Source organism: Lontra canadensis, unplaced genomic scaffold, assembly GCF_010015895.1.
Source record: "Lontra canadensis isolate GAN:19392208 unplaced genomic scaffold, GSC_riverotter_1.0 scaffold39, whole genome shotgun sequence".
In the NCBI taxonomy this organism is placed as follows: domain Eukaryota; kingdom Metazoa; phylum Chordata; class Mammalia; order Carnivora; family Mustelidae; genus Lontra; species Lontra canadensis.
The window spans coordinates 6,827,327-6,950,235 of record NW_022631033.1 but is presented as its reverse complement, the minus strand read 5'-3'; the positions used below and the strand labels follow the sequence as shown (position 1 = coordinate 6,950,235).

The 122,909-nt window shown below is 42.6% G+C and overlaps 6 protein-coding genes across 9 annotated transcripts; 2 read left to right on the top strand and 4 right to left on the bottom strand.

The window, feature by feature from the left end:
- Positions 1-22,112: 22,112 nt before the first annotated feature.
- On the bottom strand, positions 22,113-61,127 carry LOC116874838 (zinc finger protein 705A-like). Of its 4 annotated transcripts, none has more exons than XM_032869825.1 (7): positions 60,897-61,127; positions 41,418-41,503; positions 40,044-40,170; positions 39,226-39,321; positions 38,880-38,947; positions 22,896-22,932; positions 22,113-22,258 (listed from the first exon to the last, which is right to left on the bottom strand). In XM_032869825.1, exons 2-6 carry the CDS (start codon positions 41,427-41,429, stop codon positions 22,897-22,899), a joined length of 339 nt encoding a protein of 112 aa, XP_032725716.1. In that variant the 5' UTR covers positions 41,430-41,503; positions 60,897-61,127; the 3' UTR covers positions 22,113-22,258; position 22,896. The 4 variants fall into 4 exon arrangements, with proteins under 4 accessions (XP_032725716.1, XP_032725717.1, XP_032725715.1 ...); XM_032869826.1 differs by lacking the exon at positions 60,897-61,127 and adding an exon at positions 60,834-60,876; XM_032869824.1 differs by lacking the exon at positions 60,897-61,127 and adding an exon at positions 48,632-48,720.
- Positions 48,508-79,502, top strand: LOC116874936 (putative protein FAM90A14P). The gene is made up of 6 exons (XM_032869988.1): positions 48,508-48,870; positions 51,641-51,730; positions 76,636-76,821; positions 77,208-77,407; positions 77,819-77,927; positions 78,570-79,502. The coding sequence occupies exons 1-6, from the start codon at positions 48,508-48,510 to the stop codon at positions 79,500-79,502; spliced, it is 1,881 nt and encodes a 626-aa protein (XP_032725879.1).
- An 8,633-nt stretch (positions 79,503-88,135) lies between these two features.
- On the bottom strand, positions 88,136-89,710 carry LOC116874935 (ubiquitin carboxyl-terminal hydrolase 17-like protein 6). Its single transcript, XM_032869987.1, has one exon. It carries the CDS (start codon positions 89,708-89,710, stop codon positions 88,136-88,138), a length of 1,575 nt encoding a protein of 524 aa, XP_032725878.1.
- A 7,197-nt stretch (positions 89,711-96,907) lies between these two features.
- Positions 96,908-100,721, bottom strand: DEFB107B (defensin beta 107B). Its single transcript, XM_032869994.1, has 2 exons — positions 100,652-100,721; positions 96,908-97,340 (listed from the first exon to the last, which is right to left on the bottom strand). Exons 1-2 carry the CDS (start codon positions 100,719-100,721, stop codon positions 97,198-97,200), a joined length of 213 nt encoding a protein of 70 aa, XP_032725885.1. The 3' UTR covers positions 96,908-97,197.
- An 8,756-nt stretch (positions 100,722-109,477) lies between these two features.
- On the bottom strand, positions 109,478-112,693 carry DEFB105B (defensin beta 105B). Its single transcript, XM_032869993.1, has 3 exons — positions 112,571-112,693; positions 112,184-112,225; positions 109,478-109,605 (listed from the first exon to the last, which is right to left on the bottom strand). Exons 1-3 carry the CDS (start codon positions 112,635-112,637, stop codon positions 109,478-109,480), a joined length of 237 nt encoding a protein of 78 aa, XP_032725884.1. The 5' UTR covers positions 112,638-112,693.
- A 4,500-nt stretch (positions 112,694-117,193) lies between these two features.
- DEFB106B (defensin beta 106B) lies at positions 117,194-120,001 on the top strand. The gene is made up of 2 exons (XM_032869992.1): positions 117,194-117,242; positions 119,850-120,001. Exons 1-2 carry the CDS (start codon positions 117,194-117,196, stop codon positions 119,999-120,001), a joined length of 201 nt encoding a protein of 66 aa, XP_032725883.1.
- The last annotated feature ends 2,908 nt before the right edge of the window (positions 120,002-122,909 follow it).

The window sequence follows — 122,909 nt, the reverse complement described above, 5'->3', positions numbered from 1 at the left end:
TATACACAATGGAATATTACTCAGCCACTAGAAAGGATGAATACCCAGCTTCTGCATCAACCTGGATGGGCCTGGAGGAGATTATGCTGAGTGAAATAAGTCAAGCAGAGAGAGTCAATTATCATATGGTTTCACTTACTTGTGGAGCATAAGGAATAACATGGACGACATTAGGAGAAGGAAAGGAAAAGTGAATTGGGGAAAATTGGAGGGGAAGATAAACCATGAGAGACTGTGGACTCGGAAACAAACTGAGGGTTTTAGAGGCGAGGGGTTTGGGAGGATGGGTGAGCCTGGTGGTAGGTATTAAGGTCATGTACTGCATGGACCACTGGGTATTCTACATAAACAATGAATCTTGGAACACTACGTCAAAAACTAATGATGTATTTTATGTTGACTAACATAACACAATAAAAAAAAACTGTATGGCATTTGAAAATGTATTGTGGCATGTATCCACCATTAAAGTATCACCCAGAATGTTTCACTTATTCAGTGTCTTCCTTTCACAGACCCCTGGTAACTATTGATCTATTCAGCATTTCTATCATTTTGTATCTTCTCCTAGATCACACATAAAGAAATAATACATTATGTATCATTTTCAGACTGGCTTCTTCTCAGAAATATGAATGTAACATTCATCCATGTCTTCATAGTTCACTGTTTTTCACTGCTGGACCAAATTCCATTTCATGGTTATAAACTTTGGTTTGGGTTATATATTCACCTACTGAAGAACATCTTGGTTCCTTCCAGTTTGGGGCCATCATGATAAAGCTGATATAAATATTTGTGTGCTGCTTTTGGTGTGGGCATAAGTTTTTCGTCCAGATGGGTAATATGCAGAAGTACAATTATTATGGATACAATGAGACTATGTTTGCATTTTAAGAAACTGCCAGACTGCCGTCTAGAGTGTCTGCGCCATATTCATCCCTATTAGAGGTCCTTGTGGTTCTCCATGCTAATTAGCAAAATGTTTTGCCAACTTTTCTAAATTTTAGCCCCATCCTAATGTGTAGTATTAAGTGGTGTCTCATGTAATTTGCTTTTCCCTAATAGCAAGTGATGCTGAGGATCTTTTTGTATGTTAATCTGCTATCTTCTGTGTCTCTTCAGATCGTTACCCATTTTTACATTTTTAAAAAATTCGTTAGGTTTTATGAGTCCTTACCATATTTTCTACACAAATATTTTTTCTGATATATCTTCTGCAAGGATCCCCCTGTCTGCAGAAGTCTTTTTATTCTCTTAGCAGTATCTTCTGCAGAGTCACATTTTAATTGCGATGGAATTCACCATATCAATTTTTCTCTTTCATGGATCTTGCTCTTGGTTGTATATACAAAACTTAACTCTACACCCAAATTCAAGAATATACTTTACTTTTTTTTCTAGAATTTTTAAAGTTTTGATGGGGGCAAGATGGCGGAGGGGTAGGGGGCCCTATTTCAACGGGTCCCCTGAATTGAGCTGCCTATCTACCAGACCACTCCAACACCAACAAAATTAGCCTGAGATGTAAGAAGATATATCCAGATCTCTACAAATAGAATTTTTTAAGTTTTGCATTTTACTTTTGAGTTTATGAAAATAAGTTCTGGTGTGTGGTGAAATCTGTGTGTTCAATTTTCCACATGGTCAAACAGTCCTTGTGCTCGTTACTGATCAGACTATCCTCCACTGCACTGCCTCTGCTCCAATGGCAAAATTCAGCTATTTGAGTGGGTCTATTTTTCAGACCCTTAATTCTGCCCCATTTACCTCTGTGTCTAATGCTTTGCCAATGTCATGCTCTAATCATGACAGAGCTTTAGGTTAATTTCTGGAGTTAGGAAGGGGATGGAGGATCTTCGACTTGTTCTTCCTAACTGTGTAGGCTATTCTAACTTTAGCAACAGTTTAAAAGATCTACAACATAGCTCGCTGGGACTATTTGATTCAGACGGCACTGAATCTACCGGTAAGTCAGGGAAGACTCGCCATCTTAACAACAGTGTAATATACTCAACCGCACTTGCTTACCATGGACAGGAAATAGCTCTGCATTGAGTAAGACTCTCTTCGATAAACTTCCACCAAGTTTCAGTTTTCTGCACGCAAATTTGTACCTATTTTGTTACATTTACTATCTACGGCTTTCACTTTCTTTGCCTGTAGTCAGAATAAATAACGATCAACGGATTTAAAATTCCTTGGCAAAATGAAAGCTGCACGCGCCCGAAGACAATTTCCTGCCCTCCTCCCAAGAACCCAGAGAGCCGGCAAAACCCGCGTGGGACGTCATTACCGAGTGCGCCGCCACCGCTCCCAGGACCTCAGGACGTCACTCCGCCCCTCCAAACGCGAGCGGCCCGTTGGCTGGCGCCCTTTTACGAAGCTCACGAGCGCCCGCAGTGTAGCACACGCAGGCAGACCCTGCTTAGCGTGGACGCGGATCAAGACGGAGCTCGGCAAGGCGCCCCTCCAGTTACGCCAATCACTCACAGCCTTTATCTCCAGTGGGTCTCAGCGACCGACGCGCTCTCACAGTACTAACACTTAAAACAACGCCACGGCTCGTAATGCACCGACCCTGCGGCCTCTCTGCAGGTTTCCCCTCTGCGGGGGCGCACGAGCGCACGCGGGCGGCCAGAATGCAAAGAACCACGCACGCACCCGGCATCCCGCCCCCCACCCCGCACGTGTCCCTCCCGCTGCCTGCCTCAGGGCTCCCCCGGAAACACTCCCCAACCCGTGAAAATGACCACCGCAGGCCGCACTGCCGCCCCGAAGCCCCTCCGGGAGCGGGCACGCGGGTAAAGCAAGTCCTGCTAAAACACCACACGGGAAATGGTCAGGCACGCGGGCCAGGGCGGAGAACGAGTTCCTTCCTCACCGTTTATGAGAAACCGTCCTGCAGCTGACGGGGGAAGCCCCCTCCCAGCAATCCGGGCCGCACAGGGCTGTCACTCACCGAAGACGCGGGCCCTCGTCGTCCGCACCGTCGCCGCCGTCTGTCACGAGGGAACGTCGCTCCCGCTCTCGTGCAGACGCGGCGTCTGGGGCAAACGGGCGCGACGCGCATGCGTTCAACGCGGGTCTAAGGCGCAGCGTCAGAAAAGACGGGTTGGCGCGCCCCCTGCCGGCCGCTATGGCGCAGCGCAGGAAGCTTTGTGCTCATCTAAGGGACCCCGAAACCCCTGCGGTAGATTCTCCTAAATCATGGAAATTCAGTTTCCAGGGTGAAGGGTATTAAAGAGGGCACGTGTTGTAATGAGCACTAGGTCTTAAACGTAACTAATGAATCATGGAACACTACATCAAAAACTAATGATGTAGGGGCACCTGGGTGGCTCAGTGGGTTAAAGCCGCTGTCTTCAGCTCAGGTCATGATCTCAGGGTCCTGGGATTAGCCCCCCGTCGGGTTCTCTGCTCAGCAGGGAGCCTGCTTCCCTTCCTCTTTCTCTCTGCCTGCCTCTCTGCCTACTTATGATCTCTGTCTGTCAAATAAATAAATAAAGTCTTAAAAGAAACCACTAATGATGTACTATACAGTGGCTAACTGAATAAAAGAAAAAGGAACTTAAAGCCTGAGTACAAAAAAAAGAGAGAGAGAATGTTAAATATTTCATTAATAATTTTTACTTTAAAAAAAAAGATTTTATTTATTTATTTGACAGAGAGAGAGATCACAAGTAGGAAGAGAGGCAGGCAGAGAGAGAAAGAGGGGGAAGCCGACTCGCTGCTGAGCAGAGAGCCGGTTGCGGGGCTCTGGCTGGATCCCAGGACCCTGAAATCACTACCTGAGCCAAAGGCATAAGCTTAACACACTGAGCCACCCAGGCGCCCAATAATTTTTACTTTAACCACATGTTGACGTATATTTTATTTTATATATTTGGGTTAAATAAAATGTATCTTAAAAGAAATAAAATATGCTTAAAGAAGGCATTTAAAAAATTCAGTATGCAGATTAATCAGTGCCGCAATTTTGGAAATTCTAAGGGTAGGACTTACTTTAAAAAAAATATGGAAATTCTACCTGAAATAGAGCTGACTCTCCCATATATTGATGTAAAAGCATGGAGATTATATATGAAGCAAAATATAATGTAACCTCATAAAATCAACTGTTCACATATATAAAAGCAGTGAATGATTGGAATTTAAAGTATTAAAAATATCATTTACAGTAGCACCAAAGAAGTGAAATCCTTAAATATTCAAAATAACAAAACATGTAGAAACATGCATGCAGAAAAATATGAAACTCTGGAAAGATATCAAACAGAATCTTAATAAATGTAGAGACAGTCCATGTTCATAACAGGCAAATTCAATATCATTAATATTGATATGCTGCTGGATGTTGGGATGGAAATGAGCGATGATACTCATGTTCAATGTAGAGGTAAAAACATTGGTTGCTTGGGTTTGTGTGGTTCTAGTCCCTGGGTATCTGGTGGAGATATTATCTAAGATTGGAGACTGGAGGAAAAGGAAATTTTATTTGAGGGAGAAGTCAATGGCTTCAGTGTGGGATAGATTTCATTTCAGGTGCCCGTACCACATGCAAGTAGAAATTACACCTCACAAAGGAAATCTACACAGGAGCTTTTGGACATTGCTATCATAGATGTAACAATAGAAGAAATCAAAGAAATGCATGAGATTGCTTAAACAGTATATAGTGAAAAGGGAGAACAAAGGCTAGTTTTGAGATGCACCTCCTTGATGATTAGAGGAGGGCCTTGTGAGAGACACTGGGAAGGAGTGACCATGGTAGTATAAGGACAGTCAGGAGCCCAAAGGGTCAGAGAAGCCTAGGAAAATGAATAATCCATAAAGAGGTCATAGCCTAATTTTCTTTGATGCCATGTAAGATGAGACCTAGAAATGATAGGTTTAATTATGGGTAACCATGATCTTATTAAGGTTTATTAATAGGGAGACCATCATTAATATGGAGAGCTCTCTTATTAAGGAGGAAACCACTGGTGATCTTAATTATTAGGATGAGGGTGGTGTCAGGAAACTATTCTTTCAGTTTTGTTGTGAACGCAAAGGAGATGAGGCTGAACAGAAGAAAAGATGGGCAGAAGCAATTGCCTTTCAAGATGAAAGATACTTAATGCATCTAAAAGAGAAGACAGATGGAGCAGTGGTGGGGAAATTAATAATGGAGATTTAATTTACAATCGGTAACATGAAGTCTGAGAAAGTTAAAGAGAAAAAGAAACACATTGTAAAAAATCAGACTTAGCTATGGTAAATATGACCATTCCGTTTAAGTGAAAGGCATAAACCATAAGATTGAATGGAGGCATGTTTGTAGATTTTATGGCAGTGAGCAAATATATTTTTTCAAATTACCCATTTCATCTGTGTGACAAAACATAAGGGGACCCTGAGAACTAGGATATTCAAAATGCCTAGAAGTTCGAAATATTCATGGAGCATAGAAAAACGATTTTTCTTGTTGATATATTTGGCGTGCCAGATACATTTTAAAGTGAATTAGAGATTTGTGTCTCTATAATGAGGCCAGAACTGAGATCATAGTCCTGGACTGTGTCAGATGGAGCCATGGGGTCCGCAACATTAGAGGCACAGGGATGTGGCAATCGATCAGGAGACGCAGTGAAAGGTCAGAGGCGGGCAATCACACTGGTCTCGGTAATATAGGTCAAATGAGCAACTGTGGGGCACCCGAGGGGCTCAGTCGGATGAGCATCTGCCTTCAGCTCAGGTCCTGGGATCGAGCCCCAAGTTGGGCTCCCTGCTGGGCAGGGAGTCTGCTTCTCCCTCTCCCTCTGCCCCTCCTCCCTGCTCATGTTCTCTCTCTCTCTCTCAAATAAATAAAGTTAAAAAAAAAAAAAGACTGTAGATTAAACTGGGCAGCGACTATGAGGAGAGGTAGGGGCTGATAACTCACAGAGGGAGTCCATGCCCCGGGAGTTCCCTGGGGGTAACGGAGCTGATGTGCGGAGGGCTTGTGTTCGATGAGCTGAAAGGAGCTCACCTCAGGGCCAGGTGCCCTGAAAACGGATCTGAGAAGTTGCATCCCAGGTAGAACTTAGATCTACTAGATGCCCCTGAAGACAAACATGTTTTATTCTATTTTCTTTGCATAACATGCAATAAAACATTGTTTTGCGAATCTTGTGTCTACTGAAAATGACAGGTCTTGTGTTTTGATTGAACCTCTATGTTGCAAGAAAACTTCACCTTGTTTTAGAAACGTTGGTCGAATCATGTTCTGTATCCCAATTTTCACTGGAAAAATAATCCCAGTGTGCTTATGACCCCAGCCACCTGCCCCAGCCACGTGTCCTTCCATCTCTAAAGAGGTAATATGTGTTTACACAAAGACATGGTTGAAATACCTTATTATTGTTGTAGTAATGACGTATGGAAAGAGCTACGGAAATCATAATCCTATTTTAGGGCTGCAAAGAATATTAAGAAAATACATATCCATTTAATTTACATACTATGAGCATGTAAAACAAATAGACAAAAAGAATAAATACCTATGAGCATAAGAGTAAATACATTTTCCAAGTTTAAGAGTAATTTTGTGTTAGAATTTCCACCATCGAGAAATTAATTAATTAAATTCCGATTCAGAGATGGGGAGGGAGTGTGGTGCTGCCCACCCCCTGCCCCGAAGGGGCACACAGCCATGGGCTTTCAGAGCCGGGCTGCAGCTTTGGCTCCAGCTCCCCGCGGGGTCTGCTGAGGGGTCCCCAGGAGTCCCCCTCTCTGCAGGGACGGCTCTGGGTGAGTGGGCGCCAGCAGGCGGGACCCCTGGAAATCCTGGCTGGCACCTGGAAGCCACATTTGAGTGCTCAGGTTGGGCGGCCGGTGGAAGCGCGACACCAGGGGCTCTGCATGACGGGGGCGGGTGAAGAAGGGGTGGGGGTGGGGTCTGTGACTTCTAACGTCCTCCCCGAGGAGCTCCTCATCCCCGCGGAGTGCCTCTGCCGAGTGGAGCGATGGGGTTTGAAGACGGTGGGCGCAGACGATAGAGGCGGGGGGCCAGCGTGCCGGCGGAGGGGACAGGGACTCCACACAGGGTGCACAGGGCGCCGCTGCCCTCGCCTCTACCTGGAAGGCACCTGAGCCTGCAGGGGGCACCTCCGCAGCCCTGCCCGGCTCCACCTCGCTGGGAGCCCAGGCATGCCCAGGAACAAACAACTGGTGGACCCTGTTTAATGACAGTTAATCCTAGTTTCCAACAACGATGACGTACCTCATCATATCCAAAATCAACTCTTGGCAGGCATTTAGTTTCATATATAGTTTTGTTTTGTTTTGTTTTTTCTTAAGATTTTATTTATTTGATGGAGAGAGAGCACAAGCAAGGGGAGGGGCGGAGGGAGAGGTTGAAGCCCACTCCCCGCTGGACAGGGAATGGGTGGGGGGGGGGGCGGACCCCAGGACGCTGGGATCATGACCTGAGCAGAAGGCAGATGCTTAAGGAGGGAGCCACCCAGGCGCCCCAGGTTTCATATGCAGTTTATGTAAGGCATAATCAATTTTTAAGTTATTCAATGATGAATATTTAAATCAACACTTAAACTCACAGCCATGAATTTAATTATTATAACATTAACACCTAAAAACCTCAAAATTATTTCATTTTTCGTATTACTCTCTAGCAAGATATTTTGTGAAAAGGATAGCATTGAGTGTTTTCCGGCTATTATCTCTGAATTGGTTCATAAATAGTAATAACAATAACAAAGCCAAATCCCCCCCTGAATGCATTGGCCCCTGTCTTCATTTTCCAAGGAGACTTCTAGAGTATGAGGGACTCTTTGCCATTGGAAGACTCCTCCAAAGGTCTCAGCCACACGCGTCCGCACAAAGAGGACCAGACAGTCGTTAGAATTAAACACAACCCCCTGACAGCCCTTTTATTGCTCACTAGGTGTTTGTTTTACAAAGATATTTTTCTTTTAACCAAAAGAAAACCTAATTGGGAAAAAAAAAACCATGGTTAGGTCTTCTAAACTTGCATAATGTCTTCCTTCAGAGAAAAGACCAGCATTTACCTCACATGACACTGTCTCTCTCCGCCCGTGTACCTTTCACAGAACTAAGGAAGGCGCAGGACACCTGAGAGGCAACTGAATCTAGAATATACACATTACTTAAAGAGTCCTGCCAATAAAGACCAAATATCTCTTGACTTCATATATTGATATTATATCTATTTATGTATTACTTTAATATACACACTATATAAGTACATGACACATTCTTTTACAATTTCTCTGCTTTATCACTGACAATGCAATGGTGTAGGCTTTAACTGAGTCTCTATAATTTATTATAAATCCTTTCCCCACTCCTACTCCTCTTGGTAAATATTCCTGTACCCCCAGCCCAAGACAGCACGGACACGCCATTCCACTGGAAAGACTCACGCCCCTTCTCTGCCTTTCCTCACTTAACGTCACCTCACCGGAGTGAGAAGCCCAGATCACTGGGTCCCTGAAAGGGACCAGCACCACCCCGTCCTCTGTGGGGTCCTTGTTCATCCCAGACACAAGTGCCATGTCAAGGAGCAGATCAGAGGAGCTGTCAAGACACATAGCACAGACCCCAAGCCCTACCTTCTGTCCATGGGGGATGAACCAGGTGCGAATGCTTCATTGCCTTCCCATGATCATGGTGGGGGGTCAACTTCCTTAAAGGAAAAAGAGAGAGAGACCAGAGTAAAAACTCACCAAGAGGACAATATCAAACGTCCAAAGCAGACTTCAGCTAATAGGGACGGTGCAGGTGACCCGGTACATTCATTCTTGTGGCTCAAAAAATCATGTGCCAAACATGCACTTTCCCCCCAGGTTGACGTGAGGAAGCCAGAGGCCAATTCTCTGTCATTTATAAATAAGCAGATATTATAAACAATCACCGAGAGAAACGTGGTGCCTCCCTCACGGAGTCCCGGGGAGGGCCCAGCGGTTCCCCTGGGCTCTGCGGGGTCCTAGTTCCTCCCAGGACACCAGGTTCTAGGCTCTGACAGACCAGGCCTTAACACCACCCCCCACTCCGGCGTAGAAAACAAACGGTTTTGGCGCCGCCTGCTGGCCACGGGGTATGCAACCGGCGGGAAGGCTTCGGAGTTCCTCATAATGATAATAATGAGGGTGGTATTAGTAAAGCCTGTTAAAATGCACAGCAAATGGAGAACAGTGTTGAAAACCAGGAGCAGCCAAATCCACTTAGTCAAGAATGAATAACTGAATGTAGCTAATTGTTAACGTGATTGTGGCATTGTTATATCTTGTTTCTCCCTATGAAATTCATAAGGAAAACAAACTTTTCTCCAAGTTGGCATGTGGTAATGAGTAACCAGCTCCTGATATTTATAAAAACATAGTATTATACTCCATCACGAGGAATAATAAACAGCCAATGTCTTCCCACTATACAACATGCTTTAAAACAATAAACCCATGTGCCTCGTGCTTTGATGGAGTGCTTTAGGGTCTCAAAGTAAATTTTAAGTTTGTGCACAATAAACTCTTACTCATTACTCTCAGTGATTCACTGGGTTTAGTTCTATTATTCCTTCATTGTTCACACAGCTATATTTTATTGTATACATTGTTATATTAAAAGCATATAACGTAAAACATTTTTATTACTCTCCCCTGTCTCCTGTTAAGATGCATTTATATTGGCAATTATTTTTACAGTCTCTGTATTTTAATCTATTTTAATCTCCTCTCTGTGTTTATATTTATTCCTCTAACCTTTAGCCCATGAGCTCATGAGATGCTATTTTACTCCAAAGCATGGTAATTTTGTCACTTTCTTCCCTCCACTTCAGCCCCCCTACTCCCCAATGTGATGACTCCTTCAGTAAGTCCCTGGGAGGGGCCAGCATGTCCCCTGTGCCCTGGAGAGTCCTGGTTCCTCCTAGACCCTCAGGATCCTGACTCTGATCAGCTCCCTGGAGCCAGAACCAAGGGGTCTTCCTGCCACCTGCTGGCCATCGGGTGTTCAACAGGTGTGAATACTTCTGTGTCTCCTAATAAGAATAATCACGGTAGGAGTAGTCTGTTCAAGTCAAAAGCAGAGACCGGTGTTGAAAATTCCTGAGCAACAGCACCAGTTTAGTTAAATAAGCAAAGCTTATTTACCATATTTTCTAATGCCAACTGATCTTTTTCTGGTTCTGAAAATTGTAAGGAAAACTTCAAGTGTTTCTCAAGGTTCATATGAAGGAACCAGTCACCAATTCCATATCACTGAAGAAAGTTCTTATAACCAGCCACAGTGAAGAATAAACCGTCATTCTTCTCCCAGTGTATAAGCTGGTTTGTAACAATACATCCCTGAACTCATCCCATGGGCACAGCAAATTTTTATTATTTCTTAGTGATTCATTGGCTGTCCTTCTGTTATAGCTTAATTTTCACATATATTATTTTTACTGTGTACTCTCTTAAAGCTACATAACATGGATTCTTTGTATTACTTACTCCTTTGTTACTTGCTCAGCTGCATTGGTATATGGCATTATTTTTACAGTCTTTGTAGCTGATGATCAATCCTTTCCTACATTCTCCTTGTCCGGACTTTTAGGCCTTCACCACTAGTCCATGAGCACATGGAAATGCTATTCGATTCCAGAAAATCAGGCTTCTTGTGCGCCGTTTGGATCCATACTCTTCCCCCACTCCCAGAATGTGGTGTCCTCCTCAGGGAGTCGTGGGAGGGGCCAGCAACTCCCTGTCCTCTGTAGAGTCCTGGATCCTCCCAGACCCTCAGGATCCTGACTCTGATCAGCAACCTGGAGCCAAAATCAAGGATTGCTATCGCCGCCTGGTGGCCACGGGCGGTACATCAGGTGTGAAAGCATTTGCGTTCCTCTTCAGATGATCATAATGATAGCAATATTAAAGTCTGTTAAAATCCAAAAGAAATGTAACAACATGGACGGGACTGGAGGAGATGATGCTGAGTGAAATAAGTCAAGCAGAGAGAGTCAATTATCATATGGTTTCACTATTTGCGGAGCACAAGGAATAACACGGAGGACATGGGGAGATGGCGAGGAGAAGGGAGTTGAGGGAAATTGGAAGGGGAGGTGAACCATGAGAGACTATGGACTCTGAAAAACAACCTGAGGGTTTTGAAGGGGCGGGGGGGTGGAAGGTTGGGGGAGCCTGGTGGTGGGTATTATGAAGGGCACGTATTGCATGGAGCACTGGGTGTGGTGGAAAAAAAATGAATTCTGTTACGCTGAAAAGAAAAGAAAAAAAAAATCCAAAAGAAATGGAAGCCAGCTTTGAAACTTCTCCGAGCAGGAAAAACCAATTTCATGAAAGAATCAAATATTAATTTTGGTTATTTCCGAGTCTCACTGGTTCTGTGTCATATTTTGTGTATGCCTCGGTAAGTCGTAAGCAAACCTTGAACTGTTTCCCAAGGTTGACACAGGCACCCCGGAACCGATACTTTATCATCAGAGACTTCTGACATTATTACCAATCACTGTGAAGAATAAACTCTCACTGCTCTCCCAATATATAAGCTGCTTTATAACAATACAGTCCTGAATCTCATCCCGGATTTGATTTGAGTGTTCCTGGGTCATGCTCTGTGTTTTTAGGGGGTGCACAATAAAGCTTTGCTGAGTACTATTCGGTTTTTCATTGGCTTTACTTCTGCTATTGCTGAATTTTTGCCATATTTACATATTATTTTATATACTATTAAAGGTACATAACATGATTTTTAAAAGTAGCTTTCTCTCATTTGTCACCTGCCATGATTCATATTTTATAGAACCTTTGCAATTTATGATAGATCCTCCCCCCACCCCTGTCCTGATTTTTATTCCCCCCCAGCCCATAAGCCTGTGAAAATGCTATTCCACTCCAAAGAATCATGCTCCTTCTGTGCTTTTCCTCACTAATTCTCCCCTCCTCAGAAGGTGCTGACTCCTTCGCTAAGTCCTTGTGAGGGGTCAGCAGCTCCTGTTATATTGTGGGGTCCAGTTACTTCCAGACCTTGGGGTACCAGTGTCTGACCCCTGCTCTGATCGCTCGGCTCCTGGGAGCCCAAACCACGAGGCTATAGCGCCACCTGCTGGCCACAGGGGCGCATCGGCTAGGAATGCTTCCTTGCCCACTTGTGCATTTGTTCATTCTTTTATTATAATAATGATGGTAGTACTAAAGCCTGTTAAAGTCAGAACAAATGGAGACCAGCCTTAAAATTTCCCTGAGCAGATACAGTTCAGTGGAATAAGCAAAACATCATTTAGCTTAGTCTGTAAGACAATTCGAACTGGGTCATTTCTTTTTTGTGCTTCTGAAAATCAAAAACAAAACTACGACTGTTTCCCAAAGTTGATGTGAGATGACCAGTAAGAAATTCCCTACCACGTAAGAAAACTCTCATAGTATAACTAATCACTGCGAAGAATAAGCAGTCACTGCCCTCTCACTATATAACCTGGTTTACAATAATATACTCCCAAGCTTCAATCCCTATATGGTTTCTGAGCTCCTCGGTCACAAAGTGTCTTTTTGGTGTGTGTGGAATGAACTTTTTCTGATTACTACTTCGCTGATCCATTGACTTTCCTTTCCTTCCCTTATTGCTGAACGTCTGATACAGTAATATTTTAATAGTATTTTATTTAAGGTACCTAAAAATGGCTTCTTCTTATCTTCTATGGTTTGTCACCTAAGAAGCATAGTTATAGGCTGTTATTTTTTTTAAGATTTTGTTTATTTGATAGAGAAAGAGGGAGAGAGCAGAAAGCAGGAGAAGGAGCAGGGGGAAGGGCAGAGGAGAGGAAGAAGCAGATTCCCTGCTGAACGTGGAGCCAACATGGGACTCCATCCCAGGACCCTGGATCATGACCTGACCTGAAGGCAGATGCTTAACAAACTGAGCCACCCAGGTGCCCCTAAAATTTTATTTTAATAGCCCCTAGTCATATTTTTATTTAATAATAAAAAATTAAAAATTTAAAAAATTCTCGTGATTCCTAGTTTGGTCACAGAAGGGAAGTAGAATAAAACTAAGAACGCTTTCCATGAAGTCTCCAGTTGATTATGATAGTTTTCATGTCATTTTTTTCCCTCACCTATGACAGCTGAGTATTTCATTATTAGTGTCTGATCATACTATGAGCTTGGCATATACCTCAGCAGAAGTTTTATTTGGAGGGTTTCTGTGGAAGGAGGTGATCTGTCTGGAGGAGGAAGAGGCGAGGAACCTCTTTAGATGTTCACAGTGCATTAGTCCCCTGATGGGAAATGGCATCTGGTCATTAGGAAGCCCTGTCCCAGCCACCCGGATGAGGAAAATCGAGATCTGATCAGTGAGGATTGTAGGGCAATCCCTCGAGTCCCATCTCTGGGCCTCCATGGTCCCCTGGGCACTCCCACCCACTCCCACCCACAGTCCCTGCCTCGGGTTTGTGTAAGTGGCCCTGGCTAGGATGAAGAAGGGGCTGTGAGGTTCCTACTCAACATTTCCTTCCTGCCCAGAAGTGGACCCGTAGTTTGGCGGTGAGAGCAACAACCGCAGGTACTAGCACAGTGAGTTGCTGCTGGAACACGAGGCATTTGGGAAACTGCACCACTCAAGCGTCTGAGGACCTGATTCACCACACCGATTCGTCAAAAGCCCATCGGGCTCAACTCAATGGAGGAACAGGTGAAGGCAGATGGTTCCCCGGCTAAGCAGAGAGGAGCCTTGTCTACACCAGGATCAGCTGAGGACTTGTCTCAGTGTTCAGTCCTCCTGGAGACAGGGGTTTCATGTCCCCAAATTTGAAACTGGGTGGGGACCGGGACTGCTGAGAAGAGGAAGAAAGACTCATGTGTTTGTTTCCATCCTAGTAGTTAAGACACTGGTGTCTTCCACTTCCTTCTCTTGGAACATTCTTTTTGGGATCCCTGGACCACCTATAAGGAGTCTGAGCACTCTGAGACTAGCACCAGGGAGAAACTGTGTGCAGGAGTCAGGAGAGTGGCAGGATCATTGAAGTCTAGTCTCTCAGTCATCCCTCCCAAGCACCAAGGACAAATGAGTGATGGCATCCAGGACTCCTGAAAGCAGCCCAGGCATCACCAGGGCAGCACTGACTCTCCCCAGTTCAGACCACACAGAGCACCGTCAGCCAGGAGAACCTTTCTGTTCTTAGAACTATTCTTGGTAAGATGCGTACTCAACATGGCCAACGTTCATAAAATAAACACAGAGACAGGTGTGCAAATTACATCAGATAATTTGTATCAAATAAGCATTTGTTCCACTGAAACTTTAGCATTAAATATAAATCACATTAAAAGATATGGAGGATGGCCTAACACCAAGCTCCTAGCGAAATTTATATTCACGTAGACAGACTTGTGTGTGTGTGTCTGTATATATAATCTAGTTAGGACATTTCCATAAATTGTCAGGAGAATTGTTTGTCAATGATCATATCTTAGCAGTTGTAATGACAGGTCAAGTGGCATGAGGGATTTTAATTTTGGCATTACAATCATTTCACTGTATGTTCCTGAAAAGAGAGCATCTTTGTTCTACTTACCGCCTGGAGCAGGAATTAGGGAAGCTCCACAGAGGAAATGAGGCTCTTGCAGGTCCATCTTCCCCTGGAAGGTGGTTCCCTGACTGCTGACCATGCTCGATCAGAGAATCAGATGGAACACCAAGGGCCCTTGCATGAAGCAAGACCCCTTCCCGACTTGACAGGACTATCTCACATTAACCAAGGGACTAAATACATGACATAAGGCACAACTTGCACAAACATCTTTCCTATATTGTGACAAAACCTCAGGACTGGTACCTTTACCCCTTATGTTTCCGACTATAGCGTAACAGCCGGAAATCTGAGCCTCCATGGTCATTCATGGACATGCAGACTCAACTCCACAAAGATACGTGGCCCTAATCTGACCTACCTCCCATTCCTGCTGCCCCCCAGCCTTCCTCTTGGCCTTGTCTCCTCCTATGAGCAATTACTGAGGGCTTCTATGTTAGAGATATGACAATTACTGTCATTTCTCTTTAAAGTACTAGCAGAACTATATAATCTCAAGGATTTCCCATCCCCATTGGAGTAGTCAGCAAATTATAATCTACTTAATGGATCCATGAAATAAAATGAAACTGATCAACTAAACTTTGACTAGAAAAGTTTAGTTGGCCAAACTAGAATTTAAATAAAAACTTGAAACAAACAAAAAAAACATCTGATTATAAATTGACTTAAAATTCATTTGCAATTGCCAAAAAGTATGTTTGATAAGTCAGTGATATTGATGGATGTGGCAGTCTTTTATATTTGGGATATTGAATTGTGGCAAAATTATTGAGGTGTCTTGGTTATAGACAATGTATCGTGTTCAGTAGTTATAATAGTGGTGGTGTTCTAGAATCTGAGTAGATGCAACACACCTAGTTCTTAGAATCAAGATGTTATGGGGAACTTCATTTATTCTTACTATGAAATTCAAATGTGCAGAAACTAGAAACAATAACACAAAGCTATCAGTGCATGTGATTTCACTGGCCTAAAGGACCCTGTTTCATAACACCTTTGGAAATCAAGGAAGCTTGTTTTATTTGGTTGCATTAAGTTCTACTTCAGCATCATTTAGTGGTACTTTTTTTCTGGTACCAATTTTCTCCCAGATGACTGGTTTCCATCATGTTAGTATCCGTTATCAGTACAGCTGATACAGTATCTGTTATCAGTTATCAGCTCTGGGCTCTGTTTGCACTGTATTTCATGCTTGGATCTGGGAATACAAACTGGACCTTCCTATGCTTTTGTTTCTTCAACTAAAAAGGGAGGAAAAGGGTGAGATCACTGGTCTTAAAACTTATCTTAAAGAGACCGTTCTTTTTAAAGAAATAATACCAATATTTGAAATTCAAAAAGGCTCTGGGTTTGGAGGTGAGCCTGTGCCCTGAGCTTGCAGCCACCACATCTACCTACCTGTGTGTTGGCCACCAACTGGAAGATGTTCTTTCTGCAGCCATGTTTTGTCACTTTTAAAGCTGTATCTTTTCAAAAAATATTTTTAAAAAGATTAATTTATTTATTTTAGTGGGGAGGGGCAGAGGGAGAGAAAGTCTGGAGCGGACTCCCTGCTGAATGCAGACGCAGAAGCAAAGCTTGATCTCACGACCGGAACCGAAACCAAGAGTCGAGCACTGAACCGACTGCACCACCCAGGTGCCCCTAAACTGCATCTTTCTGTGCACACAGTGATGACACAAAAAGTGGGTCACAGACGTGTTTATCCACAATCTAAACCATCCTAAATTGATCAAATATGGTAAGAAGACTGCTTGGTGAAGTTAGCAAAAATCATCAATGCTTGTTTTTTTTTTAATTCTATATATACTTATTTTTTTTCTAGTTGCTGTTCCTGATTCTGGTTTGCCATCAGTAAGTGTTTAAATAACTGAGATACCTTCATGCTGAACTGAAATAGTTCTTGCTTTTGTGATAATGAAATAATAGGTAACATTTTCAAGGTGTGGAGTGACATGTGGTACCTCTAAATGTCACACCTCACTAGGTTATTTGCCATTAAAAAATCCATTCTAAACTATGCTTTAAACAAATTCTATTTTATTCAAATACTAACAGAAGGTCTTGAAGATCTGCATAACTTGGAGGAGAACAGAAGAATAAATCCATAAAGAGGATTAAAAATTCTAAGAACAGGTAAGTTGGATTATGGATTTTTCCATTCTCAATAATTTCTTCCCATACAATTTTTAAAATATACTGTGAATATAAATAAAAGTATTTGGCTATTCATAGGGATCTTGGGTTATCACTTAAAACCCAGGAGTATGCACTGGTTATAAAAGTTAGTTTATAATTATCTTATAAACTTATAAACTTAATTGGCTCCACCAATTACCACCTGTTTAATCAATGCACACAATCATTTGGTCTCAAAGTCCCTTTGCTAGTAATATGGACATTATGACGAATGCCTGAGTCAAGAAATGCATTTTCTTGTGGAGCACAGCACAGACCTGACACAGGAAAAGGATTTCTTGGCTGAAGACATGATGATGTGGGTGAGAGAAAAGGGAGAGCAGAGAGATAAGTCAAGTGTGGAAACTAGAAACAGAATAGGGAAACCCCGCATCTCTCTCCCAGCAGTGTGGCAGGCTCTCCAGAGAGTCTCCGAGAGACTACAGTTTCACTGAGAAATTAGTGAAAAAATTCAGACAAGTTCCTTATTTCAGGAAACCTAAATAAAACCAACAAAACAGAAAATACTAACCTTTTAAACATCAAAACCTTTAGAAATTGCTAAAATAATTTGATAATATTCTCAAATCACTTAAAACTGCCTTTTACCAGGGTGGACTTTTATTCAACAAGAACAATTCCACAGCTCCCAAGTAGAAGAGGAGGCAGTCAGGGAAAGGAGCTTGGCTCACCTCTGGAGGCCCGTGTAGGGGAGAAAAGTCATGGGTGAGTGTGCTTCAGTGCTTGCCTATTTGTTCAAACAGGTATGAATCTGGAGACACTGCGGCCTGATCTGTGGGTCTTCCGGCTGCTCTGACAGTTGTTAGTCATCACAATGATCATCTGGCTAGATCTGGTTTATGCCCAGAGACTCTACAGCCCTGTCTCCAACCACGTGCCACAACTGAATTCTGTAGAGCATTCTGAAAACTTGTTTCCAGTTTTTCAAAAATTTTTACTGAAATTGAAACACTTGATGTATTTTCACAACCTGAATCCCTTGCAACTGGCAACCAGGTTAAGCAGCAGACAGGACCGGCACCTGCCCCTCAACCCCTGTGCACCCTGTCGGTCTCTGTCACCCCAAAGGTAGCCCCTTCCCACCACTTCTGACAGCATGGATTCACCTTGTCCTTTAAATTTGGAATTTACAGATCACGTGCCCTTTTGCGCCTGGCTTCACATTTTGTCTATTAAATTTGTTCTAATCATTGGTTGATTTGAGGATCATGAATTCATACTGTTGTTTAATTCCCCCTTTGGGGACTATTCAACACTTGCATACCCACATTTTGTTGGCGGGCACGATGTGAGTATTGTAGCGAGCACTCTTGGGCATGTCTTTTGGAGACCATATGGAAGAATTTTTTATGGAACTGAACCAGGAATAGATATCCTAATTCACAGAACACACTTACATGTATCTTTAAACTTCCACACCACTTGCCCACACTTGCCCGCACCGTCCCATGGCACACTCTGATGAGAGTTCCAACACTTATGCCAAACACTGTGTTACCGGATTTAACTATGTTAATTTAACTATTTAACTATGTCACTGGAGTTAACAGGAGACACAACACCTCCCAGTTGTGTGGAGATGGACATAAACCATGACTTCTTTGCTGGGCTGTGAGTCAGGGCTGCAGTAGTGGAGTCTCTGACATTGACCCTGGAAAGCACATCTCACACTTTCTCAGGGGGTCCCACCCCTTTGTCCTTCACAAACAATAGGCATCCTCCAACCATTTATCCTTCAGTTGTAGATCAATCTTTTCTCTCTCTCTTTTTTTAAATAACTGTGGTAAAATATGTATAACAGAATTTACCATTTTAATCATTTTTAATTGTCTAATTCAGTGATATTAAGTACATTCACACTGTTGGGCAACCATCACCACTATGCAATTCCAGATCTTTTTCTTTTTTTTTCTTTAAAGATTTTATTTGACAGAGAGAGATCACAGGTGGGCAGAGAGGCAAGCAGAGAGAGAGAGAGGAGGAAGCAGGCTCCCTGCGGAGCAGAGCGCCCGATGTGGGACTCGATCCCAGGACCCTGAGAACATGACCTGAGCTGAAGGCAGAGGCTTAACCCACCAAGCCACCCAGGTGCCCCCAGATCTTTTTCTTCATCCAAGACTCCCCACGGCTCCCTCCCCCCAGCCCCTGGTAACTTCTGTTCTACTTTCTGTCTATGAATTTGACTACTACAAGTCCCTCATGCAATCATACAGTATTTGTCCTTTGGTTGGTTGATTTCACTTAGTAAAATATTTTCAAGGTTTACCCATGTTTTAACATATGTCAGAATTTCATTTCTTTTTAGGGCTGCATACTATTCCACTGCATGTATATGCCACGTTTTGTTTCTCCATTCATGTGTTGTTGATGGACATTTGGATGGTTGCTACTTTTTGACTGCAAATAATGTTGCTATGAACATTGCTGTGTAAGTATCTGACTCCCTGCTTTCAATTATTTGGGGCATATACCTAGAAGTGGAATTGTTGGCTTATATGACAATTCTACATTTAACTTTTCAAGGACCTGCCAAACTGTTTTCCATTGGAGATATTTTATACCATTCACATCCCTATGGCCAATACACAAGGATTCTGTTTTCCCCATATCCTCACCAACATTTATTATTTTTTAAATAAAAGCCATCCTAACAGGTGTCAAGTGCTCAAGTGTATCTCATGGTCGTTTTAATTTGCATGTCCCTCATGAAGTGACTTTCTACACTTTTTTCATGTTATTGGCTGTTTGTAGATCTTCTTTGGAGAAATGTCTGTTCAAGTCCTTTGTCCAATTTTTAACTGGGTCATTTGTTTCCATCAGTTACTTTTTAAAATCTGAGAAATACACCACAGTGACTTTCATGCAGGATTTAAAAAAATACATCTCTAATGTTGTTTTTTCTCTGTGTCTGTACCTCACACTGCCTCTGGGGTAAAGTCCAAGCTACCCAAGCAGGGGCTCAGCCGGGGTGGTAGGGTCCCTCTGCAGCCTCCTACCTGGCCACTCTGCCTCGCACTGGATACTACAGTCCCGCTCCTTACAGACACCATGCTTGTGTCCATGCTCCAACTTTTGCAGAGATCTCCTTCCCCTCTTCTCTTCCTTCTCACTGCTCATCTTCAACTAAATTCTAATCATGCTTAAAGATTCTGCTCAGGACCATTTTCTCAAATCATCCTTCCAAACCCTTCAAGCCGAGCCCTGGTCACACTCCTGCCTTTACATGTGGTGGGTGTCTCTGCCATCCTCCTCCTGATGCTCGCTACCTGTGTCTGTCTCCCACACAGGGCGTGCTCATTCACTGTAAGCATGGGCCTCTGTCACCTGCATACAGCAGAACCTCGCACAGAAAAGCTCAGTATTTGCCTAACAGAACTGAACTCTTGATTTACAGGAACTGCTAACAGAAAGGCTTTCTATTTTGTCTATCCGTAATGCATGGCAGTACCTGCTTCAGTGTGCCCTCAACTGCGCTGGCAATGACAGTATTTGTGGCCAGGCCTGGGGGCAGGTGTCAGGGCAGTGGTAGCAGGGTCAAGGGTAGTGATAGTCCTTGGGAATTCAGGTGGGGAATGGATGCTGTGCTGTCAGTGGGGCTCAGAACAGTGGCAGCTCTGCTATGGAGCATGGGGAGTCACATCCCGGTTCTGGGGGATGGGGCAGAGCAGCAACGAGGGCTCCTATGGGCAGGTCTCACAGCCTTGGAGTCAGCTGTGAAGGAGACCGTGGGAGAGTTCAGTAGCAAAGGCTGCAAGTGGTAGCCCTACTACCCAGTGGTAAGGCTTGTTCTCCTTCCCTTTTCCACGTGGGGTGGAACTCCTCTGGTGGACCCCCTCTTGCTGCCAGAGCTGCTCTGGACTGGGGAAAAGGGCTACACTGCTACAATGCTTCCTGAACTTTTCATCCTTGGGTTTTGAGCTCTGTAAGGTTTTTGCTGCTTCTTTGTCATAGGCCACAGTTTTCTCAGAGCTACTTTTGCCAGTTTGTAGTTGTCTATCTGTTGTTTTTGTTGGAGAAATGGGCACTGGGACCTCCTAGCCTTCCATCTTGTAGATGTCACCACTCAGGGTTTTTCTTTCTAGAGTTATTTTTTGTCACATTCAGAGAAGGGCATGGTCACACAAAAGGTTAAATCTAGTCATTTCACCTCCAGAAAAAAAAAAACAGAGAAGAATTTCAAAGGAAAACATTTTCTCAACTTGCCATATACCATATTAAAAGTTTTAGAGGCAGTTGCTTATGTAACAGCAATAAAACAGTCTCTCTCTTCCCAGAGACTATCACACAATGAACTTGTATGAGGTGCCTGGTTTCTAGGTTTCTGCTTGTTACTGGGGAACTGTCCACAGGAAATGGAAACCACCCTTAAGAGTTGTTGCTTTAAACATCTCTGTAAAATGTGATTAGTTTACTAAAAAAAGGTCCAAGCAGATTGACTAGTTTCAGGGCTGTGGTCACCTGCGGAACCCTACTGAGAGGTGCTCGTCCCCTCTTCCCAGCAGCCCGCCCAATCTTCCCTTAGCCTCTCTGCTAAGGCTGTGGGAGGACAGGTAGTGAGGCTCCCTCGAAGGCACTAACTGGTCTGTGAACTCAGCAATGATGGATTAAGAATACTTATCTCACAGACTGTCTGTATTCTTATTGTAATTTCATTAGTGTGCATCTGTGACATCTCTGTCACTAGCTCTGTGATGACACACAAGAACCAACTTTTTTTTTTACCATCCCATTACCTCATACTATATCGTTGCATAGACAAAACCTCCACAGTAAGAAAACAGGTCCTCAGATCCACTGAGGATCTCCTCTGCAAGACATGTGTAAGACCTGGAGATTTTTAAAATTTAAATGTGTAAGAGGCTGAATGACATGCAGGGCTGTCTCCAAAACTGGTTCTGGTGTTACCGACTCAGAAGAAGCCATTCGAGTACATGAGTTTCCCTCACCCACTGCTCAGTGGCCCTCCTCATCACTGTACCCAGCCCAGTCCTAGTTTGAGTAGATCAGCCTGAACTATGGCAAGGAGCAAAATCACCTAGTTTCTAGTCTTTTCCATGGAGGAAAGCAATCTCTGGGTGATCTGTATCAGCACTATATTTAAAATGCAAACGCATCCCTCACTCAGGCTGTTAGCTCCTGAAGATCATTCGCACAGCTGTTCCTTCGGGAAAATGATAGCCCAGAGCAAGGCCACCATTTGGTTGTTCGTGACTACATGTGTATGGGAGGCTTCTGAAAGTCATCTCTGGATTAAACAAGACCTGTAGTCAATCCATAGCAATTTGCGCTGCATTTAGTGACGAGAATATTCTTAGGGATTTTCACATTTAAAAAACTGTTTTAATTAAAATATTAGAAATCAAATATGACTGAGGTAAAACAAAGTTACATTTCTTCCTGCAGCAGCCAGGCAGTGGGAACCTTCAGATTTCAGAACAGCAGGATTCAATGATAGGCTGACCACTATCATGTCTGAAATTCAAAAGAAAGACCAATGAGAAGATTTCAATAGAATTATACTATGACAGAACATTTAATCTTAAAATGGAAGGGTGAATTGGAGTAATAAATATAATCACGACAATATTAATGATCTAGCACTTACTGAAAATATTATAATGAAATTTCTAATGGTAAATATATCTATTCAATAACACTATATAATCTGTGCTTATATGATTTCTACTGAGTTATTCAGCAATTAGTAAAAATAATTGTACTCTATTAATGTAAAATTATGAAGTACTATTAATATATTCTACCTTACTAATTTATGTTAGTGTAATATAACACACAATGCCAATAAAACTTTAACAGAATGTTTTCTAAGTTTCTCAGAAATATTTATATAGAAGTTACGTGAAGTATTGTTCGGCCAACAAAGAAAGTGATGTTTTTTAAAGTGTTGGCATTTCCTGGTTCACTGTTTTTTAAGTATTTGTTTAGAGCAGTTTCAGGTTTACAACAAAATTGATGGGAAGGAACAGAGATCTCCCATCTCCTGCCTGCCTGTGCACATGCACGCCCTCCCCCACTATTAGTATCTCTCACCAGAGGGGCAGGTGCACTTGCACTGACATGTCATCACCACCCACAGCCCACAGCTTACCTCAAGGTTCACTCTTGCTGTTGTACGTTCTGTGGGTCTGGACAAATATTTAATGACATAAATCCATCATTACAACACATCATTCAGATTATTTTAAGTGCCCTAAAAATCCTCTGTGCTGATTAACTTTTTAAAAAACTGTGTATTTTTAAAAAAATGGAATTATCTGGAAGTATAATGTCCTTTCATTTCCCATATAATGGAAATAATATATATTTTATATTTATATATATATAAATAATATATAATCAATAATAAAATCGTTATTATTCACTTTATATTTATGAAGAATTCCTAATACTGGTTAATGTTCTCACTTGAAATGTTAAGTGGTCCACATTATGGCATACTGTAAATATATCATTTTCTGGTAAAGAGTACTTTATTTGAATATTCAAGTTACTATCCACTAGACTATTTTAATCAACATCTGGCTTATTTAATAATAATTGCAATTATTCAACTTTAATTGTTTTGGAAAAGTTTCCCTAAACATTCACAGTTCTGTAGTGAAATGCGGCCAGTAACAGACCCTAAGATAGTGTTTAAAATAGATATTATTCTTTATGCTTGAAACATAAGAGTCCACATCTTATTATATGAATCAACAATAAACAACACACATAAATTGGGAGAGATTTATATTTTTCCACTACCCTAGTTCTCTAAAAAACAAGATTTAACAGATTTCTAAAATCAACCTTAAACATATATCTAAAAATACAATAATTCCTACTTAATAGTGACAATAACAAAATACCATCATGTTCCTGTAGTATGCTATAAGAATCATTCAATAGAATTTAATAATTAATTGTATCTTTCTTGTTATTCTTCTGAATCATCAAAAAGCTAGAGAAGTTTAGGAAACACAAAGAAGTTTGTCTACCTAAAGGGGAAAATTACCATTGATACCCCTCCAAGCAGGAGAAAAAGTAGCTTCATGAAGACAAATGTAGACCCTCGAGACAACTTTCTCTAGGAGACTCATCCCACTTAGCTCAGAGAAGAGCGACCCCCGAGTCAGTTTAGCACACCAAGTATGTTTTGTGAATGTGCCCCCAAACACACTTGCTCATGGGCCCTCCCCAGCTGGGGCCAAGGTGCAATGTCATTTAATTATGCCACATTGTGTAGTTTACACATCGATTTTCAGAATCAAAGCCAAGGTTTTTAGTTTTTATTTTAACTACTTTTCACTGTCATGAATGTTCCATACAAAATTATTTTCATGAAAGAAATGTTTATTTTTTATCAATTCACTTATTATTTGGCATATTCTCAAACATGATCTAGGGGAGCCACTGTGACACTTAAGTGTGGATCACTGCTCAGTCTTTGGACTTCTCACCCTCTCCAAGTTGGCATCTGGCAGTGAGGGAGTCTCAACAATTCCCAGCCTTAAATGTTACAGGGCTGGCATTTTAAGCAGTTTCTGGGACTGAGCTGTGTGCAAAGAGAGTAGGTAGAGTAGAGCTAGAGGTTAGGGAACAAGCTGACACCTGTTCTGGATGCAAGAGAAGGTGAGGGACCAACTTTAAGAGCCACTGGGGAAGGGTCATCCACTGGCTGCCTGGACACCAGCTTGTCCCTCTGCTTAAGGTCACTGCAACCCCAAGCCTAGCTCCCTTCCTCCTACAATCATGCTCAGACGGCTCCATTATTTTCTGTCAGGTATTTCTTCCACTTCTGTTTTTATAGACCTGGAGTCCAGAACAAGTATGCTGAATGCACCAGCTCACCTCTGCCCCTATATCCCTTTACATTCTATGAGGAAGATAAAACCAAACCATGTCATCCATAAAAATCTGGCCTGGTATCGTCTGCTAGGTCTTGGTGTGCTCCTGGTGAACATAACAAATTGCAAAGAACATCGACATCATATAAGGCTGTTACAGGACCATCATTATCAGGAGAAACACAAATCCACCCAGTTATGATCTCTGGACACAGACAAAATATGAACATCACCCAAGCCTCAAAATACCAACCACATCCCTCTCCCAGCCCATATAAGACTGTTTCTTCACCAATTACAGCTGCAGTCTTACTCTATTCATATATCCACAAAGAGATTTCATAAGACACCAATTAATCATCTCTGCTCTCTGACAGCAAGTAATCTAGATCAAATCACTGCTTGAGTGAGTTAAAAGACTCACTCCCCAAATCAACTAACACAAGTGAAAATAAGGTCCTTTAACGAAATATTCCAAAGTTCCATTTTGAAACTTGTCTCTAGATGAAAGGAGTAATGAATCCAATTTCTATTCAATTGCAGGCATGTTCCTGATAGTCTTTAGAGGGAGATCGCTAATAGTATGAACATATGTATGTATATAGAGGCATGGATATTTTTACAAACCTGAACCTCAGTTCTCAAAGTTTAAACACAATTTCACAGCACAATATCAATGGGCTAAGCTGGAAGTCTGAGTGAGGACTGGTACATCGACTGCCAGCTGCTGTGGAGTCAAGCTACACTGCTGGTTGTGGACATGTGTGTGAGCAGTAGCGCAAACACATGGAACAAGGAAGAGAATCTGCCATGACTACTTGGAGCCCTGGAGTGCCAGGAGCAAAGAAAAGGCATTTGTGGTTATGTCTGGCCCTCAGATCCCCATCCACTGAGGCATGCAAGGGCGCCAGTGTCGGCAGAGAGGAAACTGGGCTCTTCTGGGGCTGTGGCTCCTCTCACGGGTCTTCACTCCCCATCCTCAGTCCTCTGTTACATTTCCTGCCTAATCTCAAGTCAGGGGCAATTCCGAATGCACTCATGGAGTCTGGGATGGGGGTTCTCAGAGAGCCAAAAAGAGGAACCTCGAAGCAGCTGCCCATGGTGGAGGTGACAGATGGATCAGTGAGTCACATTTCTGTTGAACTGTTAGACTCTGCTTGCATCCGTATTATATTTCTGCAGAATTAGACATGCACCTTCCACAAGAAAGCAGCCAAAAGGTGTGTCTGTCATGACTGCTTCTGTATTTGGTAGCAAATCACATAAAAGATACCACTGTTTTAAGCATTTTCCACCCAAATTCCACACGTCATGGTATTACAACCTTCCTGTCTGGTGCTCTGTTCCCCTTCTGGCCAACAATTAAAGGAAACAGGCCAAGGAAAGTTGTTCGGGGTCGCCACCTATTTTACTCATTTCTCTCATTTGTGAAGAGGAGCATCTAGAGGAAAGTCAGAAATAAAGATTTCAAGAATGAGAGAAGTAACTCTTCAGGGAACCCCTGAAACAAACTCCTAAAATTAGGAGGGCAGGGCTGGATGCAGAGGGGCCAACGTTGCTGCCTTGACGTTCCTGGGCCCCAAATCCATGGGCAAGCTGAGGGCCCCACTGCTTTTGTCTGCAGCCACGGGAACATTCTGTATCCTCTGGAGCTCTCCCAGCTCCGAGTTCATTTCTCCTTTGATCACAGGGCACACGTCACACCAGGAGTCTGGTTCTTTAGCTGGTGTCATCTTTTTCAATTGAGATCCAATTTGCATTCCATAAAATTCACCCTTTAAACTGTGACTTTTTTTTTTTTTTAGTATATTCACAAGGCTCTGTTAGCACCATCACTAATTACACAACATTTTTATCATTTGCCAAGAAACCCTGTGCACATTCACATTCACTACTCCCTCCCTCCTCCCGGTCCCTGGCAGCCACTCCGTCTCTATGGACCTATCTAGACATTTCATATGAACTGAAGTACATGATATGTATGTTTTGTGTCTGGCCTCTTTCACTTAATACAATGCTTTCAATCTTTATCAGTATAGGAACACATACTCAGCATTTCATTTTTTTTTTAAATATTATTTGAGAGTGAGAGAGCACAAGCAGGGGTGCAGTAGGCAGAGGGAGAGAGCAAAGCAGGCTCCCCACAGAGCACGGATCCTGACTCAGGGCTTGATCCCAGGACCCTAAGATCATGACCTGAGCTAAAGGCAGATGCTTAACCAACTGCACCACCCAGGTGCCCCTCAACAGTTCATTCTTGTTTTAATGACTGAGTAACATTCTGTTGTAGGAATATGGCACATTTTGCTTATTCATTCATCAATTTATGGACATTTAGGTTGTTTCCACTTTTTGGCTCTATGAACCTACTAAGAACACTTACATATATATTTTTGTGTGAATGTATTCTCAATTATGGGTATGTCAGTAGAAAATGAATTGCTGAGTATATGGTAACTTTTATTTTTTTGAGGGACTGCCAGGCTGCTTTCCACATCAGCTGCACCATTTTACATTCCTACCTGGAGTGTGTGAGAGCTCCAGTTTTTCCACGTCCTCTCATTCGCCTACCATCTGTCTTGTATCAGCCATCCCAGTGGCAGCGTGAAGGTATCTCACTGTAGTTCTGATTTGCATTTCCCTAATGAATATCGATTCTGAGCATCTTTTTTGTATTCTTACTGGTCACTTTTAGATTGGAAAACGATCTATGCAAGTTTTTTGCCTGTTTTTAAATTTGGATTATTTCAACAATTTTTGAGTTGTAAGAGTTCTTTATGAATTCCAGATACTATGCTCTCTTCAGATCTTTGATTTGCAATTATTTTCTCCCATTATGGAGGAAGTCTTTCAACCTTGTTAGTGTCCTTTGAAGCACAAACATTTCACTGTGATGAACCCAATTTATTAATTTTTTTCTTTGGTTGCATGTACTTATGGCATTGCCAAATCCAAGAACAAACAAATATCTATATCTATCTATCTATCTATCTATCTATCTATTTTTCAATTAATCTCTACACCCAACATGAAACTTGAACTCATGACACTGAGATCAAGTCACACACCATTCTGACAGAGCCAGCCAGGCACCCTCAAGAATACAAATATTTGTGTCTTTGTTTTCTTCTAAGAGTTTTGTGATGTTAGCTTTTATATTTAGCTATTTTACCCATTTGAGGGTTTTTAAAATATGTTAGATAGGGGTACAATTTCTTTTTTTCGTATGTGGATGCCCAGTTGCTCCAGGACCATTTGTTAAAATAACTACTGTATTTCCTACTGAACATTCTTGGCACCCTTGTCAAAATTAAATTGACTATGAGGATTTATTTCTGAACTCTCAATTCTAGTTCACTTACCCAGAAGTCTATTCTTATTCCAGTACCTCAGTCATGATTGATGTACTTTGTGGTAAGATCTGAAAGTGAGACATGTGAGTACTCAATTTAATTTTTCCTTTCAAGGTTGTTTTGTTTATTCTGGGTCCTTGCACTTCCACACACATTTTATGGTCAGCTGGATTTGTGATACAGATTACACTGAATCTGTAGGTCATACCAGGATTACTGCCATCTAATATCAAGTTTTCAAATCCATAATCACTTTCATTCCACAAGTACTTTTTTTTTTAAGATTTATTTATTTGTCAGAGTGAGCACAGGCAGACAGAGTGGCAGGCAGAGGCAGATGGAGATGCAGGCTCCCGCTGAGCAAGGAGCCCGATGTGGGACTCAATCCCAGGACGCTGGGATCATGACCTGAGCCGAAGGCAGCGGCTTAACCAACTGAGTCACCCAGGCGTCCCCCACAAGTACTTTTTTATGGTATATTTAATTTCTTTCAAATATTTTGTCGTTTTCAAGGTACAGATCTACCTATGTTTAAATGTATCTTCAGTATTTTATTCTTTTTGATGCTATTAATTTTTTACTCTCTAGGATCCTATTCTGGATCATACATTGCTTTTAGCTGTCTTATCTTGATACTTTTTTGGGTTCTAGAACATGCTTCAGTTTTGTCTTCCATGAAATTGCCATTTTTGCAGAGTTTGAGTCAGTTGTTTACCACAATTCCCCAAAATGGTATTTCCTTCTGTGTTCTTATTGTGAGATTTAGTTCATGTATTAACATCATTCTTTTTTTTTTTGTCCTCTACTTCCATTTTTCAGGAACACTACCATAGTGATGTTTGGTCTTTCTCAGTAATTTACACCAGGAGCTGCAGGATGTCAATATTTTTTCTTTATGATGTTAATTTCTTCATGGAGGGTTAAAAACTTCAATTAAATGCTTAAAGCATTTACCTAACATTAACCTTTCACTATGGTGGTTTCAAGTGGTGATGTTTATCCTACCATTCCCTCTGCTTTTAGTTGATTTCTACTATAAAGAGTGTTTCATTTCTCTCCACATAAAGAGGCATGCATGTTTATGAATATGTTAATCTTTTTATTCTTTATTTTTCATTTTATGTTAGTTACCATACAGTACATCATCAGTTTTTGTTTTTTGTTTTTTTAAAAGATTTTATTTATTTATTTGACAGATAGAGATCACAAGTAGGCAGAGAGGCAGGCAGAGAGAGAGGGGGGGAAGCAGGTTCCCCGCTGAGCAGAGAGCCCGTCTCGGGGCTCAATCCCAGGATCCTGGGATCATGACCTGAGCTGAAGGCAGAGGCTTTAACCCACTGAGCCACCCAGGTGCCCCACATCATCAGTATTTGATATAACATTCTATGATTCATTTTTTGGGTATAACATCCAATGTTCCATGCAATAGGTGTCCTCCTTAATACCCATCACCAGGCTAACACATCCCCCCACACGCTGAAAAATCTTCAGTTTGTTTCTCAGAGTCCACAGTATTTCATGGTTCATCTCCCCTTCCGATTTCCCTCCCTTCATTTTTCACTTCCTTCTCCTAATGTCTTCCATGCTATTCCTTATGTTCCACAAATAAGTGAAACCATAAGATAATTGACTCTCTCTGCTTGACTTATTTCACTTAGCATAATCTCCTCCAGTCCCATCCATGTTGATGCAGAAGCTGGGTATTCATTCTTTCTGATGGCTGAGTGATATTCTATTGTATTTATGGACCACCTCTTCTTTATCCAGTTGTCTGCTGAAGGGCATTTCAGCTCTTTCCATAGTTTGGCTGTTGTGGGGACATTGCTGCAATGAACACTGGGGTGCATGTGGCCCTTCTTTTCACTACATCTGTATGTTTTCCAAAGTGACTCTACCAACTTGAGTTCCCACCAACAGTATAAGAGGGTTGGTTCCCCTTTCTCCACAGCCTAACATTTGTTGTTTCTTGTGTTGTCAATTTTGGCCATTCTAACTGCTTTAAGTTGGTATCTCAATGTGTTTTTTGTTTGTTTGTTTTCTAATTTTTTTTAATAAACATGTAATGTATTATTAGCCCCAGGGGTATAGGTCTGTGAATCGCCAGGTTTACACACTTCATAGCACTCACCATAGCACGTTCTCAATGTGGTTCCGATTTGAATTTCCCTGATGGCTAATGATGATGGACATTTTTTCATGTGTTTACTAGCCATTTGTATGTCTTCTTTGGAGAAGTGTCTGTTCATGTCTTCTGCCCATTTTTTGACTTATTTGTTTTTGGGTGTTGAGTTTGAGAAGTCCTTTATAGATCTTGGATATCATCCCTTTGTCTGTAGTGTCATTTGCAAATATCTTCTCCCATTCCGTGGGCTGCCACTTAATTTTGTTGACTGTTTCCTTTGCTGTGCAGAAGCTTTTTATCTTGATGATATCCCAAAAGTTCATTTTCGCTTTTGTTTCCCTTGCTTTTGGAGACATGTCTTGAAAGAAGTTGCTGTGGCCGATGTTGAAGAGGTTACTGCTTACATTCTCCTCTAGGATTTTGATGGGATTCCTGTCCACATTGAAGTCTTTCATCCATTTTGAGTTAATCTTTGTGTATGGTGTAATAGAATGGTCAAGCTTCATTCTTCTATACATAGCTGTCCAATTTTCCCAACACCATTTATTGAAGAGACTGTCTTTTTCCCATTGGATATTTTTTCCTGCTTTGTCGAAGATTATTTGACTATAGAGTTGAGGGTCCATATCTAAGCTCTCTAGTCTGTTCTGGTCCATGTGTCTGTTTTTGTGTCAGTACCATGCTGTCTTGTCGATCACAGCTTTGTGCAATAGCTTGACATGAGGAAACGTTATGCCCCCAGCTTTGTTTTTTTCAACATTTCCTTGGTGATTTGGGGTCTTTTCTGGTTCCATACAAATTTTAGGATTGTTTGCTCCCAACTTTGAAAAATGTCATTGGTATTTTGATCAGGATGACAGTGAAAGTATACATTGCTCTGGGCAATACAGACATTTTAACAATATTTCTTTCAATGCATGAGCATGTAATGTTTTTCCATCATTTTGTGTCTTCTTCAATTTCTTTCATGAGTGTTCTGTAGTTCCTAGAGTATAGATCCTTTATCTCTTTGGTTAGGTTTATTCCAAGGTATCTTATGATTTTTGGTGCTATTGTAAATGAAATCTATTCTCTAATTTCTCTTTCTACAGTTTCATTTTTAGCGTTTAAGAAAGCAACTGATTTCTGTGCATTGATTTTGTATCCTGCCACATTATTAAATTGCTGTATGAGTTCTAGTAATTTGGGGGGCAGCATCTTTTGGGTTTTCCACATCAAGTGTCATGTCAACTGAGAAGAGAAAGTGTTTGACCTCTTTGCTAGTTTGAATACCTTTTCTTTTTGTTGTCTGATTGCTAAGGCTACGACTTCCTGTACTATGTTCAACAATAGTGGCAAAAGTGGCATCCTTGTTGTGTTCCTGGTCTTAAAGGAAAGGCTCTCAGATTTTCCCAACTGAGAATGATATTGGCTGTGAATTTTTCAGAGATGGATTTTATGAAATTGAGGAATGTTCCCTCTATCCTTATACTCTAAAGAATTTTAATCAGGGAAGGATGCTGTATTGTGTCAAATGCTTTTTCTCCATCAACTGAGAGGACCATGTGGTTCTTCTCCCTTTTTAATGTGTTTTATCACATTGATTGATTTTTAAGTGCCGAATCACCCTTGCGTCCCCAGATGAATCCCACCTGGTCATGGTGGATAATCTTTTTAATGTACTATTGGATCCTATTGGCTAAGATCTTATTGAGAATTTTGGCATCCATATTCCTCAGGGATATTGGTTTCATATTCTCCTTTTTGTCGGGGTCTTTGCATGGTTCAGGGATCAAGGTAATGCTGGTTTCATAGAAAGAGTCTGGAACCTTTCTTTCTGTTTCTATTTTTTGAAACTGCTTTAGCAGAATACGTATTATTTCTTCTTTGAATGTTTGGTAGAATCCTCCAGGGAATCTGTCAGGTCCTGGACTTTGGTTTTTTGGAAGGTTTTGATCATTGCTTCAATCTCATTACTGGTTATTGTTCTATTCAGGTTGTCAATTTCATCCTATTTCAGTCTTGGAAGTTTATAGGTTTCCAGGAATTCATCTGTTTCTTCTAGTTTACTCAACTTACTGGCATATAGCTGCTAATAGTAATTTCTGATTATTGTTTCTATTTCCTTGGTGTCAGCCATGATCTCTCCTCTTTCATTCATAATTTTATTAATTTGGGTCCTTTCTCTTTTCTTTTGGATAAGTCTGGCCAGTGGTTTATTGATCTTATTAATTCTTTCAAAGAACCAGCTGTGTTCTACTGTATTTCTGGTTTCTAATTCATTGATCTCTGCTCTAATCGTAATTATTTCCCTTCTTGTGCATGGGTTAGGCTTTATTTGTTGTTGATTCTCCAGTTCTTTAAGGTGTAAAGAGTGTTTGTGTATTCATGATTTTTCTATTTTTTTGAGTGAGGCTTGGATGGCTATGTATTTCCCCCTTAGGACTGCCTTTGCCATGTCCCATAAATTTTGGGCCAATGTTGTTTCATTCTCACTGGTTTTCTTGAATTGTTTAAGTTCTTCTTTGATTTCCTGGTTGACCCAAACATTCTTGAGCAGGATAGTCTTTAGCTTCCAAACGGTAGAATTTCTCCCAAATCTTTTCTTGTGACTGAGTTCCAGTTTCAAAGCACTGTGATCTGAGAATATGCAGGGAATAATTTCAATCTTGTGATATCAGTTGAGATTTGACTTGTGTCCCAGTATGTGGTCTATTCTGGAAAAAGTTTCATGTGTGCTTGAGAAGAATGAGTATTCTGTTGTTTTAGAGTGGAATGTTCTGCATATATCTATGAGGTCCACCTGGTCCAGCGTGTCATTCAAAGCTCTTATTTCTTTGTTGATTTTCTGATTAGATATCTGTCTAAAGCTGAGAGTGGAGTGTTAAGGTTTCCTACAAATAATGTGTTATTATCAGTATGTCTCTTTATTTTGGTTAACAGTTGGCTTATGTAGTTGGCTGTTCCCATGTTGGGATCATAGATATTTACAATTGTTAGATCTTGTTGGATAGACTCTTCAATCTTTAGCTTAAAATCTAATTTGTCTGATAAGAGAATTGATACCCCAGTTTTCTTTTGCAGTCTGTTGGCATGAAAGATGGTTCTCTATCTCTTCACTTTCAGTCTGGATGTATCTTTAGGTTCAAAATGAGTCTCTTGTAGACAGCATATGAATCAGTCTTTTTTATCCAATCTGCAACCCTGTGCCATTTTACGGGAGCATTTAGGCTGTTCATGTAGACAGTGATTATTTAAAGATATGATTTTATTGTCATCATGTTGTCTATGAGGTCCTTGTTTCTATAGATTATCTCTAAATTTCTGTTCTATATAATTCTTGGGGTATTTTTCCTTTTATAGAACGCCCCTCCCTTAATATTTCCTGCAGGGCCGGCTTAGTGATCACATATTCTTTCAGTTTTTGCTGGTCTTGGAAGCTCTTTATCTCTCCATCCATTCTAAATGACAGCCTTGCCAGAAAAAGTATTCTTCACTGCATGTTCTTCTCATTTAGTCTGATTATGTCTTGCCACAGCACTCTCTGGCTTGCCACGTCTCTGTGAACAGGTCTGCCATTACTCTGATGTTCCTCCCTCTGTAGGTAAGGCCTCTCTTCCCCCTAACTGTCCTTAAGATGTTTTCCTTGGTTTTAGGATTTGCAAATTTTACTATTACAATCCTGGGGATTGGTTTATTCTCCTTGATCTTGGGAGGTGTTCTGCCTCTAGGACATGAATGCTTGTTTCATCTCCCACATTAAGGAAGTTGTCAGCTAGAATTTGCTCAAATATTTCTTCTACTCCTCTCTCTCTCTCTCCACCCTCTTAGGGATGCCAATAATTCTGACATTGGAAAGTTTCATGGCATCATTTATTTCTCTGTTTTCACGGATTCTAAGTTGTTTTTTCCAGGTCCTGCTTGTTCCTTCTTTTCTATCAGTTTGTCTTCTAGATCACTAATTCATTCTTGTGCCTTATTTACCCTAGCTGTTAAGAGTGTCTAGATTAGATTAATCTCATTGATAGCATTTTTAAATTCTGCCAGATTAGCTCTCACCCCTGCCCTTAGACAATCTATGTTGCCATTAATGGTTTTCTCCAACCTAGCTATTGTCTGCATAACTGTTACCCTGAAGTCTATTTCCAACCTTTTGCTTATATCCATACCCATTAGTTCTGTGGCAGAGGTCACAGTGTCTAAATTTTTCCAGTGTTGGGTGTTCCTCCTCTTACTCATTCTGTTGAGGGGTGGTTGAGGGAATGTACAGAGCCCAGATTATTGACTACAGCCAAAGCAAGATGCACCTATTTTATAGGGAACTAAGGGTTGCTGGCCTCTTGATCTTTCTGCCTGTCTTCTGGGGGAGGGGTCTGCCATCCTGTTACTCAGGCAACCCTGTTTGGGGAGAGTTACTCTGCCCCCTGTGGAGGGGTTGGGCTTAGTGAAAGCCAGTTTTGGGGGGCTTTTGTTCTCTGGGGGCTTTCCCTGGTGGCTTTCTGCGTGTCTTCCAAGAGTCAGAGCAGAAGTGACATTAACCAAACTTTTGTCTCAGAACAGAGATCACAGTCTGTTCTCCAGTGAGTCCTCCAGGACACACTGCCTGTTTTTGTCTGTGCTGCTAAAAACCAGTGTCCTTGGCTGTGTGACTCACAGCAGCATTCTCAGCCTCACTTCCAGGTCCAGGCATTTCTTTACCCTCTGTGCTACTAAAACCTCCATCTGCCCCCATTTTGTACAGGTGCCCCCGCAGCTCCAGGTTTCAGTCTTGTGGGCTGCTCTGAAGTCCTTTTCCTGCCACTACCAGTCTGCAAGTCTGTGCCCAGTCTCAGCGAGGGAGGCTTTTGCACTCTGGTGGTTCAGGATCCTGGAAGCTACCCCCCCCCTTCTGTTTATCTTCCAATATCTGTCTGCAGAATCATGGCTCCCTGTTTCATACCTTGAAACCAACTGCCAGAGATATTCTGTTGGTATAGATCTGGATATATCTTCTTATATCATAGGCTGATTTCATGGGTGTTCAGAGTGGCCTGGTAGATATCCAGCTTAATTCAGGGAACAGGTTGAAATAGGGTCCCCTACTCCTCTGCCATCTTGCCCCGCCATTATTTTTATTCTTTATTTTGATGATATGGTTGTCCCAAATGGGCCATTAAGGGTCCATTTTGATCTGCCCCATTTTCTTTTCACCTGTCTACCTCTTTTCACCTGTCTACCTCTCCTTTTGTGAATACTTCCTTACTTTCTAGCAAAAGATACTTTAGATACTTTCCCTACCCAATACCAATCTTAATTTTCCTGCCTCAATCAACCTTTCCTCCAAGGAAGCCTAGTTCCTATCATTGAGAATGAAATTTAGAATCCATTTGAGTGATATTTGTCATTGCAGTGAGGTGTCCTTGCTTCTAGGCCCTTTCAGAGGACAGGACCAGGAAGCACAAGAACACACATCATTAATTCATATTAATTAAGTCTATTTCCAATTCAACAAGACTTATCTTCTCCTTCTTCCAGTATTTGTGTCTCCATTTTCCATTACCAGGTAAAATTTTGGCTGAACAACCTAAATATATTTAATCACATACTCAGTCATACAATACACAAAAAAACTTCAAAAAGTGCTACATTCACACCAACGCAAAAAAAAAAAAAATCAAGTAGGCATAAAGATAATTTGCAAGTATTTTTATATTTCACTTAAGTGTATAAGTAAAAACAGTGTTGAGAATTACTAGAATTTATTTTACAGTTATGGTAGTTATTTGATATAAAGTTAGGCTCATTTGTTTTTCAATTTTTTTCTCACTCACCCTTGTTGGCTTTAATTTTATTGTGGAGTGCACCAAGTGTTCCCAAACCAAAACCATACAAAGGGTAGTCTCAGAAAGCGTCCTCCTCCTATCACATTCTCAATACTGTGCTCCACCCTCTGGAGATTACATTTATTGCTTATCCTCCCTTTGCTTTTTCAAGGCCAGCAGCAGACGGACTCTGGCTTCACATATCTCTCACATTCTCTGTTTCTGATCTGCAGATCCTCTTCAAAATGCCTCACCTGACTAGGTTATGCTTATTCTGGAAAAACTCCTCTGTGATTATCTTATAATTAACCAATTAGAGACCTTAATGACATCTGCAAACCCCATTCCCTATTGCCATATAATGAAGAGAATGATATTCCATCACATCCAAAGGTCCAAAACAGAAGCGAAGAGAGGAAATTATACAGGTGTAACCCCAAGGGACACAATCTTGGGGGCAACTTAGAATATTGCCTAGCAAAATTACCCATTCTGAGGTTCCAATTTATATGGAATAACTTCTTGGAGGTTTAAAAAAGTGCTGGAAAGAAGAAAAAGACTTATTCCACCCATACCCTCTACCATTGTCCCAACCCCTTGCCTCAATCTGGACTCCTATGTCCCCTCAGTGTACCCCATATTCCCCTATCCTGTCCTTTAACTTACATTAACCCTCCCTACCTGGACCCTCTTCTTGAGGCCTGTGCATATCCTGGATCACCAGTACCTGTCCCAAAGCCCTGTTCTTTCTCTGCTCAAGTTGCTTCCAGTAGTGTGGCCTCTCTATGATCTTGAGTCCACCTCCACATACCTCCTTCTGCATCCTCATTAAGTAACTTGTCTCCTATTCCTTTCCCTCCTTTCTGCTTTTGTCAGTCCCTAAGGTCACCAAATGCTCCCTTCAATCTATCCCTGCTCCAACTACCTGGTGCCTCAGATGACAGCCATGTACTTGCCTCCTCCCCCACTTGCACTCACTTCACCCTCTGCCCTGTTTTTTTCATACTCCAGTGGGGCCCTGGTCTCCTGGCTTTCCATCCCCCACCTCTTTTCCTCTCACCTGTTTAGACAGGAATGACTGTGGCTGTGCAAATAAGAAAATGTGGACAGGCTGGACATTTTAAAAAGAGGAGAATTATTTTAACATTATTTACTTTATTTACAAACCAAATGTTTATTCTTCCATGTTTGTATTAATTTATAGCACAGATTTATATGTTTTAATACTGATATAATATTTAAATCACATTATTTTAAATTATGGCCTGCCACTTTATTTAGGTTATTCTGTGATTGATTCAAGTCTCTGCAATTATGGTTAAAGGTGCATAAAATATAAACTGAACAACATTATTAGACTTTTGAGGAACAACCTGCACTGATTTCAAGTACTAATCTATTGAAATAATTTAATGTTTTAGCAATTGTTACGAATTCTTCACTAAATATTCTTGGATCACAGCACAAATCTACAAATCTTTATTTTCATCTTACATTATTTATAATAGTTCATTTGGCAAAGTCCTGAAGACTGTGAAGTGTGAATTTCAGGAGTCTCAACAGAGTTTGTAATCTTTGCTGTAGAGTCTGCTCATGGTCCTTAAAGGGTAAATTATAAATGATGGCACTCTGAAAGCATGGGACTGCACACATACAATTTCTTCCTATGTGAGCCCTTCGGTGTCTATTAGAGCAGATCATGAAGACCATAGGGGTCCCTTTGGTCCCTTTCTTCCTTACATTTATAATACGAGTTCTTTCATGTGAACTAAGGTTAGAGACTGATGAAGGCTTTTCCATTCTATGTGATTATTTTAAAAAGGGTAGGATATTTACCTAGCATTATGGACCCATTCATTTCATATACAGGGCTCCTCTCTGGTGTAAAATTTCTCACACTTTTTAAAGCTGGAGTTTTGACTAAAAATTTCCTATGGATTTTCCTTCAGTGTGACTTCTTTTACGTTGACTACAGGAGGATGATAGAAACCTTTTCCATGTTTATCACAGATGTAGGATTTCTCTGCCTTGTGACTTCTTTTGTGTGAATGGAAGCTAGCATTTTGGCTGAAGTATTTCCCACATTCATTGCATTTACAGGGCTTCTCTCTGGTGTGTGTTCTTTGGTGCATATACAAGCTGAGTGCTCTGATGGAATCCCTTCTCACATTCATTACATTTATAGGGTTTCTCTGCTGTGTGAGTTCTTTGGTGTGAATTTAAGCTAGTGCTTTGTCTGAAGTGTTTCCCACATTCATTACATTTATAAGGTTTCTCTCCTGTGTGCAATCTTTGGTGTGAGTAAAAAATAGCTCTCTGGATGAAGCATTTCCCACATTCACATTTGTAGGGTTTTTCTCCAGTGTGTGTCCTTTTGTGTATAGAAAGCTTAGTGCTCTGGCAGAACTCCTTCCCACCTTCCTTACTTTTATAGGGTTCCCCCCATGTGAGTTAGCACATGTTGAATCACTGTGGATCTGTAAGTGAAAACCTCCCCAAATTCATTATATTCATAGGCATTTTTTCCCATGTGAGATCTCAGCTGTTTGAAGGAGATGAAGAGGCTGTTAAAGAATATCGCATATACATTAATTCATTTCTCTACATGACTCGTACTTTGATCATGCAGTGGACATCTCCTGTTAACATCTTCCCTGTTATTTACATATGCCATGCATGTGATTTTCTACAACACAAAGAGATTTCCTTTTTCATAACATCTCAACTGCAGAACTACCTGATTTACTTGGAAGATTTCAATAGTTTCAAAGACTAGATGCATGAGCCATGTTTATGTGGCTGTCCTTTTATAAGAAAGCAGGTGATGGTTTTGAGCAACATCTTGATTTTCTCCCTAAATTCAACCACCCAAAGCTTTCTGCTGAGACAGCATTTATGCCCAAGTGAAATCACAGTCTTGTGCTGTGTTCTAAAATGTGTTGGCTCACATGTTTTTACTGTTGAGGAAGGGTTCACCCCCCTGAAACTTACCGTTGACATGCAGTTAGACGGGTCCTTTTTGCAGATATCTTCTTGTCTCTTAAGGCCACATTTCCTGTCTAAAATAATGTAAACAAAATGAACTGCTAGTGTGCATGAGAGGATGAAAACTGTTGAAAACATACAAAGCCTGTGTACGTTTCAAATACTGATCTTTACAGAGGGGAAAATGTGAGAAGAAGGAATATTTAAGTGAGTTGAAGTGTATTTAAGGAAAGTGAAAATTATGAAGTGTTTTCAGGATTGAAATAAGATGTCTGCTGTGGACATTCCCCTGGTCCTGCTCTCCCCATAACAGGATCTTCCTGGTGCTGTGCACAAAAAACCTGGAGCTCACCTGGATTCAGGCCCTGGAGAAATCCTCTTCCCTCCCTCCACAGCTCCACTCCTTGTTCCAACTGGGAAATCACATCTGATTTGCAGAGATGATATCCTGTTTGTGGGAGTAAAAGGTATATCGATTTTGGATTCTGTGCAGAGAAACATGAATAATCTTTAATTCTAAGGCATAATACCAAGCAAGAACAAGATGAATAGTGGAGGAGAGCCCAGGGAAGAGTACCTTGAACACCGAAAATACCAAAGTCCTTCCCCAGAGCAGAAAGAACATCCTGACACTATGTCAACACAGGTAGATTTTCTTGTTGTTGATGTGCAGGACCAAGGTTAAAGATAGAGTGAACAATCTTTAATGTTTTCAACAGAGGAGAAATTCTATGTTCCCACAGTAGGGTGATATTAATTTTTTAAAATATTAAGTACACAGAAACTGCACCAGAACACTTAATTTTTCTTTGGAAATAGGTAATAGGTAAAATTTTCACAAATGGATATTTAATTACTGGTTGAGTATAGACAGCAGAGTAGTTATTTAGTAATATTTAGTGCTTTCATTCATATAAAATATTCATTGAATTCCCAGCACAGTCCTGGGCACGGGAGGTACAGAAGCAAGAAAGTCATGAGAGAAGGGTCAGGAAAACTCTATATTATTTTGGGGTGACAAAATATGTGTAAGTAAGTAAGTAAATATATAAATTGAATTCAAGTAGTTTTAAGAACCATGAAAGAACTTGAATGAGGGATGAGAGAAGAGGGGGAATACACGAAAGCTGGATTCTTGCTGAATAAATAAATTAATTTTGACAGACTCACCAACAGAGACCAGATGACTGATGTTCTCCAGCATCACATCTCTGTACAGCTTTCTCTGGGATGTGTCCAGCAAGGCCCACTCTTCTTGGGTGAAATCTATAGCTATATCCTTGAAGGTCACTAATTCCTAAAACATCACAGACATTTTGATGCAGCCAGGCTCCTCCCTACCAAGAGTCATGGGAGTATACTAGACATGATGGTGCTGAGGATGGGTTGCTGTATACACAGAAAGCTTAAATCCTGTCTGGGGTCCCAGTCAAATGTTTCTCTATGCTGCTTTGCCATGTGTCTTTCACACAGACTCACAGAAGTAAACACACTTTGTAAATATAACTTCATTATAAATGATTATCTCATGAGCTGTGATAGAAATACCCAGGACACTGCACTGCCCAACTTCCTGCAGGACTGAGTGGGGCTCCTACACAGCTTGGATAAGCAAGTGTGGCTTTGCCCATGTCTACACAACACACACGTTCATGATAAGACTTAAGACATACAGTCCAGAAGCAAAACCCCAGGGGCCCTAAGTACATAAGGAATGTCCTAGCCTGCCCCTCCATTTCAATTTTCTTGGGCACCTCTGAGCATTGCTTATCACTATCCCTCCTATAACATCAGCCTCTCAAATGAACCTGATCTTTTCAGTCCTGCAAAATATGCTATAGAACCCTAGGTTTTATTCCATTATAATCCTCTCAATGCACAGCTCATGTTAGGAAAATAATAGTTACCAGACATTTCTTAGTTTTCAAATTTGAACAAAGTTTAATTACAAAGAGGGAAATTGGGTTGTTGGGAATAGGAGTGGTAAGGAGAATTTTTCTTTAAGTTAAAATTAAAATGCTCAAGCATATTGTATAAAAACTTTAGTAAGTTTAAAACTGGAAAAAATAAAGAAATTATTCCTTACTGGTCTCTTGCTCCCTACCCCCAGTCTCAATGCTGCTCTGCAGCATCTGAAACACTGGATGGACTGGACTCACTTGAAGGAAACTCTACCTCACTACAGGACTGTAAGCTTCTGCTTGTTCCCATTTCTATTACCTGTGCTCACCACAGGCCTAAGCCCACTGCAGACAATAACCTGGTTAATGTGTGAGTCACTTAGCTGGGGCCATGGAATGGATTAGAAGAAATAACTATTCTGCAAGGATACCCTTAAGCGGATGGGGGATGGAACAGAGTAATACCGGATATCAGATTATTTCTCGATCAAACCCTGAACTCCCATAAGCCTCCCTGAGTACTGGTGAAGTGTGACTAACACTCATATTTCATGGGGACACAAAGAAGATCCAGGCCATGAAGATAAATCTGTTCCTGCTCTAGAAAAACAGGTATCCATGAGGAAAAGCAAGTCCTACTCACCTGTGCTTGCATTGTCTAGATCTCAGTTGCCCCTTTCTTCCTGTGTATTCTCACCAAGGGACAGTCCAATAACTAAGCAGACAAGGCTGAGGAAAGAGAAAGAACCCATGAGACTCATCTTTTCCAATATTCCTAGATATGCCTATCTTGAATCTGCAAATCTTCATATGGTAATGACTTCCTGTCGTAGTCCAACTCACATGTACTGGCAGAGTAAACAAGGACAAACAGGTAGGGGGGCTCCCCTCTCCCAGAATCAACAATAAGAAGTCGTTGGCTATTATGCTCATAAAGAAGATATTAATGTCCCTATTAAAGAGATAGCAAAAGCACAGAGATGTCATTTAATTAGACCTGGTATTCAGAGTTCCTACTTTTTTACATCCCTGGCACCAAAATCTTAGGAGAACCTGACTCCCGTCACATGGATATTCTTATAACAATAACTCAGGACACCATTTTGGCATTTCATATTGTATCACTCTTGGGTGAAGTCTGCTAGCATTGTTTTCCAACACCCATCTCAGTTCATGAATACCCCATGCTTTCCCTCAAGCAACACCTGCCCTCAGTCACACTGGCTCCTCCATATGTGGCATTCAGGCAGTGTTACTGCCTCAACCCAACTGTATACCTCATGGCCAAGCAACTATGGAATCTCTTTAAAGTTGGGTTGAACATTTCGAAGACCCAACCCTTGCTCAAATGTTCAGTGGCTTTCATCATGTAAGTCTAGTACATACAATCCCCTGCACAGGAAAGAAGTACATATGTTATAATGCTATACATTAAGGATTGCTACACAATCCCCACAGAGCGGACAGGCTCATGAAATATAGGTTCAGTTTTTAAGGTAATTTATTGATTTCTTGGAGTATGGAATTCCAGTTATTTTAATCAACAAGATTATATCTGCATTTCATATTTTAAGCATATAAAAGAATTTGTTATCTCTATAGTACTATCTCAAACAGTGTTTATAAATAAATATACTGTAACATACACTGATAATGTGTCCAGAACAAGATATGATTAAAACCCACTAATTTTGAGGACCTGGAAAGAGGAAAAAAAACTACTGGTATTAATTGAGACTCTGTGAGTGGATTTACATACATGTGGACATACACACTGTACTTTATACTGAACAATAATCCTGCCTTTGTGGATTACTTACACATTTGAGTGATGTTAACTAGGCTCAGAAAACTATAGGACAAAACTACATGGCTAAAAATTGACAGCTAGAATTTGAAATTAGCTCTGCTTGTCTCTAAATGTCAAATAACTAACGAATTTCATCTTGAAGGACATTAGACACCAGAACCGCTTTTACCTGCATATCTCTCCAGTCAGATCCATGACCAGAGACTCCTCCCCCAAAACTTCCTCCTTTCAGCCTGTTCACACAATTTCTCCCCATGTTCAGGATCTCCAGCTACATGGGAACCTATAGTTCACTGACCTCAATTTCCCAATTCAGCCCCCACATCTAATTTCTATTGATCAGTATAATATACACTTAACTCATTCCAAAACATACACACCAAGACCAACAATTCTGATGCCCCTTAGTCCTTTCTAATATCTGCTAATCAAAACTCCAAAACTAGATGATGCCAATATCTCATTTTCCCATTGGCTGCATCTGTCACAGCTCAGAATGAAGTATTGAGCTGTTCTAATTACAGCACCACAAATCTCCCAAAAGCTTTTGCTAAATATCTGGCATCTCACTATGACTTAATAATCACTCTGCTATGCTTAATTAATATGTTAATATTCCCTGTGCCTTTCTAATTTTCTAATCTCACAAATTCTCACATTTTCCCTTAGTTTTCTTTTTTTTAAAGATTTTATTTATTTATTCCCTTAGTTTTCAAAAATAGTTTCACTTTTTACTGCAGAGATGGACCTGATGATTTAAAGAAATATTTCAGGTCACTAGCAAGAACACTACAATTATTCCCTATTTCCAGTCCATCAGAGTTATCTGCTCTTGTAAATACTGAAAGCAATCTCTATTGCTAATTAAATCCTAAATTAAATCTGCTCTTGTAAACACTGAAAAGTAATCCCTATTCTTAATTAAATCCAACTTCTCCAATTGTATCTGTTTCTTTCCTCCTCCCTCAAATGTTTGTTACTGATCATAAACCAAACTGCTTTTTACCAGTAACTCCTTCATCATTTCCCCATTCACCTCCTTAAACTCATTTAGTCTCTCCATTCCTCTAAGAAAAACCTCCTCTAAGCCAATTTATATCTAGCTGTTGACACATGACCTTTTCCCTTCAAAATGAACCTGAAAAACAGTACATACCTAGTTTCTTCACATTCCCTCACTTTGACTTAGAAAAATCACTTATGATTTCCACGTTAATAAATCTTGTTAAGATCAGTAATTTCCCCATAATTAAATCCACTGAGAGTTTCTCAGCCTTTTACTTGGAACCAAAGCAGTACTGGCACATCATCTCCATTTGGGAACTTTCTTTCTTCTAGGCTTTTCTGACAGTTCAGGTTCCTAACTGCCTTTCAAACTGTCTAGGCACTCCTGAGTCCTCTGCAAGGTCCTCCTCAACTAAACAGTGTCTCAAGGTTCAGTTGTACCCCCTTTCTCTCCTCTTATAATAAACTATCCTGGAAATCTCAGTACACTCCCTTGCTTCCATTTCTTCCACTGGTATCTCTAAATCATAAAAATATACCTGGATTACATTTCTATGTTGTAATCTCCACCTTTGTATATTATAGGCACATAAAAGGAAATAGATTTCAAAACCAAGCCATTAACTCTTCCACAATAAAAAGTTCTTCTCTTCTAGTCTTTGAAGTCAGATAATGATTATGCCAGATATCCAAGGATTAATCATGGACACTACTTTTCAGAACCACACAAATAAGCACTGCTGTTATCTCTCCACTGAGCACTATTATCTTTCTCTTCCACCTTGATGTCTACATATATATGGCACTTCATACTCATTAGGTGTCAGTCTGAGATTAAATGCCATTTTTTGGAGATTCCCTCCTCTGAACTACTAAGTTTTTCCTTCTCATCTCACTATCTTGAGTAGAACCTTACTTTTTTCTTGAGATTACTCTTCTAATTTCACTAAGCATTTATATCTTTGCTCCTTTCTTTACTGACAAGACTAGCTGCAGAAAGACCACCTGCAGGATCTTAAGGTAAGGTTCTCTCTCTGATTTATGAATTATGGATTAACAGAAATTCCACATCCCCATCACCTAATCTACCCTTAGATGTGGTATTACAAATGGCCTCCATCATATTAAACAGTCATTTTAATAGTTAAAGTTCACTGGCAAAATAAAGGAGGTTGGATCTGACTGGGGAAATTTGTCTTCAGCACTCCCTGGAACCTAAGTAGATGGAAAACCTGTGAAACTTTGTGGTTATTGAGTGTGCCATCACATAGTTCTGAGCTCAGAAGTTAATTTACTTTAAGAATAGACATATATTTGTTTTTGGACTCACTTTGACATAGTTAATAACCTCATCATATTTACAATGCAATAGACAGACCCTATTTACATTGGATTCAGTCAAGATAAATATATACAAGGAATAACTAGTTAAACAAAAAATTTTCCCCTCTAATTAATTAAATAATTTAGATACAACTATGAAAAACAAGACTAATTCCCAAATCCTGTTGGGTGTTCTAAAAGCATTCAAAGGCCTCAATACTTTGTGGGTTTGGGCCTGTTCTGGAAAGCACTGCAGGGAATTTACAGCAAGTAAATTCAAGTGGGTTTAGCCTACAAAATATTCTCAGGCTGCAGTTTTCAATGTGGCAATTCTACTTCTGAATAACTTATGCAAAGGAAACAGAAACACTAACTCAAGAAGATATATGCACACTCATGTTCACTAAAGCGTTTTTTTTTTTTAAAGATTTTATTTATTCATTTGAGAGACACAAAGAGAGCACAAACAGGGGGAGAGAGAGAGGGAGAAGCAGAACCCCGCTGAGCTGGGAGCCCAAAATGGGGCTCAATCCCAGGATCTGGAGATTATGACCTGAGCCAAAGGCAGATTCTTAACCATCTGAGCCACCCCAGGCACCCCTATGGCATTATTTATACCAGCCAAACCATATAGGCAAACTTAATGTCCATTGACGGATGCATGGATAAAGAAAATGTGGTATGTATACACACAGTGGAATACTATTCAGCTATAAAAATAAGGAAATCTTGTCATCTGTGATGATGCAGATGAACCTTATGGACATTATACTAAGTGAAGGTAGTCAGACAAAAATACTCTATGACTTCACTTTTACATAGAAGCTAGAAACAAAACAAAACACATATCCATACATACAGAGAACAGACTGGTGGTTGCTAGGGAGGGATAGGGGAGAGCAAAATGGGTGAAGGTTACCAAAGGCACAAACTTCCAGTTATAAAATAAATCAGGGGGATGAAATATACAGCATGGTGGCTATAGTTAACAATATTGTAACATATACTTGGAAGTTACTAAGAGTACATCTTAGAAGTTCTTAAAAGTGCCTGGGTAGCTCGGTTGAGTGCCCAACTCTTAATTTTGGCTCAGGTCATGATCTCAGGGTTGTGAGATTGAGCCCAGCATTGTCCTCCGCACTGGGGAGGTGGAGCCTGCTTAAGATATTCTCTCTCCCTCTGCCCTTCTCCACTAAAAAGTTCTCATTATAGAAAAAATCTGTAACTATGTAATTATTTTGCAATATAGACAAATATTAAATTATGTTGTATACCTGAAATTAATATATTGTTACTCTACTAAATTAAAAAGGTCTGAGAGGAAGGCAAAAAATGAGCTCTGGTTTTGGCTCAACTCAAACTACTTCTTTGTCTTTGGTTAAGCTCCTAAACTCAGAGTGAATCCTTGTTTTCTCCTTACTAGTCAGAAGAGGCTATTTTTGCAAGCCTGAGAAGTCCCCTTTTCATCTCAAAAGCTATTCTGCAGACCTTTCTTGGCTGTCACTGGCACCTGGGGGACAGTTCCTCCTCCTTGCCTGGGCTCAGCCTATCCATTCACTGTTGTGAGAAGTCTATCATTCACTAATTCAGGAAGCTGCTTTTGACTAATACCTTCCTAGAAGCGCCACCCCACATGAGGTGAAACAAGGTAAGATATACTTTTAAAAGGAAAGCAAAAATTTCTGTGTTTATAGAGCACCTTTGAGCCTTTAGCTGGTCTCTTGTTGCCTGATTTGAACTTATTTTTTTTAAAAACTGAGATAGAGGGGCGCCTGGGTGGCTCAGTGGGTTAAGCCGCTGCCTTCGGCTCAGGTCATGATCTCGGAGTCCTGGGATCGAGCCCCGCATCGGGCTCTCTGCTCAGCAGGGAGCCTGCTTCCTCCTCTCTCTCTGCCTGCCTCTCTGCCTGCTTGTGATCTCTCTATCAAATAAATAAATAAAAAAAAAAAAAATAAAAAAAAAATAAAAACTGAGATAGAAATACACTGGTGACATGTCCCAAATTAAAATGGGGCTGGGCATGAAAGAAGAAATGTTTCTTTTCATACCTATGTATATCACAGGTCTGCGTGGGAGCCAGGTGTGGAGAAGCCGGAGGCTAAGGGTTTACATGGAAGCTGCCTGGCCTGAGGCCCCGGAGGGTGTGACAAGGGTCCCCATGGCTGGGGTGGGGTTCTGACTGCACCCCTCCTGCGATTTCTATGACTGATCCTCTCTACCCACATCCTCCCTGGCTGCCCTCTGAGACACTCTCGGTGTCCAAATCGCAGGAGTGCCCTCCCCTCCCCACCATGCTCTCCCGGGTTTGCTCTCACCTGGCCAGCTCAGAGCCCACCTCTGCTACCCACCAGGTGACTCCCCCAGGTCATGAAGCCCCAGTTTCTCAACTGAAAAGTGGGGCCCACGTCAAGAAGCAGAACACACTGAGGGTTCCGTGGTGTGCGTGTTTTAATACAAAAGAAGAGAAAGCCAAACCATCTTGCGTCTGTCCAAGGACATTCAGGTATGTCCTAAGGGCTATAAATCAAGCAATTTAAAAATATTAGGGCCTCTTGGGCTCCTGGTGGCTCAGTTGGTTAAGTGTAGGACTCCTGGTTTCCGCCCAGCTCGTAATGTTGGGGTCATGAGATCCGGCTCTGCGCTCAGCATGGGGTCTGCTTGTCCCTCTCCTTCCGCTCCCCACCTCAAATAAAAATCTTAAAAATAATAAATATTTTCAAAAAATTATTTAAAAAATTAGGACCTCTCAAGATAATTGAGGCACAATTAAGAAGTGATTTGAGTATAAGAATATGTTTTAACTGATTTTTTAAAAAGTAAAATTTAAAATTTAAACGTCTCAGGTATTTCTGCAATAAAGTAGAATAAATGATTCTGAAGAAATGGGTCTTCATTTCGAGCACAACCGTTCCTTCTGCAATCTGTACTCTCCTTCCCGGTCTGTTCACAAACATTCTAGAAATTCAGAACTGTTCTAGATTGGAGAACCCCTGTCGCCGGGCGGTCCTACACAAGTCCTCCTCTCAGGGACCTGACCTTTACAATCACGCACGGCTGTCACCGCGTCACGAGACGAACTTTATTCTGCTAATACTTTGGTCTGAAGAGCAGACGCGCTGAGGGGCATCATTTTAACAGACAGAGACACGACCACTGCCTTAAAAGCCCGGGAAGTGAAATTTAAGACATTCTGATTTGGATGTAGACGAAATACGGCCGTGAGCTGTAATGCACCAATCTTCCTACTCCTTGGCCCGTCCTGGGCCGCTTTCCCTTTCTGGAACAAACCACCACCGCCATGAAGACCAGCGGGCGCCGCAGGGGGCGCGCACGGCTCCTTCCGCCCGCAGCCGGATGTGTCTTCCCGGGCCCTTCCCGCGCCCCGGCTTCGCCTCAGCACCCCGACATTTCAGTCCGTCCCTGCCTCACCGCCCACGCGGTTCTCTCACACCGAGGCTGCAATGGAGTCCCCCCCCAAACAAAAAACACTCCCCAACCCGTGAAAATGACCACCGCAGGCCGCACTGCCGCCCCGAAGCCCCTCCGGGAGCGGGCACGCGGGTAAAGCAAGTCCTGCTAAAACACCACACGGGAAATGGTCAGGCACGCGGGCCAGGGCGGAGAACGAGTTCCTTCCTCACCGTTTATGAGAAACCGTCCTGCAGCTGACGAGGAAAGGCCCCTCCCAGCAATCCGGGCCGCACAGGGCTGTCACTCACCGAAGACGCGGGCCCTCGTCGTCCGCACCGTCGCCGCCTCCGTCTGTCACGAAGGAACGTCGCTCCGGCTCGCGTGCACACGCGGCGTCAAGAGCAAGGGGCGAGACGCGCATGCGTTCCACGCGGGCCTAAGGCGTAGCGTCGGAAAAGACGGGTCGGCGCGCCCCCTGCCGGCGGCTAGGGTGCAGCGCAGGACCCTGACAGATGCCCTCACTTGTGGAGTGGGAGGCAAGAGCCCAGTGAGGAGATGGCTAGGATGCCCACGTGTGATGGATCATAGATGGCAGTACTGGTATGAACTATTAAGCTATGTTTCCCTTAATATGGGCACTATTCCTTCCTGAAATGCATCTCTGTGTCTACTGATGAGCAGATGGGTAGACACTATGCACGTGTATGTACACAGGTTAGGATACACATAGATTTCTTCACGCTGTCAGCAGAAAGGTCAAGAAACAAGCCTCCCCTGCAGCAGTGAGTACATGCACATCTACGGGGGTGTTTTGTCATGTTCATCAATAAAAAAGAAACCATGTTCCCCCTAGACACACACAATACCCTCGTCCATCCCTGACCTATTCTCTCAACCTAGGCTGTTCAACCAGCGCTGGGGGTGAACTAGAGCAGGAATCTGATTCCAGGGGATCGCTGTCAACTTTGTCATACTCCCTGAGCTCTATGAACCGCGTGGGATCCCCTCTCCCAAAGAAACCCAAGCCAAAGTCCTAGATCTGGCATCCCAAATCTCCATTCTTCTCTCTTCAGCCTCTTTACACCCTTGTGTATTTACAGAAGACATAAGAGAAGTTTTCTTTCCCTCATCCAGTGCATGGCCTTCTAAAAAAATTTTACTCATTAACCATGTCTTTGGATGCAGTGGGTTTAGGATGGTGGTGACTGCAAGTGCTAGAGATGAGTGAGGGGAATATTGTAGTCCAGTAGGGTAGATGTTTCAGCACGTAAGCATAATTAATCTAGTGTTACAAGACCTGGTGTGAGCATTGCTCAGTGTTGAGATGAACAGGAGAAAAGTTTAGAAGGAAGGAAGAATCATTTTATGTTTTTCTCAATTTTAAACCCCAAACATTTATTAGAATTTTCACTTCTGAAAATTTCTAAAAAATATTACTGAAATTATCACTATCATGCTTGTCTCTAATCACATATATTACCTCTTAGTAATAAACCTTTAGTTCATACTCAATAACTGGAAGTAATGCATAGGGAGTAGTATTTGCTTAATTGCACTATACATAAAGGAAAAAGAGTATGGCAAGAAGAATAAAATTAGGTTCCCATGTAAATTTTTAGGAAAACTAGACAGATTCAAACCAGTCTTGAGATTGCCTTTATCCTTTCGCATGGAGACAAAATGATATAAGAGAAAGTGATGACCGGTGTCTGAGGTCCTGGAGAATATTGAGAATAGGAGTCCTCATAACATAGGAATGGTCAGGCTAGGACTGTCCTTTAGTACAGCAACCTCAGAGGTCCCTGGGTTGTGCTGCTGAGCCATCTGACCTTATAGTTTGTTATGAACACCTGAGTCCTATAGCATTAAGAGAGATGTCTATGAATCTTGTTCAGTTCTGAGCAATGCTGGCAATTCAAGGTTCTCTCACATTTTAATGATAATGTCTTGTATTTAAGATGTCTTTGCTAGACAGGAAACACTCCCTACATCAAGGCCTTGGATCTTTTGACCTTCATCACATATTATTAAACTAGTTCATAGATGAGGAACCAGAAGTTCATCTAAGGAATAATTTAAACCAATGATTATGATTTAAAAGCACTACATCATGGTTATTATTTGTCTCATCATGAATCTATAGAATTTCTTGGAACTAATGGGGAAGAGAGTTTTAGTTATGAATTTTCAAAAAAAAATTTATAATCACTTATCTGGAAAGTTTTAATCACCAGGTTACTGAAGCACATCTAGGTTGTATTATGCCATACTTCATGTAATATTGCTTTATAATAATGTCATGAAGTCAGAGTGTGTACATCTCTGTAGATGTATCCAAAGGCAGATACCCATTCAGCACTGGCAATGTACTGACAGGAGTCTCCAAATACATATTGATCTTTCTACAACCTATCTCCCCTCTGCCCCCCTCCTCAGTGCTGTCATCTTGATGCTCCTACATCTGGATGCTCTGTCTAAACCAGGATATCCATGATGTTTCAGGAATCAGTGATGTTTGAAAATGTAGCTATAGACTTCACCAAGGAAGAGTGGGCCCTGTTGGGCACACTCCAGTGAAAGGTGTTCAGAGATGTGATGCTTGAGACCATCAGTCATCTGGTCTTTCTGAGTGAGTCTGCCAACATGCATGTTTGTGTCCATTCATTCACTCACTGGATGTGTAGAACAGCTCCCCCATATCCCACTCTAATCGCCGTCCTGATTCTTTTACAACCCTTGTACCTACTCAAGAGGAAGAGGTTTCTTCACATTATACTTTTTGTCACCACACTAGAACATAAACTTGACCACAATTTCATACCTTTCTTGCTACTCAGTCTCTAGCATTCAGAACAGAACTGGAAACTCAATGGTTATTTTAATTAATAAATAAATTGATTAAATATCTTAGAAATAGTGTTTCTATTTTCTTCACTATGTGGAGGCTTGAGACCAGAGTTGTGAAAATAACATAATTTTTGTTATTCTTGTGGTTCTTATGTTTATTGGATGTTGTTTGAAAATAACTTTTAACTCACTGTGGAGACATTTAGTCTTTCCTATTCTGTGTTCTTTGTCTGAACTTGTGAAAGGGCATCAGCAATCTAGCAGTCTTCTCTGTTTTGGCCTCCAGGCTGCATTTCCTCCTGGTCTGCTGAAGGACCATCAATGTGTTCTCTGTTGATGATGCTCTTACATGGGCTGACCTTCAAACCATCTATTTATTCATCCTTGGCAAAGCCCACCCTGGACTTGGTGATAGCAAAGGTTAATTTGCAGAGAACTCTAAGTCCTTACACTCTTTCCTCCACAAACAGGTAATAAAATTTGCAAAAGATCCTTTCAGTTGCAGCAAGGGAAAGAGCTGTGGAGAGAAGGAACTGGATTTCTCCAAGGCCAGAGTTCAGGTAAGCAGCCAAAACCAGGGCTTTAGTACAAGGAGGTGCCTAGGCTGAGTGAGTATGTCCTTAGAAATAGCAACTGAAGATTTTGTCAGGTTAGTGATATTTTCTAAAATGTAAGTGAGGACACTGGGGCAAAATTCCTCGTATTGTTATCATACCTTGCGTAAATCAATCACAACTCATGGGTCCTCCTGCTACTTTCTCTACCTTTAGGGAAAAGGGTATTTGTGTACTTAACCACAGTTAAATGTTGACATAGTGATTCTTATCCTGATCCTCCCATTTAAAGTTTTCCAACTATTTTCTGACCCAACATCTTTCCACCATTTTGCATCTTTCATATTTCAACCTGAATTTTTTTTCTAATTGACAAAGAACTTTAAAATGTTTCTACTATCTGGAGTATTTGCTCATTTGACACACTTTCCCAGCTAAGCACCAATTTCTGAGACATACTCACATGGACCTAAGTCCTCTTCTACGCTTTCATTCCCCTAGTGCCATTATTTTTTTTTAAGTTTTCCAAATTTTATTTACTTATAATAAATGTTATAATGTAATATACATTATATCCTAACTCAACTTGTAAGCTGATTTTGAAATTCAGTTTTTAGTTAGCTTGAATTATTAGTTGAAAATGAGCAATTAACAGTTATGTTTTGAAGATTTACTAACCCTCATCAATTTTATTTTTATTTGAATGCTTTAGTTACCTTGGGCATATTTAACAATTCTTACAGAGGCTCTGGAAAATCTAATAAGGCTCTTTCCCTCTGCTGGTGGCCTTGCTCACTTAACCTCACCTCAATCTTCTTGAGCTTGAAAAGTAGGACTTCCCATTTTACATACAAGAAAAGATGATACTTTAAAATAAAAGGCACCATTTAAAAAATTATTTTTGTACCAAAAGAAATTGAACAGATTATTTGCCTTTTCATGGAGCCATGGGTAGCATCATAAGTTACCCATAATTATGATTTAAAACAATGCATTTGCATAAATATTTTATTGGCTGTCTTAATGCCCTTTGAATTTTAACTGACTAGTATAATGATACTTTGGAATATGACTTTAGGCAACACAAATAATAATTTTAAAAATATGTCTTAAGAAGGCTAAATGATATCACATTTAGTTTCAAGCCATGCTGACTAGGAAACAATCTTAGTGCTTCCAAATATATATCTATCTTGTTGAATAAGTAACCTGAGTTTTCCAAATCTCAGATTTTCACTGTAAAGTGGGGATGAAATTTATCTTGCAAGGTTTTTTGAAAGAGTCAGATAAGATAATGAATGTAAATCATTATAATGCCTGAGCCATTACATATTAAAATGTTATTCACCTTCTCTTCTGGCAGCTAAAATCTAAGTAGCTATGTTTGTTATGCATCATATTGAATTAGTAATTAGAAATTAAATAAAAACATATGTATTGATTTCAACAAATCAAGTATATATATATAATATTTTTTTAATGCCCAGTTAGAAGCATATAGCACCATCATTAATTTTTGATGTAGTGTTCAATGATTCATTAGTTGTGCATAACACCCAGTACTCATTATCACATGTGTCTTCCTTAATACCCATCCTCCAGTTACTCCATCCCCCCATTCCCCTCCCTTCTGTAACCTTCAGTTTGTTCCCCGGAGTGCAGAGTCTCTCATGGTTTGTCTCCCCCTCTGATTTCTTCCTGTTCACTATTCCTTCCCTTCCCCTGCAGTCCTCCACACTGTTCTTTAGTTTCCACATATGAGTGAAACCATATGACAATTGTTCTTCTCTGCTTGACTTATTTCACTCAGTATAATCCATTCCAGTTCCATCCATAAAGTATATATCATCTTTTGCACAAAGGAAAAAGCTAGCATATTCATGTGAATATTCTAAAAGTCAACAGATCTCACTCAGATGATGCCTTGTTGACTGTGTAATTATACCTAGTCTACTCCTGGAGTTCATTCTTTTTTTTTTTAATTTAAATTCAATTAGCCAACATATATACATCATTAGTTTTAGATGTAGTGTTCAAAATTCATCAGTTGCATGTAACACCCAATGTTCAGCACATCACATGTTCTCTTTAATTCCCATCACCCATAATCCTAACCCAAACCCCACCCACCTCTCCTCCAGTACCCCTCAATTTGTTTCCTATAGTTAAGAGTCTCTCATGGTTTTTCCTTCCCTAATGCCATTCTAACAATTTATATTTTTTCAATTATTTTAGCCATGGTAAGTCCCCATAAAATTAAGAAATGACATTAACACAACATATCAGAAAGAAGGGTATAGCTCTGACTGTGCCAGTGGTTAAGTTTCATGGGTATCAACCCTAGTCATCCAAACTAATGATCTAAATGCAATGAGATATGTTGATAGTTGAGCATAATTGCCTGAATGCAATTAAATTAAGATTAAGTTCTTTGTAGGCCAAAAGTTTTGGATAGTTTTAAATCAGTGAAGAAATTAACATGAGCTCAAATCAATAACCTGAGACCTAAAAAAAAAAGAGAGAGAGAGAGCGAGCAGGGGGTGGGGGAGAATCAGTCTCATAAACATGGCTTATCACCTAGTCTTTGAAACATACTAAAGTTTTCAAAATTAATCTGATAACTCTGAGATTGGAATACTACAAAAGAGAAAATATTGACGCCTGCAGGATTAACAACATGTGTATGCAACTGCAGAATATTACTAACTTCTACTTTAGAATTTATATGTACAGAAATAAATGTATGGATGTATGTGGGCAAACCATTAACAACCTTTCATCTTCTTCCCCAAAGCATAAATCTCACATTCCAGAAGATCCTATTGAAAGCACTGACTTGAGTAATGAGTTTACTCATAGATCTGCATTGACTCAACATTTGTTAATTCACCTCAGGAAGAAACATTATTTCAGCAAACAGTAGAAAATCACTTAGTGAACAATCATCCCTTATTTAGCATAACAAAATTCACAAAAGGGGTAAATTACATAAATGTCATCTATGTGGAAAAGGCTTTAGTAATTCCTTTAGACTTGGATGACATAAGATGACTCACATTGGAAAGACATTTGAATGCCATCTGTGTGGGAATGGCTTTCTGCATAGCTCTGCCCTTAGGAACCAAAATCAAGCACACAATAGAGAGAAATCATATAAATACCATCTGTGTGGGAAAGTCTTCAGTCAGAATTCTTACCTTAGACAATATGAGAAAAGTCACATAAGAAAGAAACTATATGAATGCCATCTATATAAGAAGACTTTCATTCACAGTTTCTACCTTAGAAAATATGAGAGAATTCATTCTGGAGAGAAATGCTATGAATGTCATCAATGTAAGAAAACTTTTAGTCAGAGCTCCGATCTTAGCCAACATAAGTGAACCAACACTAGAGAGAAACCACATGTATGTCTCTTATGTGAGAAAGCTGTTAGTCGATGTGCTGAACTTAGACGACATAACAAAAACACACAGGAGAGAAACCACATGTATGTCACCAGTGTGGGAAAGTCTTCAGTCAATATTTCGATCTTAGATGACATGAGAGAACACACTCCAGAGAGCAACCATGTGAATGTTGGCTATGTGGGAAATTCTTCAGTCAATATTCTTCCCTTAGATGATATGAGGGAACCTAACATTGGAGAGGAAATGAAGAGTGCCTTCATAAGTATTCTGACCTGAGATGACATGGTATTACAGATGCAATGAATGTGGAAGAAATATCAGTAAGAGCTTTAACATTCAAAGTCACCAAAGGATGCACATGTTGAAGAAACAGCCAGTAATCAGCATGGGAGACACTTCCGTCCTCATACTCCTCAGGCAAGATATGCATTTACATATGGAAGTGAATCCATATGTATGCCGTCTATGTGGCAAAGCTTTCAGTCATGATCTGATCTCAGATGACGCGGCAGAACTCTCATCAAAAATATAATAATATAGATGTTTTCAGCAGCAGCTCTCAACTTAAAGACACTATAGCACTTGTGCGGAGGATAACTCTTTGTTCTTTGTGAAAAATGTGGCATATAATTGCACTACTGGGTATTTACCCCAAAGATACAGATGTAGTGGAAAGAAGGGCCATCTGTACCCCAATGTTTATAGCAGCAATGGCCACAGTCGCCAAACTGTGGAAAGAACCAAGATGCCCTTCAACGGACGGATGGATAAGGAAGATGTGGACCATATACACTACGGAGTATTATGCCTCCATCAGAAAGGATGAATACCCAACTTTTGTAGCAACATGGACGGGACTGGAAGAGATTATGCTGAGTGAAATAAGTCAAGCAGAGAGAGTCAATTATCATATGGTTTCACTTATTTGTGGAGCATAACAAATTGCATGGAGGACATGGGGAGTTAGGAGAAGGGAGTTGGGGGAAATTGGAAGGGGAGGTGAACAATGAGAGACTGTGCACTCTGAAAAACAATCTGAAGGGTTTGAAGAAGTGGGGGGTGGGAGGTTGGGGGAACCAGGTGGTGGGTATTAGAGAGGGCACGGATTGCATGGAGCACTGGGTGTGGTACAAAAACAATGAATACTGTTATGCTGAAAATAAATTAAAAAAATGATTAAAAAATGTGGCATAAAATATAGGAGTATGAAATGATCTGGCAATATTAAATATAAAATTTTTTAAGAAGTTAAACTTTTACTATATTTCAACACTTGCAAATATTTGAACAATAAAACCTGTTGCTAAAGAAGCTAAATGTTGGTGTTCTAGTTTTCTCTATGTAGATTCAATTCTGTACTACTTAGCATGTGGGTTAGAAACTCAGCAAGACTATGTGAGTCCCCGTTTCTCCAAGTCCCTGCCACACAGCTCAGCTCCACTCATTCCAACTTCCCACCAATACTGTCTGTCTCCCTTCATCCTGTGGTGGTGGCACAACTGTGATCTTCAGCCCCATTTTCCAGGTTTCTCAGAGGTCATGACCCTGGTGAGGCAAGGTCACAGAGGCACTATCACAAATATCTATTCTAAAATTTTTGGTCGCCCTTTCGCTTATGTCTCTGCTACAGGAAGCAATGTGGTGCTAGAGAGGGAGGCAGCTCTGCCCTCCCGACCCCCAGAAAGCTCCTTGGATTTTGTCCCCAAATACCTGAATTGAGCTAAATAGGAGCAAGAGTTAATTATGTGACCACAATCTTTATTTTATTAAGGCAATTCCTGACTTAGGTATCCTTCAGTCACCTTAGAAAGCACCATAGCTGTTTGTCACCCCACCAAACAGACCAGAAAATAGAGCTCCAGCAGGATAAAATCCCTATACCTATTAGCAACACCACGTAAGCTGGTTTTCTTTCTTTCTTCCTTTTTTTTTTTTCGAATAATTAGTGCAGAGTACTTTCTCCCTGAGCAAAATAAACATTCTCACAGAGGGGATTTCCTTGCTTTGGTCCCAAGTCTTAGAAATGTTATCCCTTAACCAACAGCATTATTGAACCTAAACATCAGGGGGAAATACTCCAAGGAGATCTACTGGGCTGACCTGTGTTCTCACCAAACTAGCACAATCCCAAAACCATGGGCATGAGATCAGGTAAATGAGGACATCCCTAGTTGAAACTGGCACGCCTTTTAAAAAAAATCTCCACCAGTGATTCTATGGTAGAGTTAGGGTAGAAACATGTTGTCAAGTCATGTGTGAGGATGATGGCAACCAATTCTATTGTCTGCCTAAGGAGATATGTGTTCTACCCTCAAGCTCTAGTTGTACTGAACTGTAATTCTAGGCAACCATCTTGTTAGAGACCCAGCTGGTGGCTTAGCCAGGAATCATACACTCTGCTCTCAAGTGTCACCGGGAGGGAAGGTGTGGGTCCTGGTGACTCCTGTGGGTGGGACTTGTGCTAGTGCTGGAACCCCTGAGATTGATGCACACACTGCCTTCTGAGAGGAGCTCTTGTCTCAGTGAGATTTATCTCCACTGACCTATGGATGTGTGTTGGGCATTTGTACTGTGATCAAGGGACTTCGGTATAGGGCTGATCACATACAATTTTATGATCATACAACAAGATTTATTTGACTGTCACACTGACAGCTTGACTGAATGGAGTAGTCCCTCACAGGATGATATCTTTCAGTGGTAATAGTACAAGTCCACCACCCAGAAAGTTAGGATGGCAAAGAAACTCCCCAGAAGAGAGGGGTTGGAGAAATAGGGGTTTACTTGTGGAGATGATGTCTCTCAACAGCAAGATATGGAGTCTCTGAGCCAGAGAATTGTGAATGGATGGCAGGGGCTTGGAGACACCAGTATTCATGGTTTATCTTATTTACTGCTAGTAGATGTTAGGTGGTGATTCACAGGGTTTGCACAGAAGATATGGCTAAGCTATAAAATCTACCAATTTGGGCTATGTGTAAAACTATCCAGTGTTTCAAATCCACTCAAAATTTGAGTTTGGCAACAGTCGATTTTTGAGCTAAAGGGCTCTGTCTTCTGTGAAAAAATAATCATAGGTCCAATATGCAGAGACCATCTTTGGCTCATCCATAAACAATAACTGATCATTTCAAATGATTTGTCTTCGTGTTCACAGATTAGTTTTTCTCTTGCTCAAATCCAATACTAGAATGCTCTCTTTCTCTACACACACACACACACACACACACACACACACACACACACATATCTATGTGTGTGTGTGTTTCAGCTACTGTACACCAGAATTTTTATTTAACTTCATTTTATAATTTCTATGTATTGAAACTTGATTTGGTAAAAGTGCATCCTTCCTGCTTTCATTTTTTTCCAAAAGGGGGAGGAACAGAGTGAGAGGGAGAGAATCTTAATCAGACTCCATGTCCGCACTCACCCTGATGTGGGGCTCAATCTCACAACCCTGAGATCATGACCTGAGCTGAAATCAAGATTCGAACACCTAATCAACTGAACCATCCAGCCTCCCCTCCTAGTTTCAACTTTCAAGAATCATTGAAATAGTTCTTTTAAAGCCACTTCCTTAGGACAGTGTCTTCAGTTTCCTTACCCACCCTCACCCCACCCGAATGAACGGTATTTTATTTCTTTGCATAATTCATGTTTTTGTTGTTGAATATTGGATATTTTGAGTATCACAATGTGTTAATTTTGCAAATGACAGTCTTCTGCTTTTCCAGGGTTTTGCTTGTTTGTTTACAACTTGTATGGATTGTGTTGTTTGTTTAGTGATTTTCTCAGCTTTTTGTTAAGGGCCTTTGTCATGAGTGCCCCTTAAAGTCTCACTTCTTTTAGCTCAGTGGTCCCCTTGTGATTTGAGAGAGAGCTGCTACAATGCCTGGACCTGGACCAGGAGGAGGGGCTCTGCCCTTCACTGCAGACTGCCCCTGCTGGCACTCTGCTCCAAGGCTTACCAGGAAATTAACTCCTACTTTCCCTTCACTTGGAGTTGCTCCAGTGCTGAAGGTGAACTCACCTGATTCTCTCAGGTGTTTTCTAAGCACCCGTCCAGCCGTGGGCATCCGTGTGGCCTTGAGGCTGCCCAGCGCACAGCAGATTTTCAGTGCCCTTTGTCCCTCAGTTATGTCCCAGCATCTCCACTCACTCCTAGGTTTTTCAGTCTGCCTGTCTCAGGTTGATCTTTGCCCAGACAGGTGCTGCTAGGATACTTCATTGAAATGCTCTTGAGAGTACCTAAAAAGTTCTGAACTCCTAAAAAGTTCTGAGGCAGTTGAAACAAAGGAAAGCCCCTGAGCCTGCCCCTCTTGGAGTCCTCAAAGAGGTTAGAACACACAACCACAATTCTTTGAGAACAATCAGTCTTGCTGGCATGAGAACACTCTCTGTCATATTCTTAACCCATTGTATGAGGCCAGCAGTACCCTGATACCAAAGCCTAACAAAGATTCTATAAGAAAATAAAAGAAGGTGTACCCCAATATGCTTCATAAATATTGAAAGAAAAATCTTCAACAAAGTACTTGCACAATTAATCAACAGCATTATTGACCAGGAAGGATTCTATTACTGGAATGTAAGCGTTGTTCAATGTAGACAAAACAATTAATGTAATACAGAACATTAATAAAATAAAAGTAAATGAAGGGAGCGCCTGTGTGGCTCAGTGGGTTGGGCCTCTGCTTTCGGTCAGGTCGTGATCTCAGGGTCCTGGGATCGAGCCCCGCATCGGTCTTTCTGCTCAGCGGGGGCCTGCTTCCCTCTCTCTCTCTGCCTGCCTCTCTGACTACTTGTGATCTCTCTCTGTCAAATAAACAAATAAAATCTTTAAAAGAAATGAACGAAGACCTCAATTGATGCAGAAAAAGCATCTATAAGATTCAATACCTTTCTTAACAAAGCCCTTCAAAAAATCACTAATGAAAGGAAACTTCCTCAGCATAATAACCATATAGGTAAATCTACAACTAACTTCAGACTCAGTGTTGAGAGACTGAAAGCAAAGGTGTTAATGTTTCACATAGTAGTGGAACATCTAGCCTGAGCAATTAATCAAGAAAAGGCATCCAAATTGGAAAGGAATAAATAAAGTTATCTTTCTGCACAAATTACTTAACCATATATATAGAAAACTCTAAAGGATACATCCACACTGCTAGAGCTAACAAATACTTTCAAATTGCAAGATACAAAGTTGACACACAAAAACCAGTTGCATTTATATACACAAAGAATAAACAACTAGAAACATAAGTCAAGTAAACAGTTCAATCCCTAGAGACAATGTTCAGTTGTATAGGACATAAAAGGAGAACACTGACATACAGTGTCAGGTCAATTCATCTCCAAAATGATTGGTGATAGGCATTAAAGGGGATTATTTAAGGAAGTGTTGGGCCTCAATAATCTTTTTCTTTTTCTTCTTGATATAAGACTCAGCTGAAAATTCTGTGGGAAATAAATAATATGTAATAGGATCATGAACTGCATTTTTATTAATGAACATCAGCTTAAATTTGACCAAATAAAATATAATTATCTGCTGCTAAAATAAAGGCTACAGAATAGAAAAGTATCAGATGAAAAGCTCACTGAAAATGGAGACTGTCAAAGGATAAACCATGAGAAATATTTACTACACTTACGGAAATTAAAGAGAATAGGAAAATAAATGGTTTATTTACCTTCCTCTTGGAAAGTCATGGTGTTTTGGGCTGGGTGCCAGAGGGGGCAGGTCTGAGGCACACCTTGGAGACAGGCATGATCACCATCAGGTTCATCAGCCCCTGCCAGGCTTCTGCCACTCCTGCTGCCCTCCAAACCCTGGGCTCCAACAAGGATTTAGGACATCTCTTCCAGCTGGCATGGGTGTGTTGGAACAGTCATTGGAGCCTAAATAAATTCACCAGCCAACTGCGGACATCTGCAGATGGGACAATGGGCTAGAGGAGGGAAGGCTCTGGATGGGCTGGCTCTCAGCCGCCTGAAGGCCAGGGCCAAAGGAGAAAGAATGCCCAGTGAAGTCACATGAGTGAGTGTTGTGCAACACGATCGCTCCATTGTGAAATAGCAGAGCCTAGGCCTGAGACTGGCTGGAGGGGCAGGCATGAACACCCGTTCCAGGGCATGAGGCTGGACTGAGCCTCCCTGGCTCCCATGCTCTGGCTCTTCTGTTGCCCTCCTTCTGGATGCCCTCATGCCAACCCTACTGACGAGGCCGCCCCAACCTGGTCTCCTCCTCTTCTGGGTCTCAGGCACAGGCTCATGTCCTGCCCTTCCAACCGCATCTTCCTTCTCCATGCTAAGGCAGGCAAAGGAGTGAAACACCAAGCTGAACCTTCTGGATTTGGGAAGGGGATGCTCCAAAACAGGTGCTCAGGAGGAAGTGAGAATAGGAAAGCATCCGGAGCAGTATCATGAGGCCAGTGACCATAAAACATATTATAGGGAATCCCAGAGAGCCTTGGGATCTCTCGCTGACCAGGGGACTAGAGTGCAGTGTGAGAGCGACGTGCCCCAGAGCAGCAGAATTCAAAGACAAAACCTTGAAAAACCATTTCTCAAAAATTTTATAGTGTCGAAAAAGATGCAGAATGTTTGCAATCCTAAATGGGAACAAGGTGCATTGGGCAGAGGCTGGGTGAACAATTGTGGAAGCTATGGACAACGGTTCACTGAGTCCTTCACAGTATCCTATGTATGTTCCTGCTCTTAGCGGCTGCCCTCTGATCTGTGTAAGGAATACCTTCCCTGGTCCAGGAAGCTGATAGGGCAGGGACACTAAGGGCAAGAGGTTTTCTGGTAGTCCCTAAAGGCATCTGGAACCCTGGAGAATGATTCCTCGTTGTTTGGTTCATTTTGTCAACAGCGTTCTCTTCTGAACATTCCAGCTACCCTGAACCTTTACTTCCCTTTGAATGGGGACCACAAAAGCATTAAAGTGGGAAGGTCCTTATAAAGTTTATTCATCCCGTACTTAATTAGGAAAATGTTCAAAACCAATGAAAATAGCAATGAATTTTACATTTAACTCTCATATTCTGCTACTAACATTTGGGTGTACTTGCCTTGTATGTATCAGTTCATCTCTCCATGACCTCTCCACTAATCCATCTACTATTTTCATCCATTTCAAAAAAGTTATAGCCAACAGTAAATTTTCCTCAAATAATTCAGTTTATTATTGGAGTTCAATAATATCAAAACTAATTCATTTTACTTAAAATTTTAATTTCATATAAATTTTATATATAAAGTGATGAGTTTTAACCAATATTTGTGCTTATGTAACCCAAAGGCCTGTCAAGTTGTAAAATATTAACCTTTACAACGTTCCATTATGGCCTTCCCAAGTCAACTCACATATACATTGATAAACACTACCACTGTTTTGATTTTTCCCACATGGAAAAATTTTGCCTGTCCTTGAACTTCATATCGATTAAATTATATAGTATGTACTCTGTTGGTTATGGTTTCTTTCAAGCAGTGTGAGATGTTTTATGTACTCAGTTCATTCAATTCATTATTCAATTGACTAATCACCACAGAGACTATAAACATTCTATTGATAGAAACCTGGGGTGTTTTCAGGTTTGGGTGATTATGAATAAAAATGCTATGACCATACTTGTTCATGTATTTCTGTGGAATTTGCATAACATTTGGAGATATGGCCCATCACTTACTGGGAACCCAAGAACCAGATGGGAAACTTGCCCATGGTCATACCCACACTTAGCGGATCCAGAAAATTTTCTGACAGCAGGGGTCTGGGAACTGCTGTGGTCCTACCCTTGTCCATGACCTGGAGGGAGCCAGGTTTGTAGGGCTTTCTAAACTCACTTCCTCTGGCTCACCATATGCTTTTTACAACATAAAGATTTACTTCAAACCCAATATGGGGTGGAAAAAGTGGAAAATCTTCCAAACTGACATCTAAACTGTGATTTGCCTATGACCTATCCTGAGCCAGCCCTGCCAGAAGCCACCCCTGAGCAGTGGGACTGGGTACCCCATCCAGCTTCCTGCCTGTTCCTCCACCAGAACCTGAGAAGGAGAACTCCCCAAGGGCTCCAGAAAGAGCATCAGAGAGGCCAAGCCAGCTGAAACGATATCAACACATGTCGGGATAACTTCCTTTAGAAGATGTCATCGTTGAGGTTGTGGCAAAATGGTGGAAAAGTAGGGGACCCTGTTTCATCTGGTGCCTCGAATTTAGCTGGATAGCTATCAAACCATTCTGCACACCCATGAGTTTAGCCCGAGGTGTAAGAAAATATATATGGAAATCTACAAGCAGAAAAACGACTGCATTATGCAAGGCAGGAGGTGCAGAGTTGTGAATCTGTGGGGAAATATCGGAAGATAAATGGAAGGGGGAGGGAGCCTCCAGAAGCTGGCTACTGAAGAGTGATTAACACTAGAGTGCAAAATAGGACTTTTTGATATCTGCTCCGGTGAGAGACATTCCTTTCTGGAAGGGGCTCAGAGGATAGAAATGGCAGAATTCTAGGGGAGTCACTATGGTCTCAGGATCCTAGGAGACAAAGAAAAAACTGGGTGCCTGAGGTGATGGAGTTCCCAAGGAGTGGAGCAGGGAAACTGGTTATAGTCAGGGAGCCCAGGAGGGACTCTCAGCTCGGGTTGCCATAAACTGGGAGCCGGGCTGGTAGGGACACTGCTCTGTGCCTGAGCACCTGGAAAAAGACTAGAATGTGCTGGCTGGTTACCAGCACCTGGGAGGGTTGAAACAGTGGCACTCATGACCAGGCAACAGCTCTCAGGGCAGCAGTGCCCCAAAAAGGACAGTAGGGCAGCACCCAGCCATGACCTGGGAGAAGCTGAGCTTCGTGCAGGCACGGTCCACAAATGCTTGCAGTCACAAAGACACACAGCACAGAGATGCTCAGGGGGCTTTGGGAATCCCCCAAGGAGGATTGCAGTGGACAAAATCCATGGATTTCTGTGGCGCTTCATGCACAGAGAAGTGGAGAAGGTTTGACCCGGAGAGTTTATTGAAGAGGGGGGATGGTGATCTTGTGGCTCTGGCCTAGAGATCCAGTTAGGGCCCTTTTTGCTCTGACCCTCTGAAGAGGTGCAGAAAGCCACCAGGGAACAAAAGCCACACAGAGGACCAGCTCACCTTGAGCCCATCCCATGGACAAGGGGTGGAGCCACTCCGCTCCGGCAAAGAAACCTGAGAAGAAGCACAACAGGCACCACACCCCCCGCCCCCCAGAAGACAGACTGGAAGAACAGGTGAAGGACAAGCTTATGAATCCCGGAGACTAAAACTCCAGCACCAGGGGAGACAGTGTCTTGAGCTCCAGGTGTTTCTTCACAACTCGTTTATCCTTCAGTCTAAAATTTTACACTTTTTTTTCTTACCTTTTTCCTATTTTAAGTAGACTCTTATTTTATCAAATTATGTTTTTTTGAAAAAGACTTTATTTATTCATTTGACAGAAAGAGATCACAAGTAGGCAGAGAGGCAGGCAGAGAGAGAGGGGGAAGCAGGCTCCCTGCTGAGCAGAGAGCCCAATGTGAGGCTTGATCCCAGGATCCTGGGATCATGACATGAGCTGAAGGCAGAGGCTTTAACCTACTGAGCCACCCAGACATCCTGAAATTATGTTTTTAAGTCACTTTTTAACCTTTTTCTCTCATATCTACATTTCATAGATTTATGCCTGTTTTATGCCTAGTCTTTTTTTCAAAGGATTCATACACACACACACACACACACACACACACACACACACACTCTGTATTCTTTGCAATTTTGAGATACAGTGTCTTCAAACACACAGACCAAAATTCAATCAGGGACAAGGAGATCACCCTGCTTTGTCCACCCTGTGAGAGTATCATCTCTCTTCACTCCCCCCTTTTTATTCCTTTGTTCATTTTGGCTTTGTTCACTTTCCTGTGATGTGTTCACTTTTATTTTTGTTCACTTTTCACTTTGTTCACTTTTCTTTGTTTCACTTTTCTGGCTTCTGACCCCTTTGGGCTTTTTCTAGGGTGCATTTTCTTGGGTCGTGGTTGACATTTTGGACTTTCTTCATTTGCTCACCCATCCTTTCCTGGGCAGAATGACTAGAAAGAGGAATTCCCGGCATAGGAAAGAACCAGAGGCAATGTTCTCTGCCACAGAGTTAATTGATATGGATATAAGCAGGATGTCAGAGATGGAATTAAGGATAGCAATTAGAAAGTTAATAGCGAGGCTTGAAAAAAGCATACCTGACAATACAGAATCTCTAAGGGCAGAAATGAGATCTAATCAGGCCAAACTAATGCAATCCAAGTTGGATGCTCTCACAGCTAGGGTGTATGAGGCAGAAGAGAAAATAAGTGATTTAAAGGACATGCTGATGGAAAGAAATGAAGCTGAGGAAAAGTGAAATAAGTCCAGCAGAGTAAGACAATTATCATACGGTTTCACTCATATGTGGATTATAAGGACTAATGCAGAGGACCATAGGGGAAGGGATGGAAAACTGAATGGGAAGAAACCAGGAGGAAGACAAAACATGAGAGGCTCTGGACTCTGAGAAACAAAGTGAGGCTTGCAGAAGGGAAGGGGGTGGAGGGGTAGGGTAACCAGGTGGTGGGCATTAAGGAGGGCACATAATGTGAAGCACACTGGGTGTTATACTCAACTAATGAATCTTTGAGCACTACATCAAAAACTAATGTACTATATGTTGACTAATAGTACTTATAAAATAAAATAAAATAAATTAAATAAAATTAAAAAGGTTGAACTCCTAAAAATATATTTAAATAAATTATACAGTTTGATGCATTAAAAGAGTCACACAAAATTTAGAAGCATATTCTGAATGATTCTTTTTCTATGTAATTCCAGAAAGTGCACAATAAGTTTTAAGTACTTTGTTCTGTAACTTATTAAAATTTAAAGTCCTAGGTTGGCCTTAACAGGAATAAAGAATCAAAAAGGAGAAGATGGGAGAGAAGTAGCAGGCTGAGATGACATCAGGTAGTGGGAGATCAGCTAGATAGCTTATCAAACCATTGTGAACACCTATGAATCCAACAGGAGTTCAAAGAGAAGAAGAGCAACAATTCTAGAAACAGAAAATCGACCACTTTCTAAAGGTAGGACTGGTGGAGAAGTGAATCCAAAGTGATGGGAAGATAGACCGCGGGGCAAGGAGCTGGCTCCTGGCAAGCGGTGGAGCAATGAATCACAAAATCATGCCTTTTAAAAGTCTGGTCTAATGAGGGACATCACTCCAGAGGCTAAATTGGGGTAAAGCCCACACGTGGTCGGCCCCAGGTCCCTTGGGTCACAGAAGGATCAGGGGTGTCTGAGTGTTGCAGAGCTCACAGGTATTAGAGCAGGGAAGCTGGTGGCAGAGACAGAACTGAGGAGTGAGCTCTCAACTCGGGGTTACCTTGAACCATAATCCGTGGCATAGGCCACTGCTCTGTGACTGGGGCCCCCACAAGATCCGGGGAGATGCCCCCTGGAAGAGCTCAGGGATCTGCGGGTTCAGAGGCTCCAAGCGGAGCTGTGTGCCAGAGACAGACGCTTGGTCACAGGCTGGGTGAGCTCGGAGTGCAGCCAGAGGCCAGGGAGATGGGAGTGATTGAGATCTTTTCTCTGAGGGCACACTGAAGAGTCGGGCCCCAAGCTCTCGACTCCTCCGGCTGGAGACTGGGTGGCCGCCATTTTCATTCCCGTCCTCCAGAGCTCTACAGAACGTGTTCAGGGAACAAAAGCTCCCAAAAGCGAACCTGAGCGGATTACTTAGACCGGCCCTTGGTAAGGGCGGTGCAATTCCGCCTCCCGCAAAGACACTTGAGAATCATTACAACAGGCCCCTCCCCCAGAAGATCAACAAGAAATCCAGCCAAGACCAAGTTCACTTACCAAGGAGAACAGCGGAATTCCAGAGGAGGAGAAAGCAAAACATGGAATTCATGACTTTCTCCCCATGATTCTTTAGTCTTGTAATTAATTAATATTTTTAATTTTATTTTTTTCTTTCTTGGCTAAATTTTTTTTAACTTTTACCCTTTCCTCTTTTAACATTTTTAACTAGTTTATCTTAACAATACCTTTCATAAAAAATAATAATCTTTTTTGAAACTTCTTTATTATAGTCATATTTTATCCTTCATTGTATCTAACTTTATTTTTTGTATACACATAAAAAATTTGGGGTACAACTTCTTCTAATAGATCAAAATATACCCTAAATCTAGCTCTGGACTTGTTTTAGTCTCCAGCCCGAGCAAATTCTCTCTACTTTCTTTTCCTTTATTCTCCAAACCAACTTACTTTATCAACTCCTTTTTTAGAAAGTAAAAAAATTCTTTTTTTCATCTTGATAGGCATATTCCATCCCTTCATTGTGTTTACCCTTATATGTTTTTCATTCTTTAAAATTTTGGGAGGTAGTTTCTTCTAAGAGACCAAAATACTCCCAAAATTAAGTAGGTGACCCCGTTCTAGTCACCAGTCTAATATATATATACATATATATATATTTTTTAATATTTTTTCTTTGTTTGTTTTCTTTTTTTAGTTTTTTTTCTGAACTTCTTTTTATCCCCTTTCTCCACCCCCACAATTTGGGGTCTTTTCTAATTTGGTTAAAGCACATTTTCCTGGGGTCTTTGCCACCCTTTGGATATTTTATTTGCTCCTTCATATATTCTTATCTGGACAAAATGACAAGGTGGAAAAACTCGCCACAAAAAAATGAACAGGAGGCAGTACTGAAGGCTAGGGAGCTAATCAATATGGACATTGGTAATATGTCAGATCTAGAGTTCAGAATGATGATTCTCAAGGTTCTAGACAGGCTCGAAAAAGGCATGAAAGATATTAGAGGAACCCTCTAGAGATAAAAGCCCTTTCTGGAGAAATAAAGGAACTAAAATCTAACCAAGTTGAAATTAAAAAAGCTATTACTGAGGTGCAATAAAAAATGGAGTCTCTTACTGCTAGGATAAATGAGGCTGAAGAAAGAATTAGTGATATAGAAGACCAAATGACAGAGAATAAAGAAGCTGAGCAAAAGAGAGACAAACAAATACTGGACCACAAGGGGAGAATTTGAGAGATAAGTGACACCATAAGACAAAACAACATTAGAATAATTGGGATTCTAGAAGAAGAAGAAAGAGAGAGGGGATCAGAAGGTATATTGGAGAGAATTTCCTTAATATGGCAAAGGTAACAAGCATCAAAACCCAGGAGGTGCAGAGAACCCACCTCAAAATCAATAAGAATAGGCCCACACCCTGTCACCTAACAGTAAAATTTACAAGTCTTAGCGACAAAGAGAAAATCCTGAAAGCAGCCCGGGACAAGAAGTCTGTAACATACAATGGTAAAAACATTAGATTGGCAGTGGGCTTATCCACAGAGACCTGGCAGGCCAGAAAGAGCTGGCATGTTATATTCAGAGCACTAAACGAGAAAAACATGCAGCCAAGAATACTATATCCAGCTAGGCTATCATCGAAAACAGAAGGAGAGATAAAAAGTTTCCAGGACAAACAAAAACTGAAAGAATTTGCAAACACCAAACCAGCTCTACAGAAAATATTGAAAGGGGTCCTCCAAGCAAAGAGAGTCCCTAAAAGTAGTAGATCAGAAAGGAACAGAGACAATATACAGTAACAGTCACCTTACAGGCAATACAATGGCACTAAATTCATATCTCTCCATAGTTACCCTGAATGTAAATGGGCTAAATGCCCCAATCAAAAGACACAGGGTATCAGAATGGTTAAAAAAACAAAACCCATCAATATGCTGCCTACAAGAAACTCATTTTAGACCCAAAGTCCCCTCCAGATGTAAAGAGAGGGGGTGGAAAACAATTTACCATGCTAATGGACATCAAAAGAAAGCTGGGGTGGCAATCCTTAGATCAATTAGATTTTAAGACAAAGACTATAATAAGAGATGAGGAAGGACACTATATCATACTCAAAAGGTCTGTCCAACAAGAAGACCTAACAATTTTAAATATCTATGCCCCTAACATGGGAGCAGCCAACTATATAAACCAATTACTAACAAAATCAAAGAAACACTTTGACAATAATACAATAATAGTAGGGGACTTTAACACTCTCCTCACTGAAATGGACAGATCATCCAAGCAAAAGATCAACAAGGAAATAAAGGCCTTAAATGACACACTGGACCAGATGGACATCACAGATATATTCAGAACATTCCATCCCAAAGCAACACAATACACATTCTTCTCTAGTGCACATGAAACATTCTCCAGAATAGATCACATCCTGGGTCATAAATCAGGTCTCAACCGGTATCAAAAGATTGGGATCATTCCCTGCATATTTTCAGACCACAATGCTCTGAAGCTAGAACTCAATCACAAGAGGAAATTTGGAAAGAACCCAAAGGCATGGAGACTAAACAGCATCCTTCTAAAGAATGAATGGGTCAACCAGGAGATTAAAGAAGAAATGAAAAAACTAATGGAAACAAATGATAATGAAAACACAATGGTTCAAAAATCTGTGGGACACAGCAAAGGCAGTCCTGAGAGGTAAATATATAGTGGTACAAGCCCTTCTCAAGAAACAAGAAAGGTCTCAAATACCCAACATAACCCTACACCTACAGGATCTGGAGAAAGAACAACAAAGAAAGCCTAAACCCAGCAGGAGAAGAGAAATCATAAAGATCAGAGCAGAAATCAATGGAATAGAAACCCCAAAAAACAATAGAACAAATCAACAAAGCTAGGAGCTGGTTCTTTGAAGGAATTAATAAGATTGATAAACCCCTGGCCAGAGTTATCAAAGAGAAAAGAGAAAGGACCCAAATAAATAAAATCATGAATGAAAGGTGAGAGATCACAACTGACACCAAAGGAATACAAACAATTATAAAAACATATTATGAGCAACTCTACGCCAACAAATTTGACAATCTGGAAGAAATGGATGCATTCCTAGAGACATATAAACTACCACAAATGAACCAGGAAGAAATAGAAAACCTGAACAGACCCATGACCAGTAAGGAGATTGAAACAGTCATGAAAAATCTCGAAACAAACAAAAGCCCAGGGCCAGATGGCTTCCCAGGGGAATTCTACCAAACACTTAAAGAAGAATTAATTCCTATTCTCCTGAAACTGTTCCAAAAAATAGAAATGGAAGGCAAACTTCCAAACTCATTTTATGAGGTCAGCATCACCTTGATCCCAAAACGAGACAAGGATCCCATCAAAAAAGAGAACTACAGACCAATATCCTTGATGAACACAGATGTGAAAATTCTCACCAAAATACTAGCCAATAGGATCCAACAGTCCATTAAAAGGATTATTCACCACGACCAAGTGGGATTTATTCCAGGGCTACAAGGTTGGTTCAACATCTGCAAATCAATCAATGTGATACAATACATTAATACCCACCAAAGAGGCAAAGAATCTATACTCAGAAAACTATAAGCAACTCTACTATAAATTACTCATGAAAGAAATTGAGGAAGACACAAAGAAATGGAAAAATGTTCCATGCTCCTGGGTTGGAAGAACAAATATTGTGAAATATGCAGAAAAAAACTAGACTATTTCCTTATACCACACACACACAAATAGACTCAAAATGGATGAAGGACCTCAATGTGAGAAAGGAATCCATCAAAATCATTGAGGAGAACACAGGCAGCAACCTCTTCGACCTCAGCTGCAGCAATTTCTTCCTAGGAACATCGCCAAAAACAAGGGAAGAAAGGGCAAAAATGAACTATTAGGATTTCATCAAGATCAAAAGCTTTTGCACAGCAAAGGAAGCAGTTAACAAAACCAAAGACAACAGACAGAATGGGAGAAGATATTTGCAAACGACATATCAGATAAAGGGCTAGTATCCAAAATCTATAAAGAGCTTCGCAAACTCAACACCCAGAGAACAAATAATCCAATCAAGAAATGGGCAGAGGACATGAACAGACATTTCTGCAAAGAAGACATCCAGATGGCCAACAGACACATGAAAAAATGCTCCACATCACTCGGCATCAGGGAAATACAAATCAAAACCACAATGAGATACCACCTCACACCAGTCAGAATGGCTAAAATTAACAAGTCAGGAAATGACAGATGCTGGCGAGGATGTGGAGAAAGGGGAACCCTCCTACACTGTTGGTGGGAATGCGAGCTGGTGCAACCACTCTGGAAAACAGCATGGAGGTTCCTCAAAAAGTTGAAAATAGAGCTACCCTATGACCCAGCAATCACACTACTGGGTATTTACCCTAAAGATACAAAGGTAGTGATCCGAAGGGGTACGTGCACCCAAATGTTTATATCAGCAATGTCCACAATAGCCAAACTATGGAAAGAACCTAGATGTCCATCAACAGAAGAATGGGTAAAGAAGAGGTGGTATAAATATACAATGGAATACTATGCAGTCATCAAAAGAAATAAAATCTTGCTATGTGCAACGATGTGGTTGGAACTAGAGGGTATTATGCTTAGTGAAATAAGTCAATCGGAGAAAGACAACTATCATATGATCTCCCTGATATGAGGAAGTGGAGATGCAACGTGTGGGGTTTGGGGAGTAGGAAAAGAATAAATGAAACAAGATGGGATCGGGAGGGAAACAAACCGTAAGAGACTCTTAATCTCACAAAACAAACTGAGGGTTCCTGGGGGGAGGGGGGATCGGGCCAGGGTGGTGGGGTTATGGGTATTGGGGAGGGTATGTGCTATGGTGAGTGCTGTGAAGTGTGTAAACCTGGTGATTCACAGACCTTTATCCCTGGGGCTAATAATACATTATATGTTTATAAAAAAATAAAAATAAATAAAAAAAATCAAAAAGGAGGAGATAAAAAGACTTAGAGCTACACGGGTCCACATGGGGACTGGCCAGCACCCACGATTTGGGTCCCAACACAAATGGCCAAAGAAGCCAGTTCCAAAAAGACATGTAGCAAAGGATGCCAGTGCTCTGAATATCCAAGCACAGGCAAAATCCTAAGGACAGAAAGGAGAAGTGGGAGGGCGGCAGGTACAGTGAAGGGACCCTGGAAATGTGTCCTGGATCCAGCGATTCAGTTGGGCAAGTGAGATGCTTGGACATGGAGGACACTGATGGGTCCACAACAGCGTGAATGTACTTGATGCCAGGAGAAAAGATGCCTCATAGGATCTGAACAGGAAATTCTAGTTGAGGAGAAACAGGCATCCAGGGGCATGTGGGTGATCAGTCCTTTAAGCACTGGACTCTTGATTTCAGCTCAGGACATGATCAAGCCCTGATCCGGAGCTGCAATGGACCTAGAGCCTATCTAAGATTTTCTCTCTGCCTCTCTCCCTCCTCCCCCAACCTGTGCTTTCATTTTCACTCTCTCTCTGGCTCTAAAAAAAAGAAAAGAAAAGAAAAGAAAAGAATAGAAAAAGATGGGGTCCCTGATCAACGGAACGAGACTGATACAAAGCGAAGGTTAAGCAAAGCTTTATTTTTACACCAGGCATCAGAAATCAGACTGACTGGTCAGGGCCGCCTTGGAAGAGAGTGACCCTGCCCCGATCTTACAAGCTAGTTTTAGAGGGCATAACCGCAGATCTCAAGGTACGTGGCTTCTATTGTTAGGGCATTTATTCCTGGAATTGATTCCCAGAATCCATACGGAACCCATACCAGGAACTGCTGGGCTGTTTATCCCCGGAATGAAGTCCGTGGATGTAAACAACAATATGGCTACCTAGGCAATATGGAGTCACTCTGGCTAAGCAGGCCCTAATAGTTAAATAGGTTTTAACATTAAATCGGCCCTAACAGAGAAGAAAAGAAACAGGCATGCATTCAAATCTTTGTTATTTGTACAAAATGTATGTATTCTGAAAAGCATATCCACACATACACATGGTATATAATGCATGAAAATGCTGGACAAGAAGGGATACTTCACTGGGTCCCGCCTACTGACAGGAAAGAGGATTGGATTGGTGGGTGTCAAGTGCCTGAAAGGTCACGTGATGTTGGGCCAGTAGAAAAGTCAGGGAGGGAGGAAGTGGCCCTTTCTGACACAGAGGATCCTCCAGCAGAGTCCCTCTGCAAACTTTTAAGCCTCTACTGAGAGATAGGAGGAGCACCGCTGCATTTCAGGTGGGTTTTGGGACAACTGGGTCCTCAGTTCAGCTGTCAGAGAAATAAGACAGGGAGGAAATTATGGAGGGATGTAGCTTACCTCATTGGGTTAAGCACACTTTCATTGGAAAGCATTTTCCGAGAAGAGAGACTGGTCAAAAACAGTCCTCGTGACTCCCCGAGGTTGTAATTCTAAGGGAAGTTTGCCCCACAGTCTGATGGGTGTGGGATCATGGAAGTGCTGTGACAAAATCCTGTTCCATTTGGCTGTGGGCACTGAAAGCCTAAAGAAGAAACTTGTTCCCAAGATGTGGAAAGATCCTCATTTCCAATGGATTAGAAGTTAGGTAAGAAAGGGACTCTGAGAAAAGAACATTAAAAAAGAGATTACAGGGGCGCCTGGGTGGCTCAGTTGTTAAGCTTCTGCTGTTGGCTCCGATCACGAACCCAGGGTTCTGGGATCGAGCCTTGCATCAGCTGTCTTCTTCTCCCTCTCTCTCTGCTTGTGTTCCCTCTCTCGCTGTGTCTCTCAAGAAGAGATTACAGAAACCCAGATGGGCAGCTTCCAATCTAGTAGAGGAGAAAGTAGGCTTTGAAAAATCACTTTGTAGTTGAAAATGGCTTCCTGGTGCGTCAAATGGGAAACTCAGATTTTGAGAGGAAAGCATAGGTTCTTTCCCGTATTCAACTCTGTGTACCCCATGTTGTATTGCCATAGCATGGATTCTTGTGTGTTCATTGGGGCAGTGGCTGGTGCCACTGGGTATGAGTTGAGGCCAGTTGGAGCATGAGAGGATATGGAAGGCATGTGAGTCTGGGTGGGGCAGGGTAAGGATGAAGAAGAGCCTACAGGTGGGGCAGTGGCAGGGGTCCCATGAGACTGGGTGTGGCCAGGAGGAGGCTGGAGGAAGCTCTGGTAGGACTGGAAGCTACCAGGCTGGGAGTGGACCATGGCCTTAGAAAGGTCCATTCAAGATCCATTCTCTGTGCAAGACACACCAATATTAGAGATGGGATCCGTGATCAAAGGAGCAAGACTGATACAAAGTGAAGGTTAAGCAGAGTTTTAGTTTGCACCAAGCATTGAGAATCAAACCGACCGGTCAGGGCCGTCTCTTACGGAGACAGCGACCTCTTCCCAGCTTCACAGACTAACTTTTATAGAGCACAGGTGGTCAAGGAGATTATAACACACACCGAAAGTTGCGTAGTCATGTTAGGCCACACCCAGGTGGCCAATTGAATTACAATTTACCCTATAGTAACTCTTTGAACTAGTCTAGCATTCTCGTCAGCATTGGCGCCCAGGTTTGGTGTCCAAAGGGCAGGGTTTACATTCTTTGGTAGTTAGGGAGGTTGAGTTTTAGTTGAGTGCCGCTTATTGATGTTCCGGGAACTCTAGTTCCGTTTGTTGATGTTCCGGGAGCTCTGAGTCATTAATTTTTCTTTGGTAAAGAACAAAATGGCCACTCAACCAATATGGAGTCTCTTAGGCTAAGTGGGCCCCAACACTTAGAGTGGGAAACTACCCAGAGGGCCAATAGGATTGGAAATGGAGGCCCTCCTCTTGGGCTAGTGGTAGTGGTACTTGTTGGACTGTTTTGGAAGAAAGATGCTCTCTTGGATTTCAGTCAGGAAGGCCCAGGTGATAGGAATCCAGCCTTCTATCCCCCATTCTCTTTGAAGAATCCCTAGGACAGGGGCACCTACGTGGCTCATTCACTTAAGTGGCTGACACTTCATTTCAGATCATGTCTTGATCTCAGGGTTCTGGGATCCAGCCCCACACTGGGCTCCACGATCGGGGGGATTCTGCTTACAGATTCTCTCTCTCCCTCTCCCCCTGCCCTTAATCCCTTCTCACCTGGCCCCTGCTCTCTCTCTCTCTCTCTCTCTCTCTCATTCAAAACAAAACAAAACAAAACAAAATGAAGCAGTTATAGCCACCAATGTGTAATTTTCTTAGAGAAAAGGAGTATACTGAAAAGATGATACGTGTATGATAAGATTTTCCCATGCCTGAAAATGCTCCACAAGAAGGCATTGTTGATTGGGTCTGCCCTGTTAACAAGAAAGAGGATTCGATTGATGGGTGTTAAGTGCCTGAAAGGTCACTTGACCTCAGGGCTATAGGAAAGTCAGGGAGGGAAGGAAGTGGCCCTTTCTGACCATTCCTTTGGCATGCCAGACACACAGTCTCCTCCAGTAGAGTCTGTCCAGTACCTTCCTGAGCCTCTACGGAGAGACAGGAGGAGCACCATTGCATTTCAGGTGGGTTTTTGGACCACTGGGTCCTTATCTTAGCAGCTAGAGAAATAGGACAGTGAGGAAATTATGGGGTGATGTGCCTTTCTCAATGAACCAAAGACTGGCTCCTGTGAAACCATATTCTGAGAAGAGAGACTGATCAAAGGCATGACTGCCAATGCTCTCGACTCCCTGAGATTCCACTTCCAAAGGAACTGACCCCAACAGTCTGATTGGAGTGGGGTCATGGAGGTGTTGTGACAGAATCCTGGTCCATTTCGCTGTGGGACTGGGAGCCTAAAGAAGTCACAGGTTCAGGGCACCTGGCTGGCTGAGTTGGTTGTCTGACTTTGTCTCAGGTCATGATTCCAGGGTCCTGGGATGGAGCCCCTCATTGGGCTCCCTGCTCATCAGGTAGTCTGCTTGTCCCTCTGCCCTTACCTCACCTCGAGCTTTCTCTCTCTCTCTCTCTTAATAAAGAAAACATTAAAAATGAAAAAAAAAATCCCTGGTTCACATAAAGTTAAAAGCTATTCATTTCCCAAGGATTAGATGAGAGTTAAGAATGGGGCACTGAAAAGAAAACATGAAATCAAAGAGTTCAGACCCTTAGATGGGCCACTTCCCTCATTCCCTCAAGAGAAGTGATGTTTTTCAAGGGATCTTATAGTTGAAAATGGCTTCCTCAGGTGTCAGTGGGGAAATGGAGAGTTTGGAGAGGAAAGGATACCTGCTTTTCCATTTTCAACTCTGAGTGTCCCATGGAGTTTGACATAGCTTTGATTCTTGTGTAAATCGGGGGCAGTCCTGTCCCTGGTTTTGCTTCCAGAGTGCATTGTGAGAGAATTCACAAGCACCTCTCTGGTAAGTCATTCAAGGCAACTTCACCTGCTTTTCCTAAGGGCACCATCCTGGGGGTGGGTAGGCAGGAGAGTATGGAGGACAGGAAGGGATGAGAGGTCATAGGGTGACAACTATGTTTGATCTGGTGGTCCTGAGGCCCCCTCATACCTACTTGGAGAAGAAGGGACAGGAAAGAGGCTTGCATCTGTGTGAATACAACTCTCCTTTTTTTTTTTTTTTTTTTTGACTCAGGACATCCAGACACCCACCCCCGAGGCAGGCTGGCCAACTGCCAAGTCCCTCAAGGAAGTAGGACAGATGGCGGGCAGTCACACCCAGCTTGAGCCCTACAGACCCTTGAAGGCCCAGAAAGGGAAGAGGACACCGAGGGCGCCCTTAGCACCCAGGGCTCCTGGGCCAGAGGAGGAGGATCCCAGGGTAAGTGGAGGCCGGCATGTGCTGTGAGCAGGTGGTCTGCCATGACTCTGGAGACAGGCGTGGCGCATGGAGAGCTCTGTGTCCATAACTCAGTTTCCTTTCCTGGGCCAGGACTACCTGCCCTGGAATCTCATCACCAGACATAGTGGGGCATTCAGACACAGCGAGCGTCTACCTCAGGAGTGTACAGGCTTCGGTCCAGGCTGGTGTTTGTCCACGTCTCTCCAGAGGGCTCCTTCATTTCAGCCTGACCCTTGTGATCCCTCCTCCATGTCCCTCCTGGAGAGGCCGGGGAAGCATCTCATGGTCTTCAGGAGGCTGGCACCTCACAAGCCGAGGTGATGTCCCCTGTCCAAAACCACTGATCCTTCTTTCTTCTTCCCCAGGTGAAGTGCAGGGACTGTGGAGCTTTTGGGCACAAGGCATCCAGCAGCAGGTGCCCCATGAAGCACTGGGGCAGGGCCCTCGACCTCCAGGCTTTGGGCTTCAGGAAGCTGAAGGAGAACGTAGAACCACGGAGTCAGCAGGACCAGGAGAACCCTGGGACCTTGAAGCAGGCTGAGAGGAAGAAGGAAGAGGGACCAAGGTGGGGAGCGGGTCTCGCTGCTGTCCCCAATCCCAGGGCTGACGTCTAAGGACACTGTGTCTCTGCCCCTGGTAACTGTGTGCTGTGCTGTCCTGACTCACAGACAGGGGTGGGGAGGCCGACAAAGGAGCTCTGAGCTCCTGAGCTGCCCTTGCTGAATCGGCGAGAGTGTGTGAGTGGTGGGGTGGGTGTCCCCTTACCAGGGGACATATGGGAACCTGGCTATTGCCAAGCAGACCTGCCAGAGACCCCAAATGCTAGTAGTTCCTAGGCAAACCTGGAGGGCTCCCTGGAGTAGGGGGAAGAATGGCAGGGGAGGGAAAGGACACTGCTGTCTGAGGCCTCAGGCTGGTGTCCCAGTTTGAAGACTTGAAACTGAGTTCCTTCCACTTCCTACGCTTTGTTGTGCAGGCAAGAAGCCCGGCAGAGGGAGGCCCTGCTCCAGAGATTCCCCAGGCGACCCCAAAGGGGGCAGAAGCAAACCTGGAAGGATTGCATAGAACCCTGTAGCTACGTGAGGGTGAGTGTCCCCTGCTTCCTGGCTCCTGTTCTGTCTGGTGGACCCTGATGGGCTTTGTTGCCTTTCTGGGTGAGGATTGACCCAACTTCCGTTCTGAGCCATGTGAGTTCGGGGGGGCATCCTCCTCCCCCATTTTCCCTTGCTGTCCATCATGGTGCCTTATTCCTGGGATGTGTGTGCACAGTGGGCTGGGTGGGAGGGAAAGCACTGGAGGACACTCTTCTCACACGTAGAACCCTCGATGGAAGAACAGGGAACTTTGCTTTGGGACACGTTCTCCCACATTGTCCATCAAAACTCAATAGCCTCTGAAGTGACTCCACAGCGGCAGGATTCCTGTGCTCTCCGGAGCCCAGTGGATGGTCTGCTGGGGCAACCGTAGATTTTTTTGCAGAAGCTTTCTCTGTTCCTCCCCGATAGATAAAGGGTATCCAGGAGGTCCTGTCGAGTATTTATTCCTGACCACCCCTGAGCTATGGTCCCACCTCCTATGTAGACAGAACCCATTCCTGTCTTCCACTGCTGAACTGAACATGTGAAGGTCTTGGGCTTTTGTGACTTTCTTGGTTTTCCTTCATGGCAATGTTGCCTTGGTGGTGAGGAAAAACTAATGTGCATTTCTGTGTGTTCCTTTTCTCACAGCGTCCACACACGCCGATGCCCGTCTATACCACCAAGAGGGTGCCTGTCCTGGAGGCTCCCCTCCCAGGGAAGCCGCCTACCCAAACCGCTGGCACGAGAGCCGTGTACCACTCAGCGGCTCCTCTCAGAAGCCCTTCAGGGATCGTCGTCCCCCCTGGTGCACGACATGAGGTACAGCGAGTGGTGTCCCCTGACAGACTCCTGGCATGCCAACCCTATGCCAGGGAGAGTGGCCTGACTGTCCATCTGACAGCAAAGAGGCCCCGAGAAGACTCCCTTGAAGTTTCCCAAGCTGTGTCCAAGGTGGATGGCGTGCAGCATGGCCAGGCACCAGCCAAGGGTCCCGAGCAGAATGCACGTCCTAATGCAAGCCACGGTATGGTTCAGACTTCCCAAAACCACCTCAAGACAGCAGGCAAGAGAGGTGTTCAGGTCTCTCTAGAGACGGGCCTGAACCCCCGAAAGAAAGCACGCTGTAGCCCCTTCCAGTACCACCACAAGAGGATACAGGAAAGCCATCTGGGGGCTTCAGAGAGTCTGTGTCGTCCAGCAAGGAGAAGTGCATATGGACCCCCAGCGGCACCCCCACTGACCAGGAAGACACCTGCTCCAGTGCGAGTCATCGACCTGCAGCCTGCCTGCCCCCGACCTCTCCTGGAAACGGTCCAGGCATGCATAGACGCCCCACGTCCGCTTTCCAAGCCCACCCCTGGCAAGTCCCTGAGAATGGTCTTCACGAGATTGGACAAAGCCTGCTGGAGCTCCAAGTTCCTAACACCTCCCTTGCTCCATCCTGCTGAGAAGTCAGCCCCTCCTGGTCAGGGCCCTCCTGTCATTCAGAAATCCGAGGGATTCTTTGGTCACGTCCCTGTGAGTGTCCTCCATGAGGACCTGCAGGTGTCCTCGTCCTCTGAAGACAGTGGGAGAGAGTGAGACAGCCCATGGCCTCAGAGACTTGTCCTCCAGCCCAGGGGATCCTGAGGAGGTGTCTGTTGAATGGAGGACAAGTCACAGTCCTGGGCTGGTGTGTGGAATCGGCACTTCCTCAGCTGCATTGGATGGAAACGGTGGAGTCCACATCATGTTGGGCGTCCTGCTTTTCGGGAGCGTGCACATGCAACCCAAACACACACTCACACACACACAAACACCCATCATGTAAATAGATGTGACATTTCAAAAGGTACTTACCCCACCTGGGATGTCAAACTTGCTTTATTTAAAGACATTCTCTATGAAATTGAGTGAAATGATGCTGATAAATGGTAAACTCAAATGTAAATTTAACCTAGGACCTAAACCTGTATTTGGTCTACAAATATCTGAATTGGGAGATTCTGGATAATGGCCCCACCTGCAAAGGGTGCTCTGCAAAGAATGACACAGTGTTTTCTCCGGAGATGAGATTTTCTTGACTCTGTGATGTGATTTTTGTGGAAATTGTCCTGGGGAATATTTTACCTGGTTTGCTCCTTTTCGTGATTAAATGTTATTCCAAATTGTGTGTAGGTGATTTATCCTTAATAAAATTTCCCCAACTATGACTTAATGTGCATGTTTTTTTTTCTCAGTATTTCAGATCCTTTCTGTAATGATTTTAATTCCTCAAAGCTTGATTACCTAAGAGGAAAGAGGAGGTTGGTAAGACCTAGGGCTTCTTAGACACTGAGGATCTCGGGCACACCCCGCTCTCCTGCATGAATCGATACCTAGACCACATAGTTCCCCCTGCTCCCTGTGTATGTGCCACATGCACTGCATGAGGCCTCAGTCCCACTTTAGTGTCTCATGGGATCAGGTGGTCAGTTTTCCTATATTCATATTCTGGAATCCCCCTCGCAGTAATGGATACTTTTGTTGCCTTTCTGAGGGCTGGACATTGGGATTTACTGCCCTCCAGATGATTTCCTTAGGCAGCAACATTTGACAACCCGGGAGGTGGTGGTCAAAATATCACCAGTCCCAGGCTCTGGTTCCTCTCTCCCTCAGGAGAATCTCTGATGAGGAACAAGGGAACAAACCCACAGGTCTGTAGAGAGATTTCTTTCTTGGGAAGTGCCACTGAATGCTCCTGCCTCCCTACAGAGCACCTGTTTGGGGAATGCTCCCCCCTCTCTCTGCAGATCTCTGCAGTTGGAATGCAGGGGAACTACTGGTTGAGCACACAAGGTCATTGATCCTCAGAGGGAAGTACAGAAGCCATAGTGTGGGACACCCCAAACCCTCCATACCTGTCATCCATGTGATGCAGTCTTTGTATAACCCGGACCAGAGTCTGGTTGCTTCAGCCTGAGGCTCCTGTCTCATGCCCTGTCTCATGGACTCTGACGAAAACATAGCATCATGGCTCTTGATTTCTGACAATTCAAGGAGTACAGGAACAAACCAAATCATTTCCTGCTTTCTGGAATCCTGTGGGGATCACAGGCGTCAAAGAATAGGTCCTGTGACAGATGGAGCTCTGGGACTGGATCTACGGAGGTAGACTACATGTTCTAGGCTCTGCCAGTCCAGGGCATAGGGGTGAGGAGGTAGACAGCCTGGACCCAGGGGCATGGATGCCGGGTTCTCTGGCTGGACGATGATGCCATTGGCAGTGGATGGGATTCCTTCAAGGGGCCCAGCGATACCAGTGCAAAAGCTCAGTTGAATAAGTCCGTCTGAGGGCTGTTCTCTTCTCTCTCATAGCCTCTGCTGACTTTCTGCTTCCCTTGTGTCAACCAACCAAACAAAACCCATCTTCCCAAATGTCAATCCAGTCTAGTCCAGATATATGGACTAAGAAACAGTTAAACATTTGACACAGTGGTATGGGTTTTGGGAATACCAGCAGGGTGCCCTCACGTGGAGTCATCCTGGAGTCATTTTGGTGGCAGGGATAGTAGGATTGTTATTAATGCAATTGAAAGGCGGTGTATCCTTTTTTAATGTCTATTTAATAAAAATTGTATTTAATAACTTAAAATTTATTTATTTTTTAAAATTTTTTATTTAATAAAATTTTTGCATATATGACATCATGTGCATGGGTTTTATTTCTCAGCATTGAAGATCCTTTAAATATTTATTTTTTTTCCTTACAGATTTATTATCTGAGAGGAGAATGATAGGATCTAGCCATTCTTAGACATTCAGAATCTCAGGCATAACTGGCTCCTGTGCCTTTACATCCATATTAAAAATAGTCCTGGGGCACCTGGGTGGCTCAGTGGGTTAAAGCCTCTGCCTTCGGCTCAGGTCATGATCTCAGGGTCCTGGGATGGAGCCCTGCATTGGGCTCTCTGCTCAGCGGGGAGCCTGCTTCCTCCTCTCTCTCTGCCTGCCTCTCTGCCTACTTGTGATTTCTGTCTGTCAAATACATAAAATCTTAATTTAAAAAAATAGTCCCCTGAACACCCCGTATGCCTCACTGTGTAAGGCATGCAGCTTGCATTTCACTTTGGCCCATGTTGGGATTAGTTGTCGAGTTTTAATATATCTATATGCTGGAAATCTACTTGAAGAAATGGACATTTTGCTGCCTTTCTGAGACATGAGCATTTGGATGTACTGCCCTGCAGGTGACTTTATAAAGCAACAATGTTTGACAGTCTGGACAAGTGGTGGTCAAAATACGACCTTATTCCCAAGTTATGGTTCTTTTCTCACCCAGGTAATACCCAAATCTTGTAGAGAGAATTTCTTAAGAAGAACAAATGAGTACTCCTTCCTCCCTACAGAGGATCTGTTTGGGGAATGCTTCCTTCTCTCTCTGGAGCTCCCTGTAGTTGGAGTGCAGGGGGAACTGGTTGAGAACACAACCAGTCATTAATAGTAAGAGAGAAGAACAGAAACCATGCTGTGGGACACCCCCACACCCTCTGTAACTCCCATCCATGCATTCTTTGTATGGGAGGCTGCTCCCTTCTCCCCTAGGTTCCTGAAGGGTGTCCTGCCCACTGCCCCATTAGTGTCTTATGCCTTCTGACAAAAACACAGTAAAAGAGTTCTTTATGTAATATTGATTTTATATGTTATTTTTTCACTGTTTATTTTTCATTTTATTTTTCTTGTTTTATGCCTCTGTTTTACAAAGTTAACCTCACTGACATTTTATAATGTACTTATTCTATATTTATAATGTATTGATTATTAACCATGATCAATTTTATAAGTTTCCTCAAAGGGATTGATATATACACAATGCCAAATATCTTCTGTAAGACACTATGAAAGATCAACCATTATGACAAAGATATTTTGAATTTACGATGCTCACAGAAGCTGTCAGACAATATTAATATCTTATTTAATATCATACACAAGACAAGGAAGCATTAAGGAGAGCAAGAAATCTCATTGTACTCCTAATTTCTGTCAAACTTGGGGAGTCATATTTGGAATGATGAAATTAAATGTAGAATACTCTTCTTGCTTGAAATTTATGAAGACAAAATGATGCACTATCTGATAACTGAAATGAAACTTTTGTTTTTTGAAACAATGATGTTCTAGCATAGCTGGTCATTTTGTTATCCTGAGTAATCCACACACAGGCTAAAGAAATTAATCTCACATCAAAAACTTATGAAGTACTGGGACACCTGGGTGGCTCAGTGGGTTAAAGCCTCTGCCTTCTGCTCAGGTCATGATTTGAAGGTCCTAGGATCGAACCCCGCATCGGGCTCTCTGCTTAGCGGGGAGACTGCTTCCCCCTCTCTCTCTCTGTCTGCATCTCTGCCTGCTTGTGATCTTTGTCTGTCAAATAAATAAATAAAATCTTAAAAAAAAAACTTATGAAGTACTATATGCTGACTAACTGAACATATTTAAAAAAAAAAGAAATAAACTAACCTCTTGTCATTTTCTTTAAATGTAAATGAAATATGTGTTATTGGCTACAAAATTGATGGAGTAGGAAAAAATTCTGGAAAACCATTTGTCTTTTTTTTTTAAGATTTTAAAAATTTATTTGACAGACAGAGATCAGAAGTAGGCAGAGAGGCAGGCAGATAGAGAGGGGGAAGCAGGCTCCCTTCTGAGCAGAGAGCCCGATGCAGGGCTCGATCCCAGGACCCTGGGATCATGACCTGAGCCAAAGGCAGAGGCTTTAACCCACTGAGCCACCCAGGTGCCCCTTGTCTTTCTGACATAACACTTACACATTGGGTGTTATACTGAACAGATGAATCATTGAACATTTTATCAAAAACCTATGATGTACTATACATTGGCTAATTGAATTTAAATAAATTAAAAAAACAACAAACAAGCACTTACATTAGTTAATGAATATGTATGTGTGTTAATGTATATGTATGTAGTTAATGTATATGTATGTGTAATGTATATGTATGAATGTATATGTATATGTTCATAATGTATATGTATGTGCACACACACACCAGTTTTCCAGGGAGGAGGGTCTACCTGGAATAAATTAGAGTCAGGAATTATGCCTATCCCCTATCACCTGACCTCTGAAACTCCAACTACAGTGAACATCAAGGTTTACAGCATTTTCTCAGCCTTGACCGCCTTGTCACTCTTCCTGCCATCATCTCTACCTTACAACATTCATGTCTGGACTCCAGCTGTGGTTCTGAGTCTGGGGCTGTTGATTTGTTCCTGAATGGGTCCCTCTCTATCCTGTAACTGTGTCAGTAGTTCTGGCCTACCGCCATTTCTTAAAACTATCCATCCTCCACACCCTGGGGTCTATGAACTGCAGATCAAAGAAGACTGACCCCATACAAAAAATTCCAAATTAGGTTGCTATCTATGTTATACACTTACCTTATTAACTCATGTGATATTTATAAAAGTCCTGATGGGGGGGGATTTCCTATGTTTCTCGGTTCCTTTGATTTCCCAGAAATGATGTTCTAGTCCAGCTAGTGTTGCTGACTGTGTCACAGTAATGGGGCAGATTGTAGGCCATGGGACAAGAGCTCAGGAGTATAAAGGGACAGGCTCTGGCCCAGGCCACATGCAGCCATGGTCATTTCCGAGGTTATGGAAGACTTTGTGGATGTCCTCCCTGGGGCTCCTTTACTTTCCTTTTCTCTTCTCATGGACATGGATGACTAATAAGGAGGTGGCCTGCACCTAAGGCATGATGTTCTAGGAGAGATGGAAGTCAAAAGATCTGTGCCAAATGTCATTTTCCAATGGATTTATTCACACTGAAAAGCATTTTAAAACATGACAAGGATGTTTAACAGCTACAATGTATAATTCCAAAAGAACATTCCCAGTAATGGTTTCTCTAGAAATCCTTCCACAGTAAGTAACACTTCTTGTCTCAGAACACATTTCCTCATAGAAGACACTGATCCCATGTCACTCCTTTATCTAGAATTTCCCAAAGTTTGATTATTGGGAAGCCAAATTCAGATGAATTTTATAGCTTCCTATTGACATGTTACTATTTCCATTATTTCATTCAGGTTTAATAAAATTACTGAACTAAAAACCCATCCTAGTCCAGTTTCAACAGTTCCATTCTAAATCAAACTTCTGCATACATAATTAACAGGACTGTGTGTCTATCTGGCTATGATGTATGGGGCTCCTTTACGTGGGCAACAGAGGTGGGTAAGACTAGCTCCCCACACAGCCTTCTTTGTCTTCTTCCCCCTGAGTGGGAGTCCAGCAGCCACCTCCAGGTCACCTAGCTGAAAGCCATGTCCTCCCTCCTATGGGAGCTTCTCATTCTCAGTCATTGGCTCAAGTAGGTGAAAGAGCAGGAGGTTATTTAAGAAGAAATTCAATGGGACATAAGGACAATACCCTTTGAAGTCTCTTGAATTGTGAGGGCTCTGACTGAGAAAGTGATTGCCTCAGAAGGGAGGAAGGAGGGAGTGTTTCTGAACCCGGAGCACACTGTCCATGGTCCAGGGCAGTAAAGACCCCTGGAAGGGATGTGCTGGGAGAGGGCTGGATGGCAGGGAATGGGGACAGTGGAGGCCTGGAAAGTCAGTAGATGAATTCTCTGGTGGGGTGGGTGGAGGTCAGCTCAGTCTCTGACCAGGGGTCCCCAGGCACTTGGTATGTTTGTCATGAGGATAGACTGAAGACTCTGTATAACGTCTCAGAACAGGGCCCTGAGGGCTTTCCTGGGAGTCTGGAAATGCCAACCCAGGATGGAGTTCTAGGTAGACCTCATTTCTGGTGACAGGATACAGAATTAGGATTCCGGGCTCCATTATGTATGGCAGGATGTGAGCTTCGCTTTGATTTCGCAATAGGGTACTTGGCTTGAACCTTGGGGCTGGGGGCAGCACCAAGGCAAGATCCCACGGTGGCACCTGGAGGTTTATCCTGTGATGCACCATCAGATCTGTGGTGAGCTTCACAATGAGCATACATCCTTGCCACAGTCCATGAACATAGGCTGAGGGATTCCCTGACTTCCCTTCCCTGGCTTGTGTTTTGTCCAGCAGGTAAAAACAAGGTCAGTACTTTTCAGAGGGAACAGTCCAGGGCACGTGTATCTCATGGCAGTTTGGAGCCCAGGCAGCAGAGTTGTGGAAACAGCTTCCAGGACAGATTTCATCCTCCTGTGAGGTGCATCTTATCCCCATGCTAGGTGCTGTAAGAGAAGATACCACACTTGGAATAAACCTTAGTGCTGCTAAGATAAATCCCAGCTTCATGGTAATCAACCACATTAAAAGGCATGGAGCATAGAAACATTAATTCAACAGTAAAATGATTGTAAGTGCTCATTTTAATGTGCAAAGAAACCCAACCCAGTGGCGATAAGGTTAAATAAATTGCATTATCAAGCTATCACCAGATGGGGGCAATCAGAAGGTTTAAATACAGTCTTTTAGTTAAGTTAGAGGAAGCAACTTCATTCTCTTTTCTGGGAGTGGACAGAGCTAATGCTGTCCTCAGACAGTTTTATGGTTAGTGTGTGAGATGCACACTTTGGCATCTTTGTGAAATTAATAGATATTGTTGCATGATGGCGTCTCCCCTTTGGAGACATCTAAGTAAATCACTTCCATGTGGTCCTTCTAGCATCTTTTGGCTCAGACTCCAGTGATCATACACAAGCAAAGAACTGAAGGAAAAGTGGTTCCTGAAGGGTACACATAAAGGCAGCAAGCTCATGGACAGAATGGAATTTTAAGAAATTCCTCACACTGTAAGAGCATAGGAGTGAAGACACTCAGGGTTAAGGAGAAGAGAAAAGAGCAGTGAATGAGGAAAAGACTCACCCTCAGGGAAGAGCCAGATTCTGCCAATTCCTTCCAATGTTGCTGCTCTCTCACTTGGAGAGTCCCAGATCATGTCTAGTGACAGCCTCGCTGTGCTCTTCTTCTTGACTGCATAAAAGTAAAGGAAACAACCAAAAAACATGTTGATCTCAGAGTTGTGGGGTGGGGCCCCGTGTTTGATCTCACTCACTGGGGGGTCTGCTTGAGATTCTCTCCCTGTTCCCCTGTCCTTCTCCCCCACTCCCATGTGTGCTCTCTCTCTCAAATACATAAATAAGTCTTAAAAGAAAACTTGTTTACTGAAAAGCACCAATGTTCCCACATCCACATGGATTACAATTCTTGGAGCCCAGTGTTATTCAGTGTTTTAGGTTGTGGGGAGTATTCAAGTCCTAGGGACTTTGTTCGGGTCACCCCGTCTGTCATACGAGGTCATCCTCCAACTCCAGGTCAGGAGATTGTCACATAAGGTGATCATAGCAAAGTAGTCTGGACCAAGATGCTAAGCAATTCCCCGTGGGAGAAGGGTCCTTGCCAGCCATCTTTCCTGTCTCAATCTGACGGTAACCTAATTTAATCAACATGATCCAATCAAGCTGGATGCAATTATCTCCTGAAAAATAAGCGTTTAATTGCCTTTTACCATTTCCGACCAACCACCAAATGTTCATGTACGTATGTGTTGACTTTTCACAGTATATATTTTGCGCATCTAAAGTCTCTGCACATTAATCAATTATTGTTTCCATTCTGCTCATTACCTTGTAACACCAATAACTTCCTGAAGTCTGTCTGCTGCCATGTGTAGCTATAGTCATCCATTTCATGGTCATTTGTCATTTCTTTGTGTAGATGTACTAGGGTTGCGTGGCACATTTCATATATTTCCACACACATATCTACCTAGCCTTTACCCATGCAAATGTTTGGGCATATATTCTCTCAATATAAAAAGAAAATAAGCAATGGGATGATGGGGCCATGACAGACAATCATGGTCACACCAATTCCAGGCCCTCAGCACTTTCTCCACCGTCATCCCTGACTGCTCACAATTCAGGCTTCGAGGTGCTCCCGTGTCTCCCCAAGGCCGATGGAGCAGAGGGTTCAACTAGACGGAGTAATAAACCCAAACCTCTCCAAGGATATCCTCATAACAAGCTAGGCTTAACGCTCAGTATCCTCCCATTCAAGCTGAATGCCATATCCCATGAATACACCCAGATATGGTCTCTCCACATGTGCAGAACACACACACCTCCATCACACAGCATACTTTCTGTACAGGACTGTGTTCAAGGCAGGTGACTGAGTGAATGAGTGTGTGTATATGTGTGTGGGGGGGCATATGCATTCAAGTTAGTAGTGAGACCCCTGGAACGCTTCCCTACACCTCCGCCCCTTCCTGCTCTTCTTTTTAGTAGCCCTGGCTCTCCCTGCCAGACAAGGGACTTTGCCCACATCCTCTGCCCTCTGATGAGCAATGTTCTTGGCTAAAGTGTTGAGCGGGTTGATGTTTTGTTCAGGATCATTCTTTATCATCTCGTATTTGGACTGGTGAGTTATGACTGCATGCTTGGGAAGAGCAAATTCTACTTTCCTGACATTGAATTCAGCCTTAGGTCGGCTGTGCTCTTGGAGGACTCTCCACTGGTCTAATGTGATTTGTGGCACTGGTGTCTCTTCCACATGATCCTCTAATTCAGGAGCTTTGATGCTGGAGTCTGTTTCCGGCTCCCTTCGGAACCCAACCGAGCCTGTGGGGTCAGCCTTAGGGGACGTGGCTTCCTCCCCTAGTGACTCCCTCACCAGTTCTCTTTCCAGGTCAGTCTTCTGGATGTAGAAGAGGACATAGGCATGTTGGCTCAGTGCGCAAGTCACATCACAGGCCGTGACCTTAGCATCATCCATTTTATGCCACTGGCCATTTCCAGCTTTTATGAAACAGAAGCAATGTCTGCTGTGACAACGCCACCCAGCATGCACCAGCACGGCATAGAGGACGTAAACCAGCGGTCCTGCCCTCTGCTCACACAGGTAGGGTTGCATGTCAAGGCACTCAGGATACTGTACTTCCTTAACCGTTTTGCTGCCTGTGAAATGTGAGAATCGTTTCAACACCAGGATAAGGACCTTCGAGGGAGTGTGCAAAGTCAGCGTCTTGGAAGCAGGCACCTTTCCTAGACAAGTACTGCAATGATGGGCATTTTCACCTTCCAACTTTTCGGGTTTCACCAACTGCTCCAAAGCTTGGCTCACAGTCTGAGCAGCCACGATGTCCAGGCTAATGTCCAGGTAAGGGTCCAAAGTGCTTGAGAAGCCTTGGCAGTGGAGACACTGGATTTGAGAGCTCCAGTACCCCCCAAAGATTTGACGGATAAGGGTGGTGTCCTCAGACTGATGGTCTGAAGACTTGTCCTCAGGCAAGCATGCTTGCTGCATTGCGCCCAGAGTGAACATCAGAAACTCATGGGCGTCTTCCTGCTTGTGTGTGTGGAAGGCAGCGAACAGTGCTGGCAAGGGACGGATCACATCTCCAGGATGGCCAAGGGCCCGTGTCACGTGAGTTTGCAGAGCACACAGCATGCAGAATGTCCGCTTCCCACAGGTTTTCTTGTGCTGCTGGAACAACATAGAGCTGGCAAGGGGCGGTGTGTATGTGAGACACTGTAGGACCGCATTCACATAGCAGGTGTTCCCCAGGTTCTGAAGCCCAGCCCCAACCACAGAAGGTCCCTTCCAACTGACGAGTTTCTTTGTGGGAGCCAAACCATTAGTCAGGTAGCAGAGTCTGTGAGATGATGGTGATGGCTTCTCAGGCAGAAGGGGTCCCCCCTGGACTTCAGCACCACCTACATTTGACCAGCATGATTTGAGTTTTGGAAAGACCTCGAACTGAGAGTCCTCTTGGCGGTGGAGAGCAGCAGCCTCCATGTCCCCAGCAACAGTGTTCACGAGATCCCCCACGTGGAGCCTCTGGTTGCAGAGGGATGCTTCTCTCACTGAGCCACTCTCCAAATGACAGGTATGGCCCTCTCCTCAGCCTTTTAAGTCTCTCTCCACCCACATGATTAGATTAGGTACAAGATTATCCAATCACTTGGCTGGAATAAGGGATTTAGGGTGTGGTCACTCTCCTTAGGCAGAGAAATGAGTCAGGCCAGCCCACCTCCTTCCCCTCCCTCCCGCAAAGGACAGACACACGTTTCAGCCCTTTCTCAACCTGCCTACCTTCCATCACAGCCTTCTGGGAAGATTTTCTTGAGAGTTTCCAAGTTCAGGGGAAACCCTTTATGAATACATACTTTGCTTTCCCAGTAATATCAAGTGAGCTGAGAAGTGTGAGACATTAGTTTTCTAAGATAGGGAGCATCATTTTCCCAAAGGAGCTCAGGGATCGCACAGGAAGACAGTCCTCCCCACCAGCCGGAATGTATGTAGAATCATCCTGTTTTTAGAATGTTTACTGGCAGATGCTTTGCCTCTAAATTCCATCACACTCTCTAATATGATTCACGCATTCAGGGATCATGGAGACCTTTATAAATGTGTTAGTCTGTCTAGATGTGGCCCAGAAATTGTAACGATAGATCCTGTGGCTGGCCTCATGCTTCTTTGGAAAACACTATTTTTTTTTCCTTAAGCTCCATCCCTATATGAGTACCTATCAAATATTCAGTGTTCATCTTACGAACTATTATGCTTTACCTCTGGGAATTACATAAGGGATAAAGCCACAGGAAAATCAATAAATATAGCTCAGCCTGAAGGAATCTTGGTATCCAACCTTCTCTTTCTGGATTTACATCAGCATTCATACAGATACACACACACTAACAGACATAGATACATTTGCACACACACATACACAGTTTGAAATGGATATTGTGAAAGCATCTAGAAGCATCCATTCAGCTCCCTACAAGACAGTGGCAAACACCTCCTGGATGACTTTCTGCTGTGTGGTCCACACCCACCTGAGGAAGTCCACACACCTGGCTTTTCAATCTACAGGGGAGGTCGGAAGAGGGATTCTTGCATGGCCTTCCCCAATCAGCAGGGGGCGACGCTGGTCAATAGAAGCTTTTCCTAGGCTCCCAAGGAGACTTGACATTATGCAGGCGCTCAGGCTGGCAGGTCTGCATCTCCATGCCCTGCAGCTGCAGCCCAGGCATTTCCTAGGGCCCTAAGGGGACAATGAATATTCACAGAAGGTCCTGGGACCTAGGATACCCTCCCTGTGACTCTAATTTTAGTACATCTGGACCTTGAGCTCTGAGCTAAGAGAGAATTTTGAGGGTGCTCAGGAACCCGGTAATATGTTTTCCAGGATTTTAGGATGGCAAGAGCCGTTCCAGGGTACCCAAGTGGCATTAGAAAGATTGTCCTAGCTCTAGTGAGCCAAGGAGGCCTGCCTGGTTCTTCCAGCTGTATAGGATATGGGTCTGATATCTGCAGAGAACGTGTATGTGTTTCCAGGCTCAGCCAACCTGGGGACATTATCCACATGGCTTCCCTGCCAGCATGGGTGTGTACGTGCCCCAGGAAGGGGACATGAACATGTCAAGAGGAACATGAGAGGAGATCAAGCAGTGGGGCAGGAGAACTGTAGCCTCAGTGTGTGAAGGTCTTTCCGAACCATCAGAAATGGTCTCCAAAAACCAGACACCCCTGATGAATGGGAACTGTACTCAATGGTTTGTAACAACCACCTGTGAACAATCCATTTTAAGAAACATAACAATCAAAGTAATAATCAACAGCAATGTAATGATCAGAGGATGATCACAACAACTTGAATGCTATTAAAACTATTAGGACTGTCAGTATGACTACTACAAACCTAAGGAGGTGGGAGATTCAGGTACAGAGTCCTCAAATTCCTTGTCAAATGACAAGGTACCAGGACCATCTTCCTTGGTATCTCAGACTCTGAGCCCTAGGTTTTCACTGAGAAAACTATCCCATAAGGCCAAAACAGGCAGCCTGTGATCTAGAAAGCCGAGCCAATGAGGTCAGGTCATGTGTGAACTAGGGAACTTGCGTGCACTTCCCAGCAGTGGAGCCCTAAGGCATGGACGTGGTCTGGGGTAGCCAGCCACACCGTACCCATCAGATTTCAGGTGTTGGCCAGCCCAAGTGCCATGCAAAGAAGACGGGAGCCAGACCCACATCTGGTATCCACAAACCATGCCTGGAACTCCCACTAAACCCCAAGTATTTTCTTAGCCTTAGCATCCCATTGCCCTTCTGCCACCTTTTCCCTCAGATCCCTGGGGGTAAGGTAGCCAAATCTGCATGTGGAAGCTCTGGGCTGTTGGAGTGTGAGTTTGTCCACAAGACCAGCAGGGAGTGACAAAGGCCAGCATGGGAGCCTTACACTGCTTTTGGGAGGACCAGGAGAGTGCTCAAGTTGTTGGAGTAGGTGGGCCATCGCCATCCTGTGCCTTCCAGAGCAATACCAACCTTGTTTTGGAACAAGGAGGGAACTTCATCTTCTTTTATGATGTTCAGTTAGCCAGCATATAGTACATCATAAGTTTTTGTCGTAGTGTTCAACAATTCATTATTTGTGTGAAAGACCCAGTGCTCATCCTAACACGTGCCCTCCTTAATGCCCATCACCCATTTACTCCATGCCCCCACCACCCTCCCCTCTGAAAACCTCACTTTGTTTCCTGGAGTCCAGAGTCTCTCATGGTTTGTCTCCGTCCCTGATTTCTTCCCAGCTTTTCCTCCCTTCCCTTGTGGTCCTCCGCGCTATTCCTTATGTTCCACATAGGCATGAAACCATATGATAATTGACTCTCTCTGCTTGACTTATTTCACTCAGCCTGATCCCCTCCAGTTCCATCCACGTTGATGCAAATGGTGGATAATCATCCTTTCCGACGGCTGAGTAAGGAGGGGTCTTTAAACATTTCTAGGGACTGTCATCTGTCTGCAATGTGTGGTACTCAGAAACACCAGCACCACCTTCAGCATTCTTCTCCCGCCCATTTTGACTTACTGCCATTGATAATATGACACTGTTGTTACCTCTATGTCTACTTACCGCATTTCAGCAAACCCTAAGGCTCTTGTTCCTCAAGACAAATGAATAAATATCCTGCTTCAAGTGTAATAATACTGCTTATGCCTCCTTGAACATACTTGGCCAGGAGTTTTAGAGACTGCTGTTCTCTTTAACACTTCCAGTCGTTTCCTTGGTCAAATGTGGGGAGTCTGGTGCAGGCTGTGGTTGGGCATGTCTGGGCAGGATGGTTAAGATCGCTAGTCCCTGTTTCTATCCTGAGTGGAGAAGGGCGTGTTTGATTCTGGAGTCAGCTGGGATCTCAGGACGAATCCATCTGAGGAGACCAGGGTTAAAAGGGAACAGAGAGGGAGAGCCAAGGGTGGCATAAAGCCATACAGACAGAGTCAAGCCACAAAGATCAGCTATATGGAGCTAGTTCACTTGGACTCAGTTACCCTTACAAGTAGGACCTTATCACCTCCCTCTTCCTGGTTTCGAGAACCTTATTATGGCTCTATTGTGCCATTATCTGAGGGTCACTGACTCTTGGAAAACATAAGCAGAGGGGGTTTGGAGACAAAAAATTATGAGAAAAATGCCCCCCGTTTCTGTTACTCAGATCCTGTTCAGTGCCAGTGAAGAAACAAGCGGCTCTAGACACCTGGAAAGACTCTGACTGCACTGTATCTAAGTCTGTCTTTACCAGTCGTAGGATGTGGGGCACACACTGGGGAGCCATCATTCAGGGATCAGGACATTACGGTTCTCTCAAACTTTGATTTTCCCACGCAGCCCCTTCTCACTGTGTCGGCAGTGGGGATTTTGTCCTGTGTGTACGATTCTCTCAAGAGCTCAGATTCTCAAACTGACCAAGTCTTAAATAAATTTGTTTTGTTACCCGGGGAGACTTGGTTTGAAAAGAATAGAATGACAAAGGAAGATGACAGTGGTTCTCATGGGTGAAGTGTCCATACAGACAGGTGGAAAATGGCTTCATTTCAGTCTGCAGCTCACCAGGACCAGCGGGATGGCTCTGTTTGCATAAAGAGGATATTTCAATACTTCCTTGAGGGTATCTAGGGACAGAGGTATCCCATGAGACCAGAATGGTCTTCAAGGGAGGACAGAGAGTCCTTGTTATTTTGGAGGCTCCTGGAAGTGGGCAGTTTTGAGTGGAAAGAATCGTCAAATGGGAACATAAGCTATCTACATATTGATAATGGAATGGAACAACAATCTTTCTGTTCAGTTAAAGTGATTTAGACTAGGTTGACAAAGCACCTGGTCTGAACAGGGACAAAGTATTTTGTCTATGAACTTGTTCCAGACTTAGTTATACTCAGTCGTCTTGTTCTGAGCTCCCACAGGCCTCCCATCAGGCTGTGGAACCTGCCACATTTTATGTTAGCTGGCTGGACATATATCTGTCTTCCTGCTAGAGTCTGAGCTTCTAGAGCACCTGGATGACTCAGTGGGTTTAGCATCTGCCTTCAGCTCAGGTCACGATCCTGGGGTCCTGGGATGGAGCCCCCTGTCAGGCTCACTGCTCGTCAGGGAGTCCGCTCTTCCTTCCCTCTCTCTCCTTCCTCCCAACTCATACATGCTCTCTCTCGTGCTCTCTCTCTTAAATCAATCAGTCTTTAAAGTCTGAGCCTCTGCTCCCTGAGTTGAGCAAGGAGGTGAGCCATTTGTTCAGTTCCCCTCAGTATCTTCTTTTCAAAAAGTGCAGGACAGTGAAATACCACAGATCCTAAAGGCAGGACTTCTGGATTTGAGTTCTGAAGCTCCATCCTGTCTTCCAGCTGGAACTTTGGGACACAGAACCTTGTCACATTTGAATCTCAGATGCTCTGGTCAATGATCTGTAGCGGCCAAACAGCACTATGGAGGAGATTTGGTTGGAAACGTGGTTTTAAAAATTCAGATTCTTAATGAAGTGTTCCCAATATGAAAGTGTTAGAGTAGGAGACAGACCACTGACTTTCAAAAATATTCTAGGTGACTAGAATCAATTTGGTTCTGGAAACATTGACTTATATTATTTTTTTAAGATTTTATTTATTTGAGAGAGAGAGAGAGAGCATAAGAGTGGAGTAAGGGGCAGAGGGAGAAGCAGACTCCCCGATGAGCAAGAGTCCGATGCAGAGTTTCCTCCCAGGACCCTGGGATCATGACCTGAGCCGAAGGCAGATGCTTAACCAACTGAGTCACCCAGGTGACCTGACTTAAATTATTTTTAAGCCCACTTCTAATTTTAATGTTCTAAGAACATCTGTAAATCTGAGTGTGACACTTCTGCTTCGTTTTTAGGGTTGAACAACACACATGGTGTGTGTGTGTGTGTGTGTGTGTGTATGAAATGTGTAGCAAAGCCCAACCCCCAATTCTAGGTAAATGAGAACGATGTTAGTGAGGAGAAAGAAGGGAAGAAAAGTTATAGCACAATTTGCACATACTAGGGAGTAATCTATATGGATTTATGCAATGAGGGAATTGTGTGATTTCTGAGGAAGAGTAAGCCTGAGCAAGCCATTATTAACTTGAGTGTCTAAGTAAAGGGGGGCAATATTTACTAAGATCTAGAATAGTAAATGAAGGTCAGTTTTGTAAAGAAAGGAATAAATTGCAATAAACACAAGTCACTTTTAGGTGCCTATCAGAAGTCCAGTTAGGAAGACCAATGCCTTATAAAACTTTAGCAAGAGGTTAAAGTTGGAAATACAGTGTTAGATTTTTATCAGACAGGACCCATGTAGGTCAACAGAAATTATACTGGGTATTTAGAAAGAAGGAATGGTGACCAAGACATGCCTAAGAGGTCACTGGTTTCCTTGTAAAGAGAAATTCCAGCAGCAAAAAGGTGGCAAAGGATGATGTTTCTGTAAGTTGAGAAGAAAAGAGAGATACATTATACATACCCCAGTTCATTTGGCAAAAAAATAAAAAAAAAAAAAAAGAAAAGAAGGGAAGAATAAAGGGAGGAAAAACAGGGGAAGAGACCTAAGTACATTTAAATTCTCAAAGGCAGTTATTTTATCTGAGACTGTGGGTAAGAAACTTCTTGGGAAAGCCTAGGACCTGAGTCCCTTGCAACGGCGAGCATCATCTGCTCGCTTCATTCTTATATGGTTTTCAGAATAAAAAATTTGGCCCATTAACCATAAAGATAAATAATAGCACCAGAACATTTTTTGAAACACATTTTTATTTCTTATCTTACAGGCTTTTACAAATTGTCTTATCCTAGGAAATTGTGTTTTATTTTGTTCTCTCTTATTTACATCTCTACAGGAAGTGGGCTTAACTGAATAGGTGATGAAATTCTCCAGAGCAGACCAAAGGGGCTGTGTTTCTTCTGTTCTGGAAGGGTGTGCTGTAAATCGAAGATGAAAATGGCCTGTGAAGTATATCTTGCTCTACCTCAAACCTGGGCCTCTGAATTTTGGCAAGTTAGGGCAGAGGCAAACCTGTGTGTCCTTACCATCGGCCCTGAAAAGCAAGGATTGCAAGGTCACGGGAGGGATTTTGGAAAGTATGCAATTTTTCTGCAGCTGGTTTCCACTTCTTCCTCCACCCAACTGTTTACTGGAGCTGCTAAGAAGCGTTCCATCTTCAGACTTCTGCCCTTGGCCAGCGCACCATTCTGTGGACATGCTAACAACCTAAGACCCCAAAACCAGAAGTCTGAATACGGCTGCGACTAAGCCAGCAACAGTGAGATCTTCTTGGGCCTATATCTCCTTCTCTGTAATGAAGGTGTGGAGTTAAACTTATCTCTAGGGACCTTGTGTTTGAACTGTCCATGAATGACACATTCTCATTGCAAGTGGCCAGAATGAAGATGCTCTCAATCTTGGGCCACCTTAAACTTTGACACAGGCCAGTTTCATTGTGGCACTTGATGTCCGGGATTGGACAGGGAGTGGGGGCCATTCTAATTGTCTGTGAAGGAGCTGGAGAAGTCCATGCTGACAGTATGGCTAAGGCAGCGACGATTCGTGTCCAGCATGTGGGCCATTTACTATGTGGTTGAAAATCCTCTTATCACAGACACCAGAGTCTGAACAGCAAAGGCCCAGGGTCACACTTCTGTCTGAAGCCAGGACTTTAGAACCTCTTTCAAGCACAGTCCCACCTTTCCATTGTACCTGTTTTATCTGTTCATTTGCTCACTCACTATGCCAGCAAGTGGGGATAGCCAAGGTAAACCCCACACAGTTTGTTTCCTTGGGGATCTCCTGGATTAGAGAAGATATTTCTCTGCAGCGTCAGAAGCTGGACTGACAGCTTCATTCAAATAATGTCAAGTTTGGAGGTCAAGAGAGAAAATCCAGACAGGTTTGCTGCATGGAGCTCACAGCCAGAGGACCTTTGCCTCTTACTTTTTGTAGCTGCTGCTTGGCTTTTACTTGTTCCCCTTTTTCTTGCAGCAAAATGGTGTCAATTCAGCTCGACAGCCCCCAATCTTAACTTCGAAGGAGAGACACTCGACTTCACAGCGCCCATCCCTTTTCTTACACTGTATCTGTCTGTATATTCCTCCGTGGGCTAAGTGAAGAAAGCAGGGCTTCAGTTACCCAATCACTGGTGACCAGAAAGCAACACAACATCACCCAGGCCAAATTCACAGCTCCTCATTACCAAATCTCCTGCAGACACAGAGTACACACCTAGAGATCAGAAAAAGCACATGCCACCTGAATAGTGATGTGGGAGCTCAGATTCTCTGCACAACTGATTCAGTGTCCCTACTTGGTATTCAATTTCTTCTACCACAGTCATTTCTAGAGTATCTAGAAGTAGAGAACTTCTTCCTGGGAGGGAGGCATTATACTTTCTAATTCCAATAAACAGTCCTTTCCAATTTGTGATTCTTTCACATCTCCAAATTAATAGTCTCAGATATGTAACAAAAGGTAAAGACAATACTGTTGACACGGTAGACAAGTCAATGATAGCCTACATGCACTGCTATGTGGTTGTTGAGTTTCACAATTTTAAGTGCGAAGATAAAAGAAATGTGGTACTGGTCCACTTTGTAGACATATCACTGGGATAGGCAACAAATTTTCCTTCAGAACAAAGACTAAGCTGAAGAGATCAAAATTATTTTGAGAAGAATGATTGAAAAAAGTTTTTGGTGATACATGTTCTCAGGACAAATAATAGAAAAAAAAGGGAATCAGTTCTCAAAAGGAAATTATTACTCTCAAAAAGAAATTATTCTCGGAAAGTACAACTCTGGGGTTGGGGAGAATATATATGGTTGTCATATACCTGAGATACTGCCGTGCTGAAGAGACACTGATCTTGTTCATGCCCCGGTTAAGACTCAGACCAATGGAAAGGAATCACATAACCTTAGATTTCTGCTCAAAGTAAGGGGAATTTTTTAATAGCCCAAAGTTGAACTTGGGATATTGTAACAGGTCACTGAACTTCATCAGGCAACTGGGCAATCGATTGATGTGGAATACCTATAAGGTGTTTAAATATTGGGGCAGATAACAAGAATGAGAATGATGATAAAAAAAAACAAGGACAGGCAAACGATAGTAATAGCGAAGTTTCTCAGGGCACAGAGGATGTGCCTGGCTTTGTTTAAGCAGTTTACCTAAACAGAGGGATTGTTAAAATTTGCCCAATCAGTAGTTTTCTTTTCAGATAATGGATAACACATGGAGACTCAGCAAAATGTGCCAGTCCCTGGTCCGGTGTCTCTGCACGGCCCCATGGATAAGTTTGGATGAATGGAACAGGAATGGAATGATGCAGCTACTTCTATGCAATCTTTTTAATCATGCCCTTTACTTACTTTTCAGCCCTTTCTGTTAGAGCATCTTTAGAATCAGATAAAACAGTCACATGTTTAGGATGCAAAGTTAACCTTCCTCCCTAGTCTCAACATGACTTGATGGAGAAGGACCTTCTTTCTACCCACAATAGTCAACTTACTTGTCTTTGGACTTTTCCATAAGAGAAAAATAAATTTTTTTTTCATTTACTCTCTTTTTAAGTGTCTTTGTTAAAATAAGTTTGCCTTTACTCTAATTAATGCAACAAGTGTCTTCATCTTTCAAATGATCCTATTATTATTACCATTTATAGGAAGGAAATTGAAGCACAAGAGTTGACAGAACTTAAAAGGATGGCAACTGAGACCCAACCTCACATGTTTTGGCATAATAGTAGTGTTCATTACCTCTTGTATTGATCATTAAACTCACTTCCAGCTCTGAGATTTTCTGTGGTTGTTGTGATCATGGTGGTCCTTATCCGAGCCCACACTGTGCTTATTATTAGGATTCAAATGTGCCTGAGTAAGTTTGGGAACAGGAGTCCTTAGTGAATCAGAGACCTGACAAATGGGGATGGAGAAGACGGCTTAAAATGTGTTTCTCCACCAGAATCCATTGTCTGACCTCCGAGAAAAGAGACTGGGGCAGAAGCTAAGAAACTGATTTGATAAATGAGCCTTTGAAACACAAAGACATGTTTTTATGTCTGCTTTCAAAAGTGCAATAGAATGCCACCTCTCAGAAAGCCCCGCCTGATCCCACAGCTGGAACCAAGCTTCTATCTCTATGGCTTCTCTTTATAGTCTGCATCTTTTATGGTGTTTATGGGAACTGTTCTGTGCATCTTCCCATCTTTTCCATTCACTTACATACACATTTGAAATGTATCAAATGCTATTTACTATTCTGGGCAACCTATCTTTTTAACCAATACAGAAATAATAAAATCATAAACTTCAAGCAAATTAAGGGTGAAGACCATACTCTGATTATATTTTTGACCTTCCACTTTACCTACTTTTGCTATCATGCCCAAACAATTTCTCATTAAGTGGTAGGCACACACTTCATATCTGTTGGCTTGGTAGGCCTACTGAAGCCTGATTGTATAGAAATAAGTGTAGAAATCCAGGAACCATGAAGAAGTAAAGTGCTTCATGATACATGGGGAACCCCCATTAGAAACAGCTTCATAACAGAAAGAATGAAGCATAGTTGAGAAGGGATGAATATAAAAGTTTCTTAGGGGGACACCTGGGTGTCTCCATTGGTTGGATATCTGACTCTAGATTTTGGTTCAGGTCATGATCTCAGGTTCACAGGATGAAGCCCCACATTGGGCTCTGGGGTCTTTGGGGAGTCTGCTTGAGATTCTCTTTCTCTGTCCTTCTCCCCCTCCCCCAGCTCTTTCTCTCTAAAATAAATAAATAAATCTTTTTAAAAATTTTCTTACGGATAAAGTCTTGGCTGTACTGAGCAAAAAGAGACCATTTCAAAGCTCTCAAAGATCGAAAAGCAAACTAACCAAGTCTCTAGTTGTTTAAATGATAAAATTTTTCATAAGTATGGAAGAACTAGAAAGAAATTCTGAATAATCAAAGATTAGGAGATTTGAACCAACTAGTAAGACATACAAAAATAGACCAAGAACCTCTTATCATGAGTTTAGTCTCATTCAGGCTACAAAAGCTATAATTCTCTAAGTTAACAAGTGTGTTTGGAATTTGCCTCTGAAATGTTCTCTCATTTTAGAGCAATCATTTGGCATATGCTGAAGCTGTGTTGAAGAATACAGAAGGAAAGAGATCTGAATGTAAAGAGAAGTCTAAACCCCGGGTAAAACATTTAGGGAAATTAACCAGATACTCTTCTGGGTGGAGCTAATCTGGCTCCGTGTGGTCCCATTGTTTTGGGTCTCAGCTCAAGAAAAGATTTCCAGTAACTGCCCTGTCCTGGGACCACTTTAGAACACAGGGATGAGTCATGCACTTTTCTAAAACCTGAGCTTTCTTCTCAAAAGACAAATTGTCATCCTTACATCTATTAGGATTTCTCTCTTACCTGAGAAAATGTGAACAAGGAGAATGAGAGCAGCAGAAATTAAGGAAAAGATTCTCATGGCTCCAGACATCAGTGGAGAAAGGGTACAGTTGCTGGAATCCAGCACTTTTATAAAGGGAAGTTGATTAAAACAAGTTCTACGGCTCTGAAAGGGCTGGAAGTCAACTTGGGGTTTAGTGTTCATTACGAAGAAGCTATTGTTCATCCTCCACTGAGTAATGTGTGGGTTGCTGGATCAGATATTATCCCAATGATGTTTATGGGGGAGTAGGGCAGACAACTTGTTCTCCTGATTGTATTCCTCTATTTTATGTCTCTGCCTCCATGTCTGTTTTTCTCTGAAGCCCCATTTTGGGTACCTCCACTTCCAGAAGGTCTATAACTCTCATTCCTCTTCTTCTCTAAGATGATATGTTCAACCTGGTCTCTTATAAGACTCACTTGGCAGTTGTTAATGGGTGCCTGGTATAATGGCTTTTCAAAAATTATAGTATACGAAAATTTTTTTACCTGTCCAATGTGACTACAAACAAGCTCCACAGAAGAAAATGACTCTCCTTCGTCCTTTTCCTTCCATTCATTACTTGTGATACTGCTTTGCAGTAGTAGATGTTCAAAATACAAGGGTTCTTTGACTTATTAATTGACAATTGTCTAGTTAGAGGAACTCATGAAATAATTGATATGGAAATTGTTATTAAATGCTCAAAGTTTTTATATTTGTAAGATATTAATATTAAGGATAATGGCATTATGACTAAAAGTGACCATATCTCATATGTTACAGGAATAGCTTTCATTCACATATGGGTTGGGGAACTATTTATGTTTATTTATGTTACTAAGAAATTTGAATTTTATTCTAAAATCAAAGTGAAGTTATTGAAAGATTTTAAGTAGGGGGTTATTTGAAAGATTAAAACTCAAACAAGGAGTTCCATTTCAAATAAAGCAAAGTGAGCTCCTAACAGGTGAACCCTCCCACTGGTAATGAGTAAAACTTTGGGGGAAGAAATTACTTGAAGAATACGAAAGCTGAAACAAATACAAGAATATTTTATTTTATTTTATTTTTCAAAGATTTTATTTATTTATTTAACAGAGATCACAAGTAGGCAGAGAGACAGGCAGAGAAAGAGAGGGAAGCAGGCTCCCAGCTGAGCAGAGAGCCCGATGTGGGGCTTGGTCCCAGGACCCTGAGATCATGACCTGAGCTGAAAGCAGAGGCTTAACCGACTGAGCCACCCAGGTGCCCCACAAGAATATTTTAGAAAAAAGTCAAAACTTGGAAAAATGAAACAGCACAGAGTATGTTCTCTGTGCTTGCAATGTGGCATGGAAACCCTAACTCAAAACAAACAAACAAACAAAAATAGCTATCCTCTTTCTAAACTAAAAACACAAGGTCAGAGCCAAGGGAGACTGCATCTGTTGAAAATGAAGACCCAGAGAAGGGAGCTTAGGTTCTATGTGTAAACTCTGCCCATGACTTTAGATAACCCTTGAGCCATGCTTGCACCTAGATAAGGTAAAACAAAATGACAAACACACAAACACCGCTGAGATTTGAACTGCTACCCTACAGACAAGGTAATATTTGAAAATTGAGTTAAATAAAGTCACTTTCTTGTTAAAACAAAAACATCAGGGCACCCGGGTGGCTCAGTCAGTTAAACATCTGCCTTCAGCTCAGGTCATGATCCTGGGGCCCTCGGATCAAGTCTCACATGGAGCTCCCTGCTCAGCAGGGAGTCTGCTTCTCTCACTCCCTCTGCCCCTTCCCCCTGCTTGTTCTCTCTCTCCCTCTCCCTCTCTTTCAAACAAATAAATAAAATCTCTCTTTTTAAAAAATCTTTAAAAGAAGATTTTTAAAAAAGAGAGATTTTATTTATTTATTTGACAGAGAGAAACACAGCAAGAGAGGGAACACAGCAGAGAGAGTGGGAGAGGGAGAAGCAGGCTGAGCAGGGATCCCGATGAGGGGCTCCATCCCAGGACCCTGGGATCATGACCTGAGCCGAAGGCAGATGCTTAATGACTAAGCCACCCAGGCACCCCTAAAATCTTTAAAAAAAAAAAAACAACTTTTACAACATCAACATTCTTCTGAGGATGCAGAAACATCACATTTCCTCTTCAACATTCAGAGTGACCAGGACATCAATGATGTTGAAGTAATCAGACAAGGACTTTAATATACCTATTTCAATAAATTTTAAACATGCAAGATCTCATTAAAGAACAGAAAATATAAAGATACTTTGATACTAAAAAATACAATATCAGAAAAAAATTAACTGAATAGATTTGATAACATAGAAAATGTGACAGGATCATGAGTCACCGAATCAATAAAAATTATGAGATCTGTAGATCAGAGAGAAAAAAGATTGAGAAATACAGGCCTTTGAGGGCCTGGGGGATAATATCAAAGACAGGTAATTGAAGTCTCAGAATAAGGAGAGAAACACAATGGGGTAAAAGTAGTTCAAGGAAATAAAGGCTGAAAACTTCCAAATTTGTTGAAAGACAAATTGGCCAAACAAGGAAGTCTGCACATCGCAAAGGATATAAATACCATGCTTAGGCACATTATGGTCAAACTTCTGAAACCCAGAAAAGGGAGAAAATCATGAAAGCATCTAGAGAAGAGTAACACTTTCAGTTCAGGGAAACAATGATTGAGTTACCATTGGCTTCTGCTCAGAAACAAAAGAGGTCAGGAGACCGGTGATGCACCTTGCAGCGCAGAAGGAAAACAGGCACAACACTGTGGGCTCCAAACTCCATCTGCATGAAAAAGTCCTTTAAAAAAGGGTAACGGGGGGGTGCCTGGGTGGCTCAGGGGTTGGGCCTCTGCCTTTAGCTCAGGTCATGGTCCCAGGGTCCTGGGATCGAGCCCCGCATCGGGCTCTCTGCTCAGCAGGGAGCCTGCTTCCACCTCTATCTCTGCCTGCCTCTCTGCCTACTTGTGATCTCTCCCTCGCTCTCTGTCAAATGAATAAAATCTTTAAAAAAAATAAAAATTAAAAAAATAAAAATAAATAAAAATAAAAAAGGGTAATGGGGTGATGGGCATTAAGGAGGGCAGGTGTGGTGACACGTGTACTGGGTGTTAATGTGCAACTAATGAATCGGTGAACACTCCATCAAAAACTAATGATGTACTAGTACATATAGGCTGGTTGAACATAATAAAAGAAGAAAAAGGGAAGATAGACTAAACATTTTTTCAGGGCAAAGAAAAAGAAAATAATTTTTTCTCTAGCAGAGATTCCCTACAGGAATACTGTAAAAGAAAATTCTGTAAAAAAAAAACAAAACAGGAAATGCCGAAAGGAAATTTGATTTTCAAGAAGAATGAAACACATCAGAAATTATAAATATCAGAGTGAGTATTTAAAAAGTACCTTATCTTTTAATGTATTTGAAATGTATGTGATGTCTTAATGCAAAAACTGTAACATTGCCTTGTGGGTTATAATGTATGTGGTTGTGATACATACAGAAAATACAGTAAAAAGGACTATTATGAGAATGGGGAGAAATACATCTACCTATACAATTACAAGACTTCCAAACTTTAAATAAGGTAGATTAATATCAACTCTAATTAGATATAAAAGTTAAGGATGTCTATTGATATCCCCATTGAAGGCACTAATCATAATAAAAGCATTACAATGGTAGTTTTGACACAAATATCCCGATAATCTGAAGAAGACAAGAGATAGAGAACAAAGGAAAAACTCAAGGAGAACAAACACACCAGAAATAGTAAATTGATAGACCAACATCTAACTAATCTATCATTATTTATGTAAAAATATCAAGGGATTGAACATTCTCCTTAAAAGGTAGAGATAATCAGAAAAATTAAACAGGAAGATAAAAACGTGTGTTATCTATAAAGGAACTAACTCTGCAAACATTTTTTTTCTTTTGAAGTAATTATAGACTTATAATAAGTTGCAACAATGGAACAGAGAGGTCTTGTGAACCCATTACCCAGCCTACTCCAAGGGGAACATTGCTCATAATTGTGAATTGCCAAAGCTAGGAAATAAATTGGCCGAGTAAAATCAGACCACAAATTATAAGGAAAGCGCTATAAATATAAAGAGGCACAGAAAGATTGAAAGTAAATGAATGGAAAAACATAAACTATGAAAATATCAAGAGTAAGGAGGCTGGAGTGGCAATATTCATTTCAGATTAAAAAAAAAGATTATCATCAAATAGAAAGTGGGATGTTGGGTAACATGTTTACACATTAACTGATTGAATTAAAGGACGAAAACAGGTCTATACTCAAAGTAGAAGATTTTGATTTCATTCTTCCCAGCAAAGGGTAGAACCAAAAGTAGTAAACATGTTTAACTTACTTAAACAGCCCTATCACCATGTTGATTGACTTTTTACAGTCAACACAGCATAAAGCAACAGCAAAATACACATATTTTTTCAAGTACATATGATACATTCATCCAAATGGATCACATGCTAGGCCATAAAACATTTATATTTTTGTGGAATTTTCGATTTCTCCCTTCAATGTGTCAGGTCTCTCTTTTCATGTATTTTGTGGTTCTAGTGAGGTTTATACACACTTATCATGGTCACATCTCCTTGAGGGGTTGATGCGCCTATCACTGTACAATGTTCTCTTGTCTCTAGCTCTGTGTTCTCTCATTCTTCTGCTTTTGACCTCTTCATTTCCTTGAATCTAAAGTGTGTCTCTGGCACACAGCATATAGTTGTGTCTTTTTAAAAAAAAAACTCCAGTCTGCGAGGCTCTAACGGGAGTGTTAAATCCATTTGTGCTTAATGCCATAATTGATGAGGTAGGATTTCCATCTGCCATTTGCTATTTGTTTTCTTATTTATTTATCTAGAAAGACAGAGTTTGGGGTGGGGAGACAGACAGAGGGAGAGAGAGAATCCCAAGCAAGCTCCACATCAAGCGTGGAGCCCAAGGCAGGGCTCGATCTCATGAACCTGAGATCATGACCGGAGCTGAAATCAAGAGTCAAATGAACCGACTAAGCCACCTAGCTGTCCCCTGCTGTTTGTTTTCTAAATGTTATTTCTTTCCCTCCCACTCCTGCCTTACTGTCTTCTTTTGTGTTAAATAGATTTTTTTTTTGAGGAACCGTTTGAATTCCTTTGTCATTTATGGTGCTATGTATGTTTGAGTTCTATTATAAATGACTTGGGCGGTTGCAATCAGTTTTAAACAATCTAGTTTGGATTAATACTAACTCTATTCCAACGGTGAACAAAACGTTACTCCGTATAGCTTGGTTTCTCTCCCCTTTCTTTTCTGCTGTTAGGAAGAAGTTGGAGTTTTGAAGTACAAGAGACATTCTGGCTGGTCTTGAAGGAGAAAGCTGCTGGTTTGTGGAAAGAGCCACAGGGCCAGGAACGCAGGGCAACCTCTGCGAGGTCAGGACAGTTCCCAGCCTGCAGGGAGACAGCCGCCCACCACAGGCCTACAATGGCAAGTGACAGAATTTTCCTGACAGCCCCAGGGGCAGGGGTGGGGAAGTGGTGCAAGGGGATCTCTTGCCTTGGATTAGATCAAAGTCCCAGATGACCCCATTCCGCTAGTCCCGGGGTAGGGGAAACCCTGAGTCGGGGTCTAGCTACACCATGCCCAGACTTGGGACCCACAGAAGTGTGAGAGAATGTGTGGTGTTTTAAGCAGCTAATTTTGTGGTACCTCGTGACACAGTGACAGAAACAAGTACAAGAGTATTCCAAGGTAGATCTCCCTTTGGGGAACACACTGGTATGTTCTTTTGAGACTCCTGTTTGGCCCACGGCATTGCGCAATTTCCTGAATGGTTGATGTTCTTTCTGGACCATCTTAGGACTCTCCCTCCAGCCCTCACTTCCCAGGGCTTATCCTAAAACCACTTACTGCTGAGTCCCTTTGTTTCAGCAGGCCACAGTATTTGGAAATTTTCCCTGTAGGATGGTTTCAGCTCAGTGACCTTGTGTAGCATTCTCTTGGTCTGTGGGAGCCATGTCTCTTTTGCTCTGCCTAATTTGGTAAGTGCAGTCACTCCAGGGCTGGTCTTTCTGTCCTGCCACTGTGGAAGGCTGCAGCCACAAGCTCTTCGCCGGCAAACATTTTCAGGTTGTGAGCACCACAGGGCAGTGTGTTTGGTTTTCCAAGTACCTCTTGAAATGAAGCCCATTTCATAAGGATTGATGTGAAAGGGTTATTTTCCTCACCTGTCCCCCTTGAGAGCCAGAGTCAGGTCCCAATCATAGCACACCAACCCGTTCTCCAAGGAAATCTGTCCCCTGCCTTCTCTTGCTTTCTCTTATTTTCTAAGGCACAGGAACAAGACTAAGTGTTTCAGAGCACATTCTGTGGACAAGTTCTTTGCTGTTCCTGCCTCTGGGGTCCAGTACTTCAGTGGGGAATGTGGGAGAAAATGATACTCAAGGTTTTGTCCTCTGCCATTTGGTCCAGCCCAAATGGATCAGTCTTGCTCTACAGGTTCTGCTGTTCCCTTTCAGTTACGGTGAGGGAGTTCTGAAACAGAACCCCAAATGAAGAAGGGGTAATACACAGTTAGCATAGTCAGACCAGAGCCACAGTTTCAAAATGAAGGAGGGCAAGTCATGCTACACAGGAGCAGTATGTAGACTAGAGCGGAGATACTTCAGGGAAAAACCAGCTGCATCAGGGTCCCTTCTTTCTGACCATTTCCCTCTGACCCTTCCACCATGTAGAAGAGTTTCCCTTCAGAAAACCCAGTGGACTGATATCAGAGATCTCCATGAGTTACTGTGGAAATCAACAAACAGAAAGTTAATCTGAAGAAGCCATGGGCAGCCACTTGCACCCTGAAAGTGCTGAATTAATAAGAAATTTGTATGAGTTTAGACTTTATTATTTTATAGGGAGGATTGAGGGTCTCAGGAAGAAGGGGTGTGGATGAAAATCTCCTAAAAAGAAGCCAATTGAAGAAGAGAGGAGGGAGCAAGAGAAAGAGAGGAGGGGTAATTTGTGAGTTGGCGATCATCTATGAGATTCTGTACAAGGTTACGAGTAAGAGAATATCAGGGCATAGCCACTGGTCCACCTCTCCTCATGACTCAGACATGCACTTGAATCCTTCTATAGAGGAGACTCAGTTGGATTCCAGGGCGTTTTCAATTTGGGGAATCACAGAATGGAGTGTTCGGAATGAGCAAGGAGTACTTGGTCTCATGGTCCTCTGTAAACCCTCAATAGTACTCTATTAGTAGTCACCCCCCCACCCCCACAGGTGATAACTCACCTGCAGATTCTTTTGTTGTTCCACTGCCCACTTCTCTGAGTTAATTCCTGTGAAAATGAGGGAAACACTCTCGGGTTGGCAAAGGGGACGACTCAGATCTCTTTTGGAGGATAACTGATCCCATCTAAATCGGTCTGACAGTAGAGCCATTGGAAAAGCCCAATCAGTCAGGCTCCAGGCATGAAAACAGCTCCCACACAGGGTAGTTTGATAGAGACGATTTAACATGGAGAGGATGTGATAAAGTGTTGGAAGAGCTGAGCATGCAAAAAGGGAGCAATGGGGCAGCCCCAGGGTTAGCCCTAGCTGGAAGCCCCCACTGCCCAGTGGCTGGGGGGAAAGCAGGAGACCATGGTGTGACCCGGAAGCTAGGACTGGCTACAGGGGCTGTGCCTGCAGCAGCAGGACAGATGGAGAAGCCAGGACCCAGAAGCAGGGACTTTGTTATTGGAGATGGAGCTGCTGCCAGAGCAGAGGGTAGGGGAGAGAAACTGGGGCTCTACCTTCTTCCTATCTATCCTCCCACCACACACTCACATTGATAGAAGCCAGCTGGACGCCAGCAGGCGTGGAGAATGTAGTTTGCAGAGAGTAGTGCCAGTTACATAGAGCAGAGCGGGGAAAGGACAGGGAGTGTGTCTGAGCGTGAAACAAGAAATGATACAATGCTAACGCAGATGTGAAGCTAAATAACGTCAACCAGCCATGTGAAAACTGAGTGATCAGATTTGAGGAGCTGCTCATAGAATGAATAATTTTGACCTTTATTGTGTGAAGCTACAAATTTTATTTCATAAGGCAGAAGTTATACAGTCAACCATTCATGCATAGACCTTATTGAGCATTTTAAATTAATCTCTGACATTTTCACTTACTGTCAAGAAGAGAAGTACAAAGTTGGTGCCATGGACATTAACTGAGTAGGTACGAGTTGCTTAAAAAATACACCATAAGTACTAGAATCAATGACTGACAGTGTGTTGGATAGTATATGGATAATTTCTTGTATGCTATAGAATTGTAATTCTATTAACACAGATGCAGATCCCATTTCTGTTTATCTTTTTGGTTAAAATTATTACATATAGATGGGTACAAAAGAACATGATAGGGGTGATCACATCTTTTCTTGTCTCCCAGGCTATGATCTTGAAGAAATGAAAGTTTCTCTGACTCTCAAATACAAATGGAAATAACATTCTTCAAATACAAATGGAGATAATAAAATCATAAGGTGATCTTGAGCCATATGAAGGAAGTGTGGGGGAAAGATCTGAAAGCTATAAGGGACTCTACCATTACGTAGTTGTCGTATCTGAGTAGGCTACTAACTACACACTCAGATCTTGATTTTTTAAGGATTATCTTGAAACATAAGCAAAGAAACAAAAAAAAAAAAAAAGGGAGAGAGACATGAGAAGGATCCTGAGACTCACTCACAGTGTGATGTGGCTAAGGCTCGCAAATTCTCTTGTCTTCCCTTGAATACCAAGTCCCCCTTGGGGGGCCAGAAGAGTGCTGGTCTGCTTCATTTGATCTTCGGTCGGCAACAGAAGAAATTCATCCTGCATTGTCCAATAACCTTCTCGTCCTCGGTACACATCCTCCTGCATTTTCCCCGGCCCAGCCAGCACCGCTCACAAGGAGAAAACTCACCTAGGCTGACAAAGAACAGCTGAGACATCTTTCCAGGGACTCCCCTGAGGTGGGGAGAGGGTCAAAAGCCATCAAAAAAAGGTGAGGGTTTGTATGACTTTAAAGAGTGTTTTTAAAGAACCAGCCCTGATTTTTCAAAGAGCTCTGCTTTCTTCCGGATGGAGGGGGGCAAGAGTTAATGTTGAAGCAAGGGATAGTCACCATCCCTGTTCTCTATGCCTTGCATGGGTCAAAAATACTGTAGAACCATAAAAATACATCCCTGATACTTCTGCAAAGGTTACAGGTTGAAGGTGGAAAGGCTACCTTGTGGTTTAGAAAGGTCCTCAAAGGTAGAGGTAAAGTTAGGTAAAGGTAGAGATAGAGGTAGAAGGTAGAGGTAAAGTCAGTGCTGGTTTGAGTCTGGTAATGGTGGTGTGTCCTCAGTAAATTGCCTGGTCTTAGCTTTCTCATTTGTCATATCGACATTCTAGAAATACTTGTCTACACTGTAAATTTCTCTAGTGGTCAAATGGAGTAGTTTATGTGAGAACATTTTGCCAAACACTATGTCTTCCATTAGTTACTTTTGTTGTTGTTACTTTAAACAGAAGCTTTTTTATACGACCGACCACAAAAAATTTTCCAGGGTAAATTTCATGGACCAGGTAGGTAGGGCCTTTGCCAGCCAAGAATCTGTTTGTTGATCCAGTTCTCCAGGGGCAACATTTATGTTGTAACCCCTTATTCTCTGTCCTATTAACCACCCTCTTCTCAAGAACCTCAGAACTATGTGGAAGCTTACAGGTTGGTCTCCTACTGCAACCATTCACTGAGCTCCTTGACAGCCCATTGCCCATCACCAGTGACTATTTCAGCCTTTATTATGCTCCCTGTCTCACCACCTGCTCCTCCCTCTCACATCATTGCTCAGTAATGAGCCCAGAGTTGGTCCCTTCCTTGGATGCTTTCCATAACTTGATGCTGGATCTCCTGAAGTTGCCCACCTAACTTCTGAACACTAACCCGGACACTCTTTGTGTTCATGCTAATTGCTGTTTGCATTGTGCTGAAGCTTGCTGGGGGAGTGGGGGAGCCGTGGCTGTCCAGTTGCTTCTGTGAAGTCACCATTAGAGGCAGTCTTTGCTCTGGTAAGCCCAGGTCCTCATCACCTGCCTCTTCTGCTTGATGTCATGCACTCATCACATGTTGTGTTCAGAGTCCTGATCCTGAAACAAAGTCCCTGATGACTTGTATTCCAACCTGCTTTGATGAGAGGTGAGGACAGATGCAAGATGACATTTTACTGAAGATGCCTTTCTGCTAGCAGCATTTTATGCCAAAGCTGCCTGATAACATTTATAAAAATGAACCAATGCTTCCTACCCACCCACGCCCCATGACAGTCTAGCCCTACAGTACAATTCAGTGACTCTGAGGCATCTCTGCTCAATCAGCATATGCAGCCTTGGAACCAGATAGGATATGAATTATGTTGTAATCCTAATCTGACCCACTCTTTGGCATGCCAGGGATTATCTCTGGATGCCCATTTGCTGCTGAATTAGAACATACATTCTCCCACCCATCACCCTGAGGACCCTCTCTGGATGCGTTTATATTCAGGGTTTCTATGCAACGGACAGGGTGATTATTTGTGACAGAATCTGCTCTTTGCAGCCTGTGGACAGTCTGATTATTCAGCGCTAGAGTTTTGTTGAAGATTTTGTATGCTGCCTCTGCTTAAAGGTATTGGTGGGCACTGTTCTACCTGACTGAGAATCAGAGAATTAAAACTTTGTGACCCTCACGTCCTGAGTTGGAAGCCTAGCTTACCACTTATCATTGTATCACCTAGGCAAAACGACTGAACGTCGCCTCTATGTCTCAGCTTCCCCATCTTCTATAAGGTGGCAGTTATAATAATCCCACGTCATAGGGATGTTTGAAGATTAAATGACATAATCCACATAAGGTTAACAGACTGTCTGGCACATAGTCAGCACTCAGTGACTAGTAATAATCTGAATTTTTTTTTCTTGCTCCACAATTCTGTCTAAACACTTTTAAATTCTGTTTGCAGTTACCAGGGGTATTTCTTTCAGTTCTGTTTATAATATGCTTCCTTCCTGTAGGAGATGAGTGCACAGAGATCGGGGGCTCTCCACTCTTCACAGCTCTTCTGTGATGGTGACGAGATTTCACTTTATTTGATCCTTCCTAGATTAGTACCATAGTTTGGAACACATTTTGCTGGGTTTGGGAGCGGAGCCTATAGGACACAGATGAGGATGTTCTCTGAGCAGTCAGTGCTCATTGGCTGGTACAAGCGTATCCTCTAATCTTGCTTTTATGAACACCATGCGCTAATGACACTAGCCACCAGGTCCAAATCCCTATGGCCAAAATTCCATTGCAGTAACAGAGATTTCTCTGTGAGATGAAAATACAAGTAAGAGAAGACAGACACAGACATCTGGGATTTCAGGCAACTCTAGTCTCACTATCATTTCCATCACTCCTTGTCGCCGGAAGTCAGAGGGAGCTGACAGGCCAGAGGACCTAAAAGTAGAAATTATGCACAGGGGATTCAACTTACCTCCTGGAAGTGGCTCAGAATACTCCAGTCCTGCCTGGCACCCTAAGTTCAAAACAGCACATTTTGGATATTAAAATCAGTGCAGGAAATAATGTTGTATAAAACAGTATTTCCAGCTCCACACATCTGCTATCAAAGGACAGCAGATCACAGAGACCGTATCTTTGCTCTACTTCTGAAGGTCAGCCCTCCCAGTAACCAGTAAGAAGTTTTAAAAAGGCGGGGGGAGGGTAGTGGTTTGCTTAGAAAATGCCACTGCAGAGTCAAGAAGATCCCATGAGACGCTCAGAGGGGAGCCGACCATTACTCTCAATTTTACGATGGTCTTTGGAAGAGCCTTAGGCTTTATGATCTGCGCCCTTCGCCATCCCATCCTTTGGCAATTACCTGATAGAAATTGAGCCAAAATGAAAAAGGCAAAGACAAAAGAAGACATCTTTCTGCTTAGGGTCATCTCTGAGGGATGGCTCTTCAGAGCAGAGGTTTGGGGACTCTCTGAGAAGACAGGAGGCTCACTTATATTTGTAAGTAATGGGGAATGCTCTTGGTCAGTGAAGTGAATCAATAAAGAAAGCACATTTATATGCTCCATTTCCCAGGATCAAGGACAGATATGATGGACAATAACCCTTGGTCTCCATAAAGCCTTGTATTCTGGGAGCTCCGGCCAGGATAGTGCAAGGAACTCGAGGTCAGGGGCTGGAAAACCAGGAGCCACCCCAATCCTCCTGACCCAGCAAGTAGGAGCCTGCTACTCCCTTTCTCTCTCAGAATTTACCCTTCTCTTCCATTGAATAAGGAGCCACTACAGTTGCTGAGAGACAACAAGTTTTTCAGCCAGCCTCTCAGGATTGGTGTCAAGCTCTGGTGATTATGGGGATGTGTTTGGAACACAAGGAAGGCTTGCAAGGAGGCCTGGTGCCCTCTAAGAGCCCAAGAAGCAGGCTCTGTTCCTTCCCTGGCTCTTATTTGTACTACATGTCAATGTCCCCAGGAGCAAGGGGGTGGGTGTCATTTCGCCAAGTGAGCTCTGAATCCCTGATCCTGTAACAATGTCAGCTAGCAGCCCGAAAGCATAATTAACTATATCCTTTTCACTCATCAAGAACATGGGCATCAAAATCAACACTTATATCACCAAATAAGTCCTGTCCTATTGCTTGTGCTTACGGAAGGCTCTGTTCTTCACTTTGGGAAGGCGATAGGAGCACTGAACCAGGCAGACTATGGTCAGGTCGGTTTAGCAAGTACGTGACCTGGGCAGGTTGCTTACTTGGTTAAACCTGTTTCTAAGTCTTAATATGGGGATGTAATAAAGATACGTACTTCATAGGATATTTAAGGACTCACTGAACTGAACATCAAGGGGCTATCAGATCCTAGGCTTGGACTGATTACAGATGTACCTAGCAATGGGATGGAGGTGTCTCAGGGATAACAGTGCCATGATGTAGGCAGGGAATCTTGGCAGGAGGAGGCCTCTCCCCAGCCCCCAATTCAATACCAATTGCCTCCCGGCACAGACACTGAGATATCCTTGGAGAGCTGGTCACCATGGCTGACCATGGGTGGGAGTGGCAGACTCATGGAGGAAACACACCTGGCTTGACTCTCTCTTCAGTGAGGCTTGGTGGTCCTGCGGCAGGTGGCTTGGGAGGGCAACCCAGCAGACGCTGGACCATACAGAGATATGCAGTGTCAATGAGCAGATCCCCGGGCATCTGTGAGGGTCTGTAAGTGTCCTGCAAGTACCCTTGTGCCTGAGGAATTGTGATATTACATAGCAAAGAAAAATATCTATGACAATAAAGAAGATGTGGTGTATATATATACAATGGAATACTATACAGCCATCAAAAGAAATGAAATCTTGCCATTTGCGATGACATGGATAGAACTAGAGGGTATTATGCTTAGTGAAATAAGTCAATCAGAGAAAGACAACTCTCATATGATCTCCCTGATATGAGGAAGTGGAGATGCAACTTGGGTGGTTTGGGGGGTAGGAAAAGAATAAATGAAACAAGATGGTATCAGGAGGGAGACAAACCGTAAGAGACTCCTAATCTTACAAAACAAACTGAGGGTTGCTGGGGGGAGGAGGGTCGGGAGAGGGTGGTGGGGTTATGGACATTGGGGAGGGTATGTGCTATGAGAAAGGTGGTACTATGGTGAGTGCTGTGAAGTGTGTAAATCTGGCGATTCACAGACCTATACCCCTGGGGCTAATAATATATGTTCACAAAAAAAATTAAAAAATTATAAAAAGAAAAAGAAAATAATAAGAGAAAAAAAATCTATGACAGAGGAACTTGGTGCCTTTAATGGCACCTTTTTCCTGTTTCCTGAACATGGGCACTTGTATTTTCATTATGTGCTTGGGCCAGCATGTTATGTAGCTGGTCCCAACCTGGAGTGAATGTCTAAATAAGAAGACTCTTGCAGCTCTCAAATTAAAGAGTTGGTCCTTGTCATAGGGATCTCAAGACCTCTTTGCTACATCAGTGGGCCAATGAGGTGGTCCCTCTGTATAGTGGTCCCTATGGTGCTCACTTCTACAGCTCAAAGCATCCTGCTCCAAGCTCAAATTCTTCCATATCTGAGTGCTTCAAGTATGGTGCAACTAAACATTTGTTTAGCCATTTAAAGCCTACCTGCTTTGTGTGCCCCCCCCAAAGTGCCCCCAACACCTGCTAACATAGACAAGACAAAGCCCATAGCATTGGACTCCAAATTGCCAATGCCCTCCTGAGAGCTGTGATCCCAAGACTCCCCACCTTGCTGCTGAGACATATCATCTAGACACGTGAGCCTTTCTCTAGTGCCCCTCTCCTCTAGGAGTTCCCTTCCCCTTTCAGGGGATGCATCATGCTGCCATCTCTGGCAGGGCGTTCCCCCATGCAACCCTGTCCAGGTGCCACCTGATGCCACCTCTCTTCCTTGAGCAGCCCCCACACCCTGGAACTCATCACACTCCAGACCTTAGAATTCAGCCACTCCGAGATGTCTGTCCTCTCCACGGTGAGGTGTGAATAGGCTGGCTCTTAGCCCTTAGGAGAGGGGGTTGACTCTTTGGAGTGCTCAGACAAGATTACATATGCCATGGCTGAACAGCTGTGTCCTCCTGACATTCATGTGGAAACCTTATCCCCACAGTGATGGGATTTGGAGGTGAGCCTTTGGAATGTGATTAGGTTAAGAGACCTCATGAATGGGATTATTGCCTAATCAAAGGAATGCCAGAGAGCTCCCTGTCCCCATCCTCAGAGGAAGGACACAGGGAGAAGTCATCTGTAGCTCAGAAGAGGGCCCTCACCAGCACCTGGTCATGTTGGTGCTCAGTCTTATATCTCCAGCCTCCAGAACTATGGGAAATGAATATTTGTTGTTTATAAACCACTGCATCTGTGGTATTTTGTGATGGCAGCTCAAAGGTACTGAGACATCATCTGAGTTTAGAGGAGAAGCCATGTGAAATCCTACCACCACATGGAGTTCTCGTCACCTTAGTAACGTTCAATTGTGCCAAAGGGTCCAACTATGATTCCCTTAAGTTTGCAACCTTCACTTCCTGATGAAACAGACTAGCCTTAAGAAGCAGAGATAAATGACATAATGGGGTAATAAAGAAGACCGATGAGGCTGTGGGTGCCACTTTAAGATGTTTGGAAGTTTGTCTTTTCTTATGGATTTAAATCATTTTAATTGAAAAAATAATTTTAACTGTGGATTGGAAGGGAATAGAGAAAAGTTAAAAATATGTCCCTTTTCTCAGAGTTATTTATGTATTCGATCATTTGTTGATATCAGTGTGGCACAAGGAAATAAATGGATGGTCTTGTCCAGATCTCATACAAAAACCATGTTTTCAATAACACAACAAGCATCTATTGCTTTTTGAGAGTTTATGATTATTTTAACAAATGCTTCTAAGGTATTTCAACTTTTAGTAGCAATAATAACGCGGAGTGATCATGAGGGAGGCTCGTCTCCCCAGTGTTGCATTAAAGAGAGGTATTCCACCAGAAGGAAGAATTAAAGTGGATAATTCAGGACGTTCTCTCCACCCACTTAGTTGATTTACTGCAGATTAGGAAAAAAAATAAAATTAGTGGGAGTCTGTGACATTCAGAGTATATAGCTATTTGATATATATATATATATGTATATATATATATATATACACACACACATATATAGTCATAATCAAATATCACATAAGCTCAGAACTGTCTGGGGAGCTGTTTGAGGATAAAATAAAATAATGTGTGAAACACTAAGTGTGTAGCACTTATTTTTAAGATTTATTTATTTATCTGAGAGAGAATGAGGGAGAGAGAGATGGAGGGTAGAGGGAGAGGAAAGAGAAAGAATCACAAGCAAGCTCCCCACTGAGTGCAGGGCCTGACACAGGGCTGGATCCCGGGACCCTGAGATCATGGCCTGAGCCAAAATCAAGGACCACTCAACCAGCTGAGCCACCCAGGCGCCCCTGTGTATCAATTAAAAAATAATAATAATAAAAACACAACCTTCAGTAGAACAACTTGCCAAATGTACACAGCTCCTGCATATCAGAGCTGGAATTCAGACCCCACTGACTGCGTTATGATGTTATATACTTACTCTCCTTTTACATATGAGTGAACTGAAGCTATGAAGGAGCATAGGCAGGACTAGAAACCCAAACTGCCAGGTTCCAGACCTTTTGTTCCCGCTGGTGCCTCTATCTATCTGTCCTTGGTCACCAATGCACCCTCTGCTCTGTTTTTGTTTCTTCCCCATTGTCCTTCTTGGGAACTTTCCAGAATCAGAAAAACAATGAGCTGCAGACTGCCACCCACTGAGATGTGTGGGCTCTCATCGGGAGCATGGACAGGCCCTCGTTTCTGACATGCCTCGGCGATCAAGATGTTCTTTGGTTTAGAGAAAAGTATAAATGTGGGTGTTTTGCTGTTTTTTAAATTTTTATCATGGACACTGTGCTGATCTTTCAAGATCCTGCGAGTCATGAGGACATTCCTCTTTGTCTTTGCTCTTCTCTTCCTTCTGGCCCCAGGTAAAATCAATGTCTTTGCAGGAAAGGTTATAGAGGTGGTGGCCTAGAGACAGGGTCTGCTTCACTGAGCACCTGGGTGTGCTCTGCCCGGTGAACCTGACGGGGAACATTTGCTACAGGAGGTGCTACCCCCTAACGCCTTTTCTGTAAATCCCTTTCGTTTTTCATTATTGTCTAGGATGGGCTATCACAGGGTTGAAGAAAGAAAGATATGCCAGGAAAGATGCCCTTTGGTTCCCAGGGCCATGCTCATTAACAAAAACAAAAATTGGGGGAAAAAATATAAAAACAAGCGTAGGCATCAGTAGATTTAAAAAAAAATAATTGTGGGGTACCTGGGTGGCTCAGTGGGTTAAAGCCTCTGCTTTCGGCTCAGGTCATGATCCCAGGGTCCTGGGATCAAGCCCCGCATAGGGCTCTCTGCTCAGCAGGGAGCCTGCTTCCACCTCTCTCTCTCTCTGCCTGCCTCTCTGCCTACTTGTGATCTCTGTCAAATAAATAAATAAAATCTTAAAAAAAAAATTGTGATAGAGATGGGACAGGTAAGGAAAAGAGCCAGAAAAAGGAGTACTGGACAAGGAAAGGGATGGAGGTTAGACACTGTAGTTGTGCCAGTCATGGCACAGGTCAAACAGTACCCTGAAATTGTCACTCCTTCACCACACTCCATGAGACTGGGTCCTGTGAAAAATGCCTCAGACCAAAGTGCAAGGAGTTTTCCAATGCCAAATCTTTTAAGGAAACTCTGTCCTACTTTTTTTTTTTTTTAAGTAGGCCAATGTTGGGCTTGAACTCAGGACCCTGAGATCCAGACCTGAGGTGAGGTCAAGAGTCAATTGCTTGACTGACTGAACCACTAGGCACCCCAGCTGTGCCCTCCTTCTAATGTAGTGATGTTCAGAGCAACTCTTTCAGCCTGGAAGGCCTGTTTTACATATATTTTTCAGATACAGACATTGGGCCTCAGCTGGGCGAGGCAGCCTCAAGGAGTCCTACAGATAAGCAGGAATGAAGTCAGGACCGGAGAGTCCATATCCGGTCTCTCATCACACTCTTCTGCTCCTGGGAGCCATCAATGGCTCCTGTCAGATTAAAGTCCAAGACCAGACTCATCCCAGTTTCCAGAGAGCTGAAGAAAGGGCTTTTTAGAACCTACAATGAGTCCAAGTTGGTGCCAGATGCCATTGATGTCCCCTTAGGAGGCTCGGAATTCTCACACCTGCTGTATATGTGGCTGGTAATATTTTGCAGTAAGACTGTGTGAGTAGATTCTGTGCCAGATATACAGGGATCCAAGACTTACGGTGATCTGTTCACTCCACTGGCCTCGAGGTACACATTGGAAAGTGACCAAGACCCCCTTTTCAGACCAGTCAGACTTATTATATACTTAGTTGACACAATATGTGGACATGTAATATGAAATTATCTAATAAAATCAAATGGAGCTGACCTCTTACTATGCCAAATGCACACACACAGAGTTCCATTGACCTCTAGATGGGTGCGTGTGAGATCCATTCGAAGGCTTGTACACACAGGTGCTCCCTCCCTTCGCGGAGGCTTTCTGGTTTTGGACCATTGCTGTCAATTGAGTGTAGTACAAGAGTGAGGTCCAGCACCTCCAGCCTGGGATGACCTTACAACACTAGGAGGGCAGTTAGAGGCCCCTGTAGTGGGAGACACAGTTCCCCGAGCTTTGAAAGATTGGAGTACGTGTACTTACGAATTCAGTGCTGATGCTGGAAATGATTAAGCACATGCTGGTACCATTCCACCCGGGTTTAGTTTTACACATACATGGATCAGCCACCTCTGTGTGTTGACCTCAGTTTCAATTTGTGGACATCTGACGCTATCCTTACATATCATCATGCATGTATGTATGTACATACCTTAGGTTAAACTCTAAAGTATTATTTCTGATAGGATGTGCGTCTCTCCTTCATCTGAAGTGGGCTTGTCTTATGATTGCTGCTGTTAGAGAGCTACGGCAGAGCCGGTATTCTGTGCAGGATAGACACGAGGAGTCTTAGAGAGCCACTCCCAGCATCCGCCCTTGCCTGCTCTTGAACACATTTTGCAAAATGTGGAAAAGAAATTTCTAAGCAATATTTTTCCTGCCACCCACAACAGTAAATGTTTCCCTTTCTGTATATTTATCCTTGTTTACTCCGGTCTTGTACCATCTCCCCAGCCTCAGACCTGCCCTGCTCTCACCAGGGAGCACTTTGACAGTGAGCTGGGGAGTTACTCACCCTAGAGGGTTTACAGGAACAAGGTGATCATGACCCCAGTAGTTTCTGGTAAAAGGACAAAAGCTTCTGCTTCTCAAAGCCCCCATACAGCCTAACCCCAAATGCCAGAACACGAATCTGTTCTTCCTAGTCTTTAATCCACCTATGGCAAAAAAAAAAAACAAAAAACAAAAAAAACCCCAGAAAAATCAAAAAAGAGAAAATAGCTCCCTACCATCTCATCTACTGGCAATGGGAGACACTATGTCAGCTTGTAAAGAAGTCTTTACTAACTGGTTATGTGACCATACCTGGTAACTGGACATACCTGAGAAGAGAATTAATCCGGGTGGCTCTTTCCTTTGTATAGCCAGGAATGCATTTTTTGATGAGAAATGCTTCAAGTTTAATGGGAGATGTGTGAATTCTTGTCTGAAAAATGAAGAACTTGTCGCTCTCTGCCAGAAGTCTCTGAAATGCTGCTTGACACGCCAGCCATGCTTGAAGAGTAAAGATGATTGAACCTGAAGACTCTGGCTTTCCAGAGCCACAAAAATGACCTAGTTTTGTCTTCTCTTCAGTGAGGAGACATCTCAATAAAAATAAATGACTATCTTCTAACAATCTATCAATTGTTTCACTTAGAACAGCTAACTGTGAATAGCTAACCTTGGTAGCCTGCCTACTGGCTTCTTTTCCTATAATTCTTTGGTAAGGGGATTTTCCCCAAACCATCTGATATTTCTTTTTAAAGGGGACTGGTAAAAACTCTAAGTCAACAAACCTCTAGCTTGCCCTAAGGTGTCAGCCCCCACCACCTGTTGAGATAGATGATAGATAAGTGGATGGTAGAGAAAGGGACATATATTTGTATGGGTAATTATATTAATGACAGATAGATAGCAGATAGATTTACTTATTAAGGACTCTCATATGTCATACACACATCTAAATTAATGGTCTTGACCCCATGGCTTTAATTGGAGACAGTTAAATACTCCTTATAGACTCGTCCCCTATCCGTAAGTCTGGAATCAAATTTACTGATGGGCAGAGGACTGTAGGTAGCTATAGTAGTTCTGATGACCTGGGTCCTGGTCATTGACTGTCTATGATTTGTCAAATTACTCCCTGACTCTAAGTATTCATATTACCTGCTTCAATTAAGGATTCCTGGTCATGCTCCCAAGGCCTAAGATCCAGCCCTGGTTCCCTGCTGGATCAGAAATCTTGCCTTATTTCCCTCTTGATTATTCAAGGTCAATGTATTTAATCCTGTTGGAATCAACAATCTTTTTTTAAAAATTTTTATTGTGTTATGTTAATCACCATACAGTATGTCATTAGTTTTCAATGTAGTCTTCCAAGATTCATTGTTAACAATCCTTTTAAATGACACTTTTCTGTTTTGAGGTATTTATAGAGTCATGTACCGTTGTAAAACATAATATAGATACATCTCTACCTTTTAATGCAGTTTTCCCAATAGCACAACCAGAGAATAATATGACCACCAAATACTTACATGATACAAAGCAAATGCATCACCACAAAGACCCCCGCCATGTTGTCCATTCAGAGCCACACCCTCTTCCCTCCTGCCTCCACCTCCACCTTAACTCCTGGTAGGGCTGATCTGTTCTCCACTTTACAACTTACCCTTCAGGAATGGAATCTCTTCAAATAAATGGAATCACAGAGGTAGCTTCTGGGGACTGGCTTTTTTACTTGCTGTAGTTCTCTGGAGACTCTGCAAGGTTGTGTATCTCAGGGCGTCGTCCTCTTTGTGGTTGTGTGGTGGCCCACAGTATGGAGGTAGCACACTTTAACCATTCACATGTTGGAGGACAGCTGGGTCTTTCCCAGGTTGGTGCTATTACACGTAAAGTTGCTGTCAACATTTGTGTTTTTTAGTTAAAAAAAAAATTTATTTATTTATTATTAGAGAGAGAGAGAGAGAGAGCAAACAAGGGAACGAGCATGGGGAGAGGCAGAGGGAGAGGGAGAAACAGACTCTCTGCTCAATCAGAGCCTAATGCATATGTTTAACTCACTGAGCCACCCAGGTGCCCCAACATTAATGTTTGTAGGTTTTTCTTCCTTTCTCTGAGATAAGTGTCCTGACATGCACTGCCAGGTCCTATGGTTGCGAGTTTAGTTTTTATGAGAGAACTCCAACGGGCTTCCTCAGCAGCTGCACTCTTAAGCTTCCACCAGGAATGTAAGCACGGCCTGGCTTGTTCTCACTGTGGCTGACATCTGCTGCAAAGAATTGTCACTATTTTTTTTTTTTTAATTTTTGCCATTCAGGTAAGTGTGTATCAACAGCTTGTGTGTGATTTTAATGCGAATTTCTCTAAAATCTAATGATGTCTCCCACCGTATACTGTGCTAGGTTTTGTACCTGTAGCAGCTGAAACCAAATTCCCAAACCTCTGCAAAGCCCCCACCCCCCCGGTGCAGCCTGGACCCCCTTCCCCAGAGTTCTCTTGAGACCCCTCCCTGAACCTGAACCTGGCACCTGCTGAGTGCAGGAGGCACGTGTCTGTAGAACCATCTCAAACACAGCTCTCGGCGGGCGGGCTCTTTGGATCCCCGTCTGGTCTCCCTCCACCAGGACCATGTGTCCAGCATCTCCTGGTCTTGATGTGAAATGCTGCCTGCTGGGCTCGTGAGGGGGCTGTGGCTCTGACGGCTACTGTGAGCTGCAGAGATCACTCCCCGGGACTGTGAGTCGCTAAACTCACATCTCCCACTGACTGCTCTGGGCCAGGGGCCAAGAGAGCGGGGGTGTATCTCTTCTCCTCCATTCCATTCTGCTCTCCCCTGCTCAGGTCTCGTCTGCTTCATTCTCATTCACTCTATCTAACCACGCGCTCAGCAGGCGTTGGTTATTCAGCACAGGTCGGCCCTGGGTCCTGGGTGAGCCTGTACTGGAGAGTGGGACACAACACTATCTTCGACCTGAGGAGCTTAGAATTCAGTCGGGAAGACCAAGTTACTAAAAACGTACGAAACTACAACTTGGGAAAAATGTGATGAGAGAGCAACAACAACAACAAAATTGTGTAGTGCGGACAACAGTCCCAGATGCTTCCAGGGAGAGATTCCCCCGTGTCATGACACTGAGGTCAGGGAGGTCATTCCTGGACAGAGGAGAGGAGTGTTTTAGGGCAAGTGAAGGCATCGAGAGCCAAGAGCATTGGGCCCTACAGGGAGGCCAGTGCTGCCCTCTGGGTGGGCTGAGGCCCAGGGTCCTGCACCAGGTAGAAGGGGCCCCGGGGTCAGGGCACGGCAGTTTTGAAGCCCATGGTAAGGGGTTGACTTGGATTCAACCAAAAAGTATTAACAAACTGTTGAAGGGATTTTGAGAGGAGGCGGTGTGATGAGTGCCAACTAACTTTTTTGGGGTTTTTGCTTTATTATGCTT

Coding starts and splice junctions, on each gene's coding strand:
- LOC116874838 (XM_032869825.1), bottom strand. Junction 39,322..40,043: donor CAGTCATCTGGTCTCTGTTG/GTGAGTCTGTCA, acceptor TCCCACAAACAG/GATATCATCTCTGCAAATCA. Junction 22,933..38,879: donor CGTCTAACTGCATGTCAACG/GTAAGTTTCAGG, acceptor ATATTTGTCCAG/ACCCACAGAACGTACAACAG.
- DEFB105B (XM_032869993.1), bottom strand. CDS start 112,637: ATGACCCTAAGCAGAAAGATGTCTTCTTTTGTCTTTGCCTTTTTCATT. Junction 112,226..112,570: donor TTTGGCTCAATTTCTATCAG/GTAATTGCCAAA, acceptor TTTTGAACTTAG/GGTGCCAGGCAGGACTGGAG. Junction 109,606..112,183: donor TTCTGAGCCACTTCCAGGAG/GTAAGTTGAATC, acceptor TTGTCAGCCTAG/GTGAGTTTTCTCCTTGTGAG.
- LOC116874936 (XM_032869988.1), top strand. CDS start 48,508: ATGGTCAGGCACGCGGGCCAGGGCGGAGAACGAGTTCCTTCCTCACCG. Junction 48,871..51,640: donor GAGTGGGAGGCAAGAGCCCA/GTGAGGAGATGG, acceptor CTCCACAAACAG/GTAATAAAATTTGCAAAAGA. Junction 51,731..76,635: donor TCTCCAAGGCCAGAGTTCAG/GTAAGCAGCCAA, acceptor TTTTTGACTCAG/GACATCCAGACACCCACCCC.
- DEFB106B (XM_032869992.1), top strand. CDS start 117,194: ATGAGGACATTCCTCTTTGTCTTTGCTCTTCTCTTCCTTCTGGCCCCA. Junction 117,243..119,849: donor TCTCTTCCTTCTGGCCCCAG/GTAAAATCAATG, acceptor TCCTTTGTATAG/CCAGGAATGCATTTTTTGAT.
- DEFB107B (XM_032869994.1), bottom strand. CDS start 100,721: ATGTCTGGAGCCATGAGAATCTTTTCCTTAATTTCTGCTGCTCTCATT. Junction 97,341..100,651: donor CCTTGTTCACATTTTCTCAG/GTAAGAGAGAAA, acceptor TTCTTCACTTAG/CCCACGGAGGAATATACAGA.
- LOC116874935 (XM_032869987.1), bottom strand. CDS start 89,710: ATGGAGGCTGCTGCTCTCCACCGCCAAGAGGACTCTCAGTTCGAGGTC.